Source organism: Aquarana catesbeiana, linkage group LG01 (assembly GCF_042186555.1).
Source record: "Aquarana catesbeiana isolate 2022-GZ linkage group LG01, ASM4218655v1, whole genome shotgun sequence".
Lineage (NCBI taxonomy): Eukaryota > Metazoa > Chordata > Amphibia > Anura > Ranidae > Aquarana > Aquarana catesbeiana.
Window position 1 is genome coordinate 736,162,502 of NC_133324.1, and position 144,179 is coordinate 736,306,680.

A 144,179-nucleotide genomic window follows, 5' to 3' on the forward strand; every position below is an offset into this window, starting at 1 on the left:
TCGAGTTTTTCAGCACATTTGTTTGTGCTGAAAGTGCCCCCCTCGACTTATACTCTAGTCAAGCACTTTTCTGCAGCAAAAAATTTCATTTTCCAAACCACAATATATCCAAAGCTGGGGTTCCTAGCACTAAGTGGCCCCGAGATACGGGGCCTCAAAATCGGTTCGGAAAATGTCATTCTCTGCTGCAGAAAAGTGCTTGACATTTTCTGAACCGATTTTGGGGCCACGTATCTCAGAGCCACTAGGTGCTAGGAACCCCAAATTTAGTGTGCAAACCCAGTGGAACTGGTACCATAACATATCCATAACATATCCAAAGCTGGGGTTCCTAGGACCAAGTGGCCCCGAGATACGGGGCCCCAAAGCTGGTTCGGAAAATGTGATTCTCGGCTGCAGAAAAGTGCTTGACATTTTCTGAACCGATATTTGGGGCCCTGTATCTCGGGGACACTAGGTGCTAGGAACCCCAGCTTTGGATACTTTATGGAGCTAGTTTCACTGGGTTTGCACACCAAATTTGGGGTTCCTAGCACTAAGTGGCCCTGAGATACAGGGCCCCAAAGTCAGTCAACTGTGTCCATCCGCAGCAATGTCATTTCGGGACCATTTGGGTTCAGAGACCCCAAATTTTGGCTGCAGCTAGGGGGCATCTAGGAACCCTTAACTACCGAGTTTGAAGTTCGGGGGACCTATGGCTGCAAATGGGCACAGTGAGGCTGCAAATAGGCATTGTTGACCCTCTTTTCCACTTACAGTAGCTGTGCACTTCTCGCCCTCGTCTTATACTCGGGTCACTAAGTTTTTCCCATTTTTTTGTTGTAAATTAGGGCCTCGACTTATACTCGGAATGACTTATACTCGAGTATATACGGTATTTTATGTAATAAATTAGGGATTTTAAAAAAAATCACCACATATCTAGGACTGATTTCACTTTGACTTTTGGAAAAAACATTAGTATTTCCACACATGTGATGAATGTGATGAGTGGGGCCACTCCTTGGGGTGGTGATGTCACCTGCTGTGATGAATAGGGATGAGTTATAATGAATAGAAAACTTGGCAAATTTACAGGTTTCCTGAACCCAGAAAAATATCCACTAAACCCAAATATAGCACTAAAACCCTTAGAAGTATATACTAACTGGACCAGCACATGCTGGTTTTCAGTGTGATTTTTTTTTTTCTAAAGGTGAACTTAGTCTTTAAATAATATGTATTGGGGGTGTCAAAACTCTGCACATCAAGTTGCAGAGCAGTTCAATGTACTCCTTAAAAAATGTTTTCTTTCTTACACATTAGCAGCCCAGGATTATGTCCTAAATAACACATCCCCACCAGCATCTATTTGTAAGCAAACCAGCTGGGGATCCTGGGTGATCACGTTTGGACAATGATGTCACTCAGCATTCATGGTATCTTTGTTTACATACAGAAGCTGGCTGGGGATCTGTCTTTTGCGAACAGAGTAATGGCAGGTATACATCATTGGGAGCAGTGGATTGTCGTGTTGATGGGTAATTATAATTCATGCAGATCTGCATCGCTTGATGATGTGCTATATACTGTATTTAAATATTTACATATCATATTAAACATCATATACATTCTCTTTAAATTCTTACTTTGTTCTCTATAATTCTCTAACTTAGTACAACATGAATTTCTTAACCTCCCTGGCGGTTTTCCCGAGTGTGGCTCGGGGTTAAAAATCAGGACCATTAGCGGTAACCCCGAGCCACACTCGGGATTACATCGCAGGATCCTGGTGTGGCATTACTTACCTTGTCCCCGGGATCCTGCGATGTCCACCGCAGTGTCCGTGGGCTCCGTCCTCTGCCCGAAGCCTCTCTGTGCCAGGCTCCATTCCCTGCGAGCGTCGCGACGCACGGGGGCAGAGCCTGGTGGCAAATTCAAAAAAATGTCAAAATCATAACACATACAGTACTGTAATCTTACAGATTACAGTACTGTATGAAATAATTTCACATCCCTTTTGTCCCCAGTGCTTTGGCCAATGCCCTGCATGCAGTTTTATGTGATATATACTGTTCTTTCTGCCTAGAAACTGGAGATTGTCCATAGCAACCAAAAAGTGTCCCTTTACGTCAAAAATGGCTTTGGACCAGCTAGAAAACAGCGATAGTAAATTAGAACACTTGCAGAATTGAGCGATAGTGAATCGTGGGGAAATTTATTTTATTACTATTTATTTTTATTTTTTTTAATTATTTATTTTTATTTATTATATTATTTTGGACAGATTTAAGTTTGTTATTGTTAAGAATTACAGACCTACAATATAAAACGCCAAATTTCCATGCAAAATAATGGTACCGCTTTCAGCACCTAAAATCCGAAATAATCATACCGCCAGGGAGGTTAACCTTAAGAACTGACCTTGCCACTTGTGGCATGTAAATAGGAGTTTTCTGATGTTGGTTTAAAAAAAGTTCTGATATTTGTATGCATTCGGTCATCAAAAAAAATATTGTTTCAAAAAACAAGAGAACTAGGATCTAATACCAGAAATCAGTCACAGTGGTTGGTTAGTGTCGATGGTTAAAGGGATGCTACTAGGATCCAAGTTACCAGAAAAGACTAGGAGATGGTACAAATGTCAGAGTTACATAGGATAAATTTGAGATAGTGAGGTAGCATTTTCCAGATCATGGAGTGGTGACATAAGGAACTAAAGGAATGACAATACGGGGTATTGTAATGCATGTAAAGGAGGGATTGCGGTATGTCGGCAGTAAGAACTGTGGAGCGGTGATTAGAGGGACTGTGGAGCAGTGACAGGAAGGACTGTAAAGTGTAGGGATTCCAGAGTGGTAACAGGAGGGGTTGTGTAGCAGTGAAAGAGAAGGAGGACAGCTGTCTTCTAGATTTCATGGAATACAAAAATGTGCAGAAAGCGGTAATACCATTTCTGGTCACCTTCCTCTGAATTATTTTAAATATATAAATATATATCTATGACCACTGATCAGGTGAGTTACTCCTCTTGTACCTGTGTAATTCCTGGTGCAGTGTCAAGGTGGGCTCCTAATGATCCACCAATACTTGAATAGAAAAAAAGACGGGACACGATCTCCAATGCAAAAAGTTTTACTGAAGTATTTTCATAACATGTACAATAACAGGTAATGTGCAGTACTGTGCAGTTTCAAGCATACCATGCTCTTCATCAAGCTCTGTGACACACACACACATATATATATATATATATATATATATATATATATATATATATATATATATATATATATATATATATAACATGTCATACTTACTTGCTCTGTGCAATGATTTTGCACAGAGTAGCCCCTATTCTCCTCTTCTCATGTCCCCCACCAGCGCTCCTCACTCTTCCTCCCACCTAGTGCCCACCATAGAAAGTCTCTGGATCCAGATCAGGCTCAGTTGCGTACTTAGAGTGGTTGAGGGGTGTGCTACCATTAAAAGTTTTTTTTTTACCTTAAGGCAAGGAATAAATTAAGGTAACAAAAAAAACTTTTATCTTTACTACCACTTTAAGTTTAGTTACACATTTTGCAAGGCTTTCCGCAGCTTTCTATATACATACTGTATTTCCTTTTACAAATTTATAACTAGTAATTATATAAGCAAAGCACATAATGTAATAAAAACAATAATAATGATATAGCAAAACAAATATATGTTTAATAATCCAAGTAGTAATTCTGGACATGGAAGAAGTACATTGAGCTGAAGTGAAATACTGGACTGACAGTTTAACACAATAATTAATTTAAAGGCCATAATACCTGCTGTGAAGTTGAATCCTCAAGGAATTTAATTTTAAAATTTTACTGCCATAGATTGAAGGGTATATTCTTTCAATCTGATTGCTCTAAACTGCAAGGCCGAGCAGCTTTTAGTACTTCTTGGGATTTAATAGAGTTGTCTTTGAGTAGCCTTGCACAAGTTAGTGAGAATATAAAAAGAATCTTTCCCTTGCTACCTGATTGAAAACTACTTGTAATTAAATTATGATTGGAGAGACAGCATGTTATAGCTCAGTGTTAAAATATTTTACAGTTACTTATGGCTTATGATAGCAAGGAATAGTATTGCTTCATTTTTATAGTTAAGTAGGTCTTTAGAAATAAAGGTACTGGTAATTTGAAATCCATGGTTTATTTTTTTGCAAATTTGATATTTTTGTCATTTTTTAATATTTAATTTTTTTTTTAATTTGCGCTTGAACATAAGCAGACAGAGTCAAATCAACTGAACATATCTGTAAGCTTTACAGTGTGAAATATGTTGGTTAGCACCATGGGTTTAGTTTAGTGTATTAGGGTGATAACCATGAACCATCAACATGTCCCATTTGTGGTTTGGTTACTTCAGTTATACCTTTTCTTTTTTTTTTTGATTACCTGTTCAATCTAAATCTAACTGTAAGAATTACTTTGACATTTGAACAGTCCTTGGTCTATGGCCTTAAGTGCATCAAAGTGTAGCTTTGTACCAAACGTACAGCCTGTAATACAGAACCAATTATTCAGCATGCATAAAGCTATCTTACAAATTCTGCACAATTTAGGACAATTATTGTTGTTTATATACACATAAAATTCATATGAATACAAATTACATATAATGTTTTCTGTGGTTTCTACAGGGATTGTTGGGAAAACAGAAAAACAGTTACTGTACTGTATACCACATAACAAATAATAACAACTTTAGTGATAAAAAAAGAAAACGTACAGGTGATACCAAGCCTTCTTTTTTTCAGGTTCTTTTAGTTCGTTCTTCAAGCTCTTTTTCTCCAGTCAAATTTTTTGTAGTAATTTCTAAAGACCACCTGGATTCTCTTAAATTGATTTTATGCACATAAACTGTGTCTCACTCTAAAACAAATTCATTTTTTGATGTGCTTTTCAAACAAACCCTGAACCAAGCCATGTTCCATAATAAATTATGTAGGAACTGTAAACAAGAATTACATCTTCAGAACAGATCTTCTCGCCAACCTCCTAGTTCTCTGATCATGTTTATTATTATCCAATTCTTAGTAGGAATGGCCAAGTTATTCACATACTGTAGCTGGCCTGTGTGATGTTCCCTATCCAAGCTATAATGAACTTTTAAGAAAATAAGTTTGTTGATGTACTAACAACAACTTTCAAAGCCATCCACAATTTAGCCCCCAGCTACATCACTAGCCTAGTCTCAAAATACTAACCTAATCGTTCTCTTCATTCTTCTCAAGACTTCCTGCTCTCTAGCTCCCTCGTCGCCTCTTCCTTTGCTCGCCTCCAGGACTTTTCCAGAGCCTCTCCAATCCTATGGAACTCCTTACCCTAATCCGTCTGATTATTTCCTACTCTATTAGCTTTTAGACGATCCCTGAAAACCCTTCTCTTCAGAGAAGCCAATCTCACCAACACCTAACAACTGCATTTTCATTTTCACCATAAGTTCACCCCCCACAGTTATTACATTTTGTTTTATCTGGCACTCCCTTCTAGATTGTAAGTTCTAATGAGCAGGGCCCTCTGATTCCACCTGTATTGATTTGTATGGTAACTGCACTGTCTGCCCTCATGTTGAAAGGTGCTGCACAAACTGTTGGCGTTATATAAATCCTGCATAATAATAATAACAATAATAATAATAAATACTTTATTAATGATCCAAGAGGCATCTAATCCAACACAACTGTCATCCCCAAACACACATGCAAACACACACTTAACTATATCTTTAACATTTTTTCAGAAATTTTATATTTCACTAGAGTCCAACACCAGATATCACAGGGCTCAGTTAGGCCTAGTATTGTATGTACATAACATAACATTGCTTCCACTTGTTTGACTATATATGCTACCCTAAGTGATATACTGGATATTAGAAAGGGAGAGAGACAAATGCTTCAATGTGGGAATGTTTGATGACAAGCAGTTGTGTGTGAAGTTTGCTGTTTATTTTATCATTATCAATTGATCTAATATCCTAAAAAGCCATATATAATTTAAATTCCATTAAAAAAATATTTATTGTAGTGAACCTGAAAAATGGGCCAAAACCATTTGTCTTTGAGCCATTGACAGCTGAACTAAGAGCTGTGAGGAGCTATGTGGAAGCTCATGGCATAATGCATACTTACATTCACTTGGTTTTATATGTACTAACTTCCCTCCTAGGTTTTTACCTGAAAACTGCTATGCAAACACTACTTTTATTATGTTGAAACAAGGGAGGAAAGGGGAAAAATTGGGACTTTAGATGAGAAAGAGACCTAGTGTAGTCTCATCCCTCCATCTATATATATATATATATATATATATATATATATATGACAAAATAAAGGGGACAGTGCGGGACTTTAAGTAAGGCACGTAGACATCAGTCAGGGGTCAAGACAAGATACTTTATTAACATACCATAAAATTCATAAAAATCATTAAATATGTTACAATATAATTACATGACAGTGGAAAGGGATTGAGCCTACACAACCTGAGAACTTCCTATTGTAGCAGAATAAATGAACTTCATGAACATCTAAGATTATACATATGAATAATAACCAGATCGGTATTGTGACAGACAAACCCAGGATAGAGGCTTTTGGAGGGGACTGAATGTGAGCCTCTTGCCTACAGATTATGGGCCCTGGCATTTGGGGTACCCTTGAGGTGTTGTTACGTGTTACAGACTCTGGGGACCCTGTATTTGCCATATTAGCAATAGTGACTGAGTCATACTGTTGGGACTCATACTGTGAGAAGATGCTAATGTCATCAACTCCACTCACCTGTCTGATGTCAGCTATAATGTGTTTAATGTAAATGAGTTTAGTCTGGCTTACCACAGGTTCTAAGGGTATTCAACTCATTGTTGTTTGTTCTAATTAACCCTGTGTTGATGTTTATGGTAATGTGTGTTGAATAGTCAATGAGCTAGGAGACGTAGTCACCTAGTCTGGGTAAATGATTTAGTAAACTAGCTCATGTTAATTAGGTTACAGTTGTATTGTTAGAGGAGGTTTCAACTGCATATAAAGTCTTGTAATTTTGATTCTAAATAAAGTTAGTCCATGTTAGCAGTGAAGCAAGTGTCGCCTTGTTTTGTGCTTGGAAGCGTTTGGAATATCTGATATCTGTATCCAGACTACAAGGAAGTGGTATACTGATGGAAGCACTCAAGCGGAGTGCGGGACGTCCCGTGACATTGGTGGCAAGCAGCGGGAAGCTTCCTGCAGTCTGGGAAATCTAAACCTCCACCTGGATCCAAGATCAGGATAGCAGACTTCAGTCACCCCAGCGAAGATATGGACCAGGCATCAGAGTTTCCGGGGCTGCTGCGGATCATCCTTTCAACATACACCAGGACTGTGTCTGAGGATGAATACCTGGCGCATAGGCAGCAAATTCGGGTGGAGCTCTGGATTGGAGCCCTCCAGCTCGCTGGTATAAAACAGAGCAAGTGCTTTCCAACCCAAGAGCAACAGGCCAGTGACCAACGGGCATTGCGGATGGCATTCCTGGGAGAGCGGCCCCAGGAGCAATGGGTGACTGAGTTGGACAGGCTGGTCCAGCAGGAGATAGAGCTGGACAATCATTATCGGGCTCTGCAATGGCACGCAGAGCAGGGATATTTAGGGGAGACAACAGAATGCTCTCCGGAGGGATATGACTTTGGAGGCCCTGGATTGCTGTGGGAGAGCCTTACAGATCATTTTGTGTTTGGCGATAAAGGGGAACCTGACCTTGAGGACCTGCAAGAATATAGAGAGGCTATGCTCGGTCTTGCAGGGGGCTCAGAGCTCAAACCTGATCTGGACCATTTGCTAAGGAAGGAACAGCATCTGGAAAGGGCATACAGGAAACTGCTAGAACACGTTCAGCAGCATGCCAGAGAATCGGCAGTGGAAAATCCGGAGATTGCCGTCCCCAAACCTGAAGTGCTCTGCTAACCTCTGCCCAGCAATGATAGCATCTTCTGGGTTCCATGGACAGGAGATGGTGAACCTATATCCCCAGACATCAGTTGCAGAGACATGGAATTTGATAGACTTTTCTGCTGAGGAAGAACAACCTGATGAGCCTCCAGCAGAAGAGCTGCTATCAGGGCCAAAGTTCATTGTGCTCTGCTCAGCACCAACAGTGGCTTCGGCCTTCTTGAGAGAAGAGGTAGTCGGCCTTTCTCCCACAACACTGACAGGGACATGTGATTTTCTGCCAGCAGCATCTATGGAGTTACAACAAACTTCTTCAGCTGAAGATCTGGTAACGGAACAGAGGGTCCAAGACCTCTGCCCCACACTTTTAGCAATTCCAGAGACTGGGGATTTAATAGACGTTTCTGTAGAGGAGGAACCACCTAGCAAACCCCCAGTAGAAGTGCTGGCAACCGGACAGAGGGTCCAAGACCTCTGCCCCACACCTGTGGCAGTTTCGGAGGCTCAGGGTGAGAAGGTGGCAATCACTTCCCAGCAGCAGATACAGGGGGAGAAGGGAGAGGAGGTGTGTGTTGTCCCTCCCCAACAGTTGGCCAGGGTGGAGGAAGCGGACTTTCCTCCCCAGCAAAGATCTGTGCACCTGGGAGACAGTACCATAGACATGTCGTCTCAGCAGACAGATGAAGGAATGGAAAAGGAAGCAACCGGCTCACCTCCCCAATGGCAGCTACACAGTTTGGGAGTGGAGGAAGCCAGCCTCCTGCCCCAACGGTTAGCCAGAGTGGAGGATGTGGAGTCCCCAGCAGAAGTGCTGGCAACAGGGTAGAGTGCTACCAACCTCTGCCCAGCACCGGCAACAACTGTGGAGTTCCAGGGAGCCAGAGCAGTCGGCCCCTCTCTCCAGCGACAAGATGATGTAGTGGAGATGCTACTCCCAGCTGAATCGCTGGCAACAGGGCAGAGCACTGCTGGCCTCTGCCTAGCACCTACAGTTTCTTTTCAGCTTCAGGGAACTGGGACAGTGGGCCCCTCTGCCCAGCAACAGGCCAAGCCATGGAATGGTAAACACCACCCAGATGAATCGCTGACAGACGGACAGAGAGTCAATGACCTCTGCCTCACACCTACTGAGGTCAACTATTCCCTGCAGCCAAGAAAGGAGATCATGCGGACAGACTTTGTGAGTTCACTCTGCCTGACTAATGCATGTCCAGACCAAGTGGAGGTCTGGGACCTTGTTAGTCAACTTTTGATGGGGGAGAAATGTGACAGACTCACCCGGAATAGAGGCTTTTGGAGGGGACTGAATGTGAGCCTCTTGCCTACAGATTATGGGCCCTGGCATTTGGGGTACCCTTGAGGTGTTGTTACTTTGGCTTCGGGTCCTTGTCCCCCAGGACACACAGACTCTGGGGACCCTGTATTTGCCATATTATCAATAGTGACTGAGTCATACCGTTGGGACTCATACTGTGAGAAGATGCTAATGTCATCAACTTCACTCACCTGTCTGATGTCAGCTATAATGTGTTTAATGTAAATGAGTTTAGTCCGGCTTACCACAGGTTCTAAGGATATTCAACTCATTGTTGTTTGTTCTAATTAACCCTGTGTTGACGTTTATGGTAATGTGTGTTGAATAGTCAATGAGCTAGGAGACGTAGTCACCTAGTCTGGGTAAATGATTTAGTAAACTAGCTCATGTTAATTAGGTTACAGTTGTATTATTATAGGAGGTTTCAACGGCATATAAAGTCTTGTAATTTTGATTCTAAATAAAGTTAGTCCATGTTAGCAGTGAAGCAAGTGTCACCTTGTTTTGTGCTTGGAAGCGTTTGGAATATCTGATATCTGTATCCAGACTACAAGGAAGTGGTATACTGACGGAAGCACTCAAGCGGAGTGTGGGATGTTCCGTGACATTGTAGACATCAGTCAGGGGTCAAGACAAGGTACTTTATTAACATACCATAAAATTCATAAAAATCATTAAATATGTTACAATATAATTCATTAATATACACAAAAGGAACATGATTGAACATGACAGTGGAAAGGGATTGAGCCTACACAACCTGAGAACTTCCTATTGTAGCAGAATAAATGAACTTCATGAACATCTAAGATTATACATATGAATAATAACCAGATCGGTATAAACATTGCGTTACAAAGGCTCTCTTTCGTGAAGTATTTATATCCACTCTTCAGGAGCAGCAATGTAAATATCTGAAATGAAATAAAATGAAACACAAGGGTTTCAAAGTCACTGCATAGGAAAAAATGAAAAATAAACAGCAATTAACAGAGTAGTATGGGATGTGTTCAAATAAACATCAAAAATTCAAATTTTCTTTTGTCTGTTTTGCTCAACTTTTAAGTAGAGTTTACATTGTTCTAAGGTAAGTTCAATATATCTCTATTCCAAAAAACTGAACTGAAAACAATCACAATTACATTGATTGCATATACAGCATGTAGCCTATACTTGCCTTCCAAAATATGTATCAGTGCAGCATTGGCAGAATTTATTTCCACACTGATGCTTGGATGTTGGGTTTTGATGTTGCAGTGTTATCAATGTCTGTAGGATCTATGTCCAGATTAATTTCTAGGCAGGCATGACAAGTTATGTTATGGAGGACACATCTGGCCAAGAACATGCTGGACTGTTCTTGGGAAATCCTCCTGATAAAAAAAGGCAGTGGACATGGCTACTTGGCAGAACATGCTGGACTGTACTAGGAGAAATCCTCCTGATAAAGAAGGGAAGAGTAATGCCGCGTACACACGGTCGGACTTTTCGTCTACAAAAGTCCAACGGACGCTGACGGACTAAAGCTGGCTGGTAATCCGATCGTGTGTGGGCTTCTCCGGACTTTCAACTGACTTTTTTAGCCTCAAATCCGACGGACTTTAGATTTGAAACATGCTTCAAATCTTTACGTCGTAACTACGACGGACCCCGAAGTCCGCTCGTCTGTATGCTAGTCCGACGGACAAAAAAACGACGCATGCTCATAAGCAAAAACTAAACGGAAGCACTCGGTCTAGTAAAACTAGTGTTCGTATTGTAGGTAGCACATTCCTCACGCTGCAAAATCTGTGATCGTTGAATGCAGCGCATTTAATGTCTTCTTTACGAATGCTATAAAGAACGAAGATGTTTTGCTGTTCATATTCAAACAGAGTTCTCCCAAACAGATTTCTGGATTCTTTTTCTCTTTGATCTCATGAATGACATGGTATGCTTTTTCAAAACAATGTTTCCATACTAATAATACTTTTTAAACTTTTTTTTTTTTTTTGGTGGAGTCATCTTTTCTTGTAATTTTTATCCAGATATTTATTTTATATGATTGTTGTGGAACTTTTTTTCTGTTTATCTATACATTTTTTTGTAAAGTTACCACAGGGAACCCATTTTTATATATATTTTTTAATTTTTTTTTAATGTTTGTAAAGTTACCACAAAGAACCCTTTATAATTTTTGTTTTTGTAGTGATTTGTTATTTTTTTTATATAAAGTTAACCCAAAGAACCGTTTTTGGTTATGTATCTTTTTTTTTTTAAATACTTACCACTCGAACATTATTAACATTATTTTAATCTATTTTTGTTGTGTTTTTGCAAAATCAATGAGATTGTTGTCCCTTGTTAATTTAAAACATTGTGTCTAAAATCTATGATTTAAAATAAAAAACCTAAACTCAAAAAAGATCCATTTATTTATGGTCTAAATAAAATAAAGAGGAAGTCAACGCTGGAAAAAGTATGTGTACAAGAAAATGGGGATCTTGAGGAGTCCATATAAGAGGGAGCACAATCTGGTCCAAGAATCCCAGAGATCAACAGCACCAGCAGATGATATAGATGTCCCCAGACTGTGGTACTACAACAGCCTGCGTCTTCTGTCAGACCAGACTGAACCCAAGTCATCACTTTCTTCTCTTCCCTGCAGCCTTTCCTCCACGCTGCCCTGCAGCCTTCCCTGCAGCCTTCCCTGTAGCCTTCTTTCGAGGCTGTGGCTCTGGTGTTTCAGTTGTGGCTGGAGGAGGAGGAGGAGGAGGAGGGGGGGCTGCCTCATGTAGTTGGGTGTTTCGTGTTAGCGTGCCCTGCAGCCCTTTCTGGATTGTTTCCCCAAATAGTCGCTCACAAATGAGGCGCTGCTCCCAATCCATTTGAAGAAGCCTGCTGGCTAAGTAGCAGCCATAGGACTCTTCCGCTTCGGGGGGGCTCTTTAAAAAACGGGTGGCCTCTTGCATGAGGCGCAGGGATGCCTCCTGTGTGACCGTCCCCTTCCTGGCCCTTTTTTTGGTGGAGGGGGGGCACTTGGGATTCGGTCAGGCTCCTACTGGGCCCAGCCACCTCACTTGGCTCAGCCACCTCACTTGGCCCAGCCACCTCACTGGGAGCAGCCACCTCCTGCCTGACACTGGGCCCAGCCTCCTCCAGGATGATGGTGAATCCGGCCTCCTCCAGGCTGTCCATGGGCCCGGTCTCCTCCTGCCTGCCACTTTCCCCACATTCCTCCTGGATGGACTCATCCTGTGTATAAAAAAAGGACAATAGTTTTAGTATATTTTTTTGGGTTCATCAATGACACACAGTTTGCTTCTCATGACTAGCAAATTCAATGTGAATACATCTCTTTAATAAAAGAGTCTAATCAGACACCCTAATTATTTCAAGCAGGTGCCAAACATATTTAGCCACTACTGTCAATTTATATGTATACACAATTTTGAGGGCAAAATTATTTTAGACAATTATAACATCCAGTTAACATCATTAATATTAGTACAGTAAATATTTGTTAAAATAATTTACCTGACTCCAGATGGTCATATCCGGTTCATCCAGGATGGAAGACCCAGCTTGCTCCTCATCAGCCTCTGCTGGGGTGGAGGGAAGGGTGGAGGGAAGGGTTGAAAGTGATGCCCTGGCTTCAGTCTGGTCATCAAGAAAATGGAGTTGATTGTAGTACCACAGCCTGGGTACATAAACATCATCTGCTGATGCTCCTGATCTCATTGATTCCTGGATCTTCTTATGTTCCCTCTTATACATGTTCCTCAAGACCCCAATTTTCTTGAGCAATGTCTCCATTGTTGCTTCCGGGATGGTCGCCTGGACAAAGGCCAGAAGTCTCTCCAGCGTTGACTTCCTCACATGCTTTGCATAATACTGTGGGTGTTTCACCTCCCACAAATTCCTCATCTCTCTATATTTAGAAATAAAAGCAGTAAGGAACTCTGGATCCTTAAATAGGGGATTCATAATGTCTGTATAAAAGATAAAGTCACAAGACAAAAAACACTTATTAGGTTTCTGCTAAACCCTCATCATCTTATCCCTATGTAGGCCTCATCAATCTGTCAAGCCATATAGGCCACTTGCTACAAAGTCTTGACCAAAAGTATAAATTTTAAATTACCTTTGTTTAGTAGCGTCCCGGTCCACTATCACCTACGCACAGAACGTACGTACGACACAATACGTAACAGCGCTTTATACACTGCACATGCGTAATACTACGCCTATTTGGCCCGCCCCTGGCGTTCTTTTTGTTTACGCATATAACCCGCCCTTGACTCTACGCACAGAACGTACGTACGACATGTGCACAAGGCCCCTCTTTATACACTACGCATGTGTGAAACTCCGCCTGCGTCGCCCGCCCCTGACGTTCAATTTTAACTCATGTTCTCCGCCCCTTAATTCTACGCACAGAACGTACGTACGACACGTGCGCAAGGCCCCTCTTTATACACTACGCATGTGTGAAACTCCGCCTGCGTCGCCCGTCCCTGACGTTCGATTTTAACTCATGTTCTCCGCCCATTTTTAGTTACGGCGCGTAGTGGGGTGAATAATGGCGGAGACACATGACATGTTTACTACCTCAGGTAGCGAAAAAAGCCCGGAGGCCGGAACGTCAAGATCTGTGAGGCCTAGATTTAAGGCCTCCAATATGTCCTTTGAAGAGATGGTGGAGATGTTGGCCATTCTTCAAAAAAAGGACTATGATGGGAAGTATGGGCCGTACGCCCGGCCAAATTTACGCAAGGCTAAAATAATGGCGAAGGTGGTGGACACTTTACAGGCTTATTTTGGGGTACAGCGCTCCAAGGATCAAATTAGAAAAAGATGGTCTGACCTGAAACTCAGGGAGCCGGATCAGTTCAGACGGATCCGTAAAGTGCTGCAAAAAAGTAAGTACCTGTGTTTTCATCTTGTGTTGATTACCTCGTATACCGCTCCATGTGCTTTTCATTCCTATACGATTGTTTGCATCGTTTGAAACGATCTTTTAATAAACATCGTTACATATCTATATATAATATATACATATATCTCTCTCTATATATATACACATAGACATATATATATATATATATATATATACATATATATATATATATATATACATATATATATATATATATATATATATATACATATATATATATATACATATATATATATATATATATATATATATATAGATATATATATATATATATATATACACATATATATATACATATGTATGTATGTATATAGATATATAGGTAGATATATAGATAGATATAAAAAATTTTTCTTTTTTTTTAATTAAATTAATATCTATTTTTAGATTTAGATTTTGTTTGAGATTGAAGATTTATATTTAGTTATAGATATATAGAGAGAGAGAGATCCAAAGATTTTTTGATATATTTTGATATTGATATCTAGATATCGAGATATCTATCCATCTTGATATGTCTTTAGAAATTAAAATCTTGAAGTCTACTAGGAACTCTACACAAACAGACAATTTGTACACCACTTCACTACAAATGTTTGAAGATTAGTATGTACTAAAATATCTGTGTGCTAAGTATATTAATTTTTTGCTTCACATAGGGGAAAAATCACTCAGCCAACAAGAGGAACCCAGTCCCCCCCCAGCAAAAGAACATACTTGGGAAATCAGCCCAAGCCCCACTGAGGATGTGGAGGAAGGAGAGGTGGGCGACATGGGCACCCCACCAGGTGAGTGTCTGACACACCAGCTTACGGTAATCTATGCATGGCTGCCTTTTCTTTTATGTAATTTTTCTACTCTATTTTAGGTGATCTGGTTGTGCTTGAGTCAAGCAACAGCGCCACCCCCGAGGATGTTCAGGAATTATGCGACATGGGCACCCCACCAGGTCAGTGTCTGAGACACCAGCTTTATGGTAAGGTAAACTATGTATGTGTGCATATTTCTAAACACATTTTTTTGTTTCATTCCACTTTAGGTACAAGAAGTGACTATTTCACCTCAGACAGTGCCCAACGGCTAATTGGTCAAATAATGGCCTGGAATGGGGAGATCGATGAAATGCGTAATCGGCTGGATCGTATGCAGCAGGAAATGAAGGACATGATTGATGTTTTGGGTCGAATCTAAATGCCCTTTTTGAAACCCCAAAACATCGATCATGTCCTTCATTTCCTGGTTTACTGACCCCATTCTGGGCCTTCTCTTTATTATTTTTGGTCAAATTATATGGCTGTTTAACAGCATTTAAAAAAGGAGGGCTGTTTAGAGAAAATGCCTTAAAAATCCCCCCAAAAAAAAAAGGGATTTTAAAAAACCAAAAAAAAAAAAAAAAAATGGATTTTAAAAAACCAAAAAAAAAAAAAAAATGGATTTTAAAAAACCAAAAAAAAATAAATAAAGGATTTTAAAAAACAAAAAAAAATTAAAAAAAAGCATGTTTGCTAAAATCAAAATGCCCAAAAAATTGTATTTTTGATTATGTAAAAATATTTAACTATAATTATATTTTTCTAAATTATTAAGATATCATTATATTTTTGGCTAGGAACATTTTATACTAAATGCATAACTGAATGCATAACAACGAATAATAAAAACATCTGCTTAGGAATTAAATAAATGTGTGGTTTGTTATTTCAATGCTCAGTATCAGTTTGGTTATAATTTTAAAAAAGTTGTTTACAGTGGCAATGGAGCTTATTTAGACATTTAAAAGGAAAATACAGTTGGCACTACAACTGCTCGACCATAACCTAGGAGAAAGCCCAAAAGAAAGGCAAGCAATAAATATAATTCACGATTTCATCAAGATTTTTTTTATTTAAAATATTTAGATATCCTGGCCCATTGCAATGGCCCCCCTACCCATAAAATAATTAACATATTGCTGTCTAACTTGACGGGCACTTTGGGGGGCCAAGCCAGTACGGACAGTATCCAGGCCCGTAAGGTTGTCATCGATAAGTCCGGCCTCAGGCCCAACTGTTACCATATAATTTGGAGAATGTTGGTGTAAAAAGTTGTGCAGGATGCAGCACGATAAAATGATAAAATTAAGTTTGTATTCCGCCAAATTAATGGAGGTTTGAAACAGGCGGAACCGGCTGGCCAGAATCCCAAACGCATTCTCAACCACTCTTCTAGCTCTGGCCAGCCGGAAATTAAAAACCCTCCTCTCCGGGGTGAGGGTTCTTTGGGGGAATGGCCTCATGAGGTGCTTGCTCAGAGCGAAGGCTTCATCGGCAATGAAGACAAAGGGGAGTCCTTCCACGTTATCCGCATCAGGTGGCAATCCCAGGCCACCACTCTGGAGACGCTGGCAGAACTCCGTCTGGGCAAATACTCCTCCATCCGACATCCGGCCATTCTTCCCCACGTCCACATAAAAAAATTCATAGTGTGCCGACACCACCGCCATTAAAACAATACTGTGGAACCCCTTATAATTAAAATAGTATGACCCCGAATGGGGTGGTGGCACGATGTGGACATGTTTCCCATCTATAGCCCCTCCACAATTAAGAAAGTCCCAACGGGTGGCAAAATGGGATGCCACAGTCTGCCATTCCTGTGGCGTTGAAGGAAACTGGGGAATCAAACAAGAAAACCAAAATCATTAATTTTGAAGATAACATTGCAAGAAAATTATACAATTAAAAACATTATTCCCCAGCATCAGTATAACATTAAATAATTTAAATCTTCGGGAAGAACTAATATGGAAAGGCACACTTATCAGATTGCTCACCCCCTCTGATGGAACATTGATTACATTTTAGGGGGTTGTGAAATCCCTAAAAAAGATTACTTTTAGGACACGCAGGGATTTAGGGACTAAAAAGGCTACAAGACTGCAGTTGTCACACTCTGCAAGTGCAGTTGCTACCCAGCTTACAGTAAATGAGGTAAGGTAAAAAGGCAGTCATGTTGCAAGGAGTACACAATCACATGCAAGGGCAATTAATGAAAACACTTTGTGGCTTGCATATGATTTGATGATGGAAATCAGCAGAGCTTCTGCTCATTTACTAAAGCACTGGAACAAATGCACTTGGAGAGTGCACATGCATTTTGCAAAGTGCAACATATATTTGCTTTATACAAATCAACACCACAGAACATTCTAGCAAATTTTTACGAGGGTGGGGGGGGGGGGAGAATCAAGCTAATTGCTAATTATAAGCACACTATTTGGATTGAGTTTAGGTGGGGGGGAGGGGGTTGGGAAATCAAGCTAATTGCTAATTATAAGCACACTATTTGGATTGAGTTTAGGTGGGGGGGAGGGGGTTGGGAAATCAAGCTAATTGCTAATTATAAGCACACTAAATACACTCAAACAAAATACATTCAAAATGAGTAGACTAGGTGGATATGTGCCCATCATTGCATGCTGGGGAGGTTATTGAAGGAAAATATACATGCCTGACAAAAAAGAACAGGAAAAAAATCCTGCATGTGTGAGGATAAAAAGGGGACATTCACACTATATTGCAATGATGGTAAGTAGTGTTTGAGGCAAGAAATACATTACATTATCAAAGATTACATAAAAGAACATGTGATGCTAATAAAAAGAAAAATATCTTACCTTAATATAGTCCTTCTGCAGCACCTGGATGATGGCAGAACAGGTCTCTGGGATAATGATCCCCAGAGCCTGGGGGGAGATGCCTGTCGAGAACTTGAGGTCCTGCAGGCTTCTCCCTGTCGCCAAGTACCGCAACGTGGCAACTAGCCTCTGCTCCGGAGTGATGGCTTGCCTCATGCAGGTATCCTGCCTGCTGATATAGGGGGTCAGCAAAGCCAACAAACGGTAAAAAACGGGGTCCGTCATCCGGAGAAAGTTCCTGAAATCCTCAGGATTATTCTCACGGATCTCACGGAGCAATGGCATGTGACAGAACTGGTCACGCTGGAGCAACCAATTCTTGGTCCATGAACTCCTCCTCGCCCTGTTCATGGACTGGTCTTGGTCTGAAGAATAAACTACAGCACCAAACACATACAATGCACGAGCTCGACGACGAGTACGTACAGGTAACATGGTTTCAAAACGGTCGGCTGGTCAGAACGCACTAAACAGAACGCACTGAAGAACAGCAAGGCCTGTGAAGAGCGACCTGAAAATCAGGAACGAGCGGACAATAAAACAAAGATTTCTCAATGCCAACTGACCAAACGCACTGAAAAGCAGATACAAACCTCACAAGCACAGACTGAACAACAGTTAAAACGAACTGAAAAATACGAGTCTCACAAGTGCGAATCGTCTCTCACCAAACTTCTACTAACACGAGATAAACACGAGATTAGCAGAAGGAGCCCAAAGGGTGTCGTACGGGCTATTGAACTTCCGTTTTATAGTCTCGCCGGACTTGGTGTACGTCACCGCGTACTAGGCTATCGAACTTTTGTGTGGTCGTGTGTAGGCAAGTCCGTTCGTTAGAAAGTCTGCCGCAAGTCCGCCAAAAGTCCGCAGGAAGTCTGTCAGACAGGCTGTCGGACTTTTGTAGCTGAAAAGTCCGACCGTGTGTACGCCCCATAAATAGTTATTCTGTAGAACATGCTAGAATGTACTTGAGAATTCTCCCTTATAAAGAAAAGCAGTGGAAATAGCTATTTAGTACTCCAAAGGTCCAGCCCACCAGAACATGGGTCTTCAGTACTGGTGTGGGGAGCAAGGGCAGACAAGGGTAACATCTAGCATCTCCTACAATGTAAATATGCATCAAGGTATTTTTGTTTTATTTTCTCATACTTTACAATAGAACTTTTATATATATTTTTTTTAAGTATGATGAGGTGAATGGTAAAGCTGTACTATCTGTAATGTTTTCAGTTTCATTAATGAGAGAGTTATACTTCTTGGTGTTAATGAAAGTGCAAAGATTAAAGATAGTAGAGCCTTTCTTGAAGCACTGAATACTTCATAAAACACAGGAGACTTTTTAAAATATATTTTTGCACAGAGTTATTTTTTAATTACTTATATGCATCTGATGTTCTGCTTGTGAAAGGAAGATAAAGCCTCTTCTTTTCATAACAAATTAAATTCATAACTATTATCTTGCATGTCCGAACTGGGTTGAGGCCAGTGCAATCTATTGCCTCTCTTATTGCTGCTGCCAGTTGCAATAAATATTAATGCCATGTGAATAATTAAAGTGTCACTAAAGGCAAAATGTTTCTTTTTAGTTTTGGATAGAGTTGAGAAGGATTAGAACGCCTGTCAGTTTTTATTGCTGTCTGTGCCCCCATTATGGAGATTTACCCTATTAGTCCTGTTTACTGGTATCATCAAATGTAAAAGAAAATCTCAGATTTTGGGTTGAAATCGAAACAGTAATAGAGGATAAATCTTCCGATGGTGACACTAGTTCTGGTTACCCTGGTGACACACCGGGATTCTGTCATTTTTGAGGGATTTCCTCTCAATTCCTGTTTTCACTAAAGGACCGGAAGTGAAAGGATATCTTCCCAATGGGACAGGGACGGAAAAAAACTGTCAGGGGTTATAACCCTCCTTTATTCTATGCAAAATAAAAGGTTTTGCCTTTAGTGACACTTTAAATGAGATATTTGGTAGAAAAGAGGCATAGCCTGAGATAAACATGGGAGAGTACTATTTTGATCTCTAAACAGTTCCCAAAATAAGCGACCATTAAATTTTCATGTGAACATAATCAGTCACTAGATTTTTTTGTTGAAATCAGATATCAGAGTTCAGATATGAATTTATTATTTACTACTGCCACTGTGAATTAGAAGAAAACTAAACCATAGCTTACAGATATTTGCCCAGACATCCAATCTAAGAAGTAAAACGTATATAAAATTATTTAAATCACTGTGGCCAAAGTATAATGGATTAAATGGGTATTGCACAGAGGACACATAACTACTGCACATGTAAAGAGCCTGGGGGGGTATTTAATCAGCCCGCTCGCCTGTGGTATTTGTCGGTTTCCTGTGCGTGATACTATGTCACTAGGCCAACTATTCGAAACTCAGCGTCCGTGAGATCTCGTGTTCGTGAGTTCCCTATTCGTAAGTTCCCGTTTTCGAGATTCAAGGTCCTCGTTACCGATTCGTAAATTCGTACAACGCGTCTGGCTCAGCTGTCGCAGGTAGGGTTTCGAATGACATTTTTCGTTTAACGCATCGTTAGATATCATATCACTAAACCGTGATATCAAACTTACGAATCACTCGCAAAAATTCACAACGTAATCGTAATGCATACCACTCATACTGTCGTCACGTTAGCCATTTCGTTATTTGATACCCCACCGAGATGCAGACGTCGCTTAGTTCAGGCATGTCTAAAACGGTTGCCATGCTTCATAAGACAAGTCATTGTCATTCGCAAAAATCCTCTATACCAACTCGTGTCAGTTTGGTACTGTTTCATTTCACAAACATTTCAGAACATTTCTAAACATTTCTAAGCATTTCAAATCATTTCATTAATTTCAGTCACGTACCGCGCTCCGATTCGAATCCAGTCGCATCTAAAGATGCACCGATTTGCTCCGGTGTGCCCCAGTTTCTTACGGCCTCATTTCAGTACAGGCTCCAGAGTCAGATTCATTGTCAGTCGCAGGTTACGACTCACCGATTCGTGTCTCTGTCATGGCCATCATTTCACTGTCACGTATCACATCCCGATACGAATCCAGTCGCATTAAAAGCGAACCGATTCGTCTCGGCGTGCCCCAGGTATTTGCCACATTTCAGTACATGCTCCAGAGTCCGATTTGTAGTCAGTCGCAACAGCGGCATGATCGATTCGTGCCTCTGTCATGGCAATCAAAACCATTTTTACTGTCACGTACCGCGCTCCGATTCGAATCCATTTGCATCCATCATGCACCGATTCGTTACGGTGTGCCCCAGTCGTTTAGCCTCATTTCAGTTCATGCTCCAGAGTCCGGATCGTTGTTAGTCACAGATGCGGTGCGACTGATCCACAACTTTGTCATGGGAATTAATTACCATTCATTTCACTCCCACATATCGCACCCCGTTTCGAGTCCAGTTGCATCCGAGATGCACCGATTCATTTCAGGGTGCCCCAGTTGTTTTGGCCTTATCCAGTACCTGTACCAGAGCCCGGTTCATTGTCAGTCACGGCACTATCAATTCGCACCTCTGTCAGGGCAAAACATTTCATTAATTTCATTGTTATGTACTGCGCTCCGATTCGAATCCAGTCGCATCCAAGATGCACCGATTCGTTCCAGTGTGCATCAATATTTTCTCTTGCCTCATTTCAATACATGCTCCAGAGTCCAGTTCGCTGTCAATCGCAGTCGCGGCATGACCGAGTCAGGCCTCTGTCATGGCAAGATGTTTCATTCATTTCATGATCAAGGCAAACATTTCATTATCAACACATCACACTCTGGTTTCTTGGGCATTCGTGAGGCATCGATTAATTCCGGTAGGCCACAATAGTCTGGGCCTCGATTCATGCCATGTCCCACACTTCGATTCATAGCTTGTCGCAGTCGCGGAATACCGATTCGAGCCACCGACACATTTGCTCAGTCCCTCACCTGGATACTTTTGCACAAAGCTCAGTGTCAATGGGTCATCCATTACCTGGACGACTTCTTACTAATAGAATCACCCAGCATGCCCCCAGGAGATCTCGACAAACTGAGAGTCGTATTCGGAAATCTCAATGTTCCCATCGCGGAACATAAAGTTGATGGTCCAGCACACACCATTACCTTTCTCTGAGTCAACTTAGACACCTGCACCATGCAGGCCAGCCTCCCCCTCGACAAACTAACCCGCATTAGGGTGGTCCTCCGAGAATTCACTCACACTAGGGGGTGTACCAAAAAGCAGCTGCAATCTCTCCTGGGAATGCTTAATTTCGCCATGCGAATCATTCCACAGGGTCGCACCTTCGTGTCACGTCTGCTGATATTCCTTTCACAAACACAGGACCCTGATCAGATCCTCAATATAGATACCGCAGCAGTAGCGGACTTATCCATGTGGGAGGAATTCCTTTCTGCCTGGAATGGTAAATCCCTATTCATACCTACGATCTCGTCCCTTTCACCCCAGATTGTGACAGATGCGGCAGCCTCCACAGGCTTTGCGGCAATTTTTGGCCACCAATGGTTTTCAGGACCCTGGCCTTCACAGATACTGTTAATAACTGGCTTCACCCGAACATCCTCCCTCTTCGAGCTCTATCTGATAGTGGCAGCCGCACAGCTCTGGGGTCATTATTGGACAGGACAAACTGTGGTCTTCACCACTGACAATCAGGCCATGGCAGATATTATCAACAAAGGCAGGTCCAAGTCCCTCTCAGTCATGTCCTTCCTGCACAGACTGGTACAACTGTCTTTACAACATCAGTTTAATATCCACTGTTCATTTATTCCAGGCAAATACAACCTAGCAGCAGACGCACTGTCACGTTTTAACTATACTTCCTTTTTCAAACAGGTGCTCGGAGCCGATCCAGTTTCGGCCCCTATCCCCGTTTGGTCTCAGCTGACCCTGAACTAGTACAACACCTACAAGGAGCAACCCAGCTCATCAACTACTCACTGTCCCATAACACACTCAAAGCCTACCAGACAGCTTGGCGTGCGTTCAATAAATTCCTGGCACCCTGCTCCGAAGAAACAACAGATGTCAAGCACGTACTGGCCTTCATTTCATATTGACATTCTCAGCTGGCCTTATCTCATAACACTATTCGGCTATACCTAGCCTGCATACAACATTTCTTGACGCTACAAGACCCTGCAAAGTCTTCCCTATTCACATCCCACGCTGTCTGAGCCATCCTACGTGGCACCCAGAAACACCAACCGGTGGTCAGTACCAAACATTTACCCATAACGGGGGCCATCTTTAGGGGTATGTTGACCATCCTGACTACTTCTCCATTTGGTCTTCTCCCCAGTATGGTCCTACAAGCAGCCATATACTTGGCCTACTGCGGGTTCTTGCGACCTGGCGAGTTCACCTGTAGCAACCCCGCAGGCCAAGTGCTACGCAGACGGCACTTGGTCTGCTACCAAGACCACTTCATCCTTCACCTTGCGGTTTCTAAAATCCAGCAGGCAGGTGCTGGAGTGGACATCCACCTTTACAAAACCAATAATAGCTGGTGTCTAGTCACCATACTCAATCATCTTCTCTCACTCCTGCCTGAACAACTGGACTCCAGCCCCCTTCTACCGTTCCCAGTCAAACCCTTAAAGCGTTTGTAAAGGTGTTTTTTTTTTTTTTTAAAATAACAAACATGTTATACTTACCTTCACTGTGCAGCTCGTTCTGCACAGAGTGGCCCCGAACCTCGTCTTCTGGGGTCCCTCGGCGGCTGTTTCAGCTCCTCCCCGCAAGCATTCACCACCTTAATGCGAGCTCCCTCGCACGGTGGTGAGTGCTTGCGGGCGCGCTCCCGTGATACAGCCGGCGGCTATAGCCGCTCCCTGTATCACTCGGCCCCGCCCCCCGGCGCGCCGCGTCATCGGATGTGATTGACAGCAGCGCGAGCCAATGGCTGCGCTGCTTTCAATCCATCCACTGCAGCCAATCAGCGGCCAGGGTGAGCGGAGGAACAGATGTCGGGAACGCGAAGCTGACTTTCGAGGCGTCAGGTAAGTAAAACGGGGGGGCTGGGGGCGGCGGTTCTGTCAGAAGTTTTTTCACCTTAATGCATAGAATGCATTAAGGTGAAAAAATTTTTACCTTTACAACCCCTTTAAGTGCCTGTCAGTTTGTGAAACACATAAGGATACTTCTCCGCAACCTTCACCTTAACCCCAGCCAGTACTCCGGCCACTCCTTCCGTATCGGAGCGGCCTCGGCGGCATCCCGCCACGGCGTCCCAGATCACATCATTAAAAGACTAGGCAGGTGGAAGTCAGCCTGCTTCACCCCTTACATCCCTAACCCTCAAGTTGAGATGGCACAGGCATTTACTAAATTAGCTCAATGAACAACTGAAAACTAATAAAATGTTATATCCCTACCTGTATGTTTTTGCCCCCTTATTTTGGTATACCGTCCATCAGACCAAGGCACACTTTCAGGTCCATTTCATGTGGTAAGTCCACACTTCCAGGTCCATTTCATATGGTAAGTCTTATGTTAACTATAAATGTTACCCATGTCCGTATCGGCCATAGGGCTTCAACCATAAGTAGAAAGGCCAGTATGGTGGCCTGAATTTATGGGAGGAGCCCGGGGGGTATTTAACCAGCCCGCACGCCTGTGGTATTTGTCCGTTTCCTGTGCACGATACCCACCCTCCCATCCCCTTTTAAGGGCATTTCTCAATTATTAATTTCTCTTAACAGAATATTAATTTCTAAATCTAAGGTATGCCCCCTTATTTTGGTATACCGTCCATCAGAACAAGTCACACTTTCAGGTTCATTTCATATGGTAAGTCTTATGTTAACTATAAATGTTACCCATGTCTGTATCGGTCATAGGGCTTCAACCATAAATATAAATATATATATATATTTTTTTTTTTTTTTAACAAACAAACATATTTAAACAAACAAACATGTTACGTTTACCTGCTCTGTGCAATGGTATTCTCCTCTTCTGGAGTCCCCACCGGCACTCTCAGCTCCTCCTCTTCTCGATGTACCACCATAGAAAGCCACTTCCTATAGTGGTGCACCTGCGGGCTTGCTTCCAAGCTGGGCTGTGTGCAACTATTGACACACACAGCGCAGCTTAAACCCCCCCCCACTCCCTCCTCACAGCATTTGATTGATAGTGGCAAGAGCCAGTGGCTCCCACTGCTGTTTCTGAGCCTATGAGAAGGGAGAACCAGTGCTGGTGCAGACAGGCACATTGTAAGGACTCAGGTAAGTATTTGGAGGGGCTGAAGGGGGGGGGGGGACAACCAGTGGAAGGTTTTCTACCTTAATGTAGGTAATGCATTAGGGTAAAAAAAAACTCTCTGGCTTTAGAACCACTTTAAAGGTTGTGATTGCTTCATTTTAATGTATAAAATCAGAAAAGCCAGAGGCATACTAAAGCAATATCGTATAAGCAAAGTATGATGTTCATGGAGTATAGTAGTAATACAAATTTTTATTAATATCACCTACAATGTCACCAGCATCCACTTAATATTCCTTTTTGAGATCAATAAGCAGATATCATCAGGCAGGACCAATGTGAACGTGCCAAATCCACTTTATTTAGGTGGGCAGGAGTGTTTTATAACTTATATAAAACTGAATACGTTTATTATTAATTGTTGGTGAGACTAAAGTATTAAGTAGGGAAGTAATATCCTCCCACTGACAAGCTGGAAATTTTTGTATGAAGGAGGTGGTAAAATAGTATAGAAATCATACCGTCAGGCTCATGCAATCTAAACTGTGCCCCCAGTTAATATCTCACTTACACTTCATGGTAAGTTAAATTTCTCTTGAAGTGCATGAATGAGAATAAAATGTCCTCCAGATATTTTCCTGAGGGAGAGTTTATTCCATAGGATTTCCAGACTGAATACCGTATTTTCCGGCGTATAAGATGACCGGCGTATAAGACGACCCCCTAATTTTCCATTTTTTTTACAGTTTTTGCCTATACTCACCGTATAAGACGACACCCCTTCTGAGGCTTCATATTTCCTTCTTCTTACTGGAGCTGGAGCCATACCGCGCTGAGCCAATCGAGTGATGTAGTCTATTAATGAATACATAACCTGCTCAGATTGGCAGTGGCTGTCATATCATTAGCCCACGCCTCTCTGACTCTCAAAGCCAATCTGAGCAGGCTACTGTATGTAGCCATGCTCGGATTGGCAGAAGTTGTTACTCCAATCCGAGCAGGCTCTGTATTCATTAATAGAATACATCGCTCGCCAGGATTGGCTGAACGGTGTATACTGTAGGTAGCCGCAGCTACCTACAGTATTACTGCACATCCAGGGGGCATCTGGCAGGCTGACATCCAGCGGGCGGCATTTTATACCCGGTGTATAAGAAGACACATGCTTTTTGGCCATTTTTTTTAAGTGTAAAAGGTCATCTTATACACTGGAAAATACAGTACTCCAGTATAGCTCAAAGTTGCTCTAAAGTTTGGTTGTCCTATGTCATGCAAAAGACCCATAAAGGAGGACTGTCACATCACTTCAGGTCATATAGATCTAGCTAGGACCAAGATTGCCATTTGGACCCTGGGGTTCAAGCTAGGAGCATTCAAAATCAATTGCTTGTCTCATGGCGGTGCAGGACTGAGCTGTGGTTGAGCATCAGAGGATCTCAGCAGGACAAGGCTGGATGGTGTGTATCTGAAATGTGCAGACACAAAGGTAAGCGGGGGAGAAAAAAATGGGGTGGGGGCAGGGGCAGATCAGCTTTAACCACTTAAGGACTGCCCCACGCAGATATATTGTGGCAGGGCGGCCCTCCTGCATGTACATGATTTCGTGCACATGGTCTGGGGCGCACATGCATGCTGCCAGTGACCCGCTCCTGCCGTGATTGGACAGTAAATTGTAATTTGGGTATAGCGTCACACGACCACGCAATTGTCAGTTAAAGTAGCGCAGTGCAGTATCGCAAAAAAATGGCCTAGTCATGAAGGGGGGTAGACCCTCCGGGGCTTAAGTGGTTAAGCACATATTATGGACATATGCCAGATGTGCCTCTGCAGGTTGTTAAAAAAGAAAATGATCTGGGAAGTTCATGACCTTAGGACACATTACAGGAGAGCCAAAAACATTTTTACAACACAGTTGTTTTAAGAGTGTGACCCCTCAAAAGTTGGAGACATGTGTTTGTTAAACTATGTTTTTAAAAGCATGACCAATTAGTAGGAGGAAAAATAACACATACAGTAACTGTATTAACACCTTTTTTCACTCCTGTCATTTGTCTGTGTAATTATTTCTGAAGGTTAGAAAACACTAGAAGTTGAGAACATATGTGATTTAGCCACTTGTGATTTCTTTTTTTCTATATAACCATGGGTTAAGCAGGGCATACACATTCAGTTTTCTTTCATCCAACCAGCGGGTTGAACAAAAAACACCTAACAGATCCCCACATCAATACAAACGATGTGTGATGTAGAGATCTTCCCTGCTGCGCTACTGTATTCTGGCAGCCATTGGCTGCAAGCACTGATTGAATGCTCTTCAGGCAGCCAGCTTCCAGCATGACTGTTCAACAGAAGCCGATCCTTAGACCAGCTTTTGCTGAACAGAAAGCAGTACACACTGACCAAAAGTCTCCCAGTTCAGCAGGAACTGACCGATTTTCAGTCCGTGTATCCCCTGCTTTATTGGTTACCTCCCTTGACATTGCTAATGGACTGCACAATATATATGTAAAAAGTGCTGAGTAAATTGTCATAGAAATGCCTGTAATAATAAATAAAATAAGAATGGGAAATAGTTAAAAGTGGATAGACCCTTATTGCAGTTGTTGCAAATGTCATGGGTGGATGGATGGATGGATGTGACTGCATCAAAGACATTTCTATGTCTAATAATCTTATACAGTGTATATGAGTATATGATACAGTAAGTTATGTGTTTGGGATCCCTGCACACAAACCAGGGACACCATTGGATTTTTAAAATGTTTAGCAGTGTTGCATTTCTTTACAAAGGTTTCATTGTATATTGTGTTATGCAAAGTGTTTTGCATCATCTAGAACTCACTGTCTAGAGTGTTATACCATCTATTTTGTGACTTTTGTGAGATTGCAATGACAAACTTTTAGTTGTCCTCATCAAGGCAGGAAAGGGAACGCAAGTAACAGGCCTTTTCATGTAATTGTTATTTCAAATGTTATTTGCCCCATTAAGTGCACCAATGTGCTTATTTTTCTCATCTTCCCATTTAGAGCATATACATATAGCAGAATAAAAAACAGTTTGTCAACATCCATGTCATCTCCAGTGCGAAAACCCAAATCAATAATGTAGTCACTTGATTCCCAGGGCTTGTTTTTGACTCATTTTGAGGTAGTGGCATCTCAGTGATCATCATGAATAACCAGCATATAGTGGGGACTTATCATTAAACATTTGATATATTTTTCAAATATCATCAAAATGGTAAGTGATATAAAAATTTTTCACCAAATAATATACCAATAATCACGCATGTTCTTTAATCACTTCAATACTAGGCACTTTTGCGCCTTCTTGTCCAGGACAATTTTCAGCTTTCAGCACTGTCACACTTTGAATGACAATTGCGCGGTCATGCAACACTGTACCCAAACTAAATTTTTATCATTTTCTTCCCAGAAATAGAGCTTTCTTTGGGTGGTATTTGATCACCTCTGGGGTTTTTATTTTTGCTAAACAAACTAAAAAGACCAACATTTTTGAAGAAAAAAAAAGTTTTTCTTAGTTTCTGTCATAAAATTTTGTGTTCCCCTTCACTGACGGGCACTGATGAGGCGGCACTGATGGGCACTAATGAAGCGGCAATGATTGGCACTGATGAGGTGGCACTGATAAGGTGGCACTTATGGGCACTGATGAGGAGGCACTGATATTTAGAATTGATGGGCACTGATAGGCGGCACTGATATGCAGCACTGATGTGCACCAATAGGTGGCACTAATATCCTTGAGAAAGTCACGTGGTCTGTGACGTAATGCGTGGGAGGAGCCAGTGTACGATCACTGCTGTTTCGACACATCAGCTTAACAGCAGCGGCTGTCTGTATGAGCCACATTCACAGCGGCTGACTGCTAACCTCTATGTCTTGGTCTATCTGATGTCTGTGAGTGTATCTCTGTAATGCTATACCTGCTCGGTTTCATTGTTTCAAGCTCACTGCACAATGATATGTTCTTTGGTTTTTTTTTGCATAAATTCATCGCATGTTGCAACTACCTATTGAGCCAAAGCGCAATACATCACTGTGTCTTCGGTCTGGGAAAGAACTTTTGATTCTAGCTGAGTGAAGGTTTTCAACAGGAATACCTATTATTATATCAGTTAACCCCTCAACCTGATGATGGATGGACTGCTGGGCTAATTATATCATTAGCCTTTTGATCTATTGTTTTTTCATTACTCTCCTAAGTGTACCGTGTATTTTAAGCTTATAATAGCATTCGCACATAGCAATATTGTATATATATTTGTGTCAAATTCATGTCACCACTACAGTGAATCCTTTACAGGCAAACTCTCACCTCTCTGTATTGACCCCCGCAACAATGGTCCAACAGTCCAACACTAAATTGACTCCTTAATCAGCAAGGACTCTGACTCTTGGAGATTCTCATCAGCTCAGGCAGGTGGATGGATGGATGATTCGGTGTATATTTACATGTTAAAAGACAATGAAAACCTACATAATCCTCACTGGTATTTTATTTAAAAAGCAGAAAAATAGATAACCAGTCGTATTGATGTCATCCAGGGGCGAAGCATGATTCATTTATGCTGTTCACTCCCCTTACACTGTATTACCTCCCATTGGGTATAATGAGGATGATAAAACACAGGAGCAGCATCTCTGGCATGTGGCCATCCAATGATGACACCCAGAGAGCCCTACGGGTGGCGTCATCGGATGGCTACACCCCATGGCTATATAAGAGATGTCAGACAGTGGGCAACAACACAATGGAGGAAGACAGCCACAGAAGAACAGCGCCTTTTTTTTTCTTTTAGTGGGTAACCAGCAGCGGGAGAAGACAGCACCAGGGGAAGAAGGCACCAGGAGAAGAAGGCACCGGGAGAAGATGGCAGAGGTAGAAGATGGCAGAGGTAGAAGATGGCAGAGGTAGAAGACAGCAGCAGAAGAAGACGGTACCAGGAAAAGATGGCTCTTGTTTTTTTTTTACATTTTACTGCTTTTTGGGGTGAATGGGTAGGGGTACCCGATAACTATTTACATGGGGGGCCTGAACTGAACTAAAAAAACTGAAAACCCATGTGAAAGGACCCTTCAGGGGATTCATGACATGGCTGAAAAGACTCTTTCTACACCAAAACCTATTCTACCTGGGCAAGCTCCATGTAATTAATACACTTGATATGCACAACATATTAACCCAGCAGCAAGATAAAATATAATAAAAACAACAACATAAAATAGTACAAATTTGTATACCATATACAACTTGTAATACTGCCCTCTCAATATAGTATGACAAATAAAACTGCATTCTCTGAGGCTTACAGCACCTGGTAGTCCCAGACAGCCTGCCATCCAAGTACTAACCAGACCCAAGCTTGCTTAGCCTCTGAGATCAGACAAGATCAGGAACATCAAGGGTGATGTGGCCATGGGTAAGGACTCAGAAATGGAAACGGGTAAGTAGAATATAACCAATATAAAGCATCACCAAGAAATATAGCAACTGTACAGATTATTAATGAAACAATTTGAGTCCAGATCTGCACTAAGACCATTAGGGATCAAAGTGTTAGCTCTATAGATCCACAACTTTTCTCTTTTGGATAAAATGTTATTGACATTTCCACCTTGCCAGTGCCTCAGGATCTTTTCAATCCCCCAAAATTTGAAAATCCAGGAACAATGGCAAAAGTAGCACTTTCAGCATTATTCCTAGTCTGCATCTTATCTTTTAAAATTAGCTTCCTATCCATTTGCTCTCCATCAGGATAATCCTTTGCATACCCCTTCTGTAAAAAGGTACTTTTTTATATTTTAGCCTGTTCCAAACAGTCAGTAACATCAGTGCAATTCCTCCTCATCCTGTTTTTGGTATATTTGCCAACCAGGGAAAATGATGGCAATTCAAAAGCTGTATGTAACTATTTCAATCACTGTCTTTAAAGAACGACTAAGTGCAAATCCTTTTTCTTTTCACAGAAATCTCTAAATCAAAAAAAAATCACACATGATTGGTGTACCTGGTATTTCAGAACTATATTTTTACTATTCAGCCTATTAATACTGTTCCAACTCATTCCTGCCCCCCTCCAACTCCCATTTTCAGCTAAAATGTAAGATTCCTCAAATGATCAGCTGTTTTTTCTCCTTTCTGTATGTAAGGGTCAACTTTGTTTGGGCACTATTGTCACTAGATTATTGCTCTACTCTTTTTTTCCTTTCAGTGGCCTGGAAGTATCAACTTTGTTTTGCCAGTAGTACTATCACTAGACTTTTGATCCATGTAAGGCTGATATGTTTTTATCAGTGCATCCATTGTCAATTTCTGTGCTCCTATCTACATGGCATATTTAAGTAAATGCGAGGGACTTATTTTTTTCTAATTCATGTTGTTTAGACTCAGAACCATCTGCACTCTTTTGTGACTTTAACATTTTTTTTACTCTATTTTTAAAAAAAAATAAATATGTATAGAATTTTAATTTTAATTTAATTTTAATTTCCAAAAAATAATATTTTACATACTTATCTTTATCTGGTTTCAGATAATGATGTCCCTGGAGAAGCACACAAAACACTGTTTTTCTTAATAATATATAAACATTTTGAGATTCGAATTCTGATATATAAAAAAAGAAATGTGAAATCAATAATAAAATAATTTTCTTTACATGATAAGAATTTTTAGATTTTATTATACTTACCTTTACTGTGAATTTATTTGCCTGTTCTTTTTATTGTTTTTCTTTGTCTATTTTTTTCTAAGGCATAATCTTTTCCATATGAGCCTAAAAATGACAAAAAAAGGCAACATGTTATAATACAGTTATGATTTCGGCATAAGACCCGAGAGCATTTATAATGTGTTGTCAATATATCTAGAAGTAAAGATTTTTAAACTGCAGTTAAATTAGGATTTTACTTACCTCATTTGATAACTTTCTTGAACTTTTTCCCTTTCTTCTATCTTGAGTAAAGAATGTTTTGAAGACCTAATACAAAAACAATTGCACTCTGTAAAATGCCATGATCAGCCATATTAAAAAAAACATCAGTAGCTTTTCTTTCTGTGAAAGAGAACACAGAATAAAGGGCCTAATGAGGAGCAATTTTTTCAATAAGTCATCAGGAACCATTTCAAGCCCATTGCAGCCATTTAAAGTCCACCAAAAAACACATTAATTTCACCTTCCTCTTTGACTTCAATGCATTTTACCAAAATGGTAAAATTTCAATGGAATCTCTAAATTGTTCACTGAAAGCTTTGGTAGATCAAACATTTCACTAATCTCAAATTATACGTTTCTCTGGGGCAAGGCTTGACGTGAATTATTTTGTGTATTTTGTAAATCTTTTGATAGTGTACCACAGTATTCTACATACTATTATTTATTTATGATTTATTTTCAAAATTGTCAAGCTTTTTTTGTTTATAGCGCAAAAAATACAAAATGCAGAGGTGATCAAATATCACCAAAAAAAAGCTCTATTGGTGGGGAAAAAGGCAAAAAACTAAGTTAAATTACCAAAAATAAAAATTGGGAACCATAATATCAGTGTAAGCCAGTTTGAAATAGCCCATAAACAAAAGTGCTTTCTTTTTTAACTTAGATAATTTACTTGTGTCAACATTATGCTTCAAGGTCTCCAGAAGATGACTAAACCTGAAAATGAAATATAAATCATTAGACACATAAGAGCCATTAGACATCTTTTAAAAAGAATAAAACAAGAAACATGGGAAAGAAAGCAGAAAGTTACCATATTTATCGGCATATAACACGCACTTTTTTCGTCTTAAAATCAGGGGAAAATTGTGGGTGCGTGTTATACGCCGAACTGCTGCCTCGGAGGGGAAGGAGGGAACGAGCGCCGCCAAAATAGACAGAGCCGAGTGTACTGTGTACTCGGCTAGGCTCCACTCCGCTCAGCTCTGCTCGCAGTCATGCCCAGTCCCACCTCCTAGCATTTACGTCCCTCCATTGGACCGGTGTTGTATCCATCATAGGAGCCGGGCCAAGGGGCGGGACTGCGAGACTAGCCGAGAGGAGCCAAGTACACAGGACATCCGGCTCTGTAAATCTCGGCGGCACTCGTTCCCTCCTAAATTGAGCACCAATAACAATTTAAAACAGATAATGCTGCAATTTTGGACAAGGCTGCAGATGGACACTATTGGGCAAGGCTGCAGATGGACACTGTTAGAAAAGGGTGCAGATGGACACTGTTGGAAAAGGCTGCAAATGGACACAGTCGGGCAAGGCTGCAGATGTACACTGATCATTCTGCAATGATGGGCAAGGCTGCAGATGGACACTGATAAGGCTGCATTGATGGGCATTTAAAATGTAAGTTTTTTTCCTTAAACTTCCCTCATAAAAGTTTTTTTTCCTTAAACTCCCCTCCTAAACTTGGGGTGCGTGTTATACGCTGGCGCGTGTTATACAGCGGTAAATACTGTATTTAAAATCGTGCAGTGCTGGTGTTGGTGGCAGGAATGGTACATGAAAAAGGCCACGATCATGAAAAAAAACATTTTTACTGTGTTGCATTAACTGGGCGTCTGGCAGCTATCTATAAAGGGATTGTGGGAAAAAAAATCACTTTTAGCAGTGTCCACAAAGTTGGCATGCTCATTAGTATGGGTTTGACTTCATGGTGTTTGGCCTGGGCCCACCTTCTACCTTTGTTTTGATATGTTTTTAACTCTGCAGGGTATTTGGATATACTCAAAATAATAACATTCCTCCCAGAATGCAGCGCGCGCTCGCTATTGCATACTGGACCGACTGGACCGAGTACAGGCTTCAGTCCCCTCAGGTGGTTAACTCGGGTTGTTGTATGGTTGGAGCCACGCTGTATGAAGGGATATTGTAGATAGAATACCGGGACCCATTTACACGCTCACCATCCATAGCGGTATCTGGAGGAGTGGTTTATTGCCTAACAGCCTGACCTGGCTATAGTCCTGAGACGTGCCTTATTGTGCTTCCCATCTGGTAATCGCATATGTCTGGTGGTGGAGGATCAATGTGCAGAGTGTGTTTGCTTTCCACTTTTTCACCTGATTTCCACGGATAACTACCAGGGGATGCCTCTTACCTCTTTTTTATCTATGGACTTCATTACCATAATTTACACTAATGATCTGATGTCATTGGATGCATATGTGTGTGTTCATTGCATATATTGATTTTATTGCATATATTGACTCTTTGCAATTTCACTTTATAGCGCAGTTTTTTTCTTTGTTTTTTCTATTATCTTTTTTAACCACTTCAGCACCGGAAGAATTTACCCCCTTCCTGACCAGAGCACTTTTTGCGATACGGCACTCGCTTTAACTGACAAATGTGCGGTCGTGCGCCGATGCACCCAAACAAAATTTTCCCACAAATAGAGCTTTCTTTTGATGGTATTTGATCACCTCTGCGGCTTTTATTTTTTGCGCTATAAACAAAAAAAGAGCGACAATTTTGAAAGAAAAGCAATATAATAATTTTAAATTTTTGCTATAATAAATATCCCCCAAAAATATATAAAAAAAACTAACAGTTTAGGCCGATACGTATTCTTCTACATATTTTTGGTAGAAAAAAAATCGCAATAAGCGTATATTGATTGGTTTGCGCAAAAGTTATAGCATCTACAAAATAGGGAATAGATTTATGTCATTTTTATTATTATTTTTATTTTATTAGTAATGGCGGTGATCTGCGATTTTTATCGTGACTGCGACATTATGGCGGACACATCGGACACTTTTGGCACTATTTTGGGACCATTGTCATTTATACAGCAATAAGAACAAAAAAGTGGTAACCCCCTCAATTGGGACTTTAAATAGACCACCCACTCAAAGAAATCCATAAAATCGAAACTTTAATGGTGAAAAAACATATAAAATCCACAAATAACAAAGATGCACGACATAAATTACATGAAATATCCTTAAAATGCTATATACATAGTAGTATGAGATATGTTCTCATTTGTAGGGATGAGACCACCTCGCTCTGTGTGGTATGATGGGAGCCTCTTATTTTTCTAATTATTATGGGTAGCAAATACCCAACCCCCCATCTCCTTTGAGACTCCCATCATGGTTAAGCAATTATTATACAATAAGTAATAGCCCCTCAACTTAGTGACCGATTAGTGGTATCTCGGAACTAGTAGAGTGGGGCTATGCATGTTGTTCATAAGATGAAGATGCATTAAGTATAGTTATATATTTTGTTCACATTTTTTTGTTACACTTTTTCTGTCGTATTTGTTTGTTTTTTCTGTTTTTGTTAGGAGTATTGAGCCCTTTGTACGTTTGATATCAGTCTGATTTACTAGGAGATTGTCAGTGAACCACAGCGGAGGTAAATTAGTCATATAGTATATTCCTCAGACCCCTAAACATGTTTAAAGGAAAATAATTTGACACACTCATGGGACAAAACAGAGAACATGGACAGAGAGAAGCAAGAGGATCAGAAATGAACTCTCTCTTCCGCCAACCCAAAAGTTTAGTGGAAAACAAGGTCTCCCTCTTTTGGCAAGTCGAGAACTTTGAGCACTATATCCAGGAGGATATTAATCCCCTTGGTTTAAGGGTTCAAATTTTTCATACACTAGATAATTTGGATACTACGTTTTATAAAACAATCGGAGAATAATCTCCAACAATGTACCAAAACAATGATGCGCTTGCTAACTGAGGAATACCGAAAAAGAATTGCTGCTCTCGAAAAGGAGATTGAGAATATACATTAAATTAGAACCATTTAAGGATGTCCCCACCTATGGAGAACAGGAAGAACGGATAACATGTCATATTGACACAATGGTTAAGGAGTTAATCACCACTAAAGAACAAAAATTTTGGAGGGACAAAATAGTATTTAATGAAGGAAGGGCATACCGCTGGCAACAACGAAATCCCCAAGGACGCCAACAGCGGAAAGACAATTCTAAACCCCGCACAAAAAGTCATAACAACATTAGGGGTTCAAATTCATCTCTTAATTCTCTCTCCTCCACATGTTCACAGACCTCCGGAAAGACATCTAGGAAACAGAAATGGCGCTCATCACAAACAGGATCAAACAATAAGAGACACATAACTGAGGCTACGCCACCGATACAACATCCCTCTATCGTGACAGGTACTGAGCACGTGAGTAGGCTAGGTATTGCATGTGGTGGCCCTCCTGGGCAAGGCTGTCCACCTGCGGATCCCTCCCTGGTTTCTGCCACCAGGGACGGACCCGCAGATGGATATTGACAGCCAACACTGGATCCTTCGGGAGGTGCAGCTTTAAACATTATCAATTTATCGGATTACAAGTTGTCTGGTGATGAAATGACCTTACTTAGTAAAGGGCTTACTTTTTGCCCATCCTCCAACATGGACACTTTTGAAACCATCAAAGATTTACATCTATTTGCACGTAAATTATTACTTAAGAGCATCTATGCGAAACCTAAACAAATTCATATATCTTCTAGAAAAGAAAATCAAGCTATACAGCACTTGGTCTCCCTGTTGGAGGATCAGGAACAAAAAGATCTTATTGATAGTATTGACATTGAATCATTGCTGGTGATGCATACTACCCCCACTACAGGGGGAATTCAAGGTAAATCTATATTAAAGAAAAAATCTAGTACATTTCCATATCTAAATTCCAATTCAAATTTAAAAGCATTCATAGCTATGACATCAAGGGAGATAAAACACTTAAAAACTAAGGATCAACCACCAGACAACTTATCCGACTCAGAAAGAAAGGCACTTATATCATTAAGCAACCAACATCAGCTGACAATTAAGCCCTCCGATAAAGGGGGCAATATTGTAATTATGAATAACTCTCAATATGTACAAATGTGCAATAAGATACTATCCAACAGAGAATGGTATCAATCCATCTCCAGACTAACAATTGAAAAGATTGACAATGAATTTTTCACATTGGTGGATCAGGCATATTTAGATAGCACCATTACGCAACAAACGTGGGAATTTATTTGCACAAGTCACTCTAAAATCCCGACCTTCTACAGCCTTCCGAAGATCCACAAAGACCTTAACAACCCCCCTGGGAGACCAATTGTCTCCGGCAGGGGGAGTATCACTGAAAATCTCAGTAAATATATAGACGAACAACTACGCCCACTAGTCACGAGCCTGCCTTCCTATATTAGGGATACCTCCCAATTGTTAAAAAACTTAGAAAATGTATGGATTCCACCTAATTGGATCCTGGTCACAGTGGATGTAGAAGCACTATATTGCTCTATTCCACACCAGAAGGGAGTTGAAACTGTTGGACGTTTTATCTATCAATCAGATAAAGACGAAAAACCTTTACATATGTTCATCCTGCGAGCGTTACATTTCATTCTGTTGCATAATGCATTTGCATTTAACGGCTCCCATTTCCTCCAGATACAGGGGGTGGCGATGGGGACATGTTGTGCCCCATCTTAAGCCAACCTGTATCTGGGGGAATGGGAGAATATTTTCTTATCTCCAGAGGCCCCATACATAGATCAAATACTAGTACGGTAAAGGTTCATAGACAACATTTTCTTTATATGGAATGGGCCACTTAACGATCTCCATGATTGCATTTCGATCATGGGAAAAAATTATTTCAATTTGAAATTTACTATGACATGTGACCCCCAAAGAATCACAATCTCGATGTCACCATCTATAAGGGTCCAGATGGCCAACTAGCCAGTACACTATTTTGTAAAGAAACAGCCGGAAACACCATCTTACACGCAACCAGTTTCCACCCGGTGCCACTGATTAAATTTATCCCCTACACACAATATCTTCGCATCCAGCGTAACTGTTCTGATGATAATATGTTCCTCATGGAAGCTAAGAAACTCCAGAGGAGATTGCTTCAACGTGGATATTCTCCCACTTGTCTAAAGAGAGCCTTTAGAAGAGCGAGAGAAAAAAACAGACAGAATCTGCTTTTGGATAACCCACAAAAGGCACCCAACACGCTTCAAGATGCACCGATTAGGATCATCACTACCTTTAATAAACAACATAAAGCTTTGAAAAAAATCTTGCGTAACATTGGCACATTCCTCGGATTGACCCCACACTGAGCCAGTTTGTTCCTGAGGATTCTCTTGTTGCGTTTATATGCACAAGATCCCTCAGGGACAGACTGGATACCAGTGAATACACGGGTGAATTTAGAGGGGATCCATGCAAATGTTTGTTAATCTTCACATGTGGAGGTTGTCCCAAATGTCAATTTATGGACAGACAAGAATGCCAAATTGCCGAATGGACATAGGTACAAACCATCCCACTTTGCAAATTGTTGTACTTTCGTGGTTGTCTATTTGCTGACATGCCCATGTGGGTGCTTTTATGTGGGCAAAACAAAACTTGAACTCCATCTGTGGATGGGTAGACACATAACAAGCATGCGTACCTGCAACCCTGACCTACCCCTGGGACGACATACCCGGGAGGAACACCAGGGAAAATAATGGGATAAGGGATAATTTAATTTTTCCCCTCCCCTCTCTTCCCTCGGTTACCGTTTTCATTTTTTAGTCTGTACCTTTGTAGGTGTTAACCTGTAAAACGACAGCATCTCTTAATGTGTAGGTTAGATAACTTAGAGCTGAACAGGATTGTAACAGCAATGCAACGGCCCCATGAACATTTCAGAGCCCACACGTACCTGTAATAGTATTCCCGCAGGATGCACGATTGTTTAATATTATGATTAGTTAATTTTATTACAGCTATATATGAGTCACTGCCAATAACAGATGTATACTGATCTCTACTACCCATTCCTATCCATGATATAATTGTGCTAGTTTTTACATTTCAGGGAACGGATACAGCCTATGGGTGTTTCCATATAAATGGATTTGCAGTTACTTAGCTAATTATCCACTAGATGGCACTTTATCACCCACGCACTCTTCTGTTGCATAATCATATTGGCATCTGCATTTCTGGTAATTTGATATTCCAATGCCTTTTTTTATCAATCTTTCTTTTTTAGCTACTTTCTTCATGTGTTTTGTGTATTCTATGTCATGGGTTTGTCCTTTCTTTTTCTTTCATTGGCATCCACACTAATTCTCCATGTTTTATTTTTTCTCCCTAGCATTTGCTTCTTCCTCTTTCCCTCTAGCAGGGTTCACTTCATACACCCCCTATTGACGCCGCGGCTTAGTTCCGACGGCGCCAAAGGGGGTGGAGACGTGATGACGTAGGTCTCCATGGTAACACAAGGGAAGTGACGTAGGCACGCTCCGGCGGTGATCCCTTGTTTACCTCAATCACTGCTGCTGCGTTGGACGCATGCGCTGGCGTTACACACCGGCGCTATATAAATACAGCTAGCTAGTCTGTCATTTTTGTCCAGGCATCCATCCAGGCACCACACGCTACACAGCGACCAGCTTAAGCCACAGGTAGGCTCCATCCACTTGGGGTACACACGCTCTCTGACCTTGCTTTATTAGACTGATTGCTCATCCCTTTTGTTTGTACACATATAGGACCCGTCTGTAGTGGGACATTTGGACATTTATTCCTGGGCTATTTAGCCTATACTACTAGTTTCAGCAAACTGGTTACCCCTCTTCCAGACGTTAAGTATATGGGTATATGCCATATAATAGGTATACATCTTTGTTTACTCCTCCCCACTAGTGCATGCTAAAGATCATTATTCACTTGCAGTTTTGTTTTAGGTTTATATCTTAGAGGTGATCCTCATTCACTTATAGTTTTTTCCCCTCTTTCCATCACGTGGTCTTTCTTTCTTATGTATATTCCTGGTTTCCTCGGTGATCTCTTGCATACCCAATGCACTTATTTCACTCTGCTTCACTCATAGCCCTTTTTTGTATTTCTTTCTTTTGTTTGGTGGTTTCTGGTTTGGCTACAGAAATACATCTATCCAGTCTTTCTCTACACTATATAATAATCTGGTTTGATAGAAATCTTGAAATTTCCAACTCTTCTTATTATGCAGATGTCACAGTTATTATGCATCTTAAGATTGTGCTTCACACATACAATATTCTCAACCTGTGCATTCTATAATATCATTTTGGCACTCCTCGGTCCTTAGTGTTGGCCCACATGGAATCATCTCACTGGGTATGTTCATGGGCCGTTTTTGCTTTTTCCTGTTTATTTCCTTGTTGATTAATACCCTTCACATATAGGTCCATGTACCTTTATGTTTGTATTTTTGATCCAACTACAGTCCTCTTTCTTTGCATTATTCCTTGTGTTCTCTATGTATGTATTGTTTGACATATTTACGCTCTGCATGTATGTGTTCTCTGACATATCTTTTTGTAATTTTAGAATATATGTCAATGCTAAAAATTGTTTGAACCCCTGACCCTGATGAAGGTATTTGAACATCTCATACCGGAAACGCGTCGGGCATCTGGGCATTCATATCTCATACTACTATGTATATAGCATTTTAAGGATATTTCATGTAATTTATGTCGTGCATCTTTGTTATTTGTGTTTTTTTTATGTTTTTTCACCATTAAAGTTTCGATTTTATGGATTTCTTTGAGTGGGTGGTCTATCTAAAGTCCCAATTGAGGGGATTACCACTTTTTTGTTTTCATTCGTAGGGATGAGACCACCTCTCTCTGTGTGGTATGATGGGAGCCTCTTATTTTTCTATTTATACAGCAATAAGTGCTATAAAAATGCACTGATTACTGTATAAATGACACTGGCAGGGAAGGGGTTAAACACTAGGGGGCGATCAAGGGGTTAAGCGTGTCCTAGGGAGTGATTCTAACTGTGGGGGGGGATGGGCTACCTAGGACATGACAGCGATCACTACTCCCGATGACAGGGATCAGTGATCGCTGTCATGTCACTAGGCAAAATGGGGAAATGCCTTGCTTACATAGGCATCACCCCATTCTGCCGCTCCATGACATGATCGCAGGACACCGGCGGACATCGAGTCCGCGGGATCCGCGGGCATGGTGACGGAGCACACTGCGGGCGCACGGGCCCACAATTCCATGCCTTAAAGGGGACCTACCTGTACGTCCATTTCCGCAGCCGTGTCATTGTGCCGATGTATATCGTCGTGCACTGATCGGCAACCCGTTAAACAAGATATTAGTCTAAATATATGATATATTGTTATTGTTTTCATATGTACCTTGGACTTTTGATATTTGCTATATCACTATTTTTTTAAGGGGATACACTTCATTGTCAGTCATATTTTATATATTCTTACTTGTTTAATACCTTAGATATTTTATACCTTGTGTTATTAACGATTTGTTTATTGTTAACATATTTGTTCTGATTATATTGTTTTTGGGTTTTCTTTTCTTTTCTTTCTTGTACAAGAATTTCTATGTCAAGAAAAAACAATAAACGGTTTGAACACAAAAAAATAAATAAATAAACAAAGGCTGACATGATAAAGGTCTCATGCAGCTACTAAAGTCTAACAATGCTCTGCCACTGTGCAGCAGAAATTGCTGTAGTACACCAGTACACCCACTCCCTTTTGCCAGTAATCTGATGGTCCCGGAACTTGTCTGCTTTGGATGCTGGAATATCCACTACAGGCTCCTTACCACCTGCCACAAAAAGTTAAAAATGCCAATGCTGTGAACTTTTTACATCACCAAAAAGATTCAAAACTGCCTAGATTGTTTGAATGCAGCTGATGATGTAGGAAGGAGAGAGAGGAAATCAGACAACACAGCCTTCAGGAAGTACATGACTACTTTCATCCTACCCTGAATGTGCAATGTGTGTGTAACTGCGAGAGATACATCAGTTACCAGTAAATTGAGTGAATGTTCTAATTTTTGCATAGGTGCAGTGTTTAATTGAAACTTAATGAGTGCTTTTACCTGTTGCCTGGAATTGCTGTTGTCAAAATAAATATATGGTTATGGTATATTTACTCATATGAATGGTGTGAACCTCTGCGCTTGTGGATGACATTAAATGTGAAATATATATATATATATATATATATATAACTCAATCTATAACAAGTGTGTTCTGTGTGTCGGGTGCTGCAGCCCCTATTGTGTTCCCACAATGCAGTGATAATGAAGTGTGATATGAGGTTGCGCAGCCTCACAATATTGAACTATAATCAAAACAGTGAAAATAAGTAGGTAAATAAACAATAAAAATAGTGTGAAATTAATCCATCAATATCAAAGTCCAATATATAGTGCAAATAATAATGAATAAAGTGAGTTCATAGAGGTAGCTGAAACAAATCCAATCTTCAAATGTGACAAATGCCAACTACCTTTTTCTACTCGAGAATCATACACGTATATTCTTATAGACTTAAACAGTGCACTTCCACCTCTGTGTGACTATTCCATGCTCACATAACTCTCACTTTCATTAAGGATTAATGCAAGCCTTTGGGTAACAGGGTAAATAAGTTTCCAAGGTACTCCAGTAATCTCCACTTACCCAGATACCCAGGGTAATATGGTGCTGGTCACTTTAAGATGCTTATGGTCCCTTTAAACCTCCGCTGCATCCACTCAGCAACATGTTAGAATAAAGGATAACATGCCTCCCATAGTATAAAATCGTATGTGACAATACTTTATTAAAATTAGAAAGACTCTTACATTTAAAACAATCAAAACGTGCGTGTAATGGTTAGAATACTCAGCAAAGCATGGTGTCATGTACCTGATGGTCGAGCCTGTCGTGCAGAGGGAAGGCTTCTCGTACAACCCCTGCTCAGGAACCACGGATGTTGTATCACTGGCCGCAAGAGCGTGGCGCTGGTGGCAGCAGGAAGCAGGGACCAGGCAGGTTTATGCAGAGCAGAGGAGATACAGGATGTGTGGTCAGACAAGCCGGGTTGGTAACAGACAATCATATACCGACATAGGCAACAGGCCAAGAATGGTCAGGATGCAGGCAAGGTTTGGCAACAGGATATCAAGAAGCGGAGAGATTAAAGCAGAGTCAACAAGGCAAGCCAGGTCAAGATAATGGATCGCCAGTGTAGTCAGAGTAAGCCGGGTCAAACACAGGAATCAAATAAGGATAACAGGTATACAGGGTACAAGCTGCATATCAGACAGCAAAGTCCTAGTGGACTTGCTGCCCTCATAAATGCATTTGGCGCCAATGCTTATTGGCGTGTGCGCATTCGCGTTCACATATGCGCTGTGTCTGACAGGATGTACACTTGGGGAATCGTGTCTGCACATACGCATTAGCTTCCGCCCTTGAGCACCAGCAATGCTATGGCTAGCACATTCCTGACACATGGTGTCTCGCATCACTTCTGGTCATGAGGGCCCTATGCGTTGTGTCATGTCACATGACTTCATTCACACTATTGTTATTGTTTATTTACCTATTCATTTTCACTGTTTTGATTATATTTATATGTTGTGAGGCTGCTCAACCCCATATCACACTTAATTTTTACTCATATAACAATGGATTAGATTAAAATGCATCCATTTTAATTTACCCGTAGGTGGACTAACATTATCAACTAACTTCAATAAAAAAAAGTCTCACTCCTCACCATTAACACCACTCCCAAACAAAGAACATATGAAACTGTTCCCACATATGCATTCGCTTTCATTCCCTATTCGAGGAATGTCCCATTACAGTGAAACAGAGCAAGTATTCAGTAGCATGGCTTTTCAAGCAGTTGTTACAACTCACAGAATTAATAAATCCATTTACTTAATAATACTCTGGTAATCCACTGAAATTTGTAAAAAAAAAAACACAGATCATTGTTCAAAAATATTGTTTTTCTTAGAGGGCATTAGCTATTATGTTATATTTTCAAAAAAATACTATACTTTAAAATAAAGATAATGTACAGTATAAACAGCTGTACGTCTATATCAAACCTTTCATTGAGCACTGATAGAATGGTAGGAAAGCTCCCCCATCCCTAATCCTGCTGAAACATACCCACTACTGTGAAAGACTTTGTTTGATGTAATATTGATGATTAATGAGGCGCAATAGGCCTTAAAATGGTAACAGGTTTTGTTTTTTGGGTTTTTTTGCAAAAAAAGCACAGATAGCACAGATGGGAAAGCACAGATATTCAGAGGTACATCAAAAGAAGATCCACTCTCGAAGTTTAATGCTGTTTATAAATTAATTGTCTGTTTAAAGGCTAACTCATTGAAACAATCTTTATCTCTAATCAAGGATTTGGCAGTAAAACAAATAATAAATAACAGATTAATTAATTCTGTCAGTTCTATCAAATACTTGAAAAGTCATGCTACTGAATACTTGCTCTGTTTCACTGTACTTGGACCAACCAACTATTTAATGTCATAATAAACAGGGGGTTAGGCTTTAAAGGGGTTGTAAATTCAGAAGGTTTTTTTTTATCTTATTGCATTTTTTTATCTTATTGCATTAAGATAAAAAGCCTGTGTGTAGCAGCCCCCCTCATACCTAATTGAGCCCCATCTCTGTCCAGCGATGTCCTCGAGTGCCTCACCCATCCGGGACTCTTTCTCCTGATTAGCTGAGACACAGCAGTGGCGCCAGTAGCTCCTGCTGCTGTCAATCAAACTCAGTTAGCCAATCAGGAGAGAGAGGGGGCTGGCCGAACTGCAGCTCTGTGTCTGAATGGGGATACACAAAGCTACAGCTGGGCTCGGGTGCCCCCATAGCAAACTGCTTACTGGGGGGGCAATCAACAGGAGGGAGGGGACAGGAGCTCAGCCAGGGACCCAAGAAGAGGAGGATCTGGGCTGCCCTGTGCAAAAGCACTACACAGAGAAGGTAAGTATAACATGTTTGTTATTTTAATAGAAAAAAAAAACAAGACTTAACAATCACTTTAAGTTACTATGATTTCTTAACAGTGGGTGGAAGGGAGACAAAAACATGTGAAAAAAATCCTACACCAATTCATATATACCTAACTTTTTTTAAATTATTGTTTTTTTTCTAAGCCCTGACCATAGTAACTAAGGAGAAAAATATACAATATACTAAACGTTCCATTTGGGCTACTTTACACAGATTTTCCCTAGGAAATGAAATCTTATCTGTCAATGTAGATACACAGCTAAGGTGGTTCTTTTTCTGCCCTACTACCATGTGCACAACAGCCATTTAATTTTTTCATGTCTGAATGACCTTTTCAGAAAGCTGATAATGGCATAAAGAGCTTACTTTTGCCCAGCTTAATTTCTAGTCAAAGCAGAATTTGCAGTGAAATGAAGAACGTAATCTCAAAATAATATCCCAGAAAAAAGTCACTAAAATGTAAGATGTAAGCAAATATGAATGAGAATAATGGAGTCAGGGCTTGTACCTGAACCGTGTTATTTTTCATATGCTTGCCATAGCAATTGTGTTTATAACACCTATCTATATAATCCATGTGCAGTATACATGTATGAGATTAATGAAGTTTGAAACTCTGGAAACTCAGGGGTGGTGCTCAAAATTCTAATTATACAACTTTTTTCCCAAGATGTAAAACTGTCACTATTTCCTGCTCTCACTACAAAATTCAACGCTTTCTTATGACTTCCAAATTTCTTGTAGCAGAATTCAACAGTAGTTTTCCAACTGTGTTTACCAGCTGGAAGCCTCTTGAGTAGCACTGAGAAGTAATTTCTGCAAAATTCCTGAATTCCTTCTTAGCAAACATTTAGCAAAGCAGAAACCGTAAAATGGTCATTGAGCAGCTTGAGTGAATATGATCTAATTTTTGGTTTCCCTTTTTTATTTAGGGGGTATATTTAGAGTTGTTTAGGGTATTTAATTTAATGATCTTTGTTTCCCTTTTTGGTGTGTGTTGTTGCATTGTATTTTTTCTTATGTGTCTGTCTATTTTTCTGTCTATGAAATTGATCAATTACTATATTCTGTTGCTCTCTTTTATCAATGACAGTCCCACAAAACTTACAGGCAGCAAACATTGTACCATTATTTAACATAGGTAAAAAGCCAGAGCTGGGTAACCATAGATCAGCATTCTACCACTGGTTTCTGTTCTGTGTAAATTATTTAAAAGTATTCTAAATAACCATATAAAATAATATGGTAGTCACCAATATTATTACATCGAATCAGTATGGGTTTACGAAAGAAAGGTGGTATCTAACTATTGGCATCAGCTTTATGAGGTTAAATTCTGACAGTTAAAAATGCTATTGATGTGATAGATTTGATTTCCCCTGAATCATTTGATATTGTTCTTCATAATAGCCTGGCACAAAATTATAATTAGAGTATTTTAGACTTAGCACAGAATGTTTATTCATGGGCAAGTAAGTGCTTAATAGCCAGAAGACAAAGAGGGAGATTTTCTAAAACTGGTACACACAGAATCTGGTGCACCTGTGCATAGTAACTAATCAGTTTCTAACTTCACCTTGTTCAATTAAGCGTTGACAATAAAACCTAGAAGTTTATGTACCTAGGCTATGGAACTAGCATTGCCCCCTGTACAGTAAATGAAAAACAGTTGGGCAAAATAGAACTGGAGAAGGACTAGGGAATATTGATTAACAAAAAGCTTCACGACACCAGTCAATGCCAAGTGGCAGCTGCAAAAGCAAACAAAATATTAGTTGTACAAAAATGCATGATGATTATGTTGTAATATATATATATATATATATATATATATATATATATATATATATATATATATATATATATAATATACTGAGCAAAATTTTAAACACGATACTTTTGTGTTTGCCCCTATTTATCATGAGCTGAACTCAAAATCTATGACTTTTTCTATGTACACAAAAGGCCTACAGTGGGGCAAAAAAGTATTTAGTCAGCCACCAATTGTGCAAGTTCTCCCACTTAAAAAGATGAGAGAGGCCTGTAATTGTCATCATAGGTATACCTCAACTATGAGAGACAAAATATGGAAACAAATCCAGACAATCACATTGACAATCACGTTTCTGTAAGTCTTCACAAGGTTGTCACACACTGTTGCTGGTATGTTGGCCCATTCCTCCATGCAGATCTCCTCTAGAGCAGTGATGTTTTGGGGCTGTCGCTGGGCAACACGGACTTTCAACTCCCTCCAAAGGTTTTCTATAGGGTTGAGATCTGGAGACTGGCTAGGCCACTCCAGGACCTTGAAATGCTTCTTACAAAGCCACTCCTTCGTTGCCTAAAATGAAAAAGAGAGAGAAGTGGGACTTTAAATGAAGCACACAGCAGCACAACGCAGGTCAAGTGACCAACATTCATTTATTTGGTATAATCCATGGTATGTAAAAAACATTTTGGGCATCCAACCTCTAAAATGCTGTGGGCATTCTGTGCTATCTGTGTGACAATGGAATCATGACCTGTTGTGTAATTTATGTGTATTTTATGTATAATCAATCCATGGTTTATTATATAGAGGCTTGATGCCCACAGCATTTTAGAGGTTGGATGCCCAAAATGTTTTGTACATACCATGGATTATACCAAATAAATGAATGTTGGTCACTTGACCCGCGTTGTGCTGCTGTGTGCTTCATTTAAAGTCCCACTTCTCTCTCTTTTTCATTTTAACCAATGACTGGGATGGAGGCGAGCATCCCTTTGGTGCTAGCCTCATTTAAAGTCCCAAAATTATCCTTCATTGCCTGGGCGGTGTGTGTGTGTTTCATCTTCAATGCCCTTGCTGATGGGTGGAGGTTTGCACTCAAAATCTCATGATACATGGCCCCATTCATTCTTTCATGTAAACGGATCAGTCGTCCTGTTCCCTTTGCAGAGAAACAGCCCCAAAGCATGATGTTGCCACAGTAGGTATGGTGTTCTTTGGTTGCAAATCAGCATTCTCTCTCCTCCAAACACGAGGAGTTATGTTTCTACCAAACAGTTCTACTTTGGTTTCATTTGAACATTTGACATTCTCCCAATCCTCTTCTGGATCATCTAAATGCTCTCTAGCTAACCTCAGACGGGCCCGGACATGTACTGGCTTAAGCAGGGGGACACGTCTGGCACTGCAGGATCTGAGTCCCTGGCAGCATAGTGTGTTACTGATGGTAGCCTTTGTTACGTTGGTCCCAGCTCTCTGCAGGTCATTCACTAGGTCCCCCCGTGTGGATCTGGGATTTTTGCTCACCGTTCTTGTGATCATTTTGGCCCCACGAGGTGAGATCTTGCGTGGAGCCCCAGATCAAAAGAGATTATCAGTGGTCTTGTATGTCTTCCATTTTCTAATTATTGCTCCCACAATTGATTTCTTCACACCAAGCTGCTTGTCTATTGCAGATTCAGTCTTCCCAGCCTGGTGCAGGTCTACAATTGTGTTTCTGGTGTCTTTCGACAGCTCTTTGGTCTTCACCATAGTGGAGTTTGGAGTGTGACTGTTTGAAGTTGTGGACACGTGTCTTTTATAATGATAACAAGTTCAAACAGGTGCCATTAATACAGGTAATGAGTGGCGGACAGAGGAGCCTCTTAAAGAAGAAGATGCAGGTCTGTGAGAGCCAGAAATCTTGCTAGTTTGTAGATGACCAAATACTTATTTTCCACCATAATTTGCAAATAAATTCTTTCAAAAATCAGACAATGTGATTGTCTGGATTTGTTTCCACACTTTGTCTCTCATAGTTGAGGTATACCTATGATGACAATTACAGGCCTCTCTCATCTTTTTAAGTGGGAGAACTTGCAAAATTGGTGGCTGACTAAATACTTTTTTGCTCCACTGTATATCTCTCAAATATTGTTCACAAATCTGTCTAAATCTGTGTTAGTGAGCACGTCTCCTTTGCGGAGATAATACATCCACCTCACAGGTGTGGCATATCAAGATGCTGATTCGACAGCATGATTATTGCACATTATTGCCTTAGTCTGGCCACAATAAAAGGCCACTGTAAAATGTACAGTTTTATCACACAGCACAATGCCACAGATGTCGCAAGTTTTGAGGGAGCATGCAATTGGCATGCTGACTACAGGAGTTTCCACCAGAGCTGTTGCTCTTGAATTGAATGTTCATTTCTCTACCATAAGCCATCTCCAAAGGCTTTCAGATAATTCGGCAGTAGATCCAACCGTGAAAATATAGTTAGTGCAGCGCTAAAAATGCAATTCAAAATAATGCAAATGTGAATATAGCATATAATAACCATAAAGTGCAAATGTGCAAAATTAGCTGTGACTACTATACAATAATAATTTCACGTGTGACCAACACAATACATAGATACACATGTTATATTATAAAGTGCAATAACATAAAGTGTGAACATAATAAATCATTTAACAGTGCAAAGTTCATTAATGGCTGGAATTTAATAAAAAAGATCGCAAGTGAGATATGAAGCCTGCATCAAATACTTGACCGCGTGATACCTGTCACCACAGTGAGGTAAAAGGCTTACCAGAAAGCCAACGACCACCCTTTTTCAGGGGGATCACAAAGCACTTGTTGGATCAGGGATCCCATGAAAAAATCTCCAGATGTCCTGAGCGTCTCCCACCCGAAGCCTCCACAGCCACCGGGTGATGATCAGATCAGATCAGATATCCCCAATACCAGGAAGTGCAGATGTGCAAAGAAACAAAGACTCCAATAGTGCAGTATTGTCTCTTTAGGGTATTTTTAATGGTAAGTATTGCAGTGCTGCATACAAATAATCTGACTCAAAAGTGAGTCTCAAACACAAAACAAATAAAAAGTAATTCCTTGCGAGTAAAAAGTCCACAAACATGTGTAAGCCATCACGCATGCATTGAATCTGTTTGTAAGTCGGAACAGGTAAATTTTTTTAGGGTAGCTCCAGCCAAAAAAACTATTTTTAAGCTTTTTGGATAGCATAAGGAAGGGTTAACACTCCTGTAACAATTGTTTTGCTATCTGTGCCCCTGTTCAGAAGATTTCACCTCACTTTCTGTCCCTGGGACAAATGTATTTTGAAAATTTTGGGTTGTTGTCGAAACAAGGATTGGTGATAATACTTCAGTGGAGACACCTTTTTCCCATATTAACTCTTACAGGAGTAAATTTCCCTCCTAGGGGTAGCTTTCCTCTCACTTCCTGTTGTTTCCCTCCGTTTGTAAGTAGGAGTCATTTGTAAGTCAGATGTTTGTAACTAAGGGACCACCTGTACACAACATGGTATCTGCAAGAGAATTTCCTCCCAGGGTCATTTTGGATGAACTCAACTATGTAAAAATTAAAATGGCCAAGATAAACTTAGGTTCTCAAGAGTATAAAACAATATGAAATCAACATTTGCCTCTCATATCTGTACATTCCCTGTGGACCAGAGTAGTGTTTACATTTTTGCTTTTTAAGGAAAGGTTTTTTTTTTTTTTTTGCTTTATTTTTTTTATTTTGTATGCAACTCTTAGCAAAAACATAACAAAGCACACTTTTTGTATTTTCACCAGTGTTCCTGTATCCTGTATAATAATAACTGTAGATAAAAAGTATACATTGTATCCTATCATTTTTGAAACCACATTAAAATTATAATTCAGGTACAAAGCATTGCAACGTTATTTAAAATATAAATAAAGACATTTTTCTCAGTGTTGTGGTTTTTTTTTTATGTGACACAAAAAAACAAATACAAATTTAAAAAGTTTAATTATAATACAATAGACGTAAAGACAAAATCAGCAGAAAAAATGATAATTGAAAGGAGAAGGGGAAGAAGGAGTTCATTTAGGATGATTAGTGTAAACTAATAGGAAGAGAGTTAAACAGATAGAAATTTTATTTGAAAAAAATGCAAATTGAAGTTCATCCATTTGATCTGCAAGTAAATGTGTCCCCTACAGTAAGTGGCTTCCCATGGTGGCACACCAAGCATAGGAGAAGTCCCTAGCACCAGCGGAACCCAAGACAAGGAGGTTCATGCCACTCTATGCCACACCACAGAGAAGGTGATTATACCATATTTAATATTTTAATGAAAAAAATGAAAAAAATATAAGTTTTACAATCACTTTAAATACTCCACTTATATAAGTTGTTTGAGCAAAGAAGGCCCCATTGGACCTTTTAACACAGGGAAACAATGCATCCACAGATTTATGAAGCTGCTGGTGTCTGCTGAGCAGTAAATGCCCAGTTAGATAAAGCAGTCTCCTAACTAAATCAGTCAAACCTTCCATCTCACAATCCCCTGCATTTACAAGAAAAAAATCTGATTTTTATTTTAAAAAGGGGGTGAGATTTTAGCACTATTTTACTAAACTTACTACAATAAATAAAGACTGCTCTCAAAACAACATGAATTTAAATAGCAAAATAGAACATGGTGTTTAGGAAATGTATTCCAATTATTAATGTACATTTAAACAATATCAATTAAAAAATAAACTTACAAAATTTGTAAAGTATGTATTTATTTTTAAAGATAAATGTAATGCCAATATTCTATTATTTTTTTCAACTATACAGAAGTAATCATCTGTGTGCTTTGTATTCTTCATTATCCATTAACATAAAACAATTAGAAAAAAAACTAATATTAGCATACATAGCACTATTCATATTAGTGTCTTTCACTGTGAAGCTGTGACACTAATGACAATGACAATTTAGTTAAAGTCCATAAACCTAGCACTGTGTTCTGGAAGTGTGGGAGTAAACCAAAGAACAAATAGGAAATGCAACCAACCAATTGGTTTTTGAGGATTTTCAGGGTTTGAACTATGGGCCAGGAGCCTTAGAAAAGCCAATAGAGGGTTGAGGTTCTCTTCAGCCCTCTCATAAAATGGAAGGGTTCAGAGCAGCCATAGGGTCATTGGACTTTGTTGCAGAGAAAGCTGACAAATTACAGATGAGATGTCAGGGTCAGTTAGGAAATTGTTAGGAAATTAATTTTCTTATTATTAGGTCCTTTTTGTCTTTCATTTTATTTTGTGGTTGATTTGTGATCAGCAGTCACTTTTAGCTTTAATATTCATAGCAAACATCTTTTTTTTAGGATTGTCTTTAAAGTAAACATGTTTTTGTTTCAGGAGTTGGTATTTTGGGGGTTTCATTTATATTGGAGGTATATTTTTTATATTGTCTGGCGATAGGATTTTTTTAAAGTTTAAGGTGCTTAACGTAGAGCATTCACATGTCACTGGCCATTTGTTCTTGGAGCTGCCTTCTGTTCGCAGTACGCCACTGCATCATTTGTAAGAGAAAACTAAGTGCAAGAACAGTGTGCACCCAAACTGCCTTACATTATATCACTCACGTTCAGTTTAACTTCTTATTCCAACAGATAAAATAAAAGTTAGACATACACCAGTTGGACCTACTACTTCTAAATAAAATTGCCCTGCTTCTGGCTAATTTTACACTGTTGTATCCACTCTAGTATCTTAATTCTTGTGGTAAAGCCTCAGTCTGTGCTTTTTGTCTCTAGTAAATTTTGGCCTAGCCTTGCTCATTAAAATTGTTCTGCTGCTGGCCAATTTTACACTACTGCATTATGTGTGGTCTCTTAAAGTGGTTGTAAACCCTTACACACCACTTTCCCCTACAGGTAAGCCTAAAATAAGGCTTACCTGTAAGTACTGGAAATATCTCCTAAATATCTCCTTTACCATGTATGCTTGCGTCGACCTCATCAGCACATGTGCACTGAAGAAAGGACACAATGGCCAGAATTTAACGTAGTTGTAAAGTTTGACTTTTTTTTTACCTCAATGCATTCTCTCTATTAGAATAAAAAAAACCTATTGCATGTAGCCTCCCCCTTATACTTATGTGAGTCCAATCTTGATCCAGTGCTGTGCACAAGAGACAGCAGAGACAGCAGTGGGTGCCATTGGCTTCCACTGCTGCTGGTCTATCGGCAATGACGAGGGACAGGGCTGAGCAGCATAGACACACAGAGTTGGCTCTGAAGCAAGCCCACAAGAGTGCCCCAATAGCAAGTGGCTTGATATCATGGGCACTCGGCGGGAAAGGAGCTAGGAGTGCCAGTGGGAAGGGGGGGGGTTGGGGCTGCTCTGTGTAAAACCATTGCACAGAGCAGGTACTGTAAGTAAAGCATGTTTGTTATTTTTTAAAAATAAAATTGTGTCCTCTACAATCACTTTGACAACAAGATTCCCCCATCAGGACTTAATGGGATTGCAGAATGTTAAACAAGATTCTCCGAACCCTTGGCAAATCAACCCCAGGCAGATTGACTCCACACTAAAACATGGCAACAATATATAAACTCTATAGAGATGGACCCGTCTGGATTATATTCTTAGTAACACAGGAGAGCAACATACCTCCCAACTTTTTGAGATGGGAACAAGGGACACTTATTAGGCATATTTGTAGGCATACGACACACCCCCTGTCATGCCCCCTTAAAGGTGAATCAAACAAAAAAAATGATTAGTTAAACCTATAAGGGCTTTTATTTTACCACTACTATTCCTTTATACTGGCTTTTGACATTAAAAAGTGCAGTAATTTAGAAAATGGATGAAAGGATTAGCACTTGGAAACACTTTTTGAAAGATAAATATTGCATTTTACCTACAACTATATAGATCAGACCAAAATGAGGGGAAAATTGGGAGGAAAGAGGGACAGAGAGACTTTGTTCCAAATCAGGGACAGTCCCTTGAAATCTGAAACAGTTAGGGGAGCTATGCCTCAACAATAACTAATCAATACACAAAGCACAGTCACTAAATATAGAGAGATTTTTCACATTTAGCACATTAATATTGCATACACAGCTAGCACTCTATTAAATATATATATATATATATATATATATATATATATATATATATATATATATATATACACACGCGCGCAAACGCATGTGTGTGTGCATGCATGTGCGTGTTTGTGTGTGTGATACTGTCCATGCAATAATTTCACATTGAAAGAATGCATCTAATTAGGTCAGGCTTATGAAAGGTGTTTTCACTTTAGACAAAACTCATGCGAGTACCCAAAAGCAATATTAAAAACATACATTTAATGAGATTCTAGGACCTAGAGACTGGTTTATTTTAGATTTGTTTTTAGAAAATAATTTATTCTGGGACCATTATTGCTTTTCCTATTATTTGTTTTCTTTGCTTCAGCAATGCTGCCACCTACAGGACTTTTTTCTTCATCACAGGTAATTTCACAATCTAATCACCACAAGATGCAATAACTTTCTACATAGCTAACCATGATTGGCTTATTTTGACAAACATTGTAACTGAAAGAAAATCTCTTTTAAATTATAAAACTGAATTTTTATTGCACAAACTATTAAATAGATTTAAGCATTTGTAATGGCTTATGGAATTCTAGAATTTAAGAACCAGTAGCATACTAGCGTTTTAGAAGATCACAAATAAGCACAACTATATTAATGTAATATGTAAATATGCATGAAATATCTAATAATTAGAAAAAGTAGGCTGCCATCTCCAACATGAAGTCAATGAAAAAATACAGTGTTAGACTTGGTTCACACATGAGAATCTGGTGCAGTTCTGATGCCTTCACAAGGCATAGATTCGCATGTCAAGTGAAAAAAAACATTGCTTCCTATAAAGGCTGTTCACATAAAGTAGATGCGATGTGATTCGGGTTAAAAAAAGGGCCCTGTGTGCAAGTTTAGTGTGGAGAGGTGTGATTTTAAGCTCTAGTGTCTGTGAGAATCGCATCTGAAAAGCACAAATCGCTCAGCAAAATCACATTGCACTGGCTGACACTCCAAATCGTATGTAAAATCGTACCACATTGCACCGCATCAGTGTGAACCTGGGCTAAATCTTTATTACACATGGCTGTAAATATATATTTTTGAAATATTGAGAACAATGATTGGAAGCGCATCTGAATAAAGATGTGCTCACAACAAAGATCAGTTCAATAATCTTAAAGATCATATAAATAGGATGAAAGCAGGTTACAGCACACATTTCCTGCTTGTTAAAGAAAACAAATTTGTTACATTATATCCTCAAATTGGCAGCAATTCCAGCTGTCAGACAGCCCCTTGTCAGGTCAAATAGAAATATACAAATACATAGTTTCAATATTTTCTAAATAATCTGACTAACTGAAAATTATACAATGTTCGAATGCTTACTCTTTCAAAGTCTTTTACTAGCATAAAAATGAAAGCACAAAATACAGTGATGAGAAATGAAGAGGCATTTTCTCCCTGCAAAGCTTAACCATTTCAGCCCCTGAAGGTCTAACCCCCAATGACCAGGCCATTTTTTGCGATACAACACTGCGTTACTTTAACTGACAATTGCGCAGTCATTCGACGCTGTACCCAAGCAAAATTGATATCCTTTTTTCCCACAAAGAGAGCTTTCTTTTGGTGGTATTTGATTGGTTTTTATTTTTTGGGTTGTAAACAAAAAAAGCTGACAATTTTGAAAAAAAAACTATATTTTTTGCTTTCTACTATAATACATATCCAAAAAAACTATGGGATAGAATTATAGACTTTTAATTTTTTAGTATTGTTTTTACTGGTAATGGCGGCGATCAGCGATTTTTAGCGGGACTGCGACATTGCAGCGGACAAATCTGACCCTAAGTGACACTTTTTGGGGACCAGTGACACCAATACGGTGATCAGTGCTAAGAAAAATGCACTGATCACTGTATAAATGACGCTGCCAAGGAAAGGGTTAACATCGGGTGCGATCAAAGGGTTAAGCGTATTCCCTGCAAGTGTTTTCTCACTGTGTGGGGGATGGACTGACAGGAAGAACACAGAGATCATTGTTCCTGATTACTAGGAACAGAAGATCTCTGTGTATTTCCCTGTCAGAACGGGGATCTGCCTTGTTTACATAGGCAGATCCCCGTTCTGCCTCTCTGTGGAGTGATTGTGGGTGGCCAGCGGATATCGGGTCCGCCGGACCCACGGGTTGGCTCCCCCTCGCCCACAGTATCTAGTGCACAAAACAACATACAGGTACGTTGTTTCGTGCAATAGAGCCTCCCTGCCGCAGTATATATGTGGTAGGTGGTCTTGAAGTGGTTAAAATGGTTGTAAAGGTAAAAGATTTTTTACATTTAATGCATTCTCTGCATTAAGGTGAAGAACTGTTCAAAAGCTTCTCCCCACCAGCCCACATAGCAGCTTGCTATGGGGGCACTTGGAGAAGAGGAGGAGCCAAGAGTGCCAAAGGGGGACCTCAGAAGAAGAGGTTTAAGGCCGCTCTGTGCAAAATCATTGCACAGAGCAGGTAAGTATAACATGTTTGTTATCTTAAAAACAAACAAACAAAATAAACATTTACAATCAATTTAAGAACAATCACCTGTGGGAAAAATAATAATAAATAATGATAATAACAATATATGATAACATCTAAAATAATCAAAATGCATTCAAAATCATAACAATAATAAATAAATTAGCTAAATTGTACTAATAAAATCATACAATATTAATATAAATAAAATAAAAAATAAAAACAAAAGCAAAAATATAAAGATAATAAATAAATAAATAAATGAAAAAATAAAGCATTTGTCTAAGGCTCGCCAGTTTCTAAATGTCTTGCAGGTCAATTTCATGGGTCAGATAGTAGATGCACCAACTAGAAACTAGGCGTTACTAGATCTACTGATTACCAACAACACAGACCTGAACATGGATGTGGAAATTCAGGGCAATTTAGGAAACAGCGATCACAGGTCAATTAGGTTCAGTATAAATCACACAAATATGAAACACAAGGGGAACACAAAGACACTGAATTTCAAAAGAGCCAACTTCCCTAAACTACGAACCTTGTTAGAAGATATAAATTGGGATAAAACCTTTGAAACAAAGAACATGGAGGAGAGATGGGTTTTCTTTAAGAGCATATTAAATAAGGGCATTAGCCAGTGCATCCTATTGGTAAATACATTGAAAAGAGCGAACAAAAGTCCTGGATGGCTTAACTCTAATGTAAAAATGCACATAAAAACAAAGGAGAAGACCTTCAAAAAATACAAGGCTGAGGGATCATCACCAGCATTCAGACTTTACAAAGAATGCAACAAGATATGTAAGGGTGCAATTAGGGCAGCTAAGGTAGAACACAAAAGACACATAGTGGAGGAGAGCAAAAAAATCCCCAAAAATTCTTAAAGTATATAAACAGTAAAAAAGGGACAGACCATATTGGCCCCATAAAGAATGAGGAAGGACATCTGGTTACAAAGGATGGGGAGATGGCGAAAGTATTGAATTTATTCTTCTCTTCAGTTTTCACGAGGGAATTGGGGGGCTTCAGTAACCGAAACTGCAGTGTTTGTCCTCATGACACATCACAGGAAGCACCCTCATGGCTAACAGAGGACAGAATTAGAAATAGACTTGGGAAACTTAACATTAATAAATCACCAGAACCTGATGGCTTGCACCCGAGGGTACTTAGGGAACTCAGTCAAGTAATTGCGAAACCATTGTTTCTAATTTTTACTGACAGTCTACTAACCGGAATGGTACCAGCTGATTGGAGAAAAACCAGTGTAGCACCAATATTTAAAAAAGGGCCAAAATACATCCCTGGGAATTACAGACCAGTTAGCCTAACATCAATAGTATGCAAGCTCTTGGAGGGGATGATAAGGGACTATATACAAGATTTTAGTAATGAAAACTGTATCATTAGCAGTAATCAGCATGGATTCATGAAGAATCGTTCTTGCCAAACCAATCTATTAGCCTTCTATGAGGAGGTGAGCTGCCATCTAGATAAAGGAAGGCCCATAGACGTGGTGTATCTGGACTTTTCAAAAGCATTTGACACAGTTCTCCATAAACGTTTACTGTACAAAGTAAGGTCCATTGGCATGGACCATAGGGTGAGTACATGGATTAAAAACTGGCTACAAGGGCGAGTTCAGAGGGTGGTGATAAATGGGGAATACTCTGAATGGTCAGGGGTGGGTAGTGGGGTTCTGTGCTGGGACCAATCCTGTTTAATTTGTTCATAAACCACCTGGAGGATTGGGTAAACAGCTCAATCTCTGTATTTGCGGACAACACTAAGCTAAGCAGGGCAATATCTTCTCTGCAGGATGTGGAAACCTTGCAAGAAGATCTGTACAAATTAAAGGGATGGGCAACTACATGGCAAATGAGGTTTAATGTAGAAAAATGTAAAATAAGGCATTTGGGTGACAAAAATATGAATGCAATCTACTCACTAGGGGGTGAACCTCTGGGGGAATCTAGGATGGAAAAGGACTTGGGGGTCCTAGTAGATGATAGGCTCAGCAATAGCATGCAATGCCAAGCTGCTGCTAACAAAACAAACAGAATATTGGCATGCATTAAAAAGGGGATTAACTCCAGGGATAAAGCAAGAATTCTCCCACTCTACAAGACTCTGGTCTGGCCTCACCTGAAGTATGCTGTCCAGTTCTGGGCACCAGTCCTCAGGAAGGATGTACTGGAAATGGAGCGAGTACAAAGAAGGTCAACAAAGCTAATAAAGGGTCTGGAGGATTTTAGTTATTAAGAAAGGTTGCGAGCACTGAACTTATTCTCTCTGGAGAAGAGATGCTTGATATGATATGATTTCAATTTACAAATACCATACTGGTGATCCCACAATAGGGATAAAACATTTTTGCGGAAGGGAGTTTAATAAGACATGTGGCCACTGACAAAAATTAGAAGAAAAGAGGTTTAACCTTAAAATGCGTAGAGGGTTCTTTACTCTAAGAGCGGCAAGGATGTGGAATTCCCTTCCACAGGCGGTGGTTTCAGCGGGAGGCATCAATAGTTTAAAAAAACTATTAGATAAGCACCTGAACGACCGCAACATACAGGGATATACAATGTAATACTGACCTATAATCACACAAATAAGTTGGACTTGATGGACTTGTGTCTTTTTTCAACCTCACCTACTAAGTAACTATGTAACAATATTTCAATAAAGATTATAATTAATGTATTTTCAAAAATAATAAATGTAACTCAAAATTACCATTCAGTCCTTTTGGATGCAAGTCAATGAATCCACTTCACCTCCTCATGTGTCAGCTGAAGCTTATGGTCAGCCCATCCCCCCCCCCCCCCGAGTTAGTATCCTATGGTAACCAAATGGTGAGTGAGTATAATAATCCCTTGTCAAATAGTTATTCAGGTTTCCAAAAAAAGAAATATTATTACAACCATAATGTTGATGAAATTGTAACAGCAACAATTCATCTTTTCTCAATACAGCTAAAACATTGTCAATGTATCCCATGTGATATAATTGGAATAAATGAAGTGCTCCCTCACCCATGCCATAATGGCTATCACATAAGGGGAATCTGCACGAGACCCCATCATAGCTCCCCCTGGGAATAAGTGACTGAAAATATGGACTTATTCAAAAGAAATTAACTTTTTTACGAACCTTATTCTGTGAACACGTTTGCGCTTTCCACTGATGATGCTACCCACTATATTGAATACAACCTCCAAAGATTAACAGGGGGCTGGCCTTATAGTACCTGAATAACAAACTCAGTGACTCCAGTTCACTGGTCTCGAGACCTAGCAATCTATTAGTCCATTGGTTATTACATATATTTGGATCATAGAGGAGCCCAGATAAACTGTCATCATCCTTTCTAATCCCAATCTATAGCTTTAATCTGGCATCTTAGTCTGCTAGGAAAAGTGGTTATCACACCATACAATAATACCTGTTAATACTCCTGCTGCTCATGGCATTGTTGCTTTTAACAATGTTGACAAATTGTCAAAGCAGCAATCCTCTGGACACAGGGACCATAGAAATGTTCTGTTAAAGGTCACACCAAAAGTGTCTAAAAGTGTGTATACTTTGCGCTAACCACAAACAAAAATTGCAAATTGTAGTGCAGCTGCTTGTGCAAGCCCCAAATACTAAAAGACCCAAACACTATCCTAAATTCTTACAAGCACGCATCCACGTGATATTACAATAAAAACCTTAATGATAGGTATTCACTGCATATGATATTGCAATAGAAGCCTTAGGGATAGGTTTTTACTGCATGTGCAACCAATTAACTAATGGTGCAAAAACAAATCTATCTATAGATACTACTTGCCACAATCTGTGATTAATTATATTTGTGAAAACAAAATAGATACAGATCACAAGATCTATTGAAACAGTGAGACACAAATAAATACAGATCGCAACATCCATATAGCAAAAAAAGTCTTAAACACAATAAATGATATTAGTCCCATTAAATTGTGAAAACATATATATCAGCCGTATTTCTTCTGAACTTGAAGGAATGTGAATATTTTTCCATCCAAAGATGTTAAAAACTAGCCGCTTACCAGATACGTTGGATCTCAAGTTATAGAGATCCAGTACGCCAGGTGCATTAGCCTGCCGGCACCAAGGGTCTCCACCTCCGCTTCACTTCAGGGAGAGAGATATCCTCATCTGGTTGTAGTGGTCGGTGTTCGAGGTGTCTCACAGCTGGGATCCACAGATATAAAGAGCGGTGGTATTCTCAATGTCGTTAATCCTCCTGACACCGTGATGGCGTCACAGCCACTTGCTCCACCCTAGCAATGAATGCAGAATGTCGGACAGCAGAAAGCCATAGGGTACACATGCCTGAGACCATAGAAACGTAAAGATCAAGCGCATGGATGGCCCGTACGGGGATCAAACCCGCGACCTTGGCGTTATTAGCACCACGCTCTAACCAACTGAGCTAACCGGCCAAAAAGGGTGGAGCAAGTGGCTGTGACACCATCACGTTCTTTTTTCCTTTGCAGTTAGTTTGGTTTGATCCTCTGCTGCCTATATGCTGAAAAGAAAATAGTTGTTATCCGTTCCCTTTGTTCCTTCTCCCCTCCTCTGTAGCGCGCCGTGAAAAACAGATCAACCTTCCTCTGATGCGGCTCTCAGCGTTGCTCGTCACATCTCACAGCCACGTCCCCGACATGTTTCGTCATAGATTTGACTTAATCATGGGATTCGCGCTACAGAGGAGGGGAGAGAGGCTGTGAGTCAAAGCACTAGCACACCTCGGGTCCGCCGTGACCATTTGTTGTGTTTGATTCATCCACTGGTTTTAGAGTTGCTGTGAGCTACACTGCATTTACTGCTTTTATAAATCTTTTGAAATGTGAGTGATTTTCTTATAGATTGTAGTGGTTTTAAATAAACTTGCCGTGCTGGTTTACGCTATGTGAGCTCTTTAATTATTTTTCATGTGGATTGATTCAAACACTGTGGAAATTCTACATATCGGATTACCCTGAAGTGTGGTAAATAAGCGTTTTTTGCCGTGCATGAGAGTGCTGGCAAAATAAATCGGTGAGTGAGGTTCCTTTGGGAGTGAATTTCACAGTGGTGAGGTGAAGGATACGTGGAGTTATACACCATTGAGATTACCACATTCATTGGAGATTTTGTGTGTCACAAACAAATCACAATTTTCACGATTTTTGGACTGATTGTCATATGTTTTTTATGGTCTTTATACATTCTTGCAGTTATGGACTTTTTTTATGCCACATTATTTGGTGATTACATGTTATTTAATTAATATGTCATATGATTGGCACAGTATAATGCACTCATTACACATGGCAGATTAAGTTATGCATGGTCATATTTGGGGTGTATAAGCACTTGTCAATTATTCACTTATTTATTTGTGCACTTGTGTTTTAGCTTATATAGTTTTTTGCTGATATTGTAGTGCACATTATTGCTATCACTGGGGGGTATGAGCGCCTCTTATTTGTTCTTTTATATCTATGGGAAGGATCTTATGGGTGAATGGATATATGAGATCAAATATTATTCAGATACTTTTTAGATACCTTAAATTACATTCTCCACATATGGTGCTTTTACAGGAGACGCATCTCAGGGGCAGCAAGTGTTTGGCACTAAAAAAGCCATGGATTCAGCAAGTCTTTCATTCTTCTTATTCTACATATGCAAGAGGAGTATCAATATTAATCAGTAAATCTCTTCCATGTATAATGGAACAGGTCTATACTGATCCCCAAGGCAAATATGTAATAATAGTATTTACGGTGTGGGGTACGCGATATATAGTAGTACGGGTGTATATTCCGCCTCCTTTTTCTTCGTCCACCCTATACTAGACATGTGCATTCGTTTTCGTCCAAATGCATTTTCGTCCGAATTTCATGTATTTTCGTTATCGAAAGTGCAGAGTCCGAAAAACGAAAGATCCGACATAAACAAATGCTTTATTTTAATTTTCGTTGCTACAACAGTTCGATATAGATAGGAGATTCGACATGATGATGACAATAACAGTCTGTGTCCATCAAACCTGTGGTCGAATGTGCCTAAGCTTAGCTCTATTAGTCCAAGATTATTCTACATAGAGAGAAAAGATTCGCCGTAGAGAGAAAAGATTCGACGTAGGGGAGGAAAGATTCGACGTAGGGGAGAAAAGATTCGACGTAGGGGAGAAAAGATTCGACGTAGGGGAGAAAAGATTCGACGTAGGGGAGAAAAGATAAATAAAAATAATGATGATGATGAATGTTATTGGCTGATTGTAACCAAAGAGGAGGAGCAGTAAAATAGCTAGAACTAAGTACACACGTACTTTGGCTTATGGTGTCTGTTGAAAGTTCTAAGAAGATTCGACGGAGCAAGTAAACTATACGGCGTTGTACAGTTTAGCTGCTCCGTCGAATCTTCTTTGCACATTCGACAGACACCATAAGCCTTCAATGACAGATTCGACCTTAATTTGGATTTTCGGACGAATGCAATTTTTAACGAAAAACGAGATTAATAAAAACAAAATTTCGGGAGTAACTAAATACATTTATTTTTCGGACGAAAACGAAATTCCGAAACGAAATATTTCAGTGTGCACATGTCTACCCTATACTCAATCTTGGAGAAAGTAATTTCGTATTATCCGGCAAAGCTGTTGTTGATGGGTGATTTCAACTATGCTGTCTGATGTATTAGATGTATCATATCTACCCAGTGGACTCTCAGATCACTCGCCATTACTTCTTAAAATTCATGCCCCATCCTATAGAACTGCAGCCCTATGGCGCTTGGGGACCCACTGGCTTTCTCATGTAGACCTGACGTCCAATATCTCACCACGATTGGCGGAATATTGGGAGGTTAATGAGGGATCCTCCTCTGTTGCAGTGATATGGGATGCCTTCAAGGCCTTTTCCAGGGGACAATATATCTTCTCTATTGCTGGGATTCGCAAGGAACAGGCAGCCGTTGCAACAGCGCTACAGCAAGCTGTGCAACGTCAGTCTGATATTTATACTACTGACCCTACTAATACCCATTTTGACCTCCTGAATTCTGCAAAACGTAAGCTACATCTCCATCTCACAGAGATCACCAGATTAGATCTACATCGGAATAAACAAATGTTCTTTGAACAGGGGGATCGTAATGGTCGTCTTCTAGCGATGTTGGCACAGCCGGATTATCCGCCAACAGTGATTGCCAATGTGGTGTCTGCCTCAGGTGCATCAGTTTCTTTATTACCAGATATACTAGAGGTCTTTCGCCAATATTATAGTTCTCTTTATACCTCTGTGTTGCCTTCTGACTTTCAGCCCAAGGATTTGGCATCCTGGCTAGACCCATTGGCATTAGGCTGGCTTTCAGATAAAGAAAGAGAATCTCTGGTGGCGCCAATAACCCCGGAAGAGGTACTGAGAGCAATCGAATCATTTCCGCGGGGGAAGTCTCCAGGTCCGGATGGCCTCCCCATAGAGTTTTATAAGACACATGGGAATATATTAGCTCCCAAGCTAGCACAACTTTATTCTCAATGCCTGACAGATGGAGCCTTTCCAACTTCTATGAGCCATGCCCATGTTATACTAATTCATAAAGATCTAAAAGATCCTTCATTGTGTGCCTCCTATAGGCCAATTGCCCTACTTAATACAGATTTTAAAATTTTGACTAAATTACTTACCATCAGACTACAGCCACTATTACCATCTGTTGTAGATATTGATCAAACTGGCTTCATGGCCAACAGGTCAACCGATGTAAATTTGAGACGTTTGTTCACTAATATACATGCAAAGCATTTGAATGAAGGTACTAGGGTGGTGGCCTCCTTAGATATTGAAAAGGCCTTCGATACTATCGAATGGCCTTTTCTTTGGGAGGTCCTTAGAAGGATGGGGTTCCCCCTGATCTTTATTAAATGGATACAGATAATTTATCAAAACCCCACCTCAGCTATCAAGTTGGGAGGTAGCTTATCACAGTCTTTTTCTCTGTCAAGGGGTACTCGACAGGGCTGCCCCCTCTCTCCAGCCCTGTTGGCGGAGGCTCTCCGTACTTTCCTTCATGTTAAGGGATTGTGTGTTGGCTGGCTGGAGGAAAGGGTTGCCTTGTATGCGGATGACCTACTCCTCTTTCTTAATGACGCAGGACCATCACTTAAGGGGACCCTACAGGTCCTCAATTCTTTCTCCGCAGTCACAGGCCTTAAAGTAAACTGGGAAAAGTTACTTCTATTTCCTATATACTTTGCGGCTCGTGCTACTGCCGATACGGATACCCCCCTAAAATGGGTGGAGCATTTTAAATGTTTAGGGGTGGTGGTTTCTAGACAGGTTTCAGACTATATATCCCTAAATTTAACACCTGTGATCCAGGAGACTCAACAACGGCTGAAGGCATAGGAGTCATTACCCCTTTCATTGTTAGGACGCATACATTTAATAAAAATGAATGTATTACCTAAATTCACATATTTATTTCGACACTCTCCCCAGTAGATCCCTAAATCTTTTTTTGCCAAGCTACATCGTATTTTCTCAGCATTTATATGGAGATCAAAGCCCCCTAGGTATAGCTGGGCGACATTGGTACGCCCGACCTCCCAAGGTGGCCTGGCATGTCCAGATTTCCATAAATATTACTTGGCTTCTCAGCTAGTAACTACGGCCTGGTGGCTTAACCCAGATACCTCAAATTCCGCTACTCAGGTAGAAGCAGCAGTGCTGGGATCCCTAGAGGCGCTGAAATTTTTGATCTTTCGGGGGCCCTCGTGCTCCATATTAAATTACACCATCTATTCTTACCATGCTACGTGTATGGGGAGAGGGCCTCAAAATTGAACGATATCCCCTACAGGCAATATCACCTAATGCTCCCCTCTGGTTAAATCCCACTCTGGAGCATTTCTATTCACTACCCGACCCCTATACTTGGACTAATTTTAAGGTAAAAACAGTAACACAGATCATTTTGGATAAATCTTTGATTTCTTTTTCCAAATAATCTCCGACTTCAATATCCCTCAGTCGTATTCTTTTTATTTTCTTCAACTCTCCCATGCCTTCAGCTGTCAATTCTCTGGCTCTCCTCTACAACTAGTCCAATCTGCCTTAGAGAAGCTTCTTAGGTTGGATTGCACAAAGGATGCTGCATCTAAATTGTATCTTCACTTAACAACTGCCTCTCTCCCTGATTTAGAGAAATTAAGATCAAAATGGTCTAAGGATATCCCTGAACTTAATGAGGATGGTTGGGATAATATATGGGACTCTCCCTTCAACTCTCTCGTCTCCTTGAGAGACAGACTTATTCAGTTTAAGATAGTCCACAGGGCATATTACACCCCCCATATATTAAATCAAATTAATTCAGACTCTGCTCCTGGTTGTTGGCGATGTGGGGAGATTCCTGGAGACTTTACCCATATATTCCGGACTTGTCCAGCTATCGTAAGGTATTGGAAAGAAATACTAGCTTTTATATTCAAAATAACATATATCCCTCTGCAATGATCAATGACAATATGTATTCTAGGTCTGATAGAGCAATTTATCCCTACGACAGCAGGGCGTACTTTGGTGGGGCTGCTTTTGTTCTATACTCGTAAAGCTATAGCTCTCAGCTGGAAGAAAACCACCCCCCCATCGCTGACTTTGTGGAAACAACTCATTAATAATAGCTTACCAATAAAAGGTTTGGTCCAAATGGCTCACGGACCCCTCTATAGCCTCAATAGCCTCCTAGAGGAATATGACTCTTTGTAATCTCTCCATTAGTTATTGGGCTCTAGGTGTACATATGTAACACGGGATAACACCTTTCTTTAAAATTAAACTGGCATAGGAACCAGGTATGACCAATGTATGTATGTATGTATGTATGTATGTATGCGGGTTTTTTTTTTTTTTTGTGTGTTTTGTTCTTTATGTATATAGTTTCTTTAATTGCTGGAAGTATTCATTTTTGTTTGTTGTCTGTTTTTTTGAAAAAAAAATTAATAATAAAAAAAAAAATATATTAGATTTCCATATAGGAAAAAGAAATGTAAAAACCACATTTGTAGCTGATGGTGTGGATTCATTTCATTTTGCGCTGTAGAAGGAGTTTATCCACATCACCCCCTCTTTCATGTACAGGGATGTGCTCCAATGCAAAAAATTTCATTTTAGTGAGAAATTGGGATAAAGTCCCATATATCTACTAATTGTAGTCTCCATTTTTTCTTAGAGACCAAGGACACATGGTCCCGGATCCTGTGAAAAAAAGGTCTTTTTGTTTTGCCCACGTAAAAGGCCTTACAATCGCATTCCATAAGGTACACTACTCCAATTGTCTGGCAATCGGCGTAAAAATGAGGTCTGTATTGCTCACCATTGGGCAGCAGTAAGAAGCACTGAACAGGTACCTACAAAAATTTCAATTCCTGCAGGGCCTGGTCCCAGATATTTTATGAGCAGTACTTTTGGATGTAGTTGTTAAATGACTATGTACAAGATGATCTCTAATCGATTGGGATTGCCTATAGGTAATTTGAGGATACAGACTTATATATTTTGAGACAATATCGTCAGCGACTAATAGATGCCAATATTTTTGAATGACATCTGGTATCTGACGATGCTGTCCTGAAAATCTAGTTATCAATCAAAACTTTTGATCTGTGCTTGGAACCTTTTTCGAAAACATTAAAGTATCTCTCTCCTTTTGATTGGCCCTATAGTAGGCCTTTTTCAGGCACGACCGACTATAACATCTCAGTAAGAGACAGTCTCGTAGGTCTTTGGCTTCAATATCAAAGTTTTCTTGTCGACTGCAATTCCTTTTCAACCTGAGATACTGGCTATAAGGTATGCTGGAGACAAGGGATCTGGGATGGGAACTACTGGAATGTAAAATCGTATTCCCCGCTGAAGGTTTACAATACAGTGAGGAATCTAGACTTCCATTATCACTGATGAAAATCAAGATATCTAGAAAACGAATAGTCTTTTGATCGTAATTCATCGTAAATCTCAGATTGATTTCATTTAATTTTAAGGTTTCCAAAAGGGAGAGTAACTCCTCCTTGGATCCAGTCCATATTAAGAAGATATCGTCAATAAATCGCCAAATTAATACCTTACTTAGGCTGTCTTGCAATTCTTCACATGTAAATAGATATCGCTCCCACCCCCCCGGTACAGGTTTGCATATGAGGGGGCACAATGTGTCCCCATTGCAACACCCTGCACCTGGAGGTAGTGGGAGTGATTGAACAAAAAATTGTTGTTTGTCAAAATTAAATACAATAAGCCCAGAATGAACTCATTGTAAGTAGAAGCTCTGCTACCTCTTTCTACAATAAAGCTCTCCACAACCCAAACCCCCAAATCATGGGGGATTGAGTTGTAGAGAGCTTCCACATGGATGACCACCAGCCAAGCCCCCCAGGCACTACCACTCCATCAAGGGCCCTCAATAGATTGACAGTGTCCTGAATGTGGGAGCTGAGAGCTACCACATCGGGCCGCAAGTAGTTATCGGCCAGCTGACTGGCAGATTCTGTCAGACAACCGTTCCCAGATACAACGGGTCATCCAGGAGGGCAGACAATGCTTTTATGTATCTTAGGCAATGCGTACAGGGTGGGCATTCTGGTAGCCTTCACTGAAAGAAACTCCCACATTTTCCTATCAATGATATCTTTATAAAAAGCCAGAGCAATTAGGTTAGCATAATTGATTCTAATCCACTCAACTTGATATCGAACATGGATCTGATCCTGGGTTAAAATGTGAGAAGATAAATTAATTACTTGGAACCTGTCTTGTTCACTACAGGTATCGGTGATTGAGTGTTGAACATCTTTTTGGGATCTTGAGTGGGCTGTGAGACAAAGATTGGCGCTGTGCGCACATCCCCCAAAGGGGGTGTAGGACGACAGTCCCCTGAATTACTATTAGATGCACCTGAGCTTACCTTAGAGGCCAATCCATTTTGTGCAAGTGATGAAGGAGAGATAGAAGCAGTAGAATGTGCAGGTGAACGAGAGTGAGGAGGTTGTCGATTACGATCATTGTGTGAAGTGCGTTTAGATGCCGATGTATGAGGACCAGATCCATCTTTTCGTTTTTGTGGTCCCATTTTTTCTGGTCATCGCTGTGCCTGAGATGAGGAAACGGAAGAAGCAGATGATCCATCAGAGTCACTAGGGTCATTGGGGACATTGCTATGCTGATTGGTTTTATTCCTATTCCTTTTGTTGTCATGTGCCCATCTGTATGCTTAATTCAGATCATAAGCTATCTTATCTTGGTAGTATTTTTTATCTTTTGATCTTTTCGTTTGAGTATATCAGCAGCAAAAGTTACCAAGTATTTACTTAGATCACTTTCCTTTTCATTAAATGTTGTATGTCAATTTGATAAACATCAGTAATCTGGATGTTTATTGGCTTGAACAGCCATGGGTTACACCCAGCTGAAGGCAGAATTTCCATCATGTAGTGTCACATGTAGGTTGTGCCTGCACGTGACATAATTTTTGGTGCTGCGTCATGGGTGGGTGGTTGCCGTGCTTGCGTCACTTCTGGCACCACCCGCGCATGCGCGGTGGTGATTTCTTGGCGTCCGCGCCTCATCGGTGTGATTAGACGCAGGTGAGGTGGAGGGGATATAGGCAGGCAGGCAGCGGCTGAGTTGGGAGCAGGGCGATCCTTGATGCTTCAAATCGGTGAAAGGTAACATCGCTCAGACATTGGTGGGAACTAAGGACTGGAAGTTAGCAGATTAGATATGAATGCCTCCTCTTTTCTGTTTTGTTTGGTTGTCCATTAGGGTATTTGACCACTTGAAAGTCCTCTTCTGGGAAAAATCAATCCTCAGATCTACTAGCTGTTTGGAAGTATCACTTGCTATGATACCATCCAGTACCATAAGTTGGTTCCCACATCTGTTTTCTGAGGTTCAAATATATTTATCTTTTATGGTCAGAAAGATAGTTTTGTTGATTTTTTGATTCTTGTCAGTCTAAGTTCATCTTCTATCCCCCTTTTCTAGATAACCCTCAGCCTTATGGGGCCTGTATGTCCTTTTCTGTGATACACCAGATATCTCTGCTTTTTCAATGTCCTTGAGACACCAGGGTCGCGATCTCCAGACATAGGACATGTTCCACAGTACAGGTGGGGACACAGTGGGGGGGGGGGGGTACTTTTCATCTAACTGTATTTGCAAGATAATTTAATTTCTATTTTTGATGTGTTTAAAATATTGTTCCGATTATTAAATACTGATTTTAATATACTGTTTTTCATCTATAGTTACCGTGCTATGCAGTGCTTATTAAAAGTCTCCTGAAAAAGCCATGGCATGGCGAAACATGTAGAGCAAGAAGTCACTGCTGGTTACTCATATTATGGTTACTGTATGATGATACTGTGATGTTTTATACATTTTGTATAAATTTTTTTTTTATATATTTGATTAAGTAATTTCTTGGCACCCTAAAAATCCCATTCTCTTTTACAGGTGTTCAAAAATCTTCCATTCTGCTATCTTGCCAGTGGTCCAAAAGAATGGCTACCCGGCCAAGTTGTCTAAATTCAAGATTTTCCACGCTCTGACAGCAAACTCTCAATGGTAGGATTGTCGTATTAATGAAACTACACAAAAATGGGGAAGTATGCCATTAGATTGATGGAGGTACACACAATTGCAGCACTTTGCACAATCACTACCACAGCCATTACGAGGCATAGGAAATATGAGGTTAATAGAGAAATTGTTCTGCTCCCCACTGTGTTTAAAGCAAAGTATATGAAAAATATATAAAATATTAGTAAAAGAAGATGAACCTAAATATCCACCGTATTTAGGGATAGGGATGAGCCCAAAGTTCGAGTCGAACGTAAGTTCGACTCAAACATCAAGTGTTCGCCTGTTCGCTGAATAGCGAACAATTTGGGGTGTTCGCGGCAAATTCGAAAGCCGCCGAACACCCTTGAAAAGTCTATGGGAGAAATCAACCATCACCTTTGGGTCTGGTATGAATATTAAGGGGAACCCCGAACCAAAATTTTAAAAAAAATTGCGTGGGGGTCCCCCCAAATTCTATACTAGGACCTTCAGGTCTGCTATGGATTTTAAGAGGAATCCCGCGCCAAAATAAAAAAAATGGTGTGGGGGTCCCCCCAAAAATCCATACCAGACCCTTATCTGAGCACGGAACCTGGCAGGCCACAGAAAAAGAGGGGGGACAAGGGCCTCATCCCCACTACCCTTGCCCGGTGGTTGTGAGGGTCTGCGGGTGGGGGACCCCGCCCTCTCTGATGCCCCAGGAAAGCCATGGGGAAGTCCCCGTGCATCAGAGGGGGCGGGGTCACCCGGGAACATCACCATGTGGCCCTGCCCTCAGTTATAAAAGAACTGTCACCTGCGAGGACGTGTCATACAGCAGGTGCCTCCCATGGAGGCGGGTCGGTCGCGGCTAAGACAATAGAGATGTGCTATACATTATTAGCAAGATGGTATGTGACCCCGCAGAGGGCACGGAGGTTTGGAGCAGATGTTCCCCCAACATGTTGGAGGGGGTGCGACACTCAGGGGACCTTTGGGCACCTAAGGTCAGAATGCATAAAAATACAGCCTTACTGGGAGGGAATTACTAAGGTGATTTATCAAATTACTGGAGAATATATCCAGGTTGAGCCATGGAAATGTTTGTTTCATGGTACAGAAAAAATGGTGGCCCAGTATAAGAATACCTTAGTTCCACATTTATTAATTGCAGCTAAAAGTTTGATACCAAGATTATGGAGAACCCCAGAAGCCCCGACTATGAAAGAATGTGTAGCAAAGGTTGACTGGCTGAGATCTATAGAAGAAACAATGCATATAGTAGAGGACTCCTTAGAGGTACTGCATATCATACAATATAGGGGAAATGGTTGATTAAAAAAAAAAAAAACGATAGAATATATGATTATGGTGGATGTTTGAGGAGTCAATATATGTATATATACAGAATATGGGAGGGCAGAATTCATGAAGAACTTAAGCAGAAGAGGAGAGATATGAATACATAATAAGATGTAATAAGATCTGAACAAAAGCATGCACATTCACGCTTTCTAATTAGGAACAGCAGAAGATAACCTTGAACTCGATTGCAGTTCAAAGACCAGCCTCGTTTTGGATTTTAGGTGTTTACATGTTTAAAACAGTTTTTTTTGCTAGAAAATTACTTAGAACCCCCAAACATTATATATTGTTTTTTTTTCTAACACCCTAGAGAATAAAATGGCGGTCATTGCAATACTTTTTTTTGCACCGTATTTGCGCAGCGGTTTTATAAGCGCACATTTTTTGGAAAAAATTCACTTTTTTGATTAAAAAAATATGACAACAGTAAAGTTAGCCCAATTTTTTTATATTGTGAAATATAATGTTATGCCAAGTAAATTGATACCCAACATGTCACACTTCAAAATTGCGCCCGCTTGTGGAATGCCGTCAAACTTTTACCCTTAAAAATCTCCATAGGCGACTTTTAAAAAAATTCTACAGGTTGCATGTTTTGCGTTACAGAGGAGGTCTAGGGCCAGAATTATTGCTCTCGCTCTACTGGTCGCGGCGACACCTCACATGTGTGGTTTGACCACCGTTTCCATATGTGGGCGCTACTAACGTATGCGTTCACTTCTGCGCGCGAGCTCGTCGGTACAAGGCGCTTTAAAAAATTATTTTTTTTTTAATTATTTATTTTACTTTATTTTATTTATTTTTTCACTGTTTTAAAAAAAAAATTGGATCACTTTTATTCCTATTACAAGGAATGTAAACATCCCTTGTAATAGAAAAAAGCATGACAGGTCCTCTTTAATATGAGATCTGGGGTCAAAAAGACCTCAGATCTCATATTTAGACTTTGATGCAAAAAAAAAAAGTCGTTTAAAAAAATGACACAAAAAAAGTGCCTTTAAGATTAGTGGGCGGAGCTGACGTCATGACGTCGTTCCGGCCGTCCTATGGTATGGAGACGAGTGGGCGCCATCTTAGCCTCACTCGTCTCCATACTGAGGAAGAGAAAGGACCCGATCGCCTCCGCCGCTACCGACGGCTCCGGTAAGCGGCGGAGGGCACGGGAGAGCAACGGGAGGGGGGGTGGCACCTCTCCCGCCGCCGATAACGGTGATCTCGCGGTGCACCCGCCACAGAGACCACTGTTATTGTGTACAGAACCGTCGGCCCTAAAGATGGATACCTCGGTTGTGGCAGCAGCTGCTGCTGTTACCGAGATATCCATCTTTAAAGTAATGATGTATATATATATACAGTGGCCGGTCGGTAAGTGGTTAACATTACAGCTGGCACCCAACGTGGGGCCCCAGGCTTCGATCGAAGGGAGACCGCGACTCCGAGGCTGAATGGCTGGCCAAGACAGACCAAGAGAGCTTGCACAACCCTGAGAGTACGGTAGGTACATTTAGATCCCCATAGGATATTATTTATACTTACCACTGTACGACTTGTTTCTGTCTGATCTGGTCACTGGTCTTGTTGGCTCCTGGAGGTTGTTCAGAGGCAGGTAACCTTTTATTCCTCGCCCGGGGCTGTTTTAATGAACCTGCCATTGGATCTCTGCTGCCTGTGTATTATTTGTTCAGTGTCTGCCATCCTGAAGGATTGCGACTAAAAGTGCAGTTGCATTTGTGTGTCCTGACCCAGATGAGCTGTGGGCCTCTGGGGGAGATGGAGCCTTGCAACAAACGTCTAAGGACGGGTTACTCAGGGTTGACAGTGTAGGACTTCTGAGGGTTAGCTCAGCTGCTGAGGCTTTCACGGTGCAAAGGGTGGCAGGAGTAATGTTATGTCATGTCCTAAATGTGTATGTGGATTAATGTTTGGCATCAATGAGGGTGGCTGGAGCTTACTATATAATCAAGAACAGCCAGAGAGAGGACAGGCAGGGAAGCCTGTTAGTTTTTTTTTGCACAGCTCCATCAGCCCCCATCCTTGGAATTTCTTGATAAGAAAGCAGTGAAGAGGGATATTAACCCCTCAAGCCGTCAGCCGAAACTGCTGCGGAGAAACAGAATAGAAAGAGAGAGAGAAAGGAATGTTAGCATGTGTGAAGCAGTAAAAAGTTGTACAAAGCAGAGAAGGTTTGTGAATTGAAAGACTGTGTTGCTAGACTGCAACGAGAGGAATGGCACAAGTTGCTAAAGGAGCAGAGGGGAATTCTGTGTGATAACGGCTTATTAGATGTGGTGGAGGCTTGGTACAGAATGGCAAAAGCTTTGCACAAAGAAAATTGAATAAAGGATGTTAAGAAAGATGGTGTTTGTATCATGTATGTGTACCACAAAGTTGATCCCTATGATAGAATCCGGAACAGAGGAGGGGAGGGACAACCCTGCCCTCCGCCTAATGCCCACTTCCTTCTCACCACTCCAGCCCAAGCACAACCCACTGTGACAACTTTCTGTGGAAGCCATCTTAGTGCACCCAGGCCATTACTTCCTACCCAGCCCAGTGCACTTCCTGCTGGCGGCCATCTTGGTACACCCAGTAGGCCCAACCACGGCCTATACCCAGTTCTCCCTGTTCTAAACCAGGATGGTTCCTACCACACACCTGTCTTCCCCAATACGGAAGCACTTTCACAGGCTGGATATATAAATGATGAAGAAGCGTCCGAGTGGGAAGACCAACAGCAGGCAGCAAGGCCACCCGTTGATTTAACCCCCAATCCGGCTCCGGACTCACAGTTCCGAGAGGATATCAAACATATGCTGGCAACCGTATGGAACAGTGCCCCTTCTCAGCCCCTGTCCCAACACCAGTCTCAGTTGCCAGAAAGGGCACTGGTGATGTATGTCGCTTTTACCCCATCACAAGCAGCAGCCTTAGTGACAAGACTGCCTGACCCAGAGAAACAGCCAATGCCCTTCTACCACAGGATAGTGCAGATACAAGAAACTTACTCAGATGCCTGGAGAGACTTGATCAGCCTATGCCAAATCAAAGCAGGACATGTCTTTTGGCCGAAAATGCAGGCGGCCTTCAATGATGCCTGCCTGACAAGTGCCACTTCCAACACCTCAGGCGTGGAGTTCTGTGCCCAACTCCATGACTGTGCAAAGGAGAAATTGGCGAATCAGACCACCACAATCTAAGATATTGCCCAAGACAAAGGGGAGTCTGTGGAGAAGTATCATGCTAGACTCATACAGGTCTTTGATGATCTGGGCTTCTCTTACTATGAAAAGGCACACACACACATGTCATCAACTGCTTTTGTCTCAGGGCTCAGAGAGGATACACAGGAAGTACATGACAGATTCCCTGTGTGCCTATGGTCTACAGGACTGGAAGACATCAGTCACTTAAAGGTGCCACCAGTTTTAGTCAAGCTCAAAGAGGGCGCATCATTGCCCCGGAAATCATCATACCCTCTAAAGTTAGCCCAATCTGCAGCTATTTCGAAGCATGTCAAAGCCCTCATGTCAAATGGGGCCCTGGTACCCTGTACATCTCCATGCCACACACCTCTGTTCCCTGTGAAGAAGAGAACCCCTAAAAGAGAACAAGCTACTTGCGGGGCCTCTGACCGCAAAGTACTTCACAATGGTGGACCTTGCAAATGCTTTCTTCAGTGTCCACCCTCACCCCTCCTGCTGGTGCCTTTTGCATTCACCCACGTAAAACAGCAACATACCTAGACAGTTATGCCACAAGGGGCATAGAACTCTCCAAGCCAGTTTGCAAAAGCTATGGCTATCATCCTTGACACATGGCAAGAGGATCACCCGGAAGTGACTCTCCTCCAATATGTTGATGACCTTTTCCTTAGTGCAGATGACTCACCCACTGTTGAAGTCACCTCAGAAAGCCTGTTGTGCTATCTTGGCAACCAGGGTTGAAAAGCCTCAAAACCCAAATTGCAGTGGTGCGAAACATCTGTCATTTTGCTTGGACACTGTTTGTCCCATGGGACAAGACACCTCACTGAAGACAGGGTGAAAGTAATCTCTGACATCCCACTGCTACAAGGCCAGAAGCCCCTTCATGCCTTCCTTGGACTAATTTCCTATTGCAGAGCATGGATTTCAGAAGCCTCCCTACTGATGAACCTTGTACGCCCCATAGGATATTATTCTGGTCGGCTGGATAGGGTAGCAAGAGGAGTCCCATCGTGTTTGCGAGCTTGTCTTTGCTGCACAAGCCTTGTTTGACAAAACTTTGGACTGCCTTGTTCTGCTTGCTCCCCATGACATTGCTGCCATATTCAACCAGATCCAGTCGAAACGCCTGTCCACTGCCAGACACTTGAGACTCCTGTGTTCCCTCCTTCTACTGGACAGCATTACTCTATTACGTTGTCAAACACTGAACCCTTCCACCCTTCTTCCACTTCCCGAGGGGGGAGTAAGAGGAGAAGTTGAGTCCATGACTGCTTTGAATTATGCGGCTGGAAACCACGCATTTCCCCACTGTGAGTGAAATACCCCTGCAGAATCCAGACAGTGAAACACAGCTCAGCCATCAAGGACTTGATGGATACCTTGCTTCTCCCAACCCAAGTGGCTATTCTGAAAGTAAAAGCACATGGTAAACAGAACTCGAAGGAAGTTCGAGGCAATCATCTAGCCGATTCAGCTGCCAAACAGACAGCCAGCAGTCCACGGGAAGTGGACAGCAGGGTGGTAGAAGACCACCCTGTGCTTGCCCTACAGACTCTCCCAGTGGACAGAGTTTATCTGAAACAACTACAGGAAGCAGCAAGTCCGGATGAGAAGGAAAGATGGAAACGGAGAGGAGCAACTCTCAGAGATAGACTATTCGAGTAAACAAGAAGCCTTGTCTACCCCGGAGTATGTACCCAGCCGTGGTGCAATGGGCACATGGAGCTGCCCACTTGACAAAGACTCTTATGAACTCTCTTATCAACAAGTACTATGTAGCACCAGGAGTTACTCCATTGACCAGCAACTTCTGCAGATCATGCACTATCTGCGCCATATGTAACCCAGGACACACAGAAAAGGCACCGCAAAAGCACCTGGCAAAAGCCCTATACCGCTTCCAGAGGACACAAATTGATCACATCCAAATGCCAAGAAGTGGCAGATTAGAATACGCCCTAGTGGTGGTGGACATGACTGCCAGGACCACGGCTAAAAAAACTAGTTAGTATGTAGATTTGGGGTCCCAAAGGTGATAGAGAGCGATCAGGGCCCAGCCTTTACAGCAACCCTTACAAAAGAGATTTGGGCAGCACTGCCAGTTCAGTTGGCTCTACACACCCCATACCACCCTCAAAGTAGCGGGAAGGTAGAAAGGATGAATGGGACTCTAAAAAACAGGATGTTAAAGATGGCCCAAGAGACTAACATGAGTTGACCAGACAGTTTGCTCATTGCCCTGTTCAGTGTTAGACACACCCCCCGAGGGAAACATGCCCTATCCCCTTATGAAACTTTGTTTGGTTCAGCCCCCAGACTTTGTTGTTACTCTCCACAACAGTTGCAGTTGCAATCTGATGTATTGATTAATTATGTAATCACATTATCATGAGAATTAACCCGAATGCAAGTCCTGGTGTTTTCTTCCATTCCAGATCCTGAATTAGATACAGGAACACACCAACTACTGCCTGGAGATTGGGTGCTGGTAAAGAAGTATGTGAGGAAGCACTCCCTTGATCCAAGATATGATGGTCCATTCCAAGTTTTGCTGACCACAGACACCTCAGTCAAGCTAGAAGGGAAAAGCACCTTGATACACGCTTCCCACTGCAAGAACGATCCAATCCCTGAGGGCAAGATCCCGCCCACTTCATGATGACCATGCTACATATACTTTTTCTGTTTGGTCTAGGGGGCGGGGGGCCCAGAAGATGGCCATCACAAAAAAATTATAACATGATTACATTTTGGTATAACTCTTCAGGCACATATGTGGCCACCTTTACCTTTGATTACTGTGACATAGTACCTTGTCCGTTTGACCCTTCATGGCAATGCCATTGGTACAGTGATATCCCTGACAGTAAGGATATATATATGTGTGTGTCACAGACAGTCACTGAGGAAAGAGTTGTGGTCCCTGGGGGGCAGTGGATTGGAACACAGGGCCAGACTGGGGGTACCGGCCACAGAATGCATTAGACAAGAAAGATGAAAATGGAAAGCCCCTGATAAGCAGAATGACTTTGCGGAAGACAGGTATAAAACCAGGTCCAGTCCCTTGGTGATGTGTATTGGATCTATGGGAATTTGAAAATCAGGACCAGATTGGAGGGAACCTGGACCGTTGAGTGTGCCCTTGCAAAGGTCATTATGCCCCTCCATATCCTAACAGAAGATACCCCGATACATACACTGACCCAGCACACAGTCAGAGGAGGAAGCGAGCAGCTCTCTCCGGAAGCTTTGACCCTCATGTGTACATAGATGCGATAATGATCCCAAGGGGGGTCCCTGATGAATTCAAAGCCAGGGATCAGGTAAAAGCTGGTTTTGAGTCTTTGATCCCCATAATAACTATCAACAAGAATGTAGATTGGATTAACTACATATACTATAACCAACAGAGATTTGTGAATTACACTAGGGATGCCCTCCGGGGAATTGTTGACCAGTTAGCCCCCACTTCCTACATGACATTCCAGAACCGGATGGCCTTAGACATGGTGTTAGCTGAGAAAGGAGGTGTCTGTAAAATGATAGAAAAAACGGGAACCTGTTGCACCTATATTCCTGATAATACTGGCCCAAATGGTAAGGTTACTCTAGCTATAAAGAAATTAGAAGATCTGTCATTGGAGTTGAAGAAGAGCTCAGGTATTACAGACCCATGGGATTAATATTTTAGCTGGATGAGTGGGTGGCAGAAGGTGCTCGCCCAGATAGGGGTAACGGTATTAATAATCCTGGTTCTTTTAGCCCTGATTGTATGCTGTATTCTACCTTTCATAAAGAAGTTAATGAGCAAGGCTATAGACAAGAGCACATCTACATTTCTCCACCAAGAAGAGGAGGATCCCCTTATGATGGAAGATGACAAACCCTTCACTCCTCTACAGTCACTCATAGTTACATAGTTACATAGTAGGTGAGGTTGAAAAAAGACACAAGTCCATCAAGTCCAACCTATGTGTGTAATTATGTGTCAGTATTAGATTGTATATCCCTGTATGTTGCGGTCATTCAGGTGATTATCTAATAGTTTCTTGAAGCTATCAATGCTCCCCACTGAGACCACCGCCTGTGGAAGGGAATTCCACATCCTTGCCGCTCTTACAGTAAAGAACCCTCTACATAGTTTAAGGTTAAACCTCTTTTCTTCTAATTGTAATGAGTGGCCACGAGTCTTATTAAACTCTCTTCTGCGAAAGAGTTTTATCCCTATTGTGGGGTCACCAGTACAGTACTTGCAAATTGAAATCATATCCCCTCTCAAGCGTCTCTTCTCCAGAGAGAATAAGTTCAGTGCTCGCAACCTTTCCTCATAACTAAGATCCTCCAGACCCTTTATTAGCTTTGTTGCCCTTCTTTGTACTCGCTCCATTTCCAGTACATCCTTCCTGAGGACTGGTGCCCAGAACTGGACAGCATACTCCAGGTGCGGCCGGACCAGAGCCTTGTAGAGTGGGAGAATTATCGTTTTATCTCTGGCGTTGATCCCCCTTTTAATGCATGCCAATATTCTGTTTGCTTTGTTAGCAGCAGCTTGGCATTGCATGCCATTGCTGAGCCTATCATCTACTAGGACCCCCAGGTCCTTTTCCATCCTAGATTCCCCCAGAGGTTCTCCCCCCAGTGTATAGATTGCATTCATATTTTTGCCACCCAAATGCATTATTTTACATTTTTCTACATTGAAACTCATTTGCCATGTAGTCGCCAACCCCATTCATTTGTTCAGGTCTTTTTGCAAGGTTTCCACATCCTGCGGAGAAGTTATTGCCCTGCTTAGCTTAGTATCGTCTGCAAATACAGAGATTGAACTGTTTATCCCATCCTCCCGGTCGTTTATGAACAAATTAAATAGGATTGGTCCCAGCACAGAACCCTGGGGAACCCCACTACCCACCCCGACCATTCTGAGTACTCCCCATTTATCACCACCCTCTGAACTCACCCTTGTAGCCAGTTTTCAATCCATGTACTCACCCTATGGTCCATGCCAACGGACCTTATTTTGTACAGTAAACGTTTATGGGGAACTGTGTCAAATGCTTTTGCAAAATCCAGATACACCACATCTACGGGCCTTCCTTTATCTAGATGGCAACTCACCTCCTCATAGAAGGTTAATAGATTGGTTTGGCAAGAATGATTCTTCATGAATCCATGCTGATTACTGCTAATGATACCGTTCTTATTACTAAAATCTTGTATATAGTCCCTTATCATCCCCTCCAAGAGTTTACATACTATTGATGTTAGGCTAACTTGTCTGTAATTCCCAGGGATGTATTTTGGGCCCTTTTTAAATATTGGTGCTACATTGGCTTTTCTCCAATCAGCTGGTACCATTCCAGTCAGTAGACTATCTGTAAAAATTAGGAACAACGGTCTGGCAATCACTTGACTGAGTTCCCTAAGTACCCTCGGATGCAAGCCATCTGGTCCCGGTGATTTATTAATGTTAAGTTTCTCAAGTCTAATTTTAATTCTGTCCTTTGTTAACCATGGAGGTGCTTCCTGTGTTGTGTCATGAGGATAAACACTGCAGTTTTGGTTACTGAAGCCCCCCGATTCACTTGTGAAGACTGAGGAGAAGAATAAATTCAATACCTTCGCCATCTCCCCATCCTTTACTGTTTACATACTTAAAGAATTTCTTGGGATTTTTTTTGCTCTTCTCCGCTATGTGTCTTTCATGTTCTATCTTAGCCATTCTAATTGCACCCTTACATTTCTTGTTGCACTCTTTATAAAGTCTGAATGCTGAGGATGATCCCTCAACCTTGTATTTTTTGAAGGCCTTCTCCTTTGCTTTTATATGCATTTTTACATTGGAGTTAAGCCATTCAGGATTTTTGTTCGCTCTTTTAAATTTATTACCCAATGGGATACATTGGCTAATGCCCTTATTTAATATGCTCTTAAAGCAAATCCATCTCTCCTCCGTATTCTTTGTTCCTAATATTTTATCCCAATTTATGCCTTTTAGCAAGGTTTGTAGTTTAGGGAAGTTGGCTCTTTTGAAATTCAATGTCTTTGTATTCCCTTTATGTTTCCTATTTGTGTGATTTATACTGAAACTAATTGACCTGTGATCGCTGTTATCTAAATTGCCCCGTATTTCCACATCCGTGATCAGGTCTGCATTGTTGGTAATCAGTAGATCCAGTAATGTTTTATTTCTAGTTGGTGCGTCTACCATCTGACCCATAAAATTGTCCTGCAAGACATTAAAGAACTGGCGAGCCTTAAATGAATGCGTGGTTCCCTCCGCCCAGTCTATGTCTGGATAATTAAAATCCCCCATTATGATAACACTTCCCATCCTTGCTGCTAATCCAATTTGTGATAGGAGATCCGTCTCCACTTCCTCCCTCAGGTTAGGGGGCCTATAGCATACTCCCAGTATTATTTTTCCCTTAGCTTCATCCCTTTGGAGCTCTACCCATAAGGATTCCACCTCCTCTCTAGCTCCCTCAGTGATGTCATCTCTCACATTCACTTGTACATTATTCTTGATATATAGGCATACCCCTCCCCCTTTTTTACCCTCTCAAGGGTATACTCTTGAATGTTTGCCAGTCAATCATGAGAGCTGTTGAACCAGGTCTCTGAAATTCCCACAAAATCCAAATCCTCCTTGTACAACAGTATCTCTAGTTCACCCATCTTGTCCGCCATGCTCCTGACATGCCACATAGTTTAGACCGGTCACATATTGTCCTCGTATTGGGTGTTTCAAGATTGCAACTAGGACTTGCTACTATACTCACCTTGTGTTTTGGTTAACCTACCACTAATGCCCCCAATACTACCCTCTGGAATATCTTCCACGCTGGCTATCTCTGTCTCTGGACCCTCCCCCCCATCACCTAGTTTAAAAACCCCTCTAAATTTTTGGCCATCTTCATTCCCAGCAGATCTGCACCCTCCTCATTTAGGTGCAGTCCTTCCCTTCTATAGTACCGGTTACAGACTGAGAAGTCGACCCAGTCCTCCAGGAACCCAAACCCCTCCTTACTACACCAGCTCTTCAGCCACTTGTTTACTTCCCTAATCTCCCTCTGCCTTTCTGGTGTGGCTCGATGTACCGGTAGTATTCCTGAGAATACTACCTTGGAGGTCCTTTTCCTCAATTTAGCTCCTAAGTCCCTAAAATCGTTCTTTAGGACACTCCATCTGCCTCTGACTTTGTCATTGGTGCCAACGTGCACCATGACAGCTGGGTCTTCCCCAGCCCCTCCCAGTAATCTGTCCACAAGATCCGTGATGTGCCGAACCCGAGCGCCCGGTAGACAACATACTGTTCGGCGCTTCAGGTCTTGGTTACAGATTGCCCTCTCTGTCCTTCTAAGAATTGAGTCCCCTACCACCAGAATCTGTCTTTCCTTTCCCTTTGCTGCCCCCCCCACTCTCACTGGAGGAGTTCTTCCCCCGGCAGCTAGGAGAGTCCCTCAGCTCCAGCTGTGCTGGTCCCTGACTTGTTTCACCAATGTCACTCAATGGAGCATACTTATTGGGATGCTCCAGTCCTGGATAGGCCTCCCTGGCACTTCCTCCTCTACCCTCCCTGACTCTCACCCATCTACTCTTTGCTAGTGCCTGCACCTCATTGTCTCCACCCGCCTCTGTGCTGGCCCCTGCTGGCACCTGCCGTGTACGTTCCTGGCTCTCCTTTAGTATGGAGGGACTTCTCAGTGCTGACAGTTGCTTCCCCAGATTCAGAACCTGGGCTTCCAGGGAAACAATGTGCTTACATTTTGCACAGCAGTATTCGCCCTCGATCGGATGATCAAGGAACGCATCGTACCTATTAAATTTAGTGAGGATTTGGGGATTTTACCCTGTCCAAATTACCTAACAGCTAGCTTCCTGGCACTAATACTCAAGACAATACACAGGTACACAACAAGACAATACTCAGGTACTCACAGACCTACGTGCCATCGCAGAACAGTCGCAGACCTACATGCACTCGCAATACTCAAGTATACAGTACACAATACACAAGTACTAACGATCCACACACACTACTCAGACAACACTCAGGTACTCACACTACACAGGTACTTTGACCCCTGTTATAACCTCCTGTTTTAAACTCTGGTTTTTAACTCACCACTTAGACCAGTTCCACTTGGACTAAGTTCCACAGCCTCACACTGAGCACTTATGAGTCCTACACAGAGTTATATAGGCACCTGTGAGCAATTAACCACCCCCCTTAATTGATAGCCTGAAGGAACCAGAGAAAAAAAAAGCTATTTAAAAAGTGACAGAAAAAGGTGATTGAAAAACTAAAAGGAAAAGCCCCAAAAATGCAACCCAGCAAACAAAAAGCAAGACTTGTTCACTCTAACTCTGTTTTTTAACTCACCACTTAGACCAGTTCCACTTGGACTAAGTTCCTCAGCCTCACACTGAGCAGGCTCATTTATGAGTCCTACACAGAGTTATATAGGCACCTGTGAGCAATTAACCACCCCCCTTAATTGATAGCCTGAAGGAAGCAGAAAAAAAAAAAAAAAAAAAAGCTATTTAAAAAGTGACAGAAAAAGGTGATTGAAAAACTAAAAGGAAAAGCCCCAAAAATGAAACCCAGCAAACAAAAAGCAAGACTTGTTCACTCTAACTCTGGTTTTTAACTCACCACTTAGACCAATTCCACTTGGGCAGGCTCATTTATGAGTCCTACACAGAGTTATATAGGCACCTGTGAGCAATTAACCACCCCCCTTAACCACTTGACGACCGCCTCACGCCGATGTACGTCGGCAAGGTGGCACGGACAGGCAAAATCACGTACATGTACGTGATTTGCCTTCCGTGGGTGGGGGGTCCGATCGGTCCCCCCCCGGTGCCCGAGGTGGTCGCCATTTCTTCCCGGGCGATGAGAGGTGAGGGGGAGGCCATCCAACACTACACTAACAGTATAACACGCCAGGCACACTTGTCACCCCCCATCACCCCCCGATCACCCCCCTGTACCCCCTGTCACTCTGACACCAATAGCATTTTTTTTTTTTTTGCATTGGTGTCAGTTTGTGTCAGTTACAAGTGTTAGGGCAGTTAGGTTAGCCCCCTTTAGGTCTAGGGTACCCCCCCTTAGGTCCAGGGTACCCCCCTAACACCCCCTAATAAAGGTTAACCCCTTGATTACCCCCCGTCACCAGTGTCGCTAAGCGATCGTTTTTCTGATCGCTGTATTAGTGACACAGGTGACGCTAGTTAGGGAGGTAAGTATATAGGTTCGCTGTCAGTGTTTTATAGCGACAGGGACCCCCATATACTACCTGCTAAAGGTTTTAACCCCCTGATTGCCCCCTAGTTAACCCTTTCACCAGCGATCACCGTATAAGTGTTACGGGTGACGCTGGTTAGCTAGTTTGTTTTTTGTAGTTTATTACAGTTTATTATAGTTTTAGGGCACCCGCCGTTTATTACCCTATAAAGGTTTAACCCCCTAATTGCCCGGCGGTGATATAAATTACATTTTTAGGGGCAGCTAAGGTCTGCGTCGCCCCAGGCAGCGTCAGGTTAGCGCCAGTACCGCTAAAACCCACGCACGCAGCATACACCTCCCTTAGTGCTATAGTATCTGAGCGGATCGATATCTGATCCGATCAGATCTATACTCCCCAGCAGTTTAGGGTTCCCTGAAACGCAGTGTTAGCGGGATCAGCCCAGATACCTGCTAGCACCTGCGTTTTGCTCCTCGGCCCACCCAAGTGCAGTATCGATCGATAACTGACACTTACAAAACACTAAGCACACATAACTGCAGCGTTCGCAGAGTCAGGCCTGATCCCTGCGATCACTAACAGTTTTTTGGTAGCGTTTTGATACAGTCGCTGACAGTCAGGAGCTTTTTTGCCTGTGAGTCTCACTAGTGTACCCCTAAATTTAGAGCCCAAAATGGCAAATCGAAGGTACACTAGTGAAGAGGCCTACACGTTTCTGAGTATGACAGATAGTGAAGAGGAAGTCACTCATCTGTCAAGTTCAGGGTCAGAATACGAACCTGTAGAGGACAGCGGCTCCATGACAGATAGCTCTGACGACGGAGTTGTGGTCCCTGCTAAGGTCAGGCGTACCAGACCCCAATCTTCTTCTGTCCTTGAAGTGCAAGAACCGCAGGGCTCTCGTATGGAGCAGAGAAGTACCAGCGCCGCTACTCCTTCTGGTGAACTGGCAAGCACCAGCGGCCTAGTACACCCTGGTCGTACATCCAGCACTGCAGTATCACGTGGTGACGTGGCGAGTCCCATAAGTGCAGTTCAAGCTGGCGAGGTGGCAAGCACTAGTAGTGTCCTGCTGCCACCAAGAAGACAAAGACAGGCCCGTCGTGCCCATAGTGCCCTTCCTGCTGCATTGGCCAATCCGAATTGGGAACCCACCACTTCTGCAGCACCCGTACTTCCCCCTTTCACTGACCAACCCGGAATTCAGGTGGAAACAGTTGACTTTACGCCACTGGATTTTTATTCACTGTTTTTCACCGAAGATCTCTATAGATCTATTGTGGACCAAAGCAATTTATACGCTGGTCAACACATCGCCGCTAATCCCCAGTCCTCCCTTGCCAGAGATTGGAGACCAATTACGGTCTCCGAATTTAAGACCTTTCTGGGCCTTTCCCTCCTCATGGGGTTGAATAAAAAGAGTAAGTTGCGGTCATATTGGTCCACTGACCCAATTTACCATTCACCCTTGTTCTCTGCTTCCATGGCCAGGGCACGATACGAGCAGATTTTGCGGTTCATGCACTTCAACGACAATGAACTCTGTCGTCCTCGTGGAGACCCTGCATACGATTGGCTCTACAAAATTCGGCCCCTCGTAAACCACTTCAACCAACGTTTTGCAGACTTGTTTACCCCCCATCAAGTTGTCTGCGTTGATGAGTCCCTGATTAAATTTTCTGGCCGCTTGTCATTCAAACAGTACCTTCCCAGCAAGCGTGCCAGATATGGGGTCAAGATGTATAAGCTCTGTGACAGGGCCACAGGCTATACATATAGTTTTATGGTTTACAAGGGCAAAGATAGTCACGTAGAGCCGACAAACTGCCCTGACTACATAGGAAGTGCTGGCAAGATAGTGTGGGACTTGGTGTCACCCTTATTCGGAAAGGGGTACCACTTGTACGTGGACAATTATTATACGAGCGTGCCACTTTTTAGTCACTTGTTTGATCAGCAGATTGGAGCATGTGGCACCGTGAGACCTAATTGCCGGGGCTTTCCCCAGCGGCTTGTAGATTCCCGTCTTAGGCTGGGGGAGAGAGCCTGCTTGAAGTATAATAATTTGCTCGCTATGAAGTGGAGGGATAAGAAGAATGTTTTCGTTCTCACCTCCCTTCATGCAGACACGACGACCCAAATTCCTACGGCGACTGGTGTTGTGGAGAAACCCCTCTGTGTCCACGAATACAACCTTAATATGGGAGGGGTGGACCTCAACGACCAGTTGTTGGCGCCTTTCCTAGTTGCCCGTAAGGCCAGACGCTGGTACAAAAAAGTGTCTGTTTATTTATTTCAATTGGCTTTGCTGAACGCTCATGTGCTATACAGAGCTTCAGGACAGACTGGATCCTTCCTTAAATTCCAGGAAGAGATCGTCAGAGCCCTTCTGTTTCCAGACGGTGCTCTACCTCACCTTCCCCAACCAAATGCAGTAAGCCGGCTGTATGAGAGGCATTTTCTTTATGCCATCCCGAGTACCCCTACCCAACGAGCCCCCCAAAAAAGATGTCGTGTCTGCAGCAAGCGCGGATTTAGGCGTGACACCCGGTCTTATTGTCCTTCCTGTCCTGGCAATCCTGGTCTTTGCATGGGTGAATGGTTTGAACGCTACCATACATTAGTTGAGTATTAGCGTAGGGTTCAGCACTGCACAGACTAGGCACACTAACACAGGGTCTCCCAAGATGCCATTGCATTTTGAGAGACCCAAACCTGGAACGAGTTACAAAAGTTAAAAGTTACTAAAAAAAAGTGTAAAAAAAAAAATAAAAACACAAAAAAAAATAAAATAAAAAAACCAAAAATAGTTGTTGTTATATTGTTCTCTCTCTCTCTATTCTCTCTCTATTGTTCTGCTCTTTTTTACTCTATTCTATTCTGCAATGTTTTATTGTTATTATGTTTTACCATGTTTGCTTTTCAGATTTTTTATACTTTACCGTTTACTGTGTTTTGTTGGTAACCATTTTATTGTTTTCAGGTAGGCCATTCAGTTGCAGCACGGATTTATTTATCTTGACAGCAACAGCATTTGCTCCCACGATATATAAAGCCGTGACTCCAGCGCTGTCGGAGGTGATTTCACCACCACAGTTACATACTTCAGCATATATGCCGAAGCGTGGGGGCAGCAGTGGGTGGAGGAGCAATTTGCTCCTGCCTTTTGCGGGAGGATGCCCCCATGCTTCGGCATATATATATTTTAGGCACAGGTTGCGTTAAATGTTTTATTTTTTACTATGTTTTTTTTTTGTATTTGCTTTGCAGGTATGGTAAGTCTTACTGTTATACTGTAATGTTACTTTGTTTTATTGTTAACCATCATTTGCTTAGCAGGTACGCCATTCAGTTGCAGCGCGGATTTATTTATCTTGACAGCAACAGCGTTTGCTCCCACAATATATAAAGCCGTGACTCCAGCGCTGTCGGAGGTGATTTCACCACCACAGTTACATACTTCACCATATATGCCGAAGCGTGGGGGCAGCAGTGGGTGGAGGAGAAATTTGCTCCTGCCTTTTGCAGGAGGATGCCCCCATGCTTCGGCATATATAAATGGTGCATGTATGCCCATCATTAGAAGTGGGTGGATGAAGGGAGGTATTCTAATGGTGGGCATACCCACCGATCAATATCTTTTTTTCGTTCAGCCTACAGGCTGCATGAAAAAAAAGTTTACAATATATGCCTAACAAGGACCAGCAACGTACTGGTATGTTGCTGGACTTTGAGTGGTTATACCAGAATGATGCCTGCAGGTTTAGGTATCATCTTGGTATCATTCTTTTCAGCCAGCGGTCGGCTTTCATGTAAAAGCAATCCTAGCGGCTAATTAGCCTCTAGACTGCTTTTGCAAGCAGTGGGAGGGAATGCGCCCCCCACCATCTTCCATGTTTTTCTCTGGCTTTCCTGTCCCAACAGGGAACCTGAAAATGCAGCCGGTGATTCAGCCAGCTGACTATAGAGCTGATCAGAGACCAGAATGGCTCCAAACATCTCTATGGCCTAAGAAACCGGAAGCTACGAGCATTTCATGACTTAGATTTCGCTGAATGTAAACAGCGCCATTGGGAAATTGGGAAAGCATTTTATCACACCGATCTTGGTGTGGTCAGATGCTTTGAGGGCAGAGGAGAGATCTAGGGTCTAATAGAGCCCATTTTTTTTTAAAAAAAGAGTACCTGTCACTACCTATTGCTATCATAGGGGATATATACATTCCCTGAGATAACAATAAAATTAATTAAAAAAAAATAAAAATGAAAGGAACAGTTTAAAAATAAGATAAAAAAGCAAAAAAATAATAAAGAAAAAAAAAAAAAAAAAAAAAAAAAAGCACCCCTGTCCCCCCCATGCATGTGAGGTATCACCGCGAAGGACAGAACGAGGGCAGTAATTTTAGCAGTAGACCTCCTCTGTAAATCTAAAGTGGTAACCTGTAAAGGCTTTTAAAGGCTTTTAAAAATGTATCTATTTTGTCGCCGCTGCGCGTTTGTGCGCAATTTTAAAGCATGTCATGTTTGGTATCCATGTACTCGGCCTAAGATCATCTTTTTTATTACATCAAACATTTGGGCAATATAGTGTGTTTTAGTGCATTAAAATTTAAAAAAGTGTGTTTTTTCCCCAAAAAATGCGTTTGAAAAATCGCTGCGCAAATACTGTGTGAAAAAAAATATGAAACACCCACCATTTCAATCTGTAGGGCATTTGCTTTAAAAAAATATATAATGTTTGGGGGTTCAAAGTAATTTTCTTGCAAAAAAAAATTATTTTTTCATGTAATCAAAAAGTGTCAGAAAGGGCTTTGTCTTCAAGTGGTTAGAAGAGTGGGTGATGTGTGACATAAGCTTCTAAATGTTGTGCATAAAATGCCAGGACAGTTCAAACCCCCCCCCAAATGACCCCATTTTGGAAAGTAGACACCCCAAGCTATTTTCTGAGAGGCATGTCAAGTCCATGGAATATTTTATATTGTGACACAAGTTGCGGGAAAGAGACAAATCTTTTTTTTTTTTTTTTTGCACAAGTTGTCACTAAATGATATATTGCTCAAACATGCCATGGGAATATGTGAAATTACACCCCAAAATACATTCTGTTGCTTCTCCTAAGTATGGGGATACCACATGTGTGGGACTTTTTGGGAGCCTAGCCGCGCACGGGACCCCGAAAACCAAGCACCGCCTTCAGGCTTTCTAAGGGCGTAAATTTTTGATTTCACTCTTCACTGCCTAGCACAGTTTCGGAGGCCATGGAATGCCCAGATGGCACAACCCCCCCCCCAAATGACCCCATTTTGGAAAATAGACACCCCAAGCTATTTGCTAAGAGGTATAGTGAATATTTTGCAGACCTCACTTTTTGTCACAAACTTTTGAAAATTGAAAAAAGAAAAAAAAAAATACATTTTTCTTGTCTTTCTTCATTTTCAAAAACAAATGAGAGCTGCAAAATACTCACCATGCCTCTCAGCAAATAGCTTGGGGTGTCTACTTTCCAAAATGGGGTCATTTGGGGGGGTTTTGTGCCATCTTGGCATTTTATGGCCTTCAAAACTGTGATAGGTAGTGAGGAGTGGAATCACAACTTAACGCCCTTAGAAATCCTGAAGCCGGTGCTTGGTTTTCGGGGCCCCGTATGCGGCTAGGCTCCCAAAAAGTCCCACACATGTGGTATCCCCGTACTCAGGAGAAGCAGCAGAATATATTTTGGGGTGTAATTCCACATATGCCCATGGCATGTTTGAGCAATATATCATTTAGTGACAACTTTGTGCAAAAAAAAAATAAATAAATAAAAAATTGTCACTTTCCCGGTTGAATTGATGATAGGCAACTCCTATCCTCATATTGATTAGTGGTTCCAAATTAATAATAACTACTGCAGTAGGGAACAGACACAAAAGATACGCTCAGCATCTTTCCAAATTACTGTTCTGCTTTATTATGACGCAATTGAAGGTTTTTATGCACATGATTACGTAGGTATCACATTAATATTACAATTGTACATTTATGGTAACAAGGGGCGTTACATAGGCAGGCTAATTCTAATCAGGACTCGAAAGAATGTAAACATTTACTGAAAACATTATTAGTGCCGTGTGCACAGTGAGGGCAGCGTGCAATACATACAAAATACAATACAATTATATACAGAACTTACAAATTTCCATTACAGTCTCCCCTCTTTTGATCAATATTTTGATCACTAACCATACCTGCTATCACCTTTAACCTGGAACCTCCACATGCTTAGGTGGAGGTAGTCCTGGCCAAAGAGGCAAAAAAAAACTCCATTGTGGAGAAAATAATAGCTGAGCAACTTTTTCATTACCAAATGACTTTTCATTGTGAAAAACAAATGATTGATAAGACATATTTACAGAGTACTGGCTGTACACTCCTGTGGCCAGAATGGCCTTCTAGCTGAATTGTGGACATGCTGACTTATCAGCATATGTAAACACAGACAATTCTACATATAATGGAAGACATACAAAAGACAAATATGACTTCAACATGGCTAAACTATTTTTCAAATATATATATCCCTTACAATTAAAGTAATTGAATCAAAAAGTACCCTAGACTGTGATCACAAGAGGGAAACAAATCAAACACAGAGATTTCTTTAATTTAGTCATTTTTGCAGTGTCTGGTGTGGATCCAGGTGACTTTTCCTTCAAGTTTTGCAAAAACTGTACATGAAATAGATGCTGTATTGAGTCTCCAAACATTTCCTTATATATAAATGTCTCTTAACAATCCAAAAGTCACCTGGCTTTAGTTTTAGATCCTTCCAAACTTTTAGGATCTGGAATTAGGGAGAAAACACATAAATGAGTTTGTAAAAAACCTTAAAAGATCAGCAACATTCTCCGTGAGATCCGAATGGAGGACTTCAGCTGCTGAGACAAAATATAAGCAAGTGAGTAACACACTCCCAAACCAAATCTCATAGGGAGAGAGTCCAATATCCCCCTTAGAGGCCTGATAAAATTTAAGAAAACATTCAGGCAAAAGTTTTCTAGTTTCTTACTTTACTTTGTCCGCTATATTGTAGACAGTAGGGGGTGTAAAAATAAAACCTCAAAACTTCTAGTAAGGACTCTCCTATAAAAATTATTTCCTCTGTTACTCTCTGTACTTTCTGCACTCTGTACTTACAAACTACTTCTGATAACACTTTTTACTGTGGCCTTTGCAGTAGCATTTGCCACTGGACATCCAAGAAACATGTCCATACAGACAAAATGCATACTTATAAGATCCTAACTTGGACATCTGGATATATCTTTTTTTTAATCTCTGGAAGGGATGTTCAGCTTTTGGTAACACCTTTGGTAACAGGTAAAACAAGAAGTGGTGTGTTATAAAAACAACTGTGGAGAACCCTGGCTCTATCCCACGCTCATTTACTAAGGCAGCCATAACTGCTTGTGACTCATGACACGGTCCATGTGTCAAGCTGAAGGGAAAAGAGTGGTTGGCAGACATAAATGATCACCTTTTCCAAAGTCCTGTTTCATAAGAAGTTGCCCCCTGTGGACAACTTGTTCTTCTCGTTCTGGGGTCCTTAAAGTTGAATTATTAATCCCAGCTATACTGGGCCAGAACTAGGGTGGAATCTGTGAGTTGCACAGACTCATCAAGTGTCCGGGGCTGTAAATGCAGCATCCTTAGAGTCACCTGGTCTGCTTCCATGTGTGAAAGTTAATATGGCTACCTCAGCAAGAACCTGGAAGGCTGAAAACAGCCAATCAAATTAACTTGGCATGCTTGGTTGGTTTACCTGCCGAAGTAAAAACAAACTTCTGGCCCTTTAAATGGAACCAAAAGCTCTCTATATCTCGACTATCTATATAAATATACACTCTTTTTATAGCACACAGGCTTTGCTAAAACATGGAGCTCTGCTTCTTGAGCTGGGCAAAAAGGATCCAATGACTTTGAATACAGAGTATCCTTCTGGGTGATAAACTGCATACTCAAATCTACAAAAAATGTAATATCTGGGTCTTCAGGGAGTGTGTCCTGCACTGGGCTCACAGCAGCTGATTCCTATGTCATCAATTTAACACATGTGTCTTTTCCTTTCTTTTGAATAAATGTACGCATTTTTCATTGTTAGATTTGTACATAAACAAACTCATATTTTAAACCTTTCATTAGACAAACATTTAGTTAGCTGTAAATTTGCTGCACAGAATGTCGGACCATTGACCAAAACAATATCTAACTTTGTCTAATAGCACCTTTGCATAAGAGCTACAGCTCTGATATATCGGGGTGAACCCTTCATTACTGGGTCCAGCTTGCATAAATATATTACAATGTCTTGTTTTCTATCACACTATTTGTGTAAGAACTCCAGTTTCATGTTTCAAAAGACAACTTCTTCCTGGCAATATTATAATAAATGATAACAATACCCTGCGGTCATGGAGAGATGCCCATAAATCCAAACTATTCTTCTGCTTATACCACTTCACTTACAAGAAAAATGGGCACATCATTTCACAATCCACACATTCTGCTTTGGATTTCAAAAATAAATAAAAACAAAAGGACCAACAATCTGTATGATGGACCAGAAAGCATCAAAAACTATAAAACAACTGGCTGCAGGCGGCATCTATCCTAACAGGGTGTGTGGACTTGATGTGATGGGTCTGTTATATTTAAATTTTATTTAATATTACTCTTACATCATGGACCGCACATCAAGTTTTCATCAAAAACCTTACAATATCATTTTTGTAGAAAAACTTCTTATGTATTCCATCCATCTTGGCTTTGTTAAATATTATGGCAGCTTTATTCAAAATAACAACCTCATCTTAATCTTTTTTTTCTCTCAATAAGGGCTTATTGTATAAATGTAAAATTACAAAATTGTTATCTTAATCTAAACTAATCTCATTCATTACAAATTTCCCCATTAACCTGGACTTCATTTCCAACCAAAGGTTGTCTAAACCAATTTCAATATATCTATATTATTAATAAAATTGTTAAACTCATATTAGAAATTAATACTCATTACTACTTAATTTTACTTAATTTCCCTTTTTTTAAATGCACTGTTTCCACTATCAAAGGATATTCAATTTGTGTAATACACAGTTAAATGTAACCTTCATTTTACCATGTTTGGAAAACAGATTCAAAATAATTGTGATCACATTGTTTACCATTAGATTCGTTAACCCGGCACATTTTGTTATAAATGTTTTGTCTAAAAAACTGGAATTGGCATGATGTCCTTCCAGCTTATCACTAACCTCTCATCCCAGCCACATTTCTTTCATGAGAGCACAAAGGAGGGGGTCACATCTGCGTACATGATACACACAAGCAATAGAACTAAAGGTCCCAGCATTCGCACACACACCAATATCTCTCTAAAATCGCTTACATTTTTCCCATTTGTACACAACACATGCATATCATTCTCTCACTTTCTTTTAACTCTTTAATATTTCCCTGCCTAAATTCTGCTTTCCTTATTTTGTTTAAATAACTTTTATATCTAGCTTCTATGATTCTATGATCAGATGGGGAGCCACAGTGCTCATCCCATCTTCCCTCTCTGACAACATATAAAGTATTCTGTTTTAATTCTCATTTCTCTGTTTCTGACTCTAACTTGTGTCAAAATATAAAATATTCCATGGACTCAACATGCCTCTCAGCAAATAGCTTGGGGTGTCTACTTTCCAAAATGGGGTCATTTGGGGGGGGTTTGTGCCATCTGGGCTTTTTATGGCCTTCAAAACTGTGATAGGCAGTGAGGAGTGAAATCACTACTTTACGCCCTTAGAAATCCTGAAGGCGGTGCTTGGTTTTCGGGGCCCCGTATGCGGCTAGGCTCCCAAAAAGTCCCACACATGTGGTATCCCCATACTCAGGAGAAGCAGCTAAATGTATTTTGGGGTGCAATTCCACATATGCCCATGGCCTGTGTGAGAAATATATCATTTAGTGACAACTTTGTGCAAAAAAAAAAAAAATTGTCACTTTCCCGCAACTTGTGTCAAAAAATAAAATATTCCATGGACTCAACATGCCTCTCAGCAAATAGCTTGGGGTGTCTACTTTCCAAAATGGGGTCATTTGGGGGGGTTTTGTGCCATCTTGGCATTTTATGGCCTTCAAAATTGTGATAGGAAGTGAGGAGTGAAATCAAAAATTTATGCCCTTAGAAATCCTGAAGGCGGTGCTTGGTTTTCGGGGCCCCGTACGCGGCTAGGCTCCCAAAAAGTCCTAAACATGTGGTATCCCCATACTTAGGAGAAGCAACAGAATGTATTTTGGGGTGTAATTTCACATATTCCCATGGCATGTTTGAGCAATATATCATTTAGTGACAACTTTGTGCAAAAAAAAAAAAAAGTGTTATTTTCCCGCAACTTGTGTCAAAATATAAAATATTCCATGGACTCAACATGCCTCTCAGCAAATAGTTTGGGGTGTCTACTTTTCAAAATGGGGTCATTTAGGGGGGTTTTGTGCCATCTTGGCATTTTATGGCCTTCAAAACTGTGATAGGTAGTGAGGAGTGAAATCACAACATTACGCCCTTAGAAATCCTGAAGGCGGTGCTTGGTTTTCGGGGCCCCGTATGCGGCTAGGCTCCCAAAAAGTCCCACACATGTGGTATCCCCATACTCAGGAGAAGCAGCTAAATGTATTTTGGGGTGCAATTCCACATATGCCCATGGCCTGTGTGAGAAATATATCATTTAGTGACAACTTTGTGCAAAAAAAAAAAAATTGTCACTTTCCCGCAACTTGTGTCAAAAAAGAAAGTATTCCATGGACTCAACATGCCTCTCAGCAAATAGCTTGGGGTGTCTAATTTCCAAAATGGGGTCATTTGGGGGGGTTTTGTGCCATCTGGGCATTTTATGGCCTTCAAAACTGTGATAGGTAGTGAGGAGTGAAATCAAAAATGTATGCCCTTAGAAATCCTGAAGGCGGTGATTGGTTTTCGGGGCCCCGTACGCGGCTAGGCTCCCAAAAAGTCCCACACATGTGGTATCCCCATACTCAGGAGAAGCAGCTGAATGTACTTTGGGGTGCAATTCCACATAGGCCCATGGCCTGTGTGAGCAATATATCATTTAGTGACAACTTTTTGTAAATATTTTTTTTTTTTTTTGTCATTATTCAATCACTTGGGACAAAAAAAATAAATATTCAATGGGTTCAACATGCCTCTCAGCAATTTCCTTGGGGTGTCTACTTTTCCAAAATGGGGTCATTTTGGGGGGGTTTGTACTGCCCTGCCATTTTAGCACCTCAAGAAATGACATAGGCAGTCATAAACTAAAAGCTGTGTAAATTCCAGAAAATGTACCCTAGTTTGTAGACGCTATAACTTTTGCGCAAACCAATAAATATACGCTTATTGACATTTTTTTACCAAAGACATGTGGCCGAATAAATTTTGGCCTAAATGTATGACTAAAATTGAGTTTATTGGATTTTTTTTATAACAAAAAAGTAGAAAATATCATTTTTTTTCAAAATTTTCGGTCTTTTTCCGTTTATAACGCAAAAAAAAAAAACGCAGAGGTGATCAAATGCCATCAAAAGAAAGCTCTATTTGTGGGAAGAAAAGGACACAAATTTCGTTTGGGTACAGCATTGCATGACTGCGCAATTAAAAGTTAAAGCGACGCAGTGCCAAATTGGAAAAAGACCTCTGGTCCTTAGGCAGCATAATGGTCCGGGGCTCAAGTGGTTAATTGATAGCCTGAAGGAACCAGAAAAAAAAAAAGCTATTTAAAAAGTGACAGAAAAAGGTGATTGAAAAACTAAAAGGAAAAGCCCCAAAAATGCAACCCAGCAAACAAAAAGCAAGACTTGTTCACTCTAAATCTGGTTTTTAACTCACCACTTAGACCAGTTCCACTTGGACTAAGTTCCACAGCCTCACACTGAGCAGGCTCACTTAGGAGTCCTACACAGAGTTATATAGGCACCTGTGAGCAATTAACCACCCCCTTAATTGATAGCCTTAAGGAACCAGAGAAAAAAAACAAGCTATTTAAAAAGTGACAGAAAAAGGTGATTGAAAAACTAAAAGGAAAAGCCCCAAAAATGCAACCCAGCAAACAAAAAGCAAGACTTGTTCACTCTGGTTTTTAACTCACCACATAGACCAGTTCCACTTGGACTAAGTTCCACAGCCTCACACTGAGCAGCTTCCACAGCCTCACGCACTCCCTGTCCAAAATCACACAATCCTATAGAGTCATAGGGATAGATAGTGCCTGATTGCACTTCTCCAGCTGTATCGAGGGGGGTAGTGAACTAGTTGCTGTCCGTCTCTATATACAGCCTAAAAGAGTTTCTGAGGAGAATGGGCCAGGTGAGTAGGACCTTTAGCATGAGGGACAGAAAAGAGAAAATAGCCATTTTAGGGGGGACTGTGGAGGAATGTAATGTACATAATGATAATCAGAAAATGTCTATTTTCTTAGATGTATACATGTTTCTATGCAACTCCTTGCTCATTATATAGTATACAGATTAGCCTTGCTTTGGAACTGAAGATGGTGCCTATCCCCTACTACCCACACATTTAAAGTATGAGGAAGTGAAGACAGAGCCAGCAACAACCAAGCCTCAGCATCAAGTTTCTGCATTCTTCCTGTATTTCAGCCAATGAGATGTACCTATTAGACTGACATAGCAATGATGTATAATCTATTATTCTTCATGCATAAAACATTAGCACCACCCTGCAATAAGCAGAAGTATGGAAGTAACCAAGCTGAACATGTGTCAGAGTGTTTGCTTCCAGCGTGCATGCACATTCACACTTTCTAATTAGGAACAGCAGCAGATAACCTTGAACTCAATTGCAGTTCTTAACCATTACAGGCTTACGTGTTTTGAGGGCAGTACCCTGTGCAGAGGGTTCATTCAGAATTTGTAGTGTTGATCTACATGTGATCACACCCTTTTAACACCTGATTGATTTTATACATGTACAAGCTATTGGGATTTGAGCACAGGTTATTATTATTATTATTATTATTATTATACAGGATTTATATAGCGCCAACAGTTTGCGCAGCGCATAACAAAATGAAGGCAGACATTACAGTTACATTACAATAAGGTACAAGAGGAATCAGAGGGCCCTGCTCATTAGAGCTTACAATCTAAAAGGGAGGGTCAATTGATACAAAAGGTAATATCTCTGGGGGATGAGCTGATGGAGAAAGTAAAACAGTGTATTAGTTGGAAGCAAGATAGGTTTCTTTAACCACTTTCCTACAGGGCACTTACACCCCTCTCCTGCCGAGGCCATTTTTCAGCTTTTAGCGCTGTTACTTTTGAATGACAATTGCGCGGTCATGCTACACTGTACCCAAACAAATTTTTTATCATTTTCTTCACACAAATTTGTGTTTATTTTTTAGATTGTGTTTATTTTTTACAAAAAAAGACCAAAAATTTTGAAAAAAATATTTTTTACTTTTTTTTCTGTCAGTAAATTTTGTAACTAAGTAATTTTTTGCCTTCACTGATGTGCGCAGATGAGGCGGCACTGATGGGCACTGATAGGCTGAACTGGTGGGCTTTGATGAGGTGGCACATATGGGCACTGATGAGGCGGCACTTATGGGCACTGATTAGGTGGCACTGAGGAGGAGGCACTAATATGCTGCCCTTTTGGGCACCGATAGGTGGCACTGATGAGTACTGATGGGCACTGTTAGGTGGCACTGATGGGAACTAATAGGCGGCACTGGTGGGCACTAATAGGAGGCACTGGTGGACACTGATAAGTGGCACAGATAGGCAGTACTGATGGGCACTGATGGGCATTGATGGGTGGCACTGATGGGCGACACTGATGGGCATTACTGATGGGCATTGATTGACAGCAGTGATGGGCATTGATGGGCAGCACTGATAGGCGGCACTGATTGCCAGCACTGACTGGCATCGCTAATGGGCACTGATTGGTGGCACTTGTGGGGAGTGGTGGGCACTGATTGCTGCCACTGGTGGGCACTGATAGCTGGCATTGGTGGGCAATGGTGGGCACTGATTTGTGCCACTATATTGCAATCATGTAATCAGGGTACTGATGATCAGTGCCCGGATTACATTCCTATATGTCCCCCTGCGTTGAGATGCCACTGATCGGCCCTCCTCGCCACACGCTCTGTCAGTGTGAGGCAAAGAGTGCCGATTACCGACACTTCCTTGTTTACACAGTCAATCACATGGTTAAAGAGCCGCGGACGCGGCTTTTTACAGAGATCGTGGTCTCGGCATGTCTTAGCACTACGACGCACCCGCAATTGGCGCACGAGAGTGGCCGTTTTGGAACGTCTTCATATATTCTGCTTCCCAAATGTCCCCATTTATGGCAAATTATGGCTTCCAGCCTTCCATGTTGCCTGACTCGTTTGTTCCGCAGAACATTCCTGCGTTAGAAGAGCATCTCTGTGATCTTCGTTCCACTTGGGCACAAGTCCAAGAGGCTTTGCGACATGCTAATGATAGGTACAGACTCCATGCCTGCCTGCGCCTTCCTACCAGGTTGGGGATAGGGTCTGGCTGTCATCTAGAAACCTCTGACTTTGTGTTCCCTCACTGAAGTTCTTGGGCCTTTCCATATTCTTCGCAGGATTAACCCAGTGGCTTACGCATTAGATCTTCCTTCTAATATGCGTATTTCGTAGAGGTGCGCATCTTCACTTGCCTAACGATTCGATTCGATTACGATTATCAGGTCAACGATTCGATTCGATTCGATTCCGCGATGCATCACGATGCATCACAATTACTGCGCGCGGTTTTCATAAAAAAAAATTCAAGCAGTCAGGAGAACTCCATTTTTTTTTTCTTTATCTGTTCTTAAAAAAAACAAAAAACACAACAGACATGATACAGGAGATGGTCAGAGACTGCAGACATGATACAGGAGATGGTCAGAGACTTCAGACATGATACAGGAGATGGTCAGAGACTGCATACATTATACAGGAGATGGTCAGAGACTGCAGACATAGTACAGGAGATGGTCAGAGACTGCAGACATAATACAGGAGATGGTCAGAGACTGCAGACATGATAGAGGAGATGATCAGAGACTGCAGACATAGTACAGGAGATGGTCAGAGACTGCAGACATGATAGAGGAGATGATCAGAGACTGCAGACATAATACAGGAGATGGTCAGAGACTGCAGACATACTACAGGAGATGGTCAGAGACTGCAGACATGGTACAGGAGATGATCAGAGACTGCAGACATTGTACAGGAGATGATCAGAGACTGCAGACATACTACAGGAGATGGTCAGAGACTGCAGACATACTACAGGAGATGGTCAGAGACTGCAGACATACTACAGGAGATGGTCAGAGACTGCAGACATACTACAGGAGATGGCCAGAGACTGCAGACATGATACAGGAGATGGTCAGAGACTGCAGACATACTACAGGAGATGGTCAGAGACTGCAGACATACTACAGGAGATGGCCAGAGACTGCAGACATGATATAGGAGATGATCAGAGACTGCAGACATACTACAGGAGATGGTCAGAGACTGCAGACATGGTACAGGAGATGATCAGAGACTGCATACATGATATAGGAGATGATCAGAGACTGCAGACATGATGCACCAAGTAGCCAGCATTGGGTTATAATGCGCTGCTGCTGCCATGGAGACAGAGACCAGCGCTGTCAATAGCAGTGCCAGGACAGCAACCCTGGTTGTTCGCCCACTGGTCCAGTGTCGGAGGATTCCCCCATCCACCTGGAATGTGTAGATGAGGAATTGGATCTTTTTTTTTTTTTTCAGTGTAATGACCAAACGAAAAAAGAGTGGGGGAGGGAGACAGATAGGGGAGAGAAAGGGACAGTTCAGTGATGAATGTGTAATGACCAATGCAATGCTCACTTATTCAGGGACGAGGCTGGAAGTTCACACAGCTTGGAATGTGGAGCTGCTGACTGTTCTTCATATCTCCCGCGCACACCCCCTCCCCCCTCCTCTCTCTCTCTCTCTCTCTCTCTCCTTCACAGCTGTGTCGGGATAGGAGAGTGGGCGGGCTGGGCAGACACAGGGGGAGAGAGGAGGAAGAGGAGGAGGAGGAGGAGGGGGGCAGCTGTATGCATGTAATCTCTGTCCGTTGCTGGGAGGGGGGAGTGAGCTTCGCTGGGCTGTGTGAGATGAGTGTCAGAGACACTCCGCTCAGCTGCAGCCACCGGCCCCTAAATGTACACACTGATTCTCCTGTCCTACGGATGGGAGAAATCAGTCTGTATCCTCAAACTGTCACAGAGATAATGGGGGTCTGGAAACACTGCAGTGTCCCCCACAGTGCAGGATCTCCAGGGACTTCGGCAACCCCGATTGTCCTACCGCTCCCACGGATGTGATGACAGCTACAGTGATCTGTCTCACAGCTCCGTGGGGCTCTGCGCCCCGCACATCGGGGAGATAAGAGAGGACGTTGTCCCGTGTCTGAGAAGGGGGAGAGCCTGGGTGGGGGCAGTAGCTGAGGATACATCTCCCATTGACGGGGAACGGCGCCAGGCTTAGCCAGCCGATCAGTGGCTTGTCACCTCCAGCAGGCACTGTTATGCGGGGGGGGAGGAGCCGTAATGACGTCACGCATAATCGATTACGGCCGGATACCGCATCGATGCCGAATCGGGAAGGGCAGAATCGCGATGCATCGATGCGGCGATCATTTTCAACAGCCCTAGTATTTCGAATGTATTTCATGTCTTGTGTTGAGAACCATGAGGAGTATGAAGTGCAGTCCATTGTTGACTCCCGTAGGTTCCGTGGGCGCATACAGTACCTGGTGCATTGGAAAGGGTACGGTCCGGAGGAATGCTCTTGGTTATCATCCTCGGATGTACATGCCCCTGTCCTCCTCCATGATTTTCATAGACGTTTTCTCCTCAAGCCTAGTGGTCCTCCTAGGAGAAGGGGTCATTGAGGAGGGGTTACTGTCAGGGCTGGGCTCAGCCCTTCCTTCCCTGAGCTGGCCTCCCAGCTGTCGGCTAATTGCCAGCTCCTATCTCTCCACAGTTACTCAGCTGTTGATGATATCCTGCTTGTCTGTCCTGCCTACTTAAGCCGTCCAGTCCAGAGGAGCTCTGCCTTCGCCTTGGTCACATCACAGAAACTATCTCCTGCGATCCTGTTCAAGACTTGCTTTGCTGACATCCCGTCTGGCTCCAGATCCTGCTTGATGTTCCACCACTTTGATCCCTGACTTCTGGCTTAGCTGACTATCCATTCTGGTTACTGAACTTTGGCTATGTTTTGACTATGTTTGTTCTTTTTACTTTTATTATTAAACAAGTGTGATTTAACTGTACTTCTGTCTCGAGTGATTTTATGGTTTCTGACACTTGTATCGATTATAGGGGTCTCAATCGTTTCACGATTAAGAATGCTTATCCAATTCCGTTGATTACGGAGTTATTTGACCGCCTCAAGGGAGCAACGGTTTTCACGAAGCTTGATTTGAGAGGAGCATACAATCTCATGAGGATCAAGGAGGGTGATGAATGGAAAACTGCGTCTAATACCAGAACAGACCATTATGAGTACCTTGTAATGCCATTTGGCCTTTGCAGCGCTTTGGCAGTTTTCCAGGAATCTATCAATGATGTCCCCCGAGATTTGTTGCAGCTATGTATGGTGGTTTATCTCGACGATATCCTAGTTTTTTCCAAGTCCCTAGAGAGCCACCACACAGATATCTGTTGTGTGCTTCAGAAGCTGGTAGAGAACAATCTCTATTGTAAATTGGAGACGTGCGAGTTCCATCGTGAACAGGTTAAATTCCTGGGTTATGTCATTTCCACTGCCATTTTTTCGATGGACACAGAGAAACTTTCAGCAGTCCTACAGTGGCCCCAACCAGTGGGTATACATCCTCTGCAACGTTTTCTTGGCTTTGCCAATTATTATCAAAAGTTTATTTGTAATTTCTCGTCTCTGGTCAAGCCCCTGACTGATATGAACAGAAAGGGCGGTAACCCATAGAGTTGGTCGCCAGAGTCCATTAAGGCCTTTGAGAGTCTCAAGGCTGCCTTTGTTTCTGCTCCTGTGTTGGCACATACTGATCCTACGTTACCCTTTATCCTTGAGGTTGATGCTACTGAGAATGGAGTTTGCGCCCTTCTGTCTCAACGTACTACCTCTGAGAGCGCTATGCATCCTTGTGGCTACTTTTCCAATAAATTGTCACCTGCCGAATGCAATTACGAGATTGGGGACAGAGAATTGTTAGCGATCATTTAGCCCTTAAAGAATGGAGGCATCTCCTCAAAGGTATTACTGTACCAGTTCTCATTCTTACTGACCATAAGAATCTCACATTCTTGTCTGAGGTTAAACGCCTCTCTCCCAAAAGGGCGGGATGGGCTCTTTTCTTGTCAAGTTTCAAATACATTGTCTCATTCTTTCCCGGCACTAAGAATGTAGGGGCTGATGCTTTGTCGCAACAATATTCTTTCAATTCCAAGATGCAATCGGTTCCTGTTCCTGTGATTCCTCCTGATCGTATTCTGACTACAGTTTGCACCAGTCTCACTTCTCCTTTGGGTGACAAAATTCTTGCTGCTCAGGTCCAAGATCCTCCTGAGAAACCCTGTGACCGCTGCTTTGTCCCAGAGAGTCTCTGTACTGCCATGCTCCAGATTTACCATTCTTCCAAGGCTGCTGGCCACCAAGGGAAGAATCAACTCTTTTGGGCCATTTCCCAACAATTATGGTGGTCCAGTTTACGTGCTAATGTAGCCGCCTTCGTAGCTGCTTGTTCTGTGTGTGTTCAGAGTAATACATCACGACACCTTCCAGTGGGCCTCCTACAACCCATACCCAATGGAGAAAGGCCTTGGACCCACCTGTCCATGGATTTCATTATTGTATTACCCAACTCTCAGGGCAACACAGTTATCCTTATGGTGGTTGATTGGTTCTCAAAGATGTCTCATTGTATTCCACTTAAGAAGTTGCCCACGTCTAAGAAACTGGCTTCCATTTTTGCTTGGGAGATCTTTCGCTTACATGGGCTACCCAAGGTGATTGTCTTGGACAGGGATAGTCAGTTTGTGTCCTGGTTCTGGTGAGCCTTTTGTGCACAGTTGAGAATTCAGCTTTCTTTCTCCTCGCAGTCTAATGGGGCAACAGAGCGAGCCAACCAGTTCTTGGAGCAGTTTCTATGTTGCTATATTTCTGACCATCATAACAACTGGTCAGACCTCTTACCTTGGGCGGAGTTTGCTCACAATATTGCCTTGAATTCTGCTTCCCAATAGTCCCCATTTATGGGGAACTATGGTTTCCAACCATCCATGCTGCCTGACTAATTTGTTCCGCAGAGCATTCCTGCGTTAGAGGAGCATCTACGTGGCCAATAATAGGTACAGACTCCATGCTGACCCCAGATGCCTGCCTGTGCCTTCCTACCAGTTTGGGGACAGGGTCTGGCTGTCATCTCACAACCTTCAACTCCATGTTCACTCACTGAAGTTGGCTCCTCGATTTATTGGGTCTTTCCGTATTCTCCGCAAGATCCATGAGAACCATGAGGAGTATGAAGTACAGTTCATTGTTTACTCCCGTAGGTTTCGCGAGCGCATATAGTACCTGGTGCATTGGAAAGGGTACGGTCCGGAGGAACACTCTTGGGTCCCATCCTCAGACGTACATGCCCCTGTCATCCTCCGTGCTTTCCATAGACATTTTCCCCCAAACCTGGTGGTCCTCTGAGGGGGAGGGGTCGTTGAGGAGGGAGTACTGTCAGGGCTGGGCACAGCCCTTCCTTCTCAGAGCAGGCTGCTCAGTTGTCGGTTAATTGCCAGCTCTAAATCTTTCCACAGTGACTCGCCTGTTGATGATATCCCATTTGTCAGTCCTGCTGGTTACTTAAGCAGTTCAGATCATCTCTTCCTTCGCCTTGGTCAACACATCCAGAGACTCTCTCCTGGGTACCTGTTGAAAACTCGCTTGGCTGACATCCCTTCTGGTTCCTGATCCTGCTTGTTGTTCCACTGCGCTGATTCTTCGGTTTCCTGACTTCCTGGTCTGTCCTGAAGTACGCTGATCTCTGGTTCCCTGACGTCCTGGCTTGTCTGACTATCCGTTCCGGTTACCGAACTCTGGCTATGATTTGACTACGTTGCTCTGTTTACCTTTTATTATTATTATTAAACAAGTGTGATTTTAACTGCACTTCTGTCTCGGTCTAATTTGTGGTTTCTGACAATAACACAATCCTGATCCCTGCATTCTGAGAGCAAAACACTCCTAAACCCTGCATTCTGAGCATAACACACTCCTGATCCCTGCATTCTGACCACAACACACTCCTGATCCCTGCATTCTGACCTCAACACACTCCTGATCCCTGCATTCTGACCGCATCACACTCCTGATCCTTGCATTCTGAGCATAACACACTCCTGATCCCTGCATTCTGAGCATAACACACTCCTGATCCTTGCATTCTGAGAACAACGCACTCTTGATCCCTGCATTCTGAGAGCAACACACTCCTGATCCCTGTATTCTGAGCATAACACACTCCCGGTCCCTGTATTCTGAGCATAGCACACTCCTGATCCCTGCATTCTCAGCATAACACACTCCTGATCCCTGCATTCTGAGAGCAATGCACTCTTGATCCTTGAATTCTGAGAGAAAGCACTCCTGATCTCTGCATTCTGAGAGCAACTCACTCCTGATCCCTGTATTCTGAGAGCAAGCACTCCCGATCCCTGCATTCTGAGAGCAATGCCTCCTTAATCCTGCATTCTCAGCGCAATGCACTACTTAACCCTGCATTCTCAGCGCAACGCAAGCCTTAACACTGCGTTTTGAGCATAATGCACTCCTTAACCCTGCATTCTGAGAGCAATGCATGCTTTAATACTGCATTTTGAGCATAACGCAATGCTTAACCCTGAATTCTGAGTGCAGAGCATGCCTTAACCCTGCATTCTGAACATAATGCACTCCTCAACCCTGCTTACTGTCTTTTTATTTTTGTTTAGTGAGGTGTTTGAGAATTCCCTGCCTATAGGCTCCTGAGATGTAAATCCAGCCCTGCCTGCAAATCGCATCAGACTGCACAAAAATAGTGCATGCACTGGCACCATGTCCTGGTGTGAACCTGCCCTAACAACAGGAAACTGTGCCAAGTGATCTTTGACTTCATCAGTGTTGTTCAAGTAGATCTCCATCTGTCTAAGTTTGCCTACCCCTGCCTTAGAGACTTTCCAACCTCTGTTCCTTCCTCAGAGCCCCCCTAGATCCCTTTAGTTCCATGTACCAACTCATTCCCAACCGGGAAATATGTTTCCTCAGTCCCTTTTACTGTATCCAAAGTGAGACTTCAGAGGTCTGTTTACACCCCTGATATCTCACCAAAGACAACAGCGTAATGAAAAAAATGTAAAAAATTATTTGTTAAAAAATGGTTATGTAGCATAATTTAGCCACGCCCACTGTTTGCCACGGCATGCGCAACACGCCGCAGGTCACCATCTTCATTGTTGGAGCCTCAGTGCATTACCTTGCCCAGGGGCCCATGATGCTATTATGATGGCACTGACGCCACGGCATGATGCGGATGAAAGGGGGAGGGGATGAGCATGCAGAGCCATCCCAGGTCAGCTCCCACACAAGGTAACCACCAATCATGCCAGCAGATGGGAGCACCACCCACAGGGCAGATCCAAATACCGAGGATGTGTCCCCTGTCCTGGCAATGATCGTATAGTGGAAGGCAGTAACACCAGGGGGACATCCCAACAGACAAAGCACTGCAAAGCATGAACCCCTCCAATGTGGGTGCACACAGGGGCCATGTGCCCGTGATCACCACCCCTTTACAAGGTGGGGTGGAGCAAACAGTGGCCCAAATGGGCACCCTTGGGCGTCCATACGGAGACCCATTGGCCAAAGGGCAGTTCCGACATCCAGGCCAATTAGGCCAATTGGGACAAGACTCCTATATATTATTATGGATTATCTGTTTGTTTATCTTATTAAAGGTTATTAGCAGCTATTTTACCCTCCAGGGCTCAGTATAGCCCTGTACCTAGGAGAATTGGCTCACTTCGTTGGTATTATGAGTCAGGGGAATTCAAGTAGGACTGATTATTGTGGTCAGGCTTGGGAGGGTTTTGTCACAGAGGTCCAACGAGCCCTATCCAAAGATGTGGTCTCTGAGGTGGATGTTGATAGATATACGGGTTCACATGTTCTGGCATAAGGAATACTTTGACAAATATATTGAGTCACAGGTGGTCCCTTGGGGCCTACGCATACAAATATTTCCAAACATTAGGAAAGTTGAACCAGATCTAAAGATAAAATGGGTATCCAATTTACAGTCCTGTTCCATGACTATGATGTGGATCCTACATGACCAATACGATTTTGACAACTTGGAGCTTGATAAAGAAATACAGGGGTGGCAGGATGACCATCTAACCCTGAATTCCTTTGAAGGCTATCTCAATAGAGAAAAAAGACTGAGGGAGCACCTCACAAAATATGCTACGGAACTTATTAAAACAAAAGAAAATAAATTTAGTAGGGATAAGAAAGCCTATGATGGACAGCATGTTTATAAATGGTCTCAACAGAGTACCCACTGATGTAGGAGTCACTTCAAGTTTGAAATACCTGCAACTAATCTTGATGTAATCGAATATGATATATCCTATTTATCTTCATTGTCTTTTGTCCCATTAGGTCCTCATTTGGATAGTGCTTCTAATTTGTCTAAGAAAAGGATAAATGAAGGGGAAAATAGCCTACCAGGGCATCTGAAAAAAGCACACGTACCAAATAAAAATAAGACCGAACGATCTCACTGTCAACGAAACCGCACAGCACCGGGCACTCCCAATATTGGTAATATATCCAGTAATATCTCACTGTCACTTTCCTCACCAATAGGAATCACAAGCACAATTTCACAGCCTATAGGTCAGAATCCTCAATAGGAGTCACACACTCATCCACCTATGGAGGTATGTATGGCCCCCATCTTTGGCTCCACGGCTGGACCAGAGCCCAAGAAAGCACCAATCACTACACCTTCCTCACTTAAACCACCTAGTGTGCACAGGCCCCCTTTTTCCATCAAAAATCAGAACCTACTCTACCTAAACTTTACAAAACAAAGTCCAAATCATTTCCCATCCTACAAGGTAAACCTAACATTTGAGCCTTTGTTATTCAAGTAACAAAGAAAATAAAGGCCACTAACTGGAGATCAGGACCCCATCCTAATTTGCCACCACATTCGAGACAGGCTATTCAAGCACTCAAGTCTAATATTCATTAACGGCAAATACCAGTCACATTATAGATGAATACTGTATTTGTATCCACACGTGAAAGGTTTGTTTTCATATGTCAAGGATACAATTGAGCTCTTAAAGATCATTGATGGATTGCAGGTGCCCCCGGGGAGTGGTTGCTTGCCATAGATATCAAGGCATTATGCAACTCTATCCCACATATACGTGGAATACAAGTTGTTCATGAATTTTTGAATGAACAAGATCTGGACTCCTGGAAGTACAATGATTTTATTATTGAGATGTTGTCCTTCATTCTTACACACAATGTTTTCATTTTTAAGAGTTCTCACTACCTACAGGCGGAGGGTGTGGCTATGGGAGCCCGTTGTGCACCCATCTATGCCAACCTGTACCTGGGGGGGTGGGAACATGATTTGTTATCAGATAAATTTTGAGCCTTTGAACTGAACAAGGTTATATCCTGGCATCGATACATCGATTTATGGTTTGGGCAGGATCAAAACAGGATTTGATTGCCTTCCTGGAGGGTCTTGAACAGAACACCTACAATCTAAAGTTCATGTACAACATTAATTTCTAAAGAATTACGTTTCTAGATGTCGAAATTTACATTGATGAAACAGGCACTCTTTGCTCTACTTGCCATCTACAGAAAGCCATCGGCTGGAAACACTATTCTGCATGCTAGCAGTTTGCATCCTGAACCTCTATCGAGGAGTATCCCGTATAGCCAGTTTGTGAGATTAAGATGCAACTGCACTTTGGACAGTGACTTTTAGAGGGAGACAGACGCCCTTCTGGAACATCTCTTAGTTAGAGGATACAGAAAAACTTGCCTGAGGAAAGCGTTCAATAAAGCTAGAGCTTTAGATAGACATACCTTGATATACAAGCCCAAAAAACCTACTCAAATGCCATCTACTAGGATTATCACTAGATACAATAGACAGCATGCGAAAGTCAGGACAATTTACAATAAGTACTAGTATTTAATAACGGGCGACCCAAAAATCGGAAAGTACATCAAACCATTCCCAGAAATCACTTACAAGAGATCTAGGTCACTACGAGATACTTTGGTGGCCAGTCATTACACTTGTGTGGATCCAATTGGAACCAAAACACCTGGAACATATCCATGTGGAAAGTGTAACTACTGTCACATATATCCAAGGGTTCCAATCAATGTGATCTTGCCAAACAATAAAGTGTGGAAACCTGAAACACAGAATTACTTGCCAATCCATTGGAGTTGTATATATTATGACCTGCCAGTGCAAAACCTTTTATGTAGTCAAAACCAAGCGCCCATTCTATAAAAGGATTAGGGACCATGTATCCTTAATATATAAACACAAAATGGAGACACCTATAAGTAGACATGTAGGCCTTTACCACAATTTTGATCTCAAATCAATTGGCTTTTTTGCGTTGGAACACATCTCCCACATGAGAGGGGGGGGTGAGGTCGACACTAGGCTGTTACAGTTGGAAACCAAGTGGATATACACGTTACAAGTGACTAGATACCCTGGCTTGAATGAAGGGATTAGTTATAAACCCTACCTTTGGACATCTCTCTGCCACATGTCACATCGACCTTTCTCTTGCTGCAGTGCTTGCGAGGTGGCAATGAGTGTCCTATGCACATATTTTTAGTACATATTAGCTGCCCCTTGTTTGTTGTTTTTTATTTAGTTGATTACCTGTAAAAATTACTTATTGATGTTTGCAAATGTTACTGCATGGTATTTCATTGAATTATTACATAAATTTCTGTATAAAGTTTTTTTTTGTTGTTGTTGTAATATGATTACTTCTACCCATTTGGCGGGGTTTGAAATGCATAAATCATTCATTCTGGTAGGTCTTTCCTTTTTCCATTTTCTTTTCAAATTTTAAATTATTTATTTTTTCCTCTGTCTCTGTGCTTCCCTATGCAATGCGGGTAGAACAGGACTGGTGTGCTGTACTTCCTGATAATATTGCATCACCTTGCCTTAGTACTCCGCTCCATACTCTTCATTCTGGTAGGTCTTTTTTTCCCCTCTTTACTTTCCATTTTTTATTAATATATATATATTTTTTTCAACAATCATATAGGAGTCTTGTCCCAATTGGCCTAATTTGCCTGGATGCTGGAACTGCCCTTTGGCCAATGCGTTCCCGTATGGATGTCCGTGGGTGCCAATTTGGGCCACTGTTGTGGCCCCATTTGCCCCATCCCACCTTGTCAAGGGGTGGGGATCGTGGGCCCACGGGCCCCTGTGTGCACCCACATTGGAGGGGTTTCTTTCTTTGCAGGGCTTTGTCTGTTGGGGTGTCCCTCTGGTGTCACTGCCTTCTGTTATACGATCATTGACGGGACTGGGGACACTTCCCCGGTATCTGGATCTGCCCTGTGGGCGGTCCGGACTGCGGCCGGTGCCCCCATATGCTGGCGTGTCCGGTGGATTGGTGGTTACACTGTGTGGGGGCAGACCTGGGATGGCCCTGCAAGCTCATCCCCTCCCACTTTTGTCCACATCATGCTGTGACATTATACACTGCAGCAGGATGGGGAGGGGTATATAAGGACCCACATGGTGGTGGCCATTTTGTGGAAGTCCAGGGAACCTGACACCAGGGGTTTAGTGAGAGCAGGTATGGAGCACTCCATCATCATCTGTGATGTCAATTTAGCCACTTTATGCTGTTTGGGGCGTTTGCCACATTGACTTGGTGCCCTATGTGTTTTCATAGGTTGGGGTGGCTCACACTCCTCTCTTTGTTAGAGGTGTTGGTTTGCCTTCCACCATTCCTTCATCTCAGCCCTGTTCATCTAATGATGTGATGGGCTGTGGATCCTTAACAGATCAGGTGGGTCTTAATGTGCACAGGTAAACTCTCTGGCTTTAATGACATCACTAGGCAAGGCAAGCGTGTTTATTCATGCTCAAACTTACAAAATTGTCCCCCCTTGTAATTCTCAGTTTTTTCAGTCCCTTTTGGGATTTATCTGAATGTTTGGTCCCATCTAGTGTTTAATCAGGCTCCCTGCAGCTCTTATACTGATGATATAGAAGTAAGTTGTTTTGACATGGAATAACATAGGATTATATAGTTAATAGTAAAGGTGATAAACCAATTGTTTGTAATTTTTTTCTTATTAATTTCTAGGCTATATCTTTCTTGTATATTGATATATATATACACTTCACGCTTAACCTTCCCTGCAATTTTTTTGGGCGGTTCAAACCTTCTACATCTGGCCTTCTCTGGGCCACCCGGACAGACTCCTATTTCTGTGTGCTTGGCAATAACTGGATTTTTACTTTCCATCATTGAGGTATGACTCCATTTAGGGAACTCTAGCCAATGGATAAGATGCATTCATGTATAAAATTTATTGTATACGCTATGTATAGTGTTGGTATTTATGGTATATATATATATATATATATTTATGTATTGTTTGTAATTCCCTTTCTGTTCATTCATATAGTAGCCACAAAACCACGTTTTTTCCCTGAGGAAGCCATATGGCGAAACATCATGTAGGATTAACCTCTTGCCGACCAGCTGCCGTCATTATACTGCGGCAGGTTGGCACGTTCCCGCGAGTCATCAAAGCTGTACATCGGCCCTTTAATCAGGGATAGCAGGCGCACGCACGCAGGCTGCACTACGGGGTTACAGATGCGTGTGGCCGGCAGTCGCAACGACCGCTGGCCCTGCGTGATCGTGAGCACGAGAGCCAGAACAGGGACGTGTGTGTGTAAACACACAAATCCCTGTTTTGTGAGGAGGGGAGAGACAGATCGTCTGCTCCTACTAGCTAGGAACAACGATCTGTCATCTCCTCTAGTCAGTTCCATCCCCCTGTCAATGTCAATGGTCCCAAAAATGTGTCAAAAGTGTCCGATCTGTCCACCATAATGTCGCAGTCCCAATAAAAATCGCAGATCACCACCATTACTAGTAAAAAAAATAATAATAAAAATGCCATAAATCTTTCCCATAGTTTGCAGACGCTATAACTTTTGCGCAAACCAATCAATATATGCTCATTGCAATTTTTATTACCAAAAATATGTTTATTGGCCTATTATTGGCCTTTATTGGTTTTTTTATTTTCCTTGCATGTCCCCCTCAGTTCTACAGCAACTTTACTTCCAAGTGCACTTGCAGTGCAAAGTGGATGTTCCTTTAGTAAATAACCCCCATTGGGTTTTTTTCAAAATTGACTCTCTTTTTTTTGTTTATAGTGCAAAAATTAAAAACTGCAGAGATGTTTAAATACCACCAAAAGAGAGCTCTATTTCTGGGAAAAAAAGGACGTCAATTTTGTTTGGGTACAACGTCGCACGACCACTCAATTGTCAGTTAAAACGATGCAGTGCCATATCGCAAAAAATGGCCTGGTGATTAAGAGCCGAATCTTCCAGGGCTGAAGTGGTTAAGATGTGGGAGCAACTATAGGAGCTAAAATAACACGTCTTGAATGACCATAAAGCTGTTCATATATTGTATAATATTGTTTTTATGTACCCTTGTAACTTTAATAAATTGAGATTTTATTCAATTTGGTATCTCCTTGTACTAATTGCACCTATAAAGTCCCATCCCCCCCTACTTTGTATTTTATATACCTTTATGGGGACGTTGGTGCTGTAACATAGTATTTTTAAATTCTGGAGTTGATCAATTAACTACATATAGACACTGGTCAAGCATGATTCATTGGAAATAATAACTTAAAATATCTCTCTAACAGGGACAAAGACAGTAATAAAAACCTAGAAAAGGAGCAATTAATTTGGTGTCCATCCATAAAGAAGAAATATTATACTGCATGTCTTTTCCAACCCTACTCACAATTTTTCATAGTAATAATTTACAGGAAAAAAAATAAAAAATACATTTAACTGGAGTATAGCTTGAAAAGAAATAAAACCACCTTTATTTACTCTCATAAAATATCTAGTACAAGGGGATCCAAAAATGGATAGGATCCAATGGGAAAATTGGCAAAACAGTACATTAGAGTACATTAAAATGAGCTTTTACAAATCAGTAGGGATATCACACACGGCAGGTACCTATATATACAGTATCTCACAAAAGCGAGTACACCCCTCACATTTTATCTTTTCATGTGACAACACTGAAGAAATGACACTTTGCAACAATGTAAAGTAGTGAGTGTATAGCTTGTATAACATTGTAAATTTGCTGTCCCCTCCAAATAACTCAACACACAGCTATTAATGTCTAAACTGCTGGCAACAACAGTGAGTACACCCCTAAGTGAAAATGTCCAAATTGGGTCCAATTAGCCATTTTCCCTCCCCTGTGTCATGTGACTCGTTATTTTTACAAGGTCTCAGATGTGAATGGGGAGCAGGTGTGTTCAATTTGGTGTTATCACTCTCACTTTCTCATACTGCTCACTGGAAGTTTAACATGGCACTTTATGGCAAAGAACTCTCTGAGGATCTGAAAAAAGATTTGTTGCTCTACATTAAGATGGCCTAAACTATAAGAAGATTGCCAAGACCATACAGCGGTTTAACAGGACAGGTTCCACTCAGAACAGACCTCCCATGGTCAACCAAAGAAGTTGAGTGCACGTGCTCAGCGTCATATCTAGAGGTTGTCTTTGGGAAATAGACGTATGAGTGCTGCCAGCATTGTTGCAGAGGTTGAAGGGGTTCAGACCATACGCTGCATACTGCATCAAATTGGTCTGCATGGCTGTCGTCCCAGAAGGAAGCCTCTTCTAAATATGATGTACAAGAAAACCCGCAAATAGTTTGCTGAAGAAAAGCAGACTAAGGAGATTGATTACTGGAACCATGTCCTGTGTTCTGATGAGACCAAGATAAACTTATTTGGTTCAAATGCTGTCAAGCATGTGTGGCGGCAACCAGGTGAGGAGTACAAAGACAAGTGTGTCTTGCCTACAGTCAAGCATGGTGGTGGGAGTGTCATGGTCTGGGGATGCATGAGTGCTGTCGGCACTGGGGAGCTACAGTTCATTGAGGGAACCATGAATGCCAACATGTACTGTGACATACTGAAGCAGAGCATGATCCCCTCCCTTTGGAGACTGGCAGAATTCCAACATGTTAACAACCCTAAACACACCTCCAAGATGACCACTGGCCAAGCATGTCTCCAGACCTAAACCCTATTAAGCATCTGTGGGGCATCCTCAAACGGAAAGTGGAGGAGCGCAAGGTCTCTAACATCCACCAGCTCCGTGATGTGGCAGCCTGTGAAGCTCTGGTGAACCCTGTGCCCAAGAGGGTTAAGGCAGTGCTGGAAAATAAGTGTGGCCACACAAAATATTGAGACTTTGGGCCAATTTGGACATTTTCACTTAGGAGTGTACTCACTTTTGTTGCCAGCAGTTTAGACATTAATGTTGAGTTGATATGGCAAAGCACTAATGCGCTACCAACAGTGTATCAATACAAATAAAGTGATAATTAATAAAGTGCATACATATAAAGTGCTAAATGAAAAAAGCAGCTAAACTTCTATAGTGTAATCAACACCTCTAAAAATTTCTCAAATGCTCATGGCAAATATAAACTCACATAAAAGTGTTCAAAGTCCTTAAAGGTGCATCCCATAATATATATCTCAGCAATAATGTAATGAAATCCAGTAAAGTGTATCACATAAAACTAAACTAAAAATAAATTGTTTCCCAGGAGTAATCAGCATCCAAAAAAAATTCAGGTAACTCAGAGAGATGATCAGTTCCAAAGTTAAAAATATAAATCAGAGTAGATAAGGGGGGTAAGGACAGGTGAAAGAGTCCAAATTAAAAATGTGAGATGGTAAACATGTCTTTCTGCAATCCTCCCCCAGTAGTGCTAGCCTCTCACCTTATAGATAGACTCCAACGGGTCTAATGGGGCAACAGTGAATGACCAGCCTGTTGTTGAAGCTTTCCTCAAAGCTTTCAAGGGATCACTGCAGCTTTTGTCCGGTCTCCACGGTCTTTTCCTAGAAGAAAGTTTTCTCCCAATCCTATAGGTGGGGCAACAGTAAACGACCAGCCGGTTGTTGAAGCTTTCCTCACAAGGTCCAAGGGATCGCTGTAACTTTTTCTACGGTCTCCATGGTCCTTTCCTAGAAAAAAGTTTCTCCCAATCCGCAAGATAGAAGATAAAAAAGAAGGCTCTCCATAGTGTAGTAGGTTTAAAGGTTCAAAAGTAGTTCATTAAAAAAAATCTAAAAACTCCTTTACAATAAAAATGGCAACAGCAGGCCAGGCAACAAAAAACGTGTCAAACAAATGAAAAGACATCCACGGCCGTAGCCGGAAGTGAAGTCACCAAGCTAGTTGCGTCACAACACACGTGACTTCATCAAGGGTACAGGTGCTGGGTAACGGTGGTGACGGTGGTGATCTTAAATAGCAATACTATCATGTAAAATATGTAAATTAAGCATAAGAACAAAGGACTCTGGTAAATCAGATTGGCAAAGCAAAAGACTCTCACTAATATAGTTACATACTCACAAGAAGTGGTATAAAACAGATTCTAGTAGAAACAAAAAACAAAAGAAAAACAAGTTTGAGAGAAGCCATGTGGGGGATACAGCAAAAATGTGGAAGAAGCTGCTCTGGTCAGATGAGAACAAAATTGAACTTTTTGGCCTAAAGGCAGAACACTATGTGTGGCGGAAAACTAACACTGCACATCACCCTGAACACACCATCCCCACCATGAAACATGGTGGTGGCAGCATCATGTTGTGGGAATGCTTTTCTTCAGCAGGGACAGGGAAGCTGGTTGTTGGGTTGATTGAGTTGATGGGCAGATGGATAGAGCCAAATACAGGGCAATCTTATGCCGCGTACACACGGTCGGACTTTTCGTCTACAAAAGTCCAACGGACGCTGACGGACTAAAGCTGGCTGGTAATCCGATCGTGTGTGGGCTTCTCCGGACTTTCAACGGACTTTTTTAGCCTCAAATCCGACGGACTTTAAATTTGAAACATGCTTCAAATCTTTACGTCGTAACTACGACGGACCCCGAAATCTGCTCGTCTGTATGCTAGTCCGACGGACAAAAACCCACGCTAGGGCAGCTATTGGCTACTGGCTATGAACTTCCTTATTTTAGTCCGTTGTACGTCATCACGTACGAATCCGTCGGACTTTTGTGTGGTCGTGTGTAGGCAAGTCCGTTCGTTAAAAAGTCTGCCGCAAGTCCGCCGAAAGTCCGCCGGAAGTCTGTCGGACAGGCTGTCGGACTTTTGTAGCTGAAAAGTCCGACCGTGTGTACGCGGCATTAGAAGAAAACCTGTTAGAGTCTGCAACAGACTTAATACTGAGGCAGATGTTCATCCTCCAGCAGGACAACGACCCTAAACAAACAGCTAATGCTGCAATGGAATGGTTTAGATCAAAGCATATTCATGTGTTAGTATGGCCTAGTCAAAGTCCAGACCTAAATCCAATTGGGAATCTGTGGCAAGACTTGAAAATTGCTGTTTACAGAAGCTCTACATCCAATCTGACAGAGCTTGAGCTATTTTGCAAAGAAGAATGGGCAAAAATGTTACTCTCTCTGGATGTGCAAAGCTGGTAGAGACATACCCAAAAAGACTTGCAGCTGTAATTGCAGTGAAAGGTGGTTCTACAAAGTATTGACTCAGGGGGGCTGAATACAAATGCATGCAACATTTTTGTTTTCATTTAAATTTGTAAAAAATTTTGAAAACCATTTATCATTTTCCTTCTACTTCACAATTATGTGCCACTTTATATTGGTCTAGCACATAAAATTCCAATAAAATAAATTTATGTTTTTAGTTGTAACATGAAAAATGTGGAAAATTTCAAGGCATATGAATACTTTTTCAAGGCACTGTATCTACAAGTATATTACTACACTATTAAAACCTTTTTTTTTATTTTGGTTGGATATGACATGATGTACACTATTAAAACCTTTTTTTTATTTTGGTTGGATATGACATGATGTGGAGGAGGTGACGACGACTGACACCATTAGAAGATCTGTATGCACATTTTTTGCACTATGTGTGTGTGCTGTTCCCTTGGTTGAGACAGCATTTGGATCAGGTGAGTGGTCATTTCTCCCATTTTTATGGACTTTCACTGTGGACTATACTGATACACCATTTGATTTTGTTCAGACTGTAGGTTTGCTTTATGAAGGATTGTTACACTCTTTTTCACATCATACTGTATTTATCACATTATAGTCTTTGATATGGACTGTTTGTTTTAAATATCCATAGCGCTGCAATTTGTTAGTTTAAAAAAAAATACACTGATTTGTGTTACTTTCATCAAAGAAATGTAGCAGAATACAATTTGGACTAACTTTATGAAGAAAGATTATTTATTTACACTATTTTATAACTTAAACAAAGAAAAACTATTTTTTTTTAATTGTTTGGCCTTTTTGTTTATTTAGCAAAAAAACAAAAATCAGGTGGTGATTAAATACCACCAAAAGAAAGCGCTATTTGTGTGCTAAAAATTTCATATGGGTACGGTATTGCTTGACCACGCAATTGTCATTCAAAGTGCGACAGCACTGAAACGTGAAAATTGGCCTGGGCAGGAAGGGGGTAAAAATGCCTAGTATTGGAGTGGTTAAAATAGAGTTTATATGCATCTCCTATTTCTTTAAAGCAGAATTACACTGCATCCGAGCACCACCAACCAAAAACACAATTTAATTAATTTTTAATATCCCCTGTTCATCCATGTCTCCATGCATTATTTTGTTGAGAAATCACTTTGAAAAACACCTCCTATCATTTCTGGCTGTGACCATCCTGAGTAAGGGCAAATGATATATGTAGCATTTACCTCCTGGAATCCATCAGCTCTTAGCTCAGGCATGCAGGCAGGGGGTGTGCTTAGCTGAAAAACCCCTCCTCCCCTACTGAAAACTCCTGGGATGTATGACATCATTTGCCTAAGCACAAAAAAAAGCAGAAATTAACTGAAGAAATGTAAAAAGGTTTAAAACAAGGAAAAATAATATACTTACCTATCTATTTACTAATGCTAGCAGCAAAATTATTAAAATAGTCAATTTTGATTGAGAGAGTGTAGTTCCGCTTTAAGTAACTGCCATCCCTTCTGGTCTGGAATTCTCTATCTAGCTTTAGCTCAGGTCTCAGTAAGCAGCATAGACTAAAGCCAGATTAGGTCTGACGACCCATAGGTAGGTAAAGGCTTGGTTACAGATCAGAAAACTGTTAGGGCCTGAGAAGCAGAGTAGATAGGCTGACACTGTCTTCTACTTTGCTTGTAAAAAGATACTTCTCATTGTAGTCGAGTATTGGTTGGAGGATCTTTTTATCACCACTGATCGAGTATTTAACGGCTTGCCGACCGCGCCATAGCCGAATGACGACTACAGCGTGGCTTGATAACTCTGGGAGGGCGTACATTGACTTCCTCCCAGAATAGCGCTCCCGCGCGCACCCAGGAATATCCGTGACCCGGACCCGGCACATCACAGATCACAGTAAATGGCTGCTGACAGCGGCCGTTTACCACATGATTGCTCCGTCAAACAACGGAGAGATCACTTGTAAACAAACCAGCATCATATCCGGCTCCTCTCTCCCCTCTCGGTTCCGATCGGTACAGTGTGAGCGGAGAGGGGTGAGATCAGATGCAGCAGAGCTGTGGGCTGGATGTGTAGTGCCCACAGCGCTGATATGTGACAATTCCTGCCTCATCCAACTATCCATCCATCCATGCTCAGCCATCCCATCTATCCCCATCCATAATCAGCAATACTCAGTCATCCATCCTCATCAATACTCATCCATCCATGCTCAGCCATCCATCCATACTCAGCAATACTCATCCATCCATACTCAGCAATACTCATCCATCCATACTCAGCAATACTCATCCATCCATCCATACTCAGCAATACTCATCCATCCATGCGCAGCCATCCATCCCTAATCAGCAATACTCATCCATGCTCAGCCATCCATCCATACTCAGCAATACTCATCCATCCATCCATGCTCAGCCATCCCATCCACCCCCACCCATACCCAGCAGTACTCAGCCGTACCCAGCCGTACCCAGCCATACTCAACCATACTCAGCCGTACCCAGCTGTACTCAGCCGTACTAAGTCGTAGCCAGCCTTACTCAGCCATGCCCAACCGTACTCAGCCATACTCGGCCGTACTCAGCTATACTCATTCATGCTCAGTCATCCCATCCATACGCAACCATCCCCATCCACGGCTCATCCATCCCCATTCATGCTCATCCATGCCACTAGAGTGCCACACAAAAGTGTAATAGGTAGTCAAATTAGATTTGACATTTATGCCCCTAGAACACCTGATGGTGCTCCCTGCATGTTGGGCCTCTCTATGTGGCCAGGCTGTGTAAAAGTCTTCCACATGTGGTATCGCAGTACTTAGGAGGAGTAGGAGAATATATTTTGGGGTGTAAATTTTGGTATGTACATGCTATATGTTAGAAATATTGTATAAATGGACAACTTCGTGTAAAAAAAATGTGTTTTCATTTTCTTTACACATTTTCCAAAAACTTGTAGAAAAAAAGGACATGTTCAAAAGACTCATTATACCTCATAGATTATACATTGGGTTGTTTTTTGGGGGGCGCTTCCATTGTCCTGGTGCTCCAGGGCCTTCACAAGTGTAAGAGGTAGTCAAGAAATTATATGTGTAATTTATGCATAATTTATGCTCCAAGAATGCTTGATGATGCTCCCTGCATGTTGCGCCTCTGTATGTGGCCACGCTGTATAAAAGTCTCACACATGTGGTATCGCCATACTCAGGAGGAGTAGCAGAATGTGTTTTGGGGTGTAATTTGTTAATTCTCCCATCTTTTAAGGCAGGTCCACACCACAATTTCTGCATTCTGGCTGCGTTTCTGCACGCTTTTTTTACCAATGTTTGTTCATGTAGGTCTCATTTATAGCCACTGACTTGAAGAAACATTCCTAATAGGTTAGACCTAGTTCAACCTTCCTCTGTATCAAACTGCAGACATTCTAATACAAACCAGTATTTCCTGCTCTTGAAAACAATAACTATCAAGAGGAAACTAGAAAAATATGATAAGATAAGAGATTTGAGGTAAACAGGGCTACCATCTATAAATCTGACATGGCTTACAGTGAACTATAAACATTTCCAAGACTAAAGTAATCTGACCTGGGAAATGTCATCAATGACCAAAGTAAAACGTGCTTAGGTGACAAATAGGTACATGTCTGTATTGATACTGCCAATAAAATGAACCAGTAATAAAAGTAAATGAAAAGCATGCACACAAGATTATGTAATGACTGAAATCCATCCTTCTCTGGAAATACTGGCAGCAATACAGCTTGGGAGAAACTTGTGCCTGTGTAGCATCAATATAATCCAGAATACAACTGTGTGCAGCCAGCACCCATTCTTCTTCTAAATACACCAGCAGATGTCTGCCTACAACACTTAATTTCTCATTGTTGTCTAGAGTACGAGTGGGAACTGTGTTCAGCTCTACATTGCTGTGCCGCTGAGAGATTCAGAGCATGTTCAGTATACTGTATATTTCTGTCCATAATTCTGTCCACATTTAGACAGAATTGAGGAACTGGTTGTATAATAAAGCACTACATTAATTGATTATTAGAATTGATACAAAATAGCAGATGCAGTTTCTGATTAAATTGAACTGGCATTGCTGATCTCTTAAAAATGATAGTTGTCTGGCTGTCATATTGACCCTCTTGCTTCAGTATTTCTGAATCACTAATCCAGAGCAAGGGTGTCCATCAGAAAAGACAGAATACAATTAAATTTTTCTATGTGCATGTGTAGCGCAGGGGTTGCGACCAAGTTATCATGCTAAATAGTGTGTTGTTCCTCAAGTAAGAGTTTGGCTCCCTCTAATGTCCTCTTAATGCTATTAAGACTTTTGTTCAGTTTCTGTGAACAGTTTCTGTGAAGCAGCGTTACAAAGCATTGTGGGAGATGTAGTTTAATGAAGAAGTGACTCTTGTGCTAAAATCAATCTGGGAACTACTGACCCACAATGCCCAGTTCACCTACCCAGAATTCCAAGTCACAGAACAGCCTGCTGGGTAAGCAAATAAAAGGACAGGCGTGGCCATTCAGCACACAGCAGGAGGTCTGTGTGTGTGTGCCCAGGGCTGGAAGAGCCCGCGGCCTACAGCGGAGAGCTGATCGCCCTCCCCAGAGGGATCCTTGTGAACGGCCCTGCTGATTGAGCAGGAGGATCGGTCTGCGCTTCAGAGCAGTTAAAGCCATCTGCACCTCAGCTATCCGGAGGAACGATACAGCGTGGCAGAGCCATCTTTCATCAGACTGAGACACCAAGAGGAGAGTCTGGACAAAGCCTCACAGCCTCTGGGTCTACTTGGTGAGAAGGGCACATGCCTATTTCAGTAGAGAACATTATTAACTGAGTGTGTTATCTACAGACTGCTGGTGAGGCTTGTAGTCCCACAGAAGTGATCTCACTTATTCACAGGCTGAACTTTAGGATTTGTTTCTCTGTGCTATAAAGTCAATACTGAACTACACCCACTGCTAAGGAGGAAGTATTATAAGTGCCTCATATGTGCAAGTACACAATTACCAGCGCATCACTTATCCTACAGTTTGCTTTCTACTTGTTTCCCTGTTTGGATTTACAAATACTGCAGTCTAATACATAAGCTAGCTGAAGATTCTGAAGACAAGGAACTTTATAAATCTTCTACAAAGCATCACAGTTTACTTTGCATTTGGAACATTGCATTACAACGTAGGGGGAGCCCTTGAGTACAGGATATATGCATTGCATTGTACTGTTGCAAGTTTATCACATCATACTGCAGATCTGGTGTGTGTGCTTAATATAAGTTTTGCAGGATATTGGGCACTTGTCCCACTGTGCACCTGTCTGCATATGCTCTCTATGGTGATCATTGAATCTGCGGTTTCACATAGACATTGACTGCCATCTGTTGTCATTTATTACCTTTAAGTTATCACACTGTTCCTTGTGTTTAATTTCCATTTCAGTAAACTTTCTAAATGGTTAATTGATATCCTGTGTGAGTCTCTATCTATTACTACAGCTGGTGAAGTGACAGGTCCCAAGGTTATGGTAAATATATTGTATAGTGTATCATTACTGTGTTTCTCTATATTGCTGGGTCCCACACTCATATTACCACACAGGTGTGCCAGAGGGGTCGAGACTGTTCTTGGGGTTCAGAGGCAGGGTGCAGAATTGAACATTTATCAGCAGTTCCTTCGGGGGTAGTACTACACATGCTTAGTATGAAATACCAAGTATTGAAAAAAGAGGTAGGTAACCTTTTCAGAATAAGAAGTCAGGAACAACAGCTTGCATATTTTTTTCAGGTAAGGTTTTCCAATATCTGTGTGGGTAAGCAGGCCACCTTTGTGGTTGACTCAACGCCCCCGACCCTTTCCCTGCCTTTCGTTTTATATATTTTTTGTATACATACATTTTTCCAGCAGTCTCCCTGCTGGTCACCTTCCTTTATTCTTGTACAGTGGTCCTAATGATGAATAGAGCAGTGCTAACATAATGACATCTGCAACAATCTATGCAGCATTGTACTGTGAGTACTAGGCATCTTGATGACACACTACAAGGAAGACAACCTTGAAAAGGACCAGCTTTTACAACAGTATAGTGACTCTGTGATGGACCATGTTGGGGAAAAGTAGGGTGTTATAGTAAACATTTTTTTTCTCCAAAGCTGAGCTGCACAATAGATAAAAAAAAAAGTATTTAATTACATTTTTATGTAGCACTACCCCTGCAAGGGCTGCGTATAACTGGTGTTCCCACTCCTGCACAGCCAGTCGCCAAGCAATTTTCAATTTCATACACAAGGAACAGTCTTTAAGCTTAGTTTTTGTTGTTTTATTAAGGGTAAAAACTTGGATGGGGAATAGGAATTATGGGATACCCAGCTTGACTGCAACAATAAACAGGGATAACTTCCTCCCTATGTACACGATCCTGAACTGTCCTCCTTCTTGGACACTGACAGTCTCTGATAATAAAAAATGCAAAAGCCCCTTAAGGACTAGGAACTCTCGGTCCCTTTAAAAAGTAGCACAGTGTGTTGCAAGCTGCATACAGGAGTATCTCCAACTTCACCATAGAAACTGCTCCCAGCTCTACTGCATGCAGGAACTACTAGCCCACTTGGCTGCTTGTCCGCCAGCCTGCCTGGCTGCTATAAAGATCTCCCAGGGCAAGGGATAGGAAGGGTTAAGCACAGCACTGTCCTCTTGAAAGCTTGCTATGTGTGGCAGTCTCTCCCCTCGATGACTTGACAAGGCGCAGGCACGCAAAACATGTTGCCATAGTGACAGGACTGGGAGGGTGTAGAGGAGGCCCTGGACTTGAAAAGTGGGATTGGTGTGGCAAAGAACCTGGATGCGGAAAGCAGAGTGCAGAGGAGGCTCTGAACTTGGGGGGGGGGGGGCTGTAGAGGAGGCCTTGGACTAGGAGGGGAGTGCAGAGGAAGCCCTGGACTGGGGGGTTGCAGAAGAGGCCCTTGACTAAGAAATGGTGGTTGGTGTGGCAAAGGCCCCTGGATGGGGTACAAGGGAGATACTGAACTAGGTGAGGGGTTGCCTGGAGGTCCCAGGTTAGGAAAGGGGTGTGTCTGGTGGGCCTGGTTTGGGACAGCAGGTGTCTGGAGGCCCTGGACTATGAGAGGGGGATCATAAAGGCCCTCTGGACTAGGAAAGAGGGTACTTGAAGGACCTGCCAGCTTCAGGGAGAAAGAGCCTGGATCTAAAGCCTGGGCTGTGGAAAAGCCTGCCTGGGCCCTGGAGGGTGAGTTCACAACATACAGTTGTGCTCATAAGTTTACATACCCTGGTAGAATTTATGATCTCTTGCCCATTTTTCAGAGAATGGGAATGATCACAAAAAAAAATTATTTCGCTCATGGTTAGTGTTTGGCTGAAGCCATTTATTATCAATAAACTGTGTTTACTCTTTTTAAATCATAATGGCAACAGAAACTACCCAAATGACCCTGATCAAAAGTTTACATACCCCAGTTCTTAATACCGTGTAACATCAATGACAGCTTGAAGTCTTTTGTGGTATTTGTGGGTGAGGCTCTTTATCTTCTCAGATGGTAAAGCTGCCCATTCATCTTGGCAAGAAGCCTCCAGTTCCTGTAAATTCTTGGGCTGTCTTGCATGAACTGCACGTCTGAGATCTTCCCAGAGTGGCTCAATGATATTGAGGTCAGGAGACTGATATGGCCCCTCCAGAACCTTCACTTTATTCTGCTGTAGCCAACAACAGGTCTACTTGGCCCTGTGTTTTGGATCATTGTCATGTTGGAATGTCCAAGTACGTCCCATGCGCAGTTTCCTGGCTGATGAATGCAAATGTTCCTCCAGTATTTTTTGATAACATACTGCATTCATCTTGCCCACGATTTTGACCAAATTTCCTGTGCCTTTGTAGCTCACACATCCCCAAAACATCAGCGATCCACCTCCGTACCTTTCATCATAGGCCTTGTTGACTCCTCTCCAAATGTAGTGTTTATGGTTGTGGCCAAAACGCTAAATTTTTGTCTCATCACTCCAAATGACTTTGTGCAAGAAGGTTTCAGGCTTGTCTCTGTGCTGTTTGGTGTATTGTAAGTGGGATACTTTGTGGCATTTGCGTACTATTGGCTTTCTTCTGGTGACTTGACCATGCAGCCCATCTTTCTTCAAGTGCCTCCTTATTGTGCATCTTGAAACAGCCACATCACATGTTTTCAGAGAGTCCTGTATTTTACCTGAAGTTATTTGTGGGTTTTTCTTTGCAGCCCGAACAATTTTCGTATACTTCTCTTTTAATTACCCGACATCTCCTCTTTCCTGCTTTCTGGCCCACATGACAATTAGGCCTCAATGCGTCCATGCCCAGTGTGATGGCCATGTACCGCGTGGAGATACTTGGTGATATGTGCATCCCTGTGTAGGCAGTCCAGTCAAAGTCAATTAGGATGCAGCAGCTGCATGAACATAATCGAATGTCAAAATCTGATACGCAGACAGGAAGGGATGCATGTATCCGAACGCACAGTGTCTGCATTTGGATCTGTGCCCCCACTTCTATAGGTGAAGCTTTCTTGTAGATGCAGATGCAGCAAAAGGTGGCTCAGCATACAGGACCTGTCTCAGCACCTGTCTGAATGAACCCTTAGGGGAATTTATCAAAACCAGAGTAGGCAGAATCTGGAGCAGCTGTGCATGGCAACCAATCAGCTCATAGCTTTCATTTTAAAAGCTGAACAAGCTCAAGATAGAAGCTGATTGGTTGCCATGCGCAGCTATTGCAGATTCTGACTGCACCAGTTTTGATAAATTCCCCTCACTGTGTTTTAAATTTCTTACTCCTGACTACTGCATTCTGAGTACAGCACATGCTTTGTTAAAGTGGTTGTAAAGGCACAAGGCTTTTTACCTTCATGCATTCTATGTGCAGCAGCCCCCCCCCAGTCCCACCTAATACTTACCTGAGCCCCCTCTCGATTCAGCAATGTCCACAAGAGCCTTTCCTCTCCAAGGACTCACACTCATGATTTGTTTTTGGCAGCAACGGGAGCCATTAGTCCAGCTGCCCTATACCATCATTGAAGCTTGTCACCATTGGGACACATCTCTAACTTTCCCAGAGGAATGCAATTAAGCAGGCTCAAACACTGATGTCTGTATGTACATGTTTGGTACTTGGTTGGATTAAGCTTTTTATCTTATCCTATTTGATTACAATAAACTTTACACTTCCATGCTCAACAGAAGTTGATATTTCATCAGGCTATGCTCTACAATCGCACAATCTTTAATTAAGACATATCCTGGTTTTTAATCGCTTTTATGGATTTTTTTGCTGTTCACCTTCTTGTCACTTTCTCCCAAGAGTAATTTCCTAACGGCTATGATCCAGGGCTGACACCAATTTGCCATCTCTCCATTGTTGCCCTCTCCAGCAGGCGCCTGATCATCTTTTGTAGCTGTCTACGCTTGTGAATCCCTGGGTGTGATGATGTACTCACATTGTCCTCCTTGCTCCCTGCTGCTCCTTAGGCAAGATTCCTTTCAAACCACACTGCTGTCTGGATCTGATATATATATATATATATATATATATATATATATCTATATCTATAGATAGATAGATAGATAGATAGATAGATAGATAGATAGATAGATAGATAGATAGATAGATAGATAGATAGATACCATACACTAAGGATATTACAGATACCAAATCTTATAATTCATACAAAAAATATGCAGTAAAGCCTTGGTTTGAGGGTAAACTATAAATAATAAAGTTATTCCTGCGCTATCAGATATGGAAGATGGCTAGAACTGGAAAAGCTGCTAGCACCGATTCGGGTACACACCTGACCTTCAGAGTAAATACGTATAGATAAGTGGTGCAGCGCTAATCCTCACTATACAAACATGTGTCAAAAAAATGTGAGTAAAAAGATCCCGGAGTCACATCTTATATCTTAAACCAAATACAAAAGATAAAATAAGACCTTGATAAAACCGTGATAGGTGACACTACACAGCAAAATTGACTAATGTGATAAATTAATAAAATAAATATATCAAAGCCGTGAAAATAAATAAATATAACCTCCTAGCAATTTAGTAAACCTTGCAATAAAAGACGTTACATCATATAGTGCAATACATATATAAATAAAGAGATAATAAAGACTGTGTGCAAACAATGCTCAAAAAAGTGACAAGGTGCAATGGAGTATTCCAGTCAAATGGGTCTGTGCCCCATACTCTATACAAGGTGACAAATGTGCAAAAACATCCAACTAAGTAAAACATAAATGTCCCAAAAAGTAAGGTGCAAAACAGTGCTATACACGGAAAGTCCTTGATATAGCTAAAATTTGTGACAGCAACGGTTTAGCATGCGGCCGTTGCAATTAAAGTGCTCAGCGTGGGTAACATCATAAGTGTCTTCGTGTGCATACACACAAGTGGGTAATGGCCCCTTACCTTAGGGTAATAGGGCAAGCGCATATGATCATTAAGCCTTTGGGGTGTCCACCTAGGGGCACCAACGTGTCCCTCACAGTCCTAGATCCGAGATGTGGTTCCCTCAGATGTGGTGCAGGGGGGGTGGTATATGAAAAGCAGGAAGGATCCCAGTAGTGTAATACCGTTTACTCAGATATATTTTATTTAAAAAATAATAAGGTACTCACATCAAAGAATAATAACAGCAATTTGTATCCAACGAGCGGCGAGCTCATAAGCCTCTAACAGTATCTGCAGCCTGTCTCGTCCCTCCGCGTGACATCACACCTCACGTGACTTCATCAGGGGATGCATACAGGCTGAAGACATGTCCTTAAATAGTATAGTATGGCCGGCAATGGGCGGCCATTTTCCCGAAGTCTAAACCAGTGTAATGTAATATATTGCGGTGGCCATTTTCTTGGGGCCACGCGGTGCAACCAATGTGTATAATGTGCGACGGTGTGTGCTGTCAGCTGACTTGTGGAGCCAATGAACAGCAGTAAGCTAGTGAGAACATCTCGCACTGTCAGCAGAGGAGGACGGGTGCTAATATTACATGCCTAAAGCGCTGTGACAGAAGTTTAAATAGACGAATAGAGATAAACAATAAGGTGGGCTGAATCTATAGTAAATAAAGCACATTCACAAAATAGATGGCATGTGCAAGATGACAGGTTGAAGCTTCATGAAAAAGCGATATGTGAGAAACTAGAAAAATGATGTGAAATAAGAAAAATATATATATAAAAAGTCTGTATATGAGGCTCGGAAAAAATGGGAAGAGAGAAGCAGCACAGACTGGCAGCAGGCTTACATTACATGACTATAAACGGTCTTTATAAATAAGTCTAAAAACACAAAGCATTAGATAACAGAAAGCAATAATAAATTCCAGAGACAAATTACACAATCAGATGGTGGTGGATTAAAAACAAGGTAAGTAAATGTATTAAGAGACATCAGCATATCCTGTACAATAGAGACTACTAGTCCGGTAATTTAATATTAATGAAAAAAAGAAGATACAGCTCTAGCTGATATGAGTGGTAAGGTATAAACGGCAACCTCAACCTACCACTCGTCCATCCTTTGGCTTTCTAAAAAACGCCAGGATAAATAGCAAAGTCTCAGATAGAAAAGAAAAGAGAAATTACTTAACATAGGGATATAGAGAATATAGCAAGAGTAAAAATCACTAAAAGAATGTATAAACAATTTAAAAATAGATGAGATATCTCAGTAATAATTTGGAAGGGATGTTTAAAATTAGATAGTAAAAACAGAATTAATTAAAATCTTAAAAGTCACTCAGGAAGCAGTTGGGGTCAAATTCAATATTAAGGCCACGGGGCCAAAAAGTGTCTAGGGTGAAAATCCATTTGGATTAAGTTTTCTCACCTTATGACCACCCCGCCAGTGCTTAATATATGGAGTAATACCCCAGAAAGTGAGATGGGTGGGATCTTTATTATGGCAAGTCAGAAAATGTTTGGACACGCAGTGTTTGTCATATCCATTGATAATGTTTTTGACATGTTCCTTGATGCGGACTCTCAGGGGTCTTTTTGTCCGGCCTACGTACTGAAGGCCACAACTACATTCAAGTACGTATACCGCCCCTTCGGTATTACAGCAAATAAAATCTTTAATATCATGGCTCTCTCCTGTACTAGTTGAGGTGAACTGAAACACCTTTTTATTTGGCCGTTTTGTCCTCAAGCAAGCAAAACATCGTTTACATGGAAAGAATCCCTTCCCAGTAAAAAAAGAAAACATTTTCTTTGGCCCACAACATTCTTCACTACTAAATCCCTGATTGTGGGTGCCCTTTTGTATATAAACTTCGGGTTTTTTGGAAGGATACCATGTAGTTGACTATCTCCCAGTAGGATATGCCAGTGGCGCTTGATTATCCTTTCAATTTTCCTATATTGCATGTTTAAATCTAGGATAACTGGTATTCCTTCAATTGGATTTTTCTGGGTGGTCTTTTCTTTGATCAATTCATTCCAATCAAGTTTAGAAACTTCAGCAATCTGGGTTTTAATAAATTGATGATCGTAACCCTTTGACATAAACCTCTCGCCCATTTTTTCGGCTTGTTCGAAGTATGTTTCTATTTTGGTACAGTTTCTTTTTATCCGCATCAATTGACCTTTTGGGATGTTAAAAATCCAGTTTTTGTGGTGACAACTTTCAATTGGGAGGTAGCTGTTCCTATCAACTCCTTTAAAGTGCGTTTTGGTGCTAAATATGGAGTTGTTTAATGAAATCTCCAAATCTAGGAAATTAATTTTCTCTGGACTGACATCCCAGGTAAGTATGATATTTCTATTGTTATTGTTCAATCGTTCAAGGAACTCAATTAAATCGCTTGCTTCTCCTTCCCACAGTATAAAGATGTCGTCTATATATCTTTTGTATATAGCCAGCTGTCTTGGTTGCTCACTGAAGACATTATATTCTTCCCACTGTGTCATGAAGAGACCAGCTATGTTTGGGGCAAATCTTGCTCCCATGGCAACCCCGGTCTGTTGATGATAGTATGACTTATTGTACCAAAAATAGTTGTTTTTCAAGCTGAATTCTAAACATTTAATCAAGAACTTTCTCTGCATACATGGGAGTTTCGTAAACTTCCTTAGACCCCATTTCGCCGCCTCACATGCTCGATGGTGGGGGATGATCGTATACAGAGATGACACATCGGCAGTGGCCATAACCCATGGTCTATCTTCTCCCGAAATGTTTTCTATAATTTGTAGCATCTCCTTACTATCCTTCAGATATGCTTCTGTTTTCTGGACCGCTGGCTGTAGGAAGACATCAATATATTGGCCCATCCTAGATGTCAGTGACTCAATGCCATTGACTATCGGCCTGGGTGGTGGATCTGTTCAATTTTTATGAATTTTGGGTAGTAGATAGATAATTGGCGTACGACAGGAGTCTGGTATAAGGAATCTCGCCTCTTTTTTGTTAAGTATGGACTTCTTTGCCCCTAAATGAACAACCTGTTCGAGTGCCTTACGGCACCCGAATACAGGGTTCTTAAGTAACTTAGTATATGTGTTGGTATCCTCCAGCATAAGGGTCATTGAGTTATGGTACTGTTCTTTTGAGAGGATCACGATCCCTCCTCCCTTGTCCGCAGGTCGGATAACAATATCATGCCTCTTAGTTAGTTTTCGAATCCCACTTTTAGTATAGTCAGGTTCTTCTTTCTTCTTAATCTTTACATCTTTTATTTCTTCTATGCATCCCCTGATGAAGTCACGTGAGGTGTGACGTCACGCGTAGGGACGAGACAGGCTGCAGATACTGTTAGAGGCTTACGAGCTCGCCGCTCGTTGGATACAAATCGCTGTTTTTATTCTTTGATGTGAGTACCTTATTATTTTTTAAATAAAATACATCTGAGTAAACGGTATTACACTATTGGGATCCTTCCTGCTTTTCATATACCACCCCCCGCACCACATCTGTGGGAACCACATCTCGGATCTAGGACTGTGAAAGACGCGCTGGAGCCCCTAGGTGGACATCCCAAAGGCTTAATGATCATATGCGCTTGCCCTATTACCCTAAGGTAAGGGGCCATTACCCACTTGTGTGTATGCAGACGAAGACACTTATGATGTTACCCACGCTGAGCACTTTAATTGCAATGGCCGCATGCTAAACCGTTGCTGTCACAAATTTTAGCTATATCAAGGACTTTCCAAGTATAGCACTGTTTTGCACCTTACTTTTTGGGACATTTATGTTTTACTTAGTTGGATGTTTTTACACATTTGTCACCTTGTATAGAGTATGGGGCACAGACCCATTTGACTGGAATACTCCATTGCACCTTGTCACTTTTTTGAGCATCGTTTGCACACAGTCTTTATTATCTCTTTATTTATATATGTATTGCACTATATGATGTAACGTCTTTTATTGCAAGGTTTACTAAATTGCTAGGAGGTTATATTTATTTATTTTCACGGCTTTGATATATTTATTTTATTAATTTATCACATTAGTCAATTTTGCTGTGTAGTGTCACCTATCACGGTTTTATCAAGGTCTTATTTTATCTTTTGTATTTGGTTTAAGATATGAGATGTGACTCCGGGATCTTTTTACTCACATTTTTTTGACACATGTTTGTATAGTGAGGATTAGCGCTGCACCACTTATCTATTGGTTTGAGGGTAACTTGGTTTAAGAGCGTTTTGCAAGACAAGCAACATTTTTTTATAAATTTTGACTTGATATACAAGCAATGTCTTGATATACAAGTCGCGTCATGTCACAACTGTGTATAAAAGAGAAGAGAGGCCCCTCTAAGCGTAGCAATATGGTTACATTTATTGAAGGTACAACATTTAGCAACTCACGTGGTTAATGATTAAAAGAGGCACATCTAAGTATGCAGGCATCCGGGATAAAGCTGTCCACATAGACCATCCTCCGCACCACTATCGATGTCATCTCTTCCATGCTGCGCTCCAGGAACAGTTCAAGCCACGCTTTCAGAACGATCTACTGCAGGGTAGTCTTCCCGGTCTCAATTGCAGAGTTACAGTGGTGAGAGCCGAGGTTGCGGAGGATGGTCTATGTGGACAACTTTACCCCGGTTGCCTGCATACTTAGATGTGCCTCTTTTAATCATCAACTATGTGAGTTGCTAAATGTTGTAACTTAATTAAATGTAACCACATTGCTACACTTTTAGGTGCCTCTCTTTTCTTTTATACTCTCTATCTCCTGCTGGATTTTGCTTCTAATCCCCTTGTGGAGGTTGCCATTTGTGGATGGACATTTTATGGTTACACAACCTATCACATTGCTATAATATTTTTTATCTGGACTATAAACTGAGGGACTAATGAATAAATGGTTGTGGAGCAAATCATTTGAGTTTCCATTATTTCTTATGGGAAAATTTGCTTTGACAATAGAGTGCTTTGGATTACAAACATGTTTCTGAAATGAATTATGCTCGCAATCCAAGGTTTTATTGTACTAACAAATATAATAAATAATTGTTACCACCTTAGATATCAACTCTTAATTATAATCATTAATCATTATTGTCATCTATAAATAATTAGTAAAAATAAATAGTAAATAAATAGTAAAGCGCTGCGTAAATTGACAGTGCTATATAAGTACAGTATCTCACAAAAGTGAATACACCCCTCACATTTTTGTAAATATTTTATTATATCTTTTCATGTGACAACACTGAAGAAATTAAACTTTGCTAAAATGTAAAGTAAAAAATAACTCAACACACAGCCAATAATTTCTAAACCGCTGGCAACAAAAGTGAGTACACTCCTAAGTGAAAATGTCCAAATTGGGCCCAATTTGCCATTTTCCCTCCCCAGTGTCATGTGACTCATTAGTGTTACAAGGTCTCTGGTGTGAATGGGGAGCAGGTGTGTTAAATTTGGTGTTGTTGCTCTCACTCTCTCATACTGGTCACTGGAAGTTCAAGACCATACAGCAGTTTAACAGGACAGGTCCCACTCAGAACAGGCCTCACCATGGTCGACCAAAGAAATTGAGTACACGTGCTCAGCGTCATATACAGAGGTTGTCTTTGGTAAATAGGCATATAAGTACTGCCAGCATTTCTGCAGAGATTGAAGGGGTGGGGGGTCAGCCTGTCAGTGCTCAGACCATACCTGCACACTGCATTAAATTGGTCTGCATGGCTGTCATCCCGAAAGGAAGCTTCTTCTAAAGATGATGCACAAAGTTCGAAAACAGTTTGCTGAAGACAAGCAGACTAAGGACATGGATTACTGTAGCCATGTTCTGTGGTCTGATGAGACCAAGATAAACTTATTTGGTACAGATGGTGTCAAGCGTGTGCGATGGCAACCAGGTGAGGAATGCAGACAAGTGTGTCTTGCCGACAGTCAAGCATGGTGGTGGGAGTGTCATGGTCTGGGGCTGCATGAGTACAGCCAGCACTGGGGAGCTACAGTTCATTGAGGGAACCATGAATGCCAACATGTACTGTGACATACTGAAGTAGAGCACGATCCCCTCCCGTCGAAGACTGGGCCGCAGGGCAGTATTCCAACATGATAAGGACCCCAAACACACCTCCAAGACTACCACTACCTTGCTAAAGAAGCTGAGGGTAAAGTTGATGGACTGGCCAAGCATGTCTCCAGAACTAAACCCTATTGAGCATCTGTGGGGCATCCTCAAATGGTAGGTGGATGAGCGCAAGGTCTCTAAAATCCACCAGCTCTGTGATGTTGTCATGGAGCAATACACTCCTCTATATGGGAGAACTTGAGGTCTCCACCCATGACACAGGTGGACACTAATGGGAGGCACTTGATGAGGGAGTGGGGTGCTCCTCACCCAAAAGGATTTGGTCAGAATCCATACAATAGACAAACAAGATATTTGGGGGGCAAACCCTAAAAGATGCATTAAAGATGGTGTAACCATAAGACCATACAACAGAACAAAATATTACAGCACACACATGCAAAAAAGGTATTTACCTCCAGTAAGGCTTATTTAAAACACCTAGAAATTTTCAAAAAACATTATAAAAAAATATGGGATTTGGTCACATCATATTGCTATATGGTGCTTAAGCCCACTTACTGCAACAAAGTACCCCATGATTAGTGGGTCCTACACTATCCATAGACTGGGAGATCCTGCTTCTCTGAACCATGAGAGCAATACAGTCCTCTATATGGGAGAACTTGAGGTCTCCACCCATGACACAGGTGGACACTAATGGGAGGCACTTGATGAGGGAGTGGTGTGCTCCTCACCCAAAAGGATTTGGTCAGAGTCCATAAATATGGAAATCATGGTGACTACACAAAATATTGAGCTTTGAGCCCAATTTGGACATTTTTACTTAGGGGTGTACTCACTTTTGTTGCCAGCGGTTTAGACATTAATGGACATATATTTAATTAGACATTAATGTGTTGAGTTAATTTGAGGGGAAAGCACATTTACACTGTTTTACCAGCTGCACACTCACTACTTTACATTGTAGCAAAGTGTAATTTCTTCAGTGTTGTCACATGACAAGATATAATCAAATATTTACAAAAATGTGAGGGGTGTACTCACTTTTGTGAGATACTGTACCTGTAATAATAATAATAATAATAATAATAAAAATAGATTACTGGATAATAATAAATAGCCCCCGGTTTATATTTTTACTATGAGTTAAGTTTAAGATTACCCAAACTAGTAGTCATATCAGCTTTGATATACCATTCTGTATATTTAAATGTATATTTATGTATATGACATAAATTTGGTGTATCTCTATCAAATCTAAAGTATAGTCTAGAAATTGTTTCCACCTGTTAAAAAAATTGTTAACATGGGTACGATTCGAGAATTCCACACTTAGTTTTTCAATATATAGCTATTTTTTTCATATCTGTTATCAACTCTTCCACAATAGGAGAGGCACTAGTAATCCAATGCCTCATAATGGCTTTCATGGCTCTTAAACAAATAAAAAAAATCTTAGACTCATACGGTGAGGGGTTTGTTTGTTTGTTTGTTTTATATAAATAATACAGTGTAAAAATGTAAATATGTGAAGACGTGAAGGCACATCCTTTGTTTAATAGGACACTGCAAAGAAGTAATTACATGCAGTTCACACACAGGAATTTGCAAAAATTACATAAATTCGTGTAAAATGTTGTTTTTTTTTCCAGGGTCAGACAAGACACAGATGATAATGTTAAACTGAATTTAGGCTAATGCATTTTTTTTTAAAGTGCATAATATAAAGCATAGTAAAAAAACTTGTGTGTTAGGCTGGAGTGACAATTACACAGCAGCAGGCAGCAAAAATTGGTGTAGGGATAGCATGCAATTCACAGAACTGAAAACCGTCACTTATTTTCCCCTAAAAATAGGGACATGTATTTTCAGTATAGCACCATTCTAAACAACAGGACCCTCATTCACAACCTGGACTCCTGACATTCTCCAGGCATAATTGTACAGCTTTTGTCCTAGGACTTCAAGGAGAGTTAGCCAATCAACTGTAGCCTTCAATCACGTCACTCCTCAGAATGCAACTGTATGGACTGGGCTGTCACCAATACCCTCACACTTCAGTTGTCATTCCCCTCTACCTGGCTGCAAGAGAAGTGTGTGGACTGGTTTTGTGGGGAGAGAGACCCAGCCACTGTGACAGAGCTGCACAGCCGCAGCCAACAGGGGAGAGCTCTGCCCCAGGATACAGAGGACACTGTGATTGACTGTAGTGCAGTCTGTGAAAGGAAGAGCCTGCCCAGAGAACTGTGAAAGACCACTGGGAGACACTTGGAATTGTGGGAGATGTAGTCCCTAGGAGGCATTCTCTATTAAGTGGAGAATTTTATGGTACTACAAGTACCAGGAGGAATGATGTGCTGGGAGAGGAGGAAAGATGAAGGAGAAGCCTGGGCTCAGGGAGTCTCATGTGGGTAGTGAGAGTAGATGGTTGGAGTGTGAAGACATCCAGTGAGGTAGAGGAGAGCATCGCTGTGTCACTGGCTTCATAAGAAAATCTTGCTACAGAGTTCAGTGTTGCCACCAATGCCATGGATTCCATGTAAAACACCCCTTGAATGTCCAGGGCTCCAGACCCTTCACAATGGACTGCATAGTGGTGAGAGGCCACTGGCTACAACCCCATTTCCCACTTCCTAAAGGGGCAGTGCCACCCCAACTTGGGACTCACTTTGTGGGACGCACACCCTTTACTGTGAGATTGCAGTTTTATTTAAATAATCCAATGCAGGACTCTGGGCCCCAACGATTACTACCACCATGGCCAGTGGGAGGGGTTGTGGAGAGACTGTAGGACCTTTCAGCCTCTTGGTGAGTATTGCCTTTAGGTAGGACCCCTAAATTTAGGATTCAGGTACTCAGAGGGGATTGGGTCCAAAATGACTTGGTCCTTGCATTGTCTTTGTTGTATTGTACAGATTTGTTTTACTTTGTGATTGTTTATTGCTGTTGTCATTTTCTTTTTTGTTGTTGTTGCTTCATTGAGTATATAGCCCAAATCCTCCTTCTTCAGCCTTGGTATGTCAGAGGGTAGGGTGTTGCATTGTCAGAAGGGTCATTGTCACTCACAATCAGTGGACCCATTCATCAGAGGCTCCTTTAAGGATAAGGGGTACACATCATTTGTATTAGTTTGAGATCAATGTGGAACTCCATCCAAATCATTTTATTTTACTTTTGAATAGAGTGTTATGCCTCTAGCATATGAATTTATATGTTTCTAATGTCTTTTTTTGGGCTCTACCTAGTGGTCAAGCGGCACTGCTCTTACATCTTACATCTAGCACTCGTTTGCCGGATGCTGGGATGTGCGGCTGCAGTGCCGAACCTAGGGTCACAGACGCCTGGGTGCAGAAATATTTCTGGCGCCCCCACATGGGTGTGGTCATCTTACAAACTCCTCCCCTTTACACATGTTCCTATGGAAACTACTCAAACACAGAGATGCTCCCCTAAGAAGTCTTCTAGGATCCTCCCATGATCTTCTAACAATAAAAAAAATACAGGATGAGCTTACACTAATGAGTCTCTCTGATGCACACAGAGAGGGCTTCTGTTAGAAAGAGCCCCCAGACATAGTACAGGAGACGGTCAGAGACTGCAGACATGATACAAGAGACGGTCAGAGACTGCAGACATAGTACAGGAGATGGTCAGAGACTGTAGATATAATACAGAAGACAGTCAGAGAGTGCAGACATATTACAGGAGATGGTCAGAGAGTGCAGACATATTACAGAGGCGGTCAGAGACTGCACACATATTACAGGAGATGGTCAGAGACTGCAGACATAGTACAGGAGATGGTCAGAGAGTGCAGACATATTGAAGGAGATGGTCAGAGACTGCAGACATAGCACAGGAGATGGTCAGAGACTGCAGACATAGTACAGGAGACGGTCAGAGAGTGCAGACATAGCACAGGAGATGGTCAGAGACTGCATACATAGCACAGGAGACGGTCAGAGACTGCATACATAGCACAGGAGACGGTCAGAGAGTGAAGACATATTACAGGAGGCGGTCAGAGAGTGCAGATATAATACAGGAGATAGTCAAAAGACTGCAGACACACTACAGGAGATAATGGCCGATCGGCCCTCTCACCTGACCCAGCAACAATGGTTCCTCTGATCAGGAGTCATCTCACTCTGAATTGCCCGTGGCGACTCCGCTGGGTAGAGCCCAGATCTGCATTCTGGCAATGACTCCATTCCTTTCCCCGCAGGGCAGCGGGGTTCTCTCTCTTATGGTGTTCCCTCAGCACTGTCCTCTCCCTCTGGAGTCCTGGGTGTACTTCCCTGAAAGCTTTCCCAGGCTCCTGGCTCCCTCTCTCTCCCATTCAGCTGGGCATGCTGTGTGGGCTGCAGTTTCCGTGTTACAGTGGGGCAGCCTGTCCTCAGGAATACATGTTCCACAATCCTCTTCTCTGATTATATTTTTATTCTATTTCTTCCCTGGTCGATATGAAGGCGGGGGAAGAAACATAGTGGGGCAGCTGTGCTGGCAAGCGTTGCTCACTAGTACAGCAGGCCGAGGAGAGGGAGAGGGAGGGAGAGGGAGGGAGAGGGAGAGGGAGGGAGAGGGAGGAGAGGGAGAGGGAGAGGGGGGAGAGGGAGAGGGAGGGGAGGGGAGGGAGAGGGGGGAGAGGGAGAGGGAGAGGAAGGGGAGGGGAGGGAGAGGGAGAGGAGGGAGAGGGAGGGGGGAAAGAAGAGCCCACGGCTGCAAAGACGTCACTAGGGTTGGTGTCACCCAGTGCGGTAAAACATGGTGTCACCCCCCTCTCCACCAACTATAGTCACCTCTCAGTACAGACTCCCTCCATTAAGTATAGACCCCCTCCATAAGTGCAGATGCCCCACTAAGTATAAACCCCTCCCTCAGTACAGACCCCCCTTCATTAGTACAGACCCCCAGGACAAACCACCCCCCCTCCATTAGTACAGACTCCCCGACAAACCACCCCCCTCCATTAGTACAGACCCCCCCATAAACCACCCCCCATTAGTACAGACCCCCCTCAGGGCAAACTACCCCCCTCCATTATTACAGACCCCCCTCCATTAGTACAGACCCCCCACAAATCACTCCCCCCATGAGTACAGACCCCCACACAAACCACACCCCTCCATTAGTACAGACTCCCCCCACAAACCAGCCCCCCTCCATTAGTACAGACCCCCCCCATAAACCACCCCCATTAGTACAGACCCCCCTCAGGACAAACTACCCCCCTCCATTAGTACACACCCCCTCATAAACCACCCTCATTAGTACAGACCCCCCTCAGGACAAACTCCCCCCCTCCATTAGTACAGACCCCCCCATAAACCACCCCCCATTATTACAGACCCCCTCAGGACAAACTACCCCCCTCCATTAGTACAGACCCCCCACACAGACCACCCCCCATTAGTACAGACCCCCCTCAGGACAAACTACCCCCCCCATTAGTACAGCCCCCTCACACAAACCACCCCCCTCCATTAGTACAGACCCCCCTCAGGACAAACTACCCCCCTCCATAAGTACAGACCCCCACACAAACCACCCCCCCTCCATTAGTACAGACCCCCCCACCAACCACCCCCCCTCCATTAGTACAGAGTAGACCCCCCACAAACCACCCCCCCTCCATTAGTACAGACTCCCCCCCACAAACCCCCCTCCATTAGTACAGACCCACCTTCCTAAGTACAGACCCTCCTCAGGACAAACCTCCCCCCTCCATTAGTACAGACCCCCCGATAAACTAACCCCCCATTAGTACAGACCCCCTTCAGGACAAACCACCCCCCTCCATTAGCACAGACCCCCCTCAGGACAAACTACCCCCCCTCCATTAGTACAGACTCCCCCCACAAGGCACCCCCCCTCCATTAGTACAGATTCCCCGAGTCCCCCCCACAGACCCCCCCTCAGGACAAACCCCAACCGGGCGGCAGCTGGAGAGGACAGTGTGCAGCCGCGCCACCCAGGTGGAAAAGATCGTGACCGAGAGGAGAAAAACAAATGACAGGCACTGTACGCCACGTGGCACGGACCGCCCCGCCCCCCAACGACATGAATGCATGAACAGAGACAGCCGCTCCGATCTCCTCTGACAGGAGGATGGAGTGGGGACGGACTTGGGCAGGAAACACAGCCACGGCGGAGAGAGCGGCCTGTGGACACCAACAAGGAGAGGAGGAGGAGGGAGGGGAGCACTCTGGCGCTTAAGCGCCCCCACCTCTGTGGCGCCTGGGTGAACTGCACCCCGCGCACCCACCTAGGATCGGCCCTGTGCAGCTGACTTTCTTAAGCTCTCCTTTACCAAGCTGCTGGAGCTGGCCCACTGCTTCACCAGGCCACCAACTTCACTACTATACCTTTATCAGCAGGGATTTCCATTTGCCCCAGTATATTTTTTTGGCCGTCCTGCTGCTTTGGAGTGCGAGGAGGGTCTTTTTCTCTCAAGGACAACAACATTCAGTCTGCATTCACAGACCTCTCTCACGCCATTTGCCTTAAGACAGTAATCCCACTGGCACAATTAACCTGTGCTGTTTGACTGCAATCATTTAATGTGATATAATGAAATATTGAAAACTATCTCACCATTCAACATCATATGAATTCCTCCTTTCTTTGCACCCCTGAAGAAGGATTAAACTGTATCCCGAAACGCCTTGGGTGTAAGGTGGTCCCTTCATATACCCTCTTGTATGGTGATAGAAACTGCTTGTTCAGATAAATCCATATTTCGCTCTATTTTTAATCATGTTTAATTATTAATAAAAATGTGTTTGTTGTTATATTACTCTGTATGTTCTTGTACATTTTTATATGAGATACTATTAGTTGCCTTAAAAGTCCACTTAGGGGAACCCCTTCCTTTTTCGTCTGCTCTTACATTCATCCACATTACTATTTAGTTATATTTGACCCTGCAATGTCCCCATGCTTTCCATGAGCCCTCACTGCAAGAAGAGGAAACGGGCTTTCCGGGCAGGACAGTGGCTAAGTGGTTAGTACTTCCCCCTAGCAGCACTAGGGTCATTAGTTCAAATCCCAACCATAGCACTACCTACCTGGAGTTTGTTTGTTCTTCCTGTGCCTGTGTAGATTTCCTCCCACACTCCAAAGACATGCTGGTAGGTAAGTTTACCATAGTATATGTATGAATGTGAATAAGGGACCTTAGATTGTAAGCACCTTGAAGGCAGGGACTGATGTGAAAGTGCTGTGTAACTTGATGGTGCAATGCAAGTACGGTACTTGCAAATTAAAGCAAATACATTTTTATTTATTTGAGGGCTGCAGCATAGAATGCCGCATTGATTAAGAGCACATAGGTTCACACTTACACACAGGAGTTTATTTACTATAGCACCTAGTCAGGAAAATGGGTGAACAAATGATTACAATTGACTAAAATCCATAGAAAACAACTAAATCTAGCCGGAAAAGGTATTTACTATAGCACACAGGAAATAAATAATCACAAACTCAAATTTACTATAGGTCACATAAATCAGTGACCGGCTAAATCAGTAGTCGTGGTAGAAGCATGGGAATTACACATGGAAATAATGTTTAGAGCTTAATCTCATAGATTAAATGGTTCCTAAACATGTGGCATATTGTTTGGAGATGATCTGATTTTACATTTCTTGAAATATTGTTTTAAAAGCAGAAATATGCTTGAAAGTCTGAGAAGAGATAAATTCGCCTGTTTTTAGAACTCTGTACTGACACAACTGAGCATGCCCAGACTGAAATAGAGTCACAATCCCACTCTCATTTCATTTTAGCCCCGTGCTATAGAAAACTCCGAAATGTGGGAAGGCTAAACAAGCGTTCCCAACCAGGAATTTGTGCGAGCCAGCAAATTATGTACTATATATGGATTAAAGGAAAAAGGGGAAAAAGGGGGTTCGAAGAACCCCGGGACTTTTAAGGTGCTTGTGTATCACAAAAGGATAAAATAGGAAAACATGTGCAGTTTATCCATAAAAATGAATTTTTATTTATTACAATTAAAACAAATACATAGCAAAAAAGATTTCCTTTTAAAAACAATATAAGAATATCAAAAAGTACCACATCTAGTGGTGAGCAAGCAGTTTAGAAAAATACCATTTGATTGAATACCACTTAGTTGAATACCACTCTACATGTTTCGCTCATTATGGAGCTTCCTCAGGAGTTTTGGCATAGATTGTGGTATACTGTAGTTTATAGAAAAAAACAAAAATATATATATACAATATTACTGTTATGTTGAGACAATACAGAAATTGTTTTACAATTAGACAAATATACAATTCTCAATATGGATAAATAATTGATACAATTGAAAAACATCCAAGAAATCTATTGATCACGGAGGTAGTACAAACAAGAAAAAAAATGTTCATATATGTATAATATTACCAGGCTGCTGTAGGTACAGGTTAAATTCTATTCGATAAATGATGCTAATAAATAGCACCAGTAAACTGGAAAGTTTCAACTACAATTTCTCACATCGCAAGCTCCCGTCAGTTTTTTGGCCACAGAGGGATATATAAATTGTGTATCCTTTGTGAAAAGGAAAAATATAAACAACAAATCAGAATCCATATATGAAAAGGGCAACCATAATGGCCGTGATGTTAAAAAAGAAAGAAAATGTGTAAAAAAGTACCTTTAATAGAATCGAAGATCTATTATGTTGAAGGCAGAACCACTTAGTTACAAATTTGAAAAGACATACGTAATCAGTGACCACCAGGGGGCCCTAATCCACCATCTGGGATTCATGAACATGAAAGTCCAGAAGTATAAATTAAACGGTGTTTCTAAGAAGCAAGGAGAAACAAGAAAAATGTTTCAAATAATAAAGCCCTAAGTCCAGTCTGTGTGCATGTCAGACACAGCTGCAGAAGGGGCACTTACCAGTTTCACGAGGTCAAGCAGACAAGGGGTTTTGAGGAGAGACATATACTCTCCCCCTGTGTGAGAAGCCTGCAGCAGAGGATAGCGGTGTATAAACCGCATTTTTATACCCTCCATCAAAGGCGGCGTCTGAGGACGCTGCCGTGATGCAGGCGGGTAACAAGGAAGCTTGAATGATGAGGGAAGTGATGAATGAATGACGAATGAATGATGAATGAGGGAAGTGACAGCGTCATGGGCATGACGCTGGGAGCGTCAATCGGCTGCCACTGCGCATGCGCCAGATAAACTGTGCGCACAGCGTGTCTCAGAGGCAGTGGAGGCCAAAGGGGCCATCTTGGACAAGGGAAAAAAGGAAACCAGTGAGGTTAATCAGACATGTAGGGCTGGTTGAAAGTGAACCCACACAATTTCAGAGGGTAGAGCAAGACCAGTAGACTGCAGTGTGTAGTCTATCCAAATGTGGAAATATGTAAATAATAATGCCTCCACCATCCTAGACAGCCCCGGACTGACACCTAAAGAGGGCACACAGATGGATGGCGATTGATTACTCACCCACCATGTGAGTGCCCCTGGCGTCCGTGCGGACCAGAATTGAGCAGACAGGGATACCTGTGAGTAAGAGAGTTTAAAGAAATATCATCCATTTTTCATTTTGTTAATTTTTAATAACTAGAACAATTACCTATAATTTTTAGAACGGCAGCCTGTAAGAATATAATGTCAAATAAATGGGGAAAAAAAGGGCAGCTACAATAAGTAAATACAATATAGCTAAAGTGCAGTCAAGATAAAACAAAAAAGTAAAAAAGTAAATAAAGAGAAAAAGTGGATCCAGAGGGTCAGTCAGAATAGAGCTAATTCAGAAAGTGTTTACAAAAAGGGTTTGAAGCTGAATGCATCATTGAGGCCTGGGTACTTTAAAGCTGATAACTCATGTATCCAGCGTGCCTCCTTTTGAAGAAACACCTTGTCATAATTGCCCCCTCTGTCACCAGGGGGGATATGTTCCAGGGTGAAAAAATGCATATTACTGCTATCAAAATTATGATGCAATCCAATGTGTCGACTTATAGGGGTCTCCATTCGTTTTTTGTGTATCAGTGAAACATGATCCCTTATTCGGCAAAGGAAGGGTTGCTTTGTTTTGCCAATATAAAACATTTGGCATTCGCATTGCATGATGTATACAATGCCTACTGATTGACATGTTACCAAGAAGTTAGGTCTGTAAAGGCGACCATTAGGGAGTAAAATACTACGTGCCGCATGAATGAATCTGCAAAAATTGCAAAAATTGCATTGATGGCAAGGTCTGCTGCCTTTTGGGGATTCACTACACATTTTTGGTTGACATGTCATAATGACTGTGTACTAGGGTATCCCTGAGGGATTGGGATCTCCTGAAAGTAATTTCAGGGTATGGTTTTAGATGTTTTGCTACCTTTTCGTCTGCCACCAGGAGGTACCAATACTTCCTCCTGATATCCCGCACCTGTCGGTGCTGCCCTGAGAACCTGGTGATGAGATGAACGCCTGGATTGGTCTTATTAGATTTAGATTGTGTATAAGAGAAGCTCTATTCTGATTTTTGGCCTTTAAATAGGCTTTCTTGAGGCACTTGTTGCTATAGCAGCGTTCTTTCAAGCGCGACCGTAGCAAATATGTCGAATATGTCAAATATGTTGACGTCCATATTTTGTTTGAAGATGAGGTCCAGAATGTGTCCTGAACCACGTGTAAGAGCATTTATCAGTTGCTGAAGACCTAATTCTTCCAGTTGGTTAATGCAGGCGGTGGCAATAGGGTCTTGGGTGGAGTTTGCCCAGAGGTTGAAATCTCCAAGTGCCAAAAAGTTTTTCGTTTTCAGGGTGTGAGTTGACATGAATTCTGTGAAGGGTGTAAGGAGATTGGTCTTCGGTCCTGGTGGTCTGTAACATAGAAGTATGTGGATAGTGTCTTGGGGTGTTGTTTGAAGATGTAGGGTGAGTGTCTCCATGAAAGGCACTGAGTTCTGTACCATTGGTTTGGTGAGCGTGAGGTGAGATTTGAAGATCACTGCTAGGCCTCCTCCTTTTTTTCCTGTTCTGTGCTCCGTTAGGATCCTGTAGTTCTCAGGTACTAATTCGGTTAGGATGGCGTTGTAGTCAGGTATTAGCCAGCGTTCCTTAATGAAGAGGCAATCTATGTTGTTTTGGGTGATGAAGTCGTGTACTTCCAGTCTGTGCTTGACTGCAGATCTGGTGTTGATCAGAGCGCATGCTAATTGTTGTGGTTGAATTGTTGTCTTCCTAGGAAGGCAAAAAACCCTTAGCTGAGCTAGCCAATTGCTACAGCAGAGGAAAAAATTAATGCACAAGATGATGCACAAGAAAGCCCGCAAACGGTTTGCTGAAGACAAGCAGACTAAGGACATGGATTACTGGAACTATGCCTGTGGTCTGATGAGACCAAGATAAACGTATTTGGTTCAGATGGTGTCAAGCGTGTGTGGTGGCAACCAGGTGAGGAGTACAAAGACAAGTGTGTCTGGGGCTGCATGAGTGCTGCCAGCACTGGGGAGCTACAGTTCATTGAGGGAACCATGAATGCCAACATGTACTGTGACATACTGAAGCAGAACACGATCCCCTCCCTTCAGAGACTGGGCCGCAGGGCAGTATTCCAAAATGATAATGACCCCAAACACACCTCCAAGATGACCACTGCCTTGCTAAAGAAGCTGAAGATAAAGGTGTTGGACTGGCCAAGCATGTCTCTAGACCTAAACCCTTAGAGACCTTGCGCTCCTCCACCTTCCATTTGAGGATGCCCCACAGATGCTCTAACATCCACCAGCTCTGTGATGTCATCATGGAAGAGTGGAAGAGGACTCCAGTGGCAACCTTTGAAGCTCTGATGAACTCCATGCCCAAGAGGATTA

At 41.8% G+C, this 144,179-nt stretch overlaps 1 long non-coding RNA gene and 1 other non-coding gene across 2 annotated transcripts; both read right to left on the minus strand.

The window, feature by feature from the left end:
• Positions 1 to 6,394: 6,394 nt before the first annotated feature.
• Positions 6,395 to 73,782, minus strand: LOC141121702 (uncharacterized). The gene is made up of 4 exons (XR_012240592.1): positions 72,871 to 73,782; positions 32,049 to 32,114; positions 31,827 to 31,910; positions 6,395 to 10,177 (listed from the first exon to the last, which is right to left on the minus strand). It is a non-coding gene; the product is annotated as an uncharacterized lncRNA (long non-coding RNA).
• TRNAI-AAU (transfer RNA isoleucine (anticodon AAU)) lies at positions 60,743 to 60,816 on the minus strand. Its single transcript has one exon. It is a non-coding gene; the product is annotated as a tRNA-Ile (tRNA).
• Positions 73,783 to 144,179: the final 70,397 nt, after the last annotated feature.